Below are 139,894 nucleotides of genomic sequence, written 5' to 3'. Positions count from 1 at the left end.
TCATTTTCTCATGTCTGTGTTGAGCTCAAACTCCTGATGCTGCAGGATGGCTTCTGAGCACTGGAAGAGACCTTCTGTGGGGGAAATGGTGGAGGAGGTTGTGCACAGCCCATTGCTGATTCCAGTGAGGATGCTGGTGCCTAGCCGTTGCCAATGCTGATGCTGGTGGTAGTGCTGCATGGTGGGGGAATTGCCCAAGGGCCCATAGGTGGGTGGCCCTGGCCAGGGCTGTCATAGAACCATGGAATCACAGGACTGTAGAATCAAAAAATGGTTTTGTTTGGAAAGGACCTTGAAAGATCATCTAGTCCATCCCCCGCTGCCATGGGCAGGGACATCTCTCCCTAGAATAGCTTGCTCAAAGCCCCAAGCAATCTGACCTTGAACACTTCCAATGATGAGACATCCACACCTTCTCTGGGCAACCTGTTCCAGTGTCTTGCCAACCTAAATGTAAAAAAAATCCTTCCTTATGTCCAATCTAAATCTACCCTCTTTCAGTTTAAAACCATTACCCCTGGTCCTGTCACTACAGGCCCTGGTAAAATGTCTCTCTCTATCTCTCTTTTAAGACCCCTTTAAGTAATATTTCTTTGTCTTTTCAAGCGAGGGTATTTATCTTGAGGCAACTTCATCAGGCCAGCTTCCTTTCTGGTGTCCCAGCCTCAGCATTTGCAGCTGCAGGCCAGCTGGCTCACCCCAGACACACAACCCTTCGCTGACATGTGAGCCTGTCAGGGCAGCACCTCTCCCTGCGCTGAAGCTGGAACTGGTCCCAGGCCTCCGCAAGTGCCCTACGGCGATCACCAGGGATGGGCTGGATCTTGTAAGAGTTTGGCATGACTTTGACTTGCCAGGTGGAGAACCCCTGGAGCTGCAGCAATAGGGATGGTCTCTAGCTTTGACTTTATCTCTCATGCACAGACTTTGCATGTGAACAGGCTGAATGTCCAAAAAAGACCCTGCAGCCTGGACCCAAATACACCCTCTCTCTTTCCTGTAATGACAACTCAGTCAACTGAATTACTTCTGTCCAACCCACAAAAGCCCCAAAGCCCTCTGCTGTCACTAAACCCACCAGGGGTGGCTGGTGCCTGATTTACCTTCTGAGCACTGGGCTTTCAAGGACTTGCGTGAAGTTGTCAGGGGCACGGAGGCAGAGAGCTGGCTGGTGGAGTCCTGGTTCTCAGAGTGGGGAGAGGCTGTGCTTCCTCATGTGCACGAGCATCTGTCTGTGCCTGAGGGCTTATTTGTGCCTGTGTGTTTGCATTTCTGTCTTCACTTGTCTGCCAGTGTGTGTGTGAACAAGTGCATTTCTGTATGTGTATGTGCGGGTGTTTGTGCACCTGCACATTTTTGCAGGTGAGTAAGTGTGTGTGGTGTCAGTGTGCATGTCTGTGCACGCATGTGGGCATATGTGTGTGCATAGATATCTGCGTGTGTACAGGAGCATGCATACATATCTATATATAGCTCAGGTGTGGGTGTGCAAGTGCGTATAAGCACATGTGAACACTTATGTGATGGGAAGTCTGGGGGGTGAATGTGTGTGCACCCACAGGGTTTCCTGTGTAACTGGCAGTGCATGCACAGGTGTTTTTGTGTGTGCTGAGTGAAGGGAGGATGGAGCTCCTGGCCATTCTCTTTCAGAGAGATTGAGCCTCTCTGGCTCTCCTTGCAAACTAAGGCTGGCAGGGATCAGCCTGAAAGCATGGAGCATTTAAGACCCTGCTTGCATAAATGGATGTCTGGAATGGACAGGAAACGTTACATCAAAGATAGCACACTTTCCTCAAGCCTGAGGATATCAAAACACCACACAGAATCCAGTGTGAGAGAAGGAGGAAGATTGATGAGCACAGCCTCATTTCTCATGCCAAGCCTCAGCATTTGCAGTGAAAAGGAAATTGAAATTGTAACTGCTCAGCAGTGGTGATTTGTGACCAAGGAACGATCTGGCATGGAGGCCAGGAAGGCCCAAATGCAGAAGGGGTTAAAGTGGCTGGAGGCAGGGATGCCAGAGAGAGAAGGACCCCCTGTAAGGGAGTGCACTTTCCCTTGGTGATGAGATAAGAGAGCTCTTGGGCCTTTGGCAGTTGGGGCTGTTCTGTGTGGCTCGCTCTGCCCCTCAGGCACAGACTTTGCACTTGGACTGGCTGAACACCTGGAGATAACCTGATGGCTTGACTCAAATCCAGTTGAATTCTTTACTTATTGAAGAGAGCAAACAAGCTCACTGCTCTCTGTCAAAATGCCCTCGAGGGGCCTTGTGGGTGGAGCTGGTCGACCTTTGATGTACCTAATTAGCCATGGTCTTCCAGGAATTTACTAACACTGAGTGTGAGGGGCTGAGAACAAGCTGCTGCCATACTGATTGCCAGCAGGCTCTGCCCTACAGTCACATTTGGCCATCTCCAGAGCCACTGACACTGGCCCCTTTCAGAAAGAGGATCTTGCCCTGCAGATCTCCAGGTGCACAGGGGAAGCAGCACTGCCAGGGCAGAGCTGAGGGCCCCTTCCCCCATGCTCAGTACCTTGCACAGGCAGATCCCCTCCCTGCCCCGGCTTGTTGCACAGCCAAGGAAGCTCCCTGCACGTGGGTGTCTTGCACAGCACAGAGGTACAAGGCACTGTCAGAGACCTCCACTTTCTCCAGCTGCAGAAGGCTGGTGTTCCCCGTGGTGTTCAGCAACATGGTGAGACAGCCACTCTGCTTGGAGCCAGCTGCCATGTGATACGAGACCAGCTGGGGAGCTTGGCCTTTCCTCTGCTGGTGCCAGAACAAGCCATTGAAGTTAGAGACCTCGCAGGCACAGGTGGTCTGGAAGGTGTCTCTGCTTCACTGTGACTTGTCCTTCTTGCTGGGTGACAGTGGTCTGCCCCAAGGTGCCTGGAAGAAGGTAAAGGTCAGCAGCTCTGCAGGGAAAGGCTCCAGGAACTAAACCAGGAGCGCATGCAAAATCCAGGCAGAGAAGGTTCCCTGTCCCTTGCCCGGCAGGCAAATCCTGAGGCCTGGGGACAGCCAGGTGGAGAGTAGTTTTGGGCAGCAGCTCAGAGCTCTCAGCCCATCATGGACCCTGAGGAGAGCTGTGCTGTGTCCCTGCTCCTCCTCCCTGCTCCTTCTCCTTACAGCCCAGAGAACCAGGGAACAGCCTGTCAGGCCTAACCTTTGTGTGCTGGGACCAGCTGCCCTCCAGCATGTTGAGGCATTCATGGAGCTATGGCAAAAAGATTCATCCTGCTTCATGGTCCCTGTCACCTGTGAGGGCCTCTGGTGCCCTGAGTACAATGCTGAGCTGAATGGTAGAAAAAGGGAGCCTTTTTTCCAGCGTTTTCCTGTAATTTAAGAGTAGTTCTCTGCCTGATCCTGATAAGGCTGGCAAGGGTTTCCTTGGGAGAAGAAGAAGTGTGCGTTTATAGAAAGCCAGGACTTACCCAGCAGTTGCCCCAGGAAGGCAGTGAGGATGAGATATCTCAGGTGCATGTCGAGAGCAAACTGCCTGTGTTGAGTGAGAGAGTCAGAAACCCACCTCCCAGGCTCGAGGTAACAGAGCGGCCGGAAACAACTCTGTTGGGGGAGCAAAGGAAGAAGCAGGGCAGGGAAATGATCTCTTCTTCCTGTGCCTGAAATGCTCCTCCTGGGTTTCTCCCTCCTCCAGCAGCAACACCTGTGGCCCCCTCAGCCAATGGCATTCTCAACATTTCCACAGTGAGGGGCCCTGGGGGCCCCAGTCATGGGAAGAGGCTGTTCCTGGTCAGCTCACAGTGGAGCCCTCACCTCCGCAGCTCGAATTGCCTGCTCCCCTGCACACCCACTGCTGGGCCAGTTGGGAGGTGAGGGGTTTCTTCCCCACTGAGGTTTCACATCTTCCCCTGGGGGCCTCAGCTCTCTGAGGACACTGCTATGTCTTCTGGGAGCACAAGTCTCTTCTGTTTCTCTCACTTGTCCCCTTTCTTTCCTCAGCTGCCTGGGAACAACTTCCCTCCCCCAAATCCCCCAAACAGGAGATGAACCCTGCTGTGCAGCATCCCAGGGGTTCTGGCTGTGTCTTGTTATGCTGGAATAACCCACAGTGCAAGAGAGGAACCTGGCTCCAGCACTACTGTCAGCTGCCACAAACCCAGAGATGACAAGGACAACCTACTCCTCCTCTAGGTGAAAGCATGAGGGATCAGCAGGGAACAGGATGAGGGGTCAGTGGGTCACCCCCACTCCCAGGGAGCACACGGAGCACCCATTGGAGCTCTGCACTGCGAGGGGCAGGGGTAGGGTCCCCTGCACCCCAGAGTTGAAAGGGCATGTGAAGGGGTGGGGGTACTGCAGATGGGTGCCCTAGTCCAACGCCCTTTCCCCATTAACTCCAGAGTGAGCCCATGCACCAGTCATGGTGGAGATAACAAACTGTTCATTCTCATTGTTAACCTGACCTGAGTAGGCACAGACCTGTGCTGTGCTGAGCTGCATACATCACCTGGCATACTTGGCAACGTTGCCACAAACATGACCTTGTCTTAATTGAGGGTGAAGCACCGTGTGTTCATATCAATGTCCTTGTGCTCAACAGTACAAATTAGGAGTGGTTTGTTTCCAAGAAAATCCCATGAAAACTCCAAAGACGGCACCAGTGAATCTCAGCACGGGAGGGATTTGCATTATGTGCTAAACCCCAACTCAAGCTCCAACTCGTGCTCCATAACTCGGGGTCCCCAGCATCTGAAGGGGCATAACATCACCTGTGCTATCCCCTTTTATGTTCTTGTGTTATCTCCAATTAATGGTACCTTAATCACCACCTTGTGGAGCCAGAGTTCCATTCTTACTGGGATTTATCTACAGCCATGCTCCACCCTCATTGTTAAAAACCCACACAATTCCAAATTTCTAGTAGGAATTTCCCCCATTCTGGACCGTGTCCATTGCCTTTTGCTCTATCACTGTGCTCAAGAAGAGTTTGGCTCCATCTGGCCCTTCATCCTCCAGTCAAGTGTGAGAAGAATCAAAAAGCTCTCTCAAGCTTCTCCTTTGAAGGCTGAAGAAGGCCAGTTCGACCAGCCTCTCTTCATGTCTCGTGTTATAGAAACACAGAATTGGTAAGTTTGGAAGGGACCTCTGGAGGCGGGTGGGTCCAAACCCCGCCTCAGGAAGAGTGACCTAGAGCTTGTTGCAAAGGACCATGTCCAGATGGATTTTGAGTACCTCCAAGGATGAAGACTCCACAACGTCTCTGGGCATCCTGTGCCAGCACTCTCTCTCCCTCACCATGAAAAAGTCTTTCCTGATGTTCAGGCAGAACCTCCATTGTTTCACTTTGTGCCAAATGCCTCTTGTCCAGTCACTGGGCCCCACAGAGAAGAGCCTGGCTGCGCCTTCTTCACACCCTCTCTCAGGTATTTGTACATGTTGATGAGATCTCCCATGAGACTTCTCTGCCCTGTGCTGAACAGTCCCAGCTCTCTCAGCCTATCACCATGTCAGATGCTCCAGTCTCTTCATCATCTAAGTAGCCCTTTGCCTGACTGTCTCCAGTATGCCGGTGACATACAGTTCCCTAGTGAAAACACACACACCTCCACCCTCGGCACTCACAAGCACACCCACATTCATGCACCACCAAATGTCTGCGCAAGCCTTCAGCCCATCTAATAGCCCTGCCTGGAGCCTGGGCCTTCTTCCCCAGCCCCTGGGTCTCCTCCTTCTCTCTGGCTAGGCCAGCCTGATGTCCACTACCAAACAGATGCATGCAACCGCCCACTCCTCTCACAATCACCCTCACAATTGCAGACCCTCAAACATTGGGCTCAGGCTGTGCCAGGGGAGGTTTAGGTTGGAAATTAGGAGGAATTTCTTCACGGAAAGGGTGGTCAAGCATTGGAACAGGCTGCCTAGAGAGGTGGTGGAGTCACCATCCCTGGAAGTGTTCAAAAAACGGTAGACGTAGCACTTTGGGACATGGTTTAGTCTAGTCTACCCTTAACTGGTTTAGCGTGGACTTGGTAATGTTAGGTTAATGGTTGGACTGGATGATCTTAAAGGTCTTTTCCCACCTAAACGATTCTATGATTCTACGATTCTATGATTACTACAGCTTAGTAAAATCAGCCTGTCTAATAGCCATGTGCTGGCCTTGGGCTCCCTTACCCACCTCTGGCTCAGACTTCAGATACAGCTTTTCCTCCCACTCAGTGCCTAGGCCAGCTACAAATATGCTACCAAATTCCACATACACACCCATGCACATTGGGTTGAATTCACTAAGGAAAAAACACACTGAGGTCCCTGCAGTCCCTGGTGCTTTCACACTTCACACATACATGTGCAATGTGGTCCCTCCAGTTGCTGACAGGGAGACGTATGATCCCGTGACACAATCATCCTTCTCCAGCTGCTGGCACCCAGACCTTGCTTACACCCGAGTCGCTCCAGCTGCTGGCACAGAGACTGACAGGTCCTGTGACCAGTGACCCCTGCTCCACTTGCTGGCACTTAGACCTTGCCGCACACACCCCGGTCCATCCAGTTGCTGGCACCCAGGCCTACAATGCCTATGGCCTTTGGTTGTTTGCCCACTTACTGGCACCCAGACCTCTCTCTCACACCAGTCTCTCCAGCTGTTGGCACTCCGACCTTGCAGCACTCACACATGGGAAAGGGAGTGAAGAGACACAGAAGGATGGTTAGGAAAGGGTTTAAGGCGGCAGCTGTGGTGGTCAGGCACAGGGCTCATCCCAACAAGTGCACTGACCAGCCCCTGCTTAGGTGCAGGTGCCTCCTTTTAAGCTTCCTCCTCTCTATTGCCTCCCCTTGCTCCTCCCCACTGCCCTCTTTGCCCCCACCTTTGACCCTTCCCCTAAGCATGCCTTAAGAGGTGTTGCCTAGTCCCACAGGACCACCCTCAAACACCCATAGTCCTCATGTTCCTCTTGTCACTTCTTGTCACTTGCAAAGCTGAGCCTCACCCACTTCAGAGCCACACCCAGTGTCCTAGTGGCCCATGGGTGAGAGGCTGCAGAGCTCTGGTCTCCCTCCTTGCCTCCCTTATCACTTACTCAGAGATTGGTGTCATGGTGTGCTTTGTTTGTCACTCTCCCTTTTACTTGTCCCCCCTTTGAAAGGAAAAGGGACTTGACCTGACAGCCTTAGTGAACCATCAGCTCTCACCTTCCTGCACAAGCCTTTGCAGTGACCACTGCTGAACTTGCTCAGGCGTGCGAGTTCCTCAGGACACTGGAAGGTTCCTGTCCACAGAGAAAATTGTGTCTCTTCAGTCAAGGTGTTACCTCAAACGTATATATTTCTCTTGGATGAAATGAAATGGTGCAGGAGTTAGTACTAGTTAAGAAAGGATCACAGTTAAGAGTGGAAACTAACACACAAGAATTTTAGAATATTCAAGGTAGTAAATAATGCTTAGGCCAGATAAGAGGGTATCAGCAATGCATGCCTCACTAACGAGTACCTTCTCAGAAGAATACAAACCTGTAGAACTTCAAGGACTGACAGTGGAACTATCCTCCTACGAAGAAGGCTGTAAAGGGAAGGCCACAAATGTGGGGTCAGCAGTGATAAAAGGAACATCTTGCCCCAGAAGATGCTGAGAAATTGGGCAATTGCCGAAGCATGGTAACTGGGGGAAAGGTAATTCCGGCTGGGGGACATTGCCACCACTGACTCAATTGAGGGACGAAAAGACTAAACCCCCCACTCCTTTTGAGCATGCGCAGTGAAGTAAAATCATACTGTAGCTTTACAATTAAGCAGAAAAGGTACAGACCCATGGAAGAAGAGGATGCTCAGTCAGTGCAATGATTCCGTATTAGAAAGGCGTGGTGTGTTAACGGTCACATATAAATGTCAAATGAACTTCAGCAGGTGTGCTTGATTTGTGGAAATATTCCACCATACACCCTGCGCAGAGTAAAACAACGTCTCCTCTCTAAATATACTTTGTGTGTTTTGGGAGTTATTCTAAATGACAGGTAACAAATGCTCTGGGGGGAAAGCCCATGTTGAGCTCACTCTTTCAAGCGCCTCCCTGCAACACCTGCAGCAACACTAAAGCATGGCAGTCACTTTTCAGGACATCTGAGAAGTTACAAACATGAAGAAAAAGGGAAAGATTGGCCAAATGAGCAATCAGTTGCAGATGTAACGTGGGTGGGTGTAAAAAAGCACCCAGGTCACTTACAATGTCTGGAATGAGACAGTTTGCACCCCCATATTCCAAACTATTTCTTGTTTACCCTCCCAGCTGTCCTGTGTTTCCTGCAAGACCCTGGAACCTCTCTCACAGGTCTTTGTGTAAAGCACAGCACAAGGACAGACCTGAATTCCAGACCATCGTTTCCTTACCCATCAAGGTGGGAATGGGGCTTCTCATCCACCTCCCGGTACCTCACAGAGACACTTTTCTCCAGCTGTCTCACTCTCTGTGCCTCCTTCCCTTTCCCTCTGCCCATGTCTCCCTTGGACGTATTCCCCACTCCCTCTCTTTCACAAAGCCTGAACTTCCTTTGTGAAGTCCTCACTGCAAACACCTGCTGGCATGGCCTACCGAGGTGACGTCACTCCAGGAATTAGAGCATGTTGGCCTGCCACCATGGCTGCTTTTCTCAGCTTTCCCCAGAGCTTCCCCTCTCCAGGGCCACCTCTTTGCTTTCCAAAACAGACGTAGCATAACAAGAGGTGATTGCCCAGAGGGACAAACTAGATCCCAGAAACGCACATCCCAGGAATGCAGCCACCAGCAGTTTTGTGCTGGGCAGGGAATCCACAGGGCCTCAGGGACACAGCGACTCCTCCCAGCCAAGCACTGGTGAGTCCCCAGAGCTGGAGGAGAGGCATGAAAAGCAGGGGGACAGCTCAAGGGGTTGAACAGAGAATCTTGTCCAGTGTCTGTCTGATGGGTCTTGGTCACATGTTGAGGCTTTTGCTGATCCCCAGGTGCAGGGTTAGGAGGACATTTTCCCTCCTTGGGCTTCTTTAAGTAGGAGGTAAAGCCACAGGAGCAGTCATGTCTGCTGCCAAGAGCCCCCTTCTCCAACAGTGGTCATTGATGGACGCTGAGGAAAGAGTAAGAGCTGGACAAGCAGCTGGGCTACTTCTCCTGAATACTCACGGCTGTGTCCCACTCAGTTTCAGTGGCTCAGGTGCTTTCCTGAGTCTGCTCTGGCAATGCACCCTCGTGGCAAGGAAGGCCAACAGCATCCTGGGCTGCAGAAGGAAGAGCGTTGCCAGCAGGACAAGGGACCTGCTCCTTCCTCTCTACTCAGTGCTGGTGAGGCCACCTCTGGAGTGCTGGGTCCAGTTCTGGGTGCACCAGTACAAGAAAGGTAAAGCCCAGGAAAGATACAGACAAAGCAAGGCCAGCAAAATGGTGCAGGGACTGGAGCATCTTTCCTGTGAGGAGCAGCTGAGAGGGCTGGCAGTGTTCAGCCTGGGGAAGAGAAGGCTCCTGGGGGATCTTGGCAACGTGTGTAAACAGCTGATGGGGGGGCATGAAGAAGAGAGTCTTCTGAGTCAGGTGTGCTTGGGACTCCACACCTCTGCCACGAGGAGGCTCTGTAGGGAAACAAATGGGAGGTATTAAAATACTTAGCCCAAGGAAAGACACCAAACCGCAACCCTTACCGTGTTGCAGCTTTGCAAGGACCAAGAGGAGGTCGTTCAGCACTGGGAGGCTTGTCTTTGGGCAGACAGGCCACAGCTGAAGAGCTGATAGCTTCTTCCAAGTGAGAAGGTGCTCAAGCATCCTCTCAAACACACCCCTCTGCTGTAGAAGTGCTGCCTCTCAGCTCCAGGAGAAGCAGCAGAGGCAGGGAAAGGGAAAGATCAAGGTGCTTTGGCCTGGAGTAGCATAGGAAGACAGGTGGAGACAGGTGGAGACAGGGACGAAAGGCGATGATGCCGTGTGAACATGTGGCTGCTCCATGTGATCTCCTGGCCATGCCTGATGCTCTGCTGTGTTTGTCCAGCTGCCAGGAGTTCCCTGGAAACAGAGCTATGAAGTCCAGCTGTGACAGGGAGCAGGGCTGATCCTTCCCTCTGTGCCTCTGAAGCCTCTGGCCATGGGCTTTGAACAGCTGTGGCAGCTACTGGAGCCACACAGAGTTCCCCTGGGACTGGCTGGAGCCACAGTCTCTTCCCAGAGGCCTCCTTCTGGCTCTCACTCACCTCACACCTCCAGCCCCTTAGGGCAACTCAGCAAATCTGTTTCTGACTCACTCATCGAGTAGGAACCTGGCATCCCTTGAGGCTGGGGTCCGTGTGGCCAGTGCAAGCGTTTGGCCTGTCTCCTGGGCCTCAGCTCCAAAGGTTCTGAATCCTGTCAAACAAGCTCATAGTCTCAACACTGAGCCACTGTGGGGAGCGCTTGAACGTGCCCCTCACCTCAACATCCCCTTCTCCGGTCGGTGTGGAGCTTGAACTCCTGACTCCATGGGGTGACTTTGTAGCACTAGCAGGAACGTTCTGCAAGCTCCCTGAAAGCCTGCAGCGTGAAGGGTTTAATTGTATTTCTGAGCTCTTACACAGTAACAAAATGTGAAACCCTTTCTTCCTCTTTCACGAGGAAAGTTCTGCCTTAGCAACTGGCGCGTGGAGTCCCTGTGTTTGCAGCGCAGAGCAGAGCACCTGCTCAGGGCTCCCTTGGCTGTCCTAGTGGGGAAAGTCAGAAGCCCGAGAAGAGGCCCTGCGTGTTGCGTGTCAGCAGTGGCCGGTGCATGTGGTGGGCCCGAGGGCTGCCGGCTGCCCGTGGGCAGGAGGATCTCTGCTGCCCGCCTCCCTGCACAGAGCAGAAAGGCGCTGCTCTTCACCGGGAGCCAGCGGCACCGCCAGCTGTAATCGCTCCTTCCCGGGCACTGCGGGACACCACGGCCGCTGCGGTTGCGATTCCTCCCGTGCCACCGGCACTGTTGCAGGGGATTTCTGTCTGCGTAGAGGTGGGAGTGTGGGGGTGATGGGGTGCTGAGGGGCGGGAGAAGGTTTCTGCCTGGTGGGCAGGTCCGGAGCTGCGTTGGGGGACCTCCCGGGGCCGCGGGAGCTCTTCAGGCCTGAGGATGCTGCTGTTAGTGATGCCAGTACCGGTGGCAGTGCCAGTGTTGATGCTGAAGCCATTGCCAGGACGGGTGCCAGTACCAGTGTTGATGCTGAAGGCGTTGCCAGTGCTGGTGCCGGTGCTGGTGATGCTGCTGAAGCCGTTGCCACTACCGGTGCCGGTGTCGATGCTGAAGCCGTTCCCAGTACCGATGGTGGCGGTGCCAGGGGGCGGAGCGGCAGCGCCCCCTGTCGGTCCCGGCCGGGGCTGTCCCCCCGCCCCCCACACACACGCCCGGCCCCGCCCGCCGCGGTTCGTGCCCGCCCGCAGCCCCAGCTCCTCTCCCCGTGCCTCCCACGCCGCAGTAATACACCGCCGCGTCCCCGCGCCGGGGCCGGGAGAGCCGCAGGGCGCTGGACCGGCGGTCTGCCGCCACCGACAGCTGCCCCGGAGGGTCCTGCACATTCTTGGAGTCTTTAAGAGTGAGCGCAATGAATGTGGGGCCTTGGCCCAGGAGCTGACGGTACCAGTAGATCAAGTCGTTGCTCCTTATGTTGGGGTGTGAGCAGTTGATGCTGATGTCGGTGCCCTCGGTGGTCTCTGCCGAGGGGTCCTGCTGCACCTGGGCTCTGCCCACAGCCACTGCAGAAGAAGAAGAAGGGAAGCCCAAAGGTCATCAAAGATCACCCAGCTCTCATTCTCCCAGAAAAATTGTTGTGAAGAGTGGCAGTGAGACAGAGCCAGACTGGTATGGATGGAGAGCTGTTCAGCTGGGATGGAGAGTGATCCTGGTGTGGGTGTGTGGAGTGAGGGGAAAAGGCTGGCAGGGAATTTGGAATTGCTGCATGCAGAGATGGGATGAAAGTCAGGTGCATGGATGGATGGACGGACGGCGAGAGGGAGAGGCGACGGGAGAGTTGGGTGTGTTCCAGTGAAGGAAGGAGGGCTGAATTCAGGACAGAAATAAAGGCTGAATGCACGGGGGGATGAGAGGATATATGACACAGTGCAGGAAAGCAAAGCTGTGCGCACAGCTAGGAAGGAAGCAGAGGGAGAGATGAGAGGGGGGTCTCAGAGCAGGAAGAGGGTTAGGGATGGTAGACGCATGGAGAGATGGGTCAGAAGAGGGGCGGATGCACAGATGGAGAGAGGAAGAGTAGCCAGCGAGAGTGGGTGTTGCAGTGAAGGAGGGCTGAAATCAGGGCAGCAGTACCTGCCGAATTACCCGAGGCAAGAGTGTGTGCCCGGAGCAGCGGGCGCACGTGCCAGCCAAGTTGTGATGGTAGAGATGATGGGAACAAAGGAGGCTACGTAGGGGGGACTGCAGAGCTCTGGGAAAGGGGGAGCAGAGAGGGCAGAGAGGCCGGGAGGGGAAAGAGACGGTGCAGAAGGAGAGGGCCGAGCTGGCGCTGGGCTCCCTGGGGAGCAGCCCGGGCACAGAGCCTACCCCCCCGCCACCGCCGCCAGCCCCGCGCACCCAGCAGCACCGCGGCCAGCCCCGCCAGCCCTGCGCCCCGGCACCGCCGCATCCCGCCGCTCCGCCGCCCGCGCCTCGCTGCCCGCCGCCAGCCCCGGCTCTCCTCTCCTCTCCTCTCCTCTCCTCTCCTCTCCTCTCCTCTCCTCTCCTCTCCTCTCCTCTCCTCTCCTCTCCTCTCCTCTCCTCTCCTCTCCTCTCCTCTCCTCTCCTCTCCTCTCCTCTCCTCTCCGCCGCCGCCAGCTCCGCCCCGGGGCTGAGCCCTGCGCCGGCGCCGCTCGGGGGCTCGCCCGGGCTCCCAGTGCTCAGCGGCTCTGCACGGGCACAACTTTGTCTCCTGGAAGCCCACTCTGCCCGTCCCCTCCCACCAACAACAAGCCTGCCCAGTGCCCGCTCCAGCCTGCGGCAGCTGCAGGGCCCTCACCCGCCACATGCACCAGCTTCCCAGAGCTGCCTGCCACCGCAGGGGCTGCAAAGAGCAGCCACGCATTTCCTGCCCAGGGGAAGGAGCAGGCTGCAGAGCCTCCCTTCAGCTGCCTCTCCTCAGTGCTGGCACAAGGCCTGACAGCTCTGCTGAGGCCGAGGGGGTGTGAGGACAAGTGAGCCCATGGGTGTGCAGGGCTCAGGGAAGGCTGGTGTAAGGGTGGAATCTCAGAATGTAGGTGAGAAGGCACCTCCAGAGGTCATCTAGGCTGACCATCTGCTCGGAATAGATCCCATTGGACTGAGTTGCTCAAGATCACATTCAGTCCATCCTTGAACACCTCCCTGGATGGACATTGCACAGCTTCACTGGGAAACACCTTCCTTTTCTCACTATTTCTTTTAGTCTATTGCTTAATCAGCTTTCCCCATGTCCCAGGTGCTTCTTCACTGCCTCTACTCCTATCACTGAGACCTTCCAGTATGTTGGTCCGTCTTTGTCTCCTCTGATTAAGTAGTTGTAGAAAGCAAGCAGGTCTTCCCTGAGCCATCTCTTCTCCAAAACAGGCAGGCCTGGTTCTCTCAGCTTCCCCTCACATGTCATGTTTGACAGCGCCCTAACCCCTGGGTTGCCTTTGTTGGACTTGCATGGCTGTGTCGCTATCCTTCCTTGATGTGGGAGCCCGAGTCTGGAAGCAGCACTCCAGAGGTGGTCTCAAATGGGACAGAGGGGCAGGGACACTTCCCTGCACCTGCTGGCAACACTTTGGCTGTCACAGCTCAGGGTGTGGTTGGTCTTCTTTGCTGCAAGGGCACGCTACTGTCTCACGTTCAGCTAAGTGTCTCCTAAAACCACACATCCTTTTCTGTGCAACTGCTTCCTCGGCAGCCTGTCCCCAACGTGTCTGAGTGCGTGGTGTGGTTTCTAGCCCAGACGCAAAGCCTTGCCCTTGCTCTTTTTGGCCTTCATGAGGTTCTAGCCAGCCCATTTCTTCATGGTCACAACTCTTGGAGCCTGCTAGTCGAGCACATTTTCCACCCACCTTATCAGCCTCTTAATGAACCTATTCATCATCAGGAAGTACTGGAGAGGGAGTCAAAGGTCCTTCTAAAATCCAGGTGCACACATGTCCCCTGCCCTTCCTCTTCTCTAGACTTCCTCTCACATCATGAGAATGAGCAATGAGGTTGGCCTTGGGCAACAGTAGAGCTGCAGCTCAAAAGAGACTCCATGGAGAGGGGAATCAGGCCTGGCTGAGCCCTCCCAGCAGAGCTCCCTGGCACTTGGCTCACTAAGGTCCCCAAGGGAACGGGGGAAGCCCTTAGCTCAGTGCCTCCAAGCTGGAGCTGAGCTCAGGCTGACAGATATTCCGGAGGGGAGATGCACTTAGAAAATTTGCCCAGTGTGCAGAGCCCATGTGAGAAAGAGGGTCTGTTCTGGACATGGCTGTGGGAGAGCAGCAGGCTTTGGGGGATGCGGTCTCAAACCCAATGTCCCTTCCCTTCCCTCCCAGGGGCAGTTGCTGGGCACTCAGACTGACATTCCAATGCAGAGCATGAAGGTGTTTGTGGGCTGAAGCCCAAAGCAGTCCTCAGGTCTTTGGCTTTCCCTGTGCAAGCCACAGGGTCTGTCCTTCCACTCACAGCACAGCGACATCAGGCTTCATGTTCCTTTCATTCCGTACCTGTTCAGGACAAGGTCTCAGTCCCTGCCTCACACAGCAGCACGTCGAAGGGCTGCACAAGGACATTTGGCATTGACATGGACATGAGAGGGGGCTGTGTCCCACACCAGGCACCGCTGACGCTGCATTGGAAGCAGATCCACTGGGGGATGGCCAGCACGAGGTGGGCAGGATTCCTCAGCCTTTCTCCATGCCCATCCTTTTGAACTCTCTAGCCCTGTGGAAGGCAGCGGTGTCCGGGCTTGCAGAGGCAGGGAGGGGGCACTGCCAGTTCCGCTGAGACACTCCCAAAACTGTTACCATTGAACTAAAGTCAGGATCCAAGCTGGAGTGAACCTGTTGTTGTTGTGTCCTGAAATTGGCAGCAGCGGAGCGTGAGCTTTGGAGGGGCAGGAAGAGGAGGTCTCAGGAGGCAGGGGCTGCATTTCCACGCCTCTTCCCTGCACAGATCTCCAGCAGGCTGCTGCCATCAGCACTCAGCTGCACTCAGGCTCCTTCTGACCCTGGGAACCTGCTGCTCTGTGGTGCTCATGGACAGGGCAGAGGAGAGTGTCCCTGCCATGAGCGGCACATTCCCTCCTGATGACGGACACACAAGGACACACAGACATGGACAGTAGACACAAGTAAAGAACACACATAGGAACACAACAAACCATGGACTCTGCTAAGGTCCCCTGGGGAGTGGGCAGTGTGAGGCAGGATGAGGTCAAAACCTAGGAGCACAACGCACACACCTGGGGAGGCAACAACAAGTGAGCATTGGGGTGATGTGAGGAGGGAGGGAAAGATAAGGACATAGGACGTCCTCATGCATGGGAGCCCATGGTGTTCAGCTGAGGGTGGCTGGACCTTCTTCCTGAGAACACCACTGCAAACAGCCCCACCGCAGTGACCCAGGCTGACGTCACCTGCTGGCTCTGGACCCATCCAGCACTTGAGCTGAGACTTCTGCCAGCACTGCTGCATTCCTGTCCTACAAATCCTAGAGCCTTTCATCCGAGTGCTCCTGGGCAATGGGCATGGCACAAATCTGGAAATGAAAAGGTATCAGTGCAGGAAACGAAAGCACAGCCCCTGTCATTAGCTGCGCTGGTTTGCATTCAAGATGAGCTTGTCCGAGAATTGCTACCTCTGCCGCGGGTGCCTCTGGTCCTGCGGCAATGAAGGGCAGGTATAAAAGGCAGCGCAAGTGCCTGCTCTCTCATCCACTTCTCTTGCCTCCTTCTGCTTGGGAACCAGGTGAGTCTGAAGCCCCTTCTCCTCCTCTTCCAAACTGAGATCTCTCCCTGATGGACCTCTCAGCTGATATTGGCTCTGTGCTTTGCTGGGGCTTGGAGCATCTTGCCACAGGAGCAGAAGTGGGGAGAAGGTCTGGTTAGAGAGAGGCTGGGATGTGGCTGTGGGGGCTTTTGGCTCATGAATTAGGAGTGAGTGTCCCTGGGCCAGGCTGCTCTTTGTAGGACTATGAAGACTGTGTTCCTCCTAGCGCATCCCTCTCGCCACTGAATTGTGGCCTTGCCTCCTTTGTCACTGTGTAGCCAGGCTGCTCATCACCCACCCTTGTGCTCTGCTTCCTCCCTGCTTCTCTCCCAGGTGCACCTCTGACTTTGAGACATGTCCTGCTACGACCAGTGCCTGCCCTGCCGGCCCTGCGGCCCAACCCCGCTGGCCAACAGCTGCAATGAGCCCTGTGTCAGGCAGTGCCAGAACTCCACCGTCGTCATTGAGCCCTCTCCTGTGGTGGTGACCCTGCCCGGACCCATCCTCAGCTCCTTCCCGCAGAACACCGTTGTGGGCTCCTCCACCTCTGCTGCTGTTGGCAGCATCCTCAGCTCTGAGGGAGTGCCCATCTCCTCTGGGGGCTTTGACCTCTCCTGCATTACCAGCCGCTACTGTGGCAGAAGGTGCCCTCCCTGCTAAAGATGCTGGGAAACCCGTAGGAACACACCTTGAGGAACTCAGAACACGGTGCTGGGCACGGGATCGAGATTTTGGAGGTGTTTTCAGTATAGCTGAATGGCTTTCCCTTTTTTCCCCTCTTCTTTGTTTGCTTTGTATCCCCTTGGCAGCAAGGTCCCACCAAGGCCAGCCTGGTGGGGACCATCTGTCATGCAAGAACTCTCCATGGACAAGGACCGCAGACTCTAGGCTGCCTCCGGGGCTCCCTGCGCTGCTGTCCTCCACTCAGAGTGACTTTGTTCCCCTCTTTTAACTCATTAAAGTTCTGCTGCATTCAGGCCTGGCCTCCATGTGGTCTTTCTCTCTGTCGACACTCCCCAAGGTGCCAAAAGAAAAAGGTGTTGCTCAGGGGTGGAAGGGAGGTGAGGGCACAAGGAGACCCTTCTCCATTCACAGAGGATTGGGAGGTTGGGACACCCTGCAGTGCCTCCTCTTTTGGGCACCATCCCTGGGAGCTGAAGGAGTCATCCCTGGCTGCTCGTGGCCATCAGGCCTTGCCTTGCTGTGCCTCTGCCCACAAATGGCCAGAGAGGCAGGAGGTGGTGAGGGATCAGCAGCCCCGTCAGCTCTTGAGGAAGGAATGTCCTCTTGCTAAGGTTTGAGCTGCACTGCGGTGGCAGGGGCTGGGTTTGCAGCACCAGCAGGCGATTTGCTTTGCAGAATGTCAAAAATGGTAAAGCAGGGAACAGCCTTTGGGATGGACCACAGCTACTGTTCCACCTTCCTCTCCCCTCCACCACCCAATCGAGCCAGCAGGCGTTGGCAGGGAATAGTCACCCATGCCATGGACTGCATCGAAGCTGGAAATTGGAGTAAAACATTTGGGAGCTGAGGGCAGTCAGCACAGACATGGGGACAGTGAAATGGTGTATTTCTGAGGGAGAGCAAATTGCTCTGATACAGAGCGTGCAGGAGAATGTGAAGATCAGCAAGGACGAGGGTACTGGGTACACTTCCCAAGAGAGCTGCAGGGGGGCTCAGAGCTCTTGACTGCTTGCTCCCCCCAGAGAGTCTGTGCTCAGAACTGGCGGCCACTCTCGGGGGGAGGGATTTGGTTTTCCATGTAAATCTCCTCCTTTCTCATCAGTGGAAATGCCTCTTGGCAGCCACTATAGCCTCATATTCTATTTTCTGCATGAAAATCCAGATGTCTTGACAAAAGTATAGAAGTGGAAGAACAGAAATCCCCACACCTATGTCCTCCACCCAGAGGGAATTATGAAGCTAACAGAAACTAATGAAGCATATCTCGGAACAACTGAAGACCAAAAGCTTCAGTCACTCTTCTCCGGTGTCTTCCTTCCAAGGGTGCTGGAGGACTGCCAGCTGCTGGGCGGAGAGCACTGCTCCCTCTACACTGTCATGTCCTATGGCCACAGCTTGCCTACCTGCAACCCGCTGTGCTATGGGGCCATCCTGCATCAGGCTGTGTGCATCTGGCTGGTGGCAGGGACATGGCTGGCCGGTTCCCTGCCTCCTGCTCTGCATACAAGACTCACCTCCCAGTTGGCTCTCTGTGGGCCCAGGCACATCTGCCACTTCTTCAGTGTTGCGCCAGCCCTGCTGGCCATGGCTTGTGCTGGCACTTCTGCAAACAAGGCTGTGATTATCTGCAGTGTTGGCAGTGTGGCCCTCAGCTGCTTCCTCTCCATCTTCACTTCTTACAGGCGCAGAGCAAGAGCAATCCTGTGGCTCTGCTGTGCAGAAGGCAGGCACAGAGCTGCCTCAACCTGTGCTTCCCATTTCACTGCTGTGGCCTGTTCCTATGGCCCATGGGTCTTCATGGGAAGTGACCTCAAACGGGTCACTAGACAGGGCACTGCTTGTTCTTTACACGGCTCTTACTCCCCTGCTGAACACCTTTAACACACCCTAAGAAACAAGGATGGGAAAGCTGCTGGTATTTGCTCACATGCAATACACAACTGGCAGGGTTGTAGTGTTTGACAGCTGAAATGATGACTCAATCTGTTGCCATGTGAAGAAAATGCTCTAAAGCTCAACTTACCAAAATGGGGTAACCATTCTGTGGATCAGATCTGCATAGGGTCCTGTGCCCTGGAAAGTGGGCAACACTTTTTCCTTGTGCTGTGGGAGTGACTGAGCACTGGCATAGGTATGCCAGGGAGTTTGCTGAGCCTCCCCCCTCAGAGAGATTAAAACCCCACCTAGACACAGGCCTGGGCAACTGGCTCTAGCTGGTCCTGCTTGAGCAGGGGGGGTGGACCCCATGACTTCCAGGGGTCCCTTCCAACCTCAGCTCTCCTGTGATTCTCTCATTCTGTGAGAGCAGCTGATGTTGAGCAGCTCAAGGTCCTCAGCATCTGAAGGGATGCAAGGTTATCTATATTGTCCTCTCTCTCTTTCTCGTCTTAGTGCTAAGAAATGGCATTTTCAGGACTGCTTTGCAGAGGCTGAGTGCCTCTCTTACTGGCATGTTATCAGTGTCATTTCTGGTGCCCCAGCCTCAGTGTTTGCAGCCTGTGGGGAGCCTGGCTTGTCTCGGGCACTCCACTCCCTGCTGCTGTGTGAATACATCCCTGAGGCAGCAGTCCCTTTACAGAGCAGGGGCTGGTCCTACACCCGCACACCTCCCCCAAGGAGAAGACTAGGGACAGCTGGGACCATCTAAGGCTGGAGGAGTTTCTGCAATTGTAATGTGGGGATTCTTTGTGGCTGCAGCAGTTTGCATGTTCTCTACTTTGTACATTACCCCTGACCCACAGACTTGGGACAGGGAGAGGCTCCATGTCTAGAAAGGCCACAACAGCTTCCACTCTGCTGTGGTTCCTCTCTCTTTTCTACTGAGAAAAGAGCTGACAGCCTCAGTCAAACTCTTGAGCTCGCTAAAGCTGATGGTGTTGGATTCATTGCCTTAACTGTAGGGCCTGAAGGACCTGCCTAGAGTCATGCCGAGAGGCTGAGAGCTGGCCCTGAGTGCCCTGGTTCTCAGCGGTGTGTGTGCATGTTCATGCTCACGTACATGTTCCCCTGGCTGTGCTCATGTGCGCTTTTGCACATACGTGTGTCTGTGAGTGCTTGTGGTAATGCACATGCAAGCGTGAGTGTGCACAAATGTTGTGCGCCAGTGTGTTTGGGCACGTCTGTTGATGAGTGTGTATGTCTTTTATCACATGCACGTGCCTTCATGCAGCTTAGCGTGGACGGGTGTGACATTGGTCTGTGTATATGAAAGTGTGTGGCCATATGTGGTGGATATGTGCTTTTATGTGTGTCCATCTCTGTACCTGAGCGTGCACTCATAACTGTACGCAAATACACGTGTGCAAGAGCATGCATATGTGTAAGCATGTGTGTTTGAATATCTGTGCATACATGTTGGCATGGGGGGTGGCTGTGCCTGTGTCTGCACATGGGCTCCTTTGGGAACCTGTGTGCGCACACCTCTTCATAAGTGCACACGTATGAGTTACTGTTTGGGTGCGTGCAAGCTCACGTGTGTGGTTGTGCCCATGTGTGTGAGACTGTGTGCACACACGTCTGTGTGTGTGCGTGCCTGTGAGTGTGCATACCTCTGTGTGTGTGTATAGGTGTGCATGGGTGTGCACCCATGAGGGTATGTCAAAGTTCTTGCTAAAGTCAAGGTACCCCAGAGCCAGTGCTCCTCCCCTTCCCCACAGTGCCAGGCACCTCCTCAGAGAAAGCAAGGAGGTTGGTGAGATGTGATTTCTTCTTCTACTGCGGGTGCTGCTTCGTTCCCAGAGAGTCTGCAGGAGGATCAGGGTTGTGGTAGACCTGTGGAGAAGCCATACCAGGAAAAACTGAGGAGAAATAGGCATCGAGTACATCAGCCTTTTCCCCATCATTTGTCACCAAGTCCCCTTCCTCAGCCAGCAATGAGCCCTCATCTACTCAGCCTTCCTTTTGCTGCCAAGAGGCTCAGAGGTACCTGTCTACATTCCCTTCACCTGCCTTGCACGTTTCCACTGCATGAAAAGCTTTGGCTTTTCCTGACTCACCTTTGTGCACATTGCAGAGGACCATCCTTGTGCTCTGAGGACGCTGTCCTTGGAGGTTAGCCAGCTCTCCTGGGACCCTCTGTGCGCCAGGGCAGCTTCCCATGGCATCCTGCCAAGCAGGTAGGTCCCTGCTGAGACTAAGATGTGCCCTTCTGAAGTTGGGGGCAGAAGTCATCCTGTTTGTCTTGGTCAGTCTCTGAGGATCTTCAGAGGCACAGCCTCATGGTCACTGCAGGGAAAGCTGCCCTGGAACTTCACATCATCCAACAGTTCTCCTCATTGGTGAGTAGCAGGTCTAACGGAGTCTGTCTTCTAGTCCCTTCATGGATTGCCTGCATCAAAAATTTGTCTTCCAGATGCCCTAGACATGTCCTGCTTTGCTTGTGCCCAGCCACTTTGCTCCTGCAGCAGATACTGAGGTGGGAGAAGCCACCCATGAGTAGCAGGGCCTGTGACTGTGAGGCTTTCCCCAAGTGCGTGACATCAGGAGGCATCATCTGCCTCCTCTTCTTGAGCAGGAGGTGTGTAGCAGACATGTAACTACACCACCACCTGTGTCACAGCGGTAGTGTGAGAGCCTCCCCTGGCATGCTGTCCCCCATGCACACCTCTTCTAGCCCTTGTGGTCTCCCTGTTCTTCAGTCTACGGCACACCTCCCCCTCCATACCTACTTTGAACTCCTCCTTCCAAGGGTAGCAGCTGTTTGCAAAGACACTCTTGCCCTCACCTTGCCAAACCCATTCTGCTCCTGGCCAGCAGTCCTCACTCTTCCAAGGGGGTCCCCTGGGGACAGAAGCCAAAGCTGCTGAGTGCTGCCACACCCCGCTCCTGCCATGCACGCTGCCCACATGAGCTCTCGAGGGAGAGGGATTCTCTTCTGACTTCTGTGCTGTGCTTTACACCTCACTCTTAGTAAATAAAATGGATGAAGATCCCTTCAGGGGGTATGTCCTTCCAGCCCTGTGGGACCAGCTCAGATTCCAGACATCCTCATGTAGAAGCTTATTCCACTCAAACTCACTGCCCTGCAGGGAAGAACCTCAGAGCCATCTTTGTTACCAGCAAAATTCATAGAATTAAATATATAGAATATACATCTATACATAGAATTCATCAAATCATAGAATGGTTTGGGTTGGAAGGGACCCTGAAAGAACATCTAGTCTAACTCCCCCACCATGGGCAGGGAAATCTCTCATTTGGTCAGCTTGCTCAAAGCCCCATCTAACCTGACCTTGAACACTTCCAATGATGGGGCATCCACAACACCTCTGGGAAACATATTCCACTTTCATGGGAAAATATTTCTTCTTCATGCCCAAGCTAAATCTACCCTCTTTCAGTTTAAAGCCACTGCTCCTTGTCCTGTCACTACAGAGCCTGGCAAAATGTCTTTCTCTCTTTCTTATAAGGCCCCTTTAAGCATTGAAAGGCCACAAGAAGGCCTCCCCAGACACTTTCCCCTCTCCACACTCAACAACCCCCACGTCTCTCAGACTTTCTTCATAGAAGATGTGTTCCAACCCTCTGATCGTTTTCGTGGCCCTCCTCTGGACCTGCTCTAAAAGGCTCTACAGACTCTTCCCACAGTCAGTGAAGAGACATCAGCTCACACACAGGACTTATCCCATCCCACAGCAGATGTGCACAGTAAATGGGACAAATCATCTTTCTGGACACACTGATCCTGCAACTGAGCGATCATGGCCTCTACACTCCCCAGCTGGCATAATCCCACAGCAGGGCCTGCCTACCTGGTCACGTGTGCATGGCTTGCTTCATCACGCGGTCAGAAGGGAACCCACAGGCTGTCCTACCAGAGCCTACAAGCACCTCCATCCCATGGCTAAAGCCCACATCCATGTCCATGGTACTCAGGGACAGACAGAGAGCAGGGAAAGGGCTTTGGTGTGGGCAGATGGGCTCAAGCTGGGCACGTTACTCTCATCACCTGCATCTCCCACTCTCACCCAGTGCCGAGCAGTCTTCCCGCAGCCATGCTGAACCCTTGCAAAAAGGACACGCAGAAGAGGACTCTGTTCAAGTCCAACACTGTGCAGTGGTCCTGGACAGTGTAGACAGCCTTTGTTTGGGTGCCTTGAGTCTTCTCCATTAACTCAGGTGACTGGACATCTAGATCTGTGTGTGTGTATGTGTGTTGTCTAAGACAGTTTTTCAGTCTGTCTTCAGTGTCCTTCACTGGACTCTTCCGGCATGTTGAGATGAGTCCTCTGCCCACGCTGATTTGTTTTGCACTGGAAATGCTTGGGCCTCTCATCCAGTCATGCAAAATACGCCTTCACTGGGGAATGTGCTTGCCATAAAGCAGGAAATGAAAAGCTGCAATCGAGGAAGCCAAAACACAGCCCATAGCATTAGCTGGCATGTCTTGCATTCAAGATGAGCTTGTCAGAAAATAACCACCTCTACAAGGGATGCCTCTGGCAGCCTGGGGCAGGAAAGGTCCATGATAAAAGCCAGCCCAGCTCCTTGCTCTCTCATCCACTTCTCTTGCCTCCTTCTCCTTGGGAGTCAGGTGAGTCTGAAGCCCCTTCTCCTTGTCTGCTTTGTCTAAAAGGAGGTCTCACCTCAATGGACCTCTCAGCTGACACCAGCTTTGTGCTGGGCCAGACCTTGTGGTTGCTTCAGGTGGGAGAGGGAAGTGGTGAGAAAGTTAGCCATGGAGGGAAGCTGGGACTGTAGTGAGGTGGCTTCTGCACTCAGGGGCCCCGCAGTAGACACGTAACACCTGGTGGCTCTTTATGGGCCCTGACAGGATGAGGCCAAGAAGCCCTCATACATCTCTGCACAGCCTCCACCTCCCGGTGCTGCATGGTCTTTGGCTCCCTCATGGTGTGGTGACAGGCTGCTCCTCATGCATCCCTGTGTTTTGCTTCCTCCCTGCCCTCTCTCCCAGGTGCCCCTCAGGCACCAAGACATGTCCTGCTACGACCAGTGCCAGCCCTGCCAGCCCTGCCAGCCCTGCGGCCCGACCCCGCTGGCCAACAGCTGCAACGAGCCCTGTGTCAGGCAGTGCCAGAACTCCACTGTTGTCATTGAACCCCCTGCTGTGGTGGTGACCCTGCCCGGACCCATCCTCAGCTCCTTCCCGCAGAACACCCTTGTGGGCTCCTCCACCTCTGCTGCTGTCGGCAGCATCCTCAGCTCTGAGGGAGTGCCCATCACCTCTGGGTGCTGTGACCTCTCTGGCATTACCAGCCGCTACTGTGGCAGCAGATGTCCCCCTTGTTAAAGATGCTGGCAATCGACCATGATAAGGACCCCCAGGAACTCAGAACATGGTGCTGGACACAGGATCAAACTTCATGCCATTGTTTTAAGAGCAGCTGACCATGTCTGACTTGCCCTGCAAGGGCAGACTGGAAGGGATCCACCTGGGCTCTCTGAAAACATGGCCAATGTCTACCTCTCCTATCATCCACTCACCTTTTTCTTTCTTTTCTTTGTTGTCTTGTCCTCCTCTCAAAGCCTGCAGTGAGGACCCCAGAAACCAGCCTGCAGGGAGCTGCTAACCTTTCTGCCTTTGCCAGGCAGGTCCCCTCATGCCCTGTGGGAACTCTGCCACAGCAAAAGGGAAACAGCTTCTTGGCTGCTCCTGCTGCTCCCCTCACTGGGGGCCTCCACTTGGAGGGACCTCATTTCCCTCTCCAAACTCAATAAAATTTGTTGCAACCTTGCCTGCGTCCCTTAGGTGGTCTGTCCATCTGCATACTGACTGCTGATGAATAGAGCCATTGCTTTGTGGAAGGAAATAGGTGGGGGCACAGGGCAACCCTTCATCACTGCTCGAGGTGTTGGAGGGTGGGACACACTGCAGCGAGTCCCCTTCCAGGCACTGCCTCTTGAAACTGAGGAAGACAGCCCTAGTTACTCCGCTGCCAATGGCCGTCAGTCCTTGCCTTGCTGCGTCTCTGCTCAGAAATACCCCCTTGGCCCTGGAGCACGCCATATGAACAGCAATCTGTTGTCCTCCAGAGAGGAACTGTGGGCATGTGGGAGGCCCTGGGGAGATCAGCAGTCCCACAAACTCTTGGGCAAGAGTGCTTCTCTTGCTTTGTGTGGGGCTGTGCTGGGCAAGGAGGCTCAGAAGTAGTTCCCAAAGGGTGGCTGGTTTTGGGAATGGGTAAATAGCCTTGGGGATGGTGCACAGTCCCTATTCCACCTGCCCCACCGCTCTTTCACCTGATCTAGGGGCCATGGTCAGCATGCCTGGGCATGGGCAGCAGGCACAGCTTCCCTCTGTTGCCCTCTCAGCCTTCAGCACAGCAGCTGGCATGGCCCACCTGTTGCCAACACGTGCAGGCCTGAGGTGTTCACAAGTTACTACTGGTATCAGCTAGAGCAGGCCACGCACTGGAGTCCCCTGTCCCTGGGAATGCAACACCCCCTTGGCTGAAGGCAGGCCCAGGACAGTGACTGTTGCACAAACATGCAGCGCTGCTCTGTGCTGCCTTGTCTTCCTCAAGCACAGCTTTCCTGAGGCCCAGCAACTCTACAGCCCCACAAGTGCCACAACACAGTTCTGGTCTGGAACGGCGCTATGTGAGAGGAGATAATGCCCAGCGCTGTGGAGACATGGCAGTGACAGTGGGATCTGATTCTGCACCCAGCAGCATCCGTGAGCTGTCCCTGAGTGGCACAGGGCACGCACCAGCCCAACCATGGGGCCGACGTTGGGGTGCCTTCCCCAGGCACCAAGCTCCTCCAGCGTTCCCAGAGCCCTGGGGCTGAAGTAGCCCCTTGTGCTCTGTGCAGCACTGCGGCTCCCCACACACAGGCCTGGGTCTTCCCACATGCGCAGGCCCTGGGGCCCAGTGGTGTGGGGCTTTGCCCTCACACAGACCCCACACACCACCAGTGCCATAGCTCCATGACGGAGGACAGGGTCATGCTTCTGTGCTGGGTAAGGATGGGGAGCGTGTGTCCCCAGGTTCTGTGGGAGGCGGTGCTGGGCCAAGAGTTAACACAGGAGCGACAAGCATCAGGACCAAGCCCACCTAGGCCCAGTGCAACCATGGGTCCCAGCTCTGGCTTGGCCCCTGGCCCAGGGTCTCTATGAGAGCTCAGGCCTAGCGCAGGCCTGCCCCAGCTCTGCCGTATCTGTGCCTGTGTCTGGCCTGGGCTACTGTTGTCCTCCTGTCTTGGCCAGGCTCCCAGGTAGTCTGCAGCAGCTGCTGGATGGATCCTTCACCTGGGTCTCTCTTGAGTCCAGCCTTGGCCTGGGCCCCAGCCCCAGCCCTGACCCTGGCACTGAGACCTTCTGCACATAATACATCTGTTGCCCAGACTACGGAAATAATCAATAGATGCTTCTGGGGTACAATTTTCTGCCGTCTGAGGTGGACCATTGCCTCATACTTTGGGGGTGCTCATTTCTCTGGATCATGACAAAAACCTTCCAGACAACAAATTAAAATGTTGATGCCATCTCTGCTCTTCCCTGCCTGCAGTGTATGTCAATTAAGGAGAACAAGACCAACATTTAAAAAGGACTTTGTCCACATAGTGTCTCATTCTCTGTGAAAAACCATGCTAGGCCTGATCAGCATACACTGTTTTGAAAAGTATATAAATTGCAAGTTTTGCTCACTTGCTTTTCTTCTCCGTATGTCAAGATCGGTGTAACTAAAGAGAAAGGCTCTTCACTAGAACGTCTTGGCAGAAGACTAAGGACCATGCTCGCTATTTAATCTGAAAGTGCAGTTGTATTGCAGTTCCACAAACACAGGGTTTGGGCTCTGTTTTCTGACCTGTCAGGAACCTTTGCTAGGCTGAAGTAGCCTTTCCCTGCCTTGCCGTTCTCCTCAGAGCTGCCTTCACCTCCTTGTTTCTGATGGTGTAGGTGAAAGGAGTCAGCAAAAGAGTCAGGAGAGTGCTGAGGGTGGACTCCACTCTGTTGCGGCTAAAGGATGAGCAAGCCATGAGTTTCAGATACATGAAGACCACAGCTCCATAGAGGATGGGGACCTTGGTGCGATGAGAAGTACAGGCAGATAATGCCTTCCAGTGGCTGAAAGACCAGGGAATATGTGGAGAATTGCCAAGTTGATGCAGATGAAGAAAACTATCCTGAAAAGCAAAGTGCTTTGGATGTTGGGGATGGGCACTAGAAAGCCAAGGGTCTCAATGAGCATTGTATCACCTCAGGCCAGGCTAAGGAGAGGCCCAGCATCACAGTAGAAATGGTCAATGTTGTTCTTGGAGCAGAGAAGGTGCTGCACCAGCAGCAGAGACATCTGGGAGTTGACGACCACGACACTCAGTAGCCATGCTCCTAGGCATAGAAAGAAGCAGAGTATCTTCATCGTGACAGTGATGCAATGCAGCCATTTGCGTATGGCCCCGGCTGTGCTGTGCTACGAGCAGAGCTTGGCCTTCAGGCCCATGTTGTGCTGCGCAAACCCCTTGTCCACAGTTAGAACTCAGCCAGTGGATTGCAAACGATGAGCGTGTAGGCAGCTCCTGCTCGGTGCCACTGATTGCACTACCCGGGTCTTCTTGCCTGTATCTAAAGGCACAGTAAGATGTTCTCGTGTGAACATCGTTTCTGTTTGACAGTAGAAACGGTGAATGGAGCTGTTTCATTTTATGAAAATCCTCTAAAAGCTTGACTGACCAAAATGGGGTAACCCTTTCATGGGCAGGATCTGCGTGGTGTGCTGTGCCCAGGTTGCAGCAGCCTTCCCCCCACCCCTCCCTTCTTCCTGGGTTCAGCTTCATTCCCGACATCTCTACCTCGTCCCCGCGAGGGGTGCAAGGGGATGGGGAGTGGGGATTGCAGTCAGTTCATAACACATGTTCTCTGCCATTCCTTCCTCCTCATGCTCTTCCCCTGCTTCAGCATGGAGTCCATCCCACAGGCAGCAGTTCTTCAGGAATGGACTGTTCCAGCGTGGGTCCCCCACGGGCCACAGGTCCTGCTGGAAAACCTGTGGCAGCGTGGGCTCCTTTCCATGGGCCACACTTTCTGTCAGGAGCCTGCTCCAGTGTGCCTTCTGCACAGGCTGCAGCCTGTGATTCCATGGCTGCAGGGGAGTCTCTGCTCCAGCCCCTGGAGCACCTCCTCCCCCTCCTTCCTCACTGACTTTGGTGTCTGCACAGTGGCTTCTCTCACATGTTCTCAATCCTCTCTCCCAGCTGCGGCACACTGATTTTACACCTTCTTAAATATGTTATCACAGCAGTGCTACAAACTGTTGTTGACTAGCTCAGCGTTGGGCAGCAGTGGGATGTGTCTTGGGGCCGTCTGAAACTGCCTCTGTCTGACATGGGGACAGCTTCTGGCATCTTCTCTCAGAAGCCATCGCTGCAGCCTTTCCACTACAAAAACTCTGCCAGGTAAACCAAATACGCTGCTGTTACTCTTAATCATAGAATCATAGAATGCTTTGGGTTGGAAGGGACCTTTAGAGGTCATCTAGCCCAACCCCCCTGCAGTGAGCAGGGACAGCTTTAACCAGATCAGGTTGCTCAGAGCCCCATCCAACCTGACCTTGAATGTTTCTAGGGGTGGGGCCTCCACTGCCTCTCTGGGCAACCCATTCCAGTGCTTCACCACCCTCACTGTAAAAAATTTCTTCCTTATAGGCAGTCTAAAGTCTAGCCTCCTTTAGTTTTAAACCATTACTCCTTGTCCTGTCACAACAGGCCTTGCTAAAAAGATTGTCCCCATCTTTCCTGTAGGCCCCCTTAAAGTACAGAAAGCCTGCAATAAGGTCTCCTCACAGCCTTCTCTTCTCCAGGATGAACAACCCCAACTCCCTCAGCCTGGCCTTGTAGGAGAGGTGCTCCAGCCCTCGGATCATTTTTGTGGCCCTCCTTTGGACCCGCTCCAACAGGTCCATGTCGTTCTTGTGCTGAGGGCTCCAGAGCTGGACGCAGGGCTCCAGGTGAGGTCTCACCAGAGCAGAGCAGAGGGGCAGAATCACCTCCCTCGACCTGCTGGCCACGCTGCTTTTGATGCAGCCCAGCATATCGTTGGCTTTCTGGGTTGCAAGCACACATTGTTGACTCATGTCCAGCTTTTCATCCACCAGGACCCCAAGTCCTTCTCGGCAGGGCTGCTCTCAATCTCTTCATCCCCCAGCCTGTATTGATATTGGGGGTTGCCCCATCCCAGGTGCAGGACTTTGCACTTGGCCTTGTTGAACCTCATGAGGTTCACACAGGCCCACCTCTCCAGCTTGTCCAGGTCCCTTTGGATGACATCTCATCCTTCTGGCGTGTCGAATGCACCACTCAGCTTGGTGTCATCTGCAAACTTGCTGAGGGTGCACTCGATCCCACTGTCTATGTCATTGATGAAGATGTTAAACAGCACTGGTCCCAGTACGGACCCCTGAGGGACACCACGTGTCACCGGTCTCCGTGTGGACATCGAGCCGTTGACCACTACTCTCTGGATGTGACCATCCAGCCAATTCCTTACCCACCAAACAGTCCACCCATCAAATCCATATCTCCCCAATTTAGAGAGAAGGATGTTGTGGGGGACTGTCTCGGAGGCTTTACAGAAGTCCAGATAGATGACATCTGTTGCTTTTCCCTTGGCCACTGATGCAGTCACTCCTTCATAGAAAGACACTAGGTTGAGTCAGGCAGGACTTGCCCTTGGTGAAGCCATGCTGGCTGTTTCGAATCACCTCCCTGTCCTCCCCGTGATTTAGCATAGCTTCTAGGAGGATCTGCTCCATGATCTGCCCAGGCACAGAGGTGTGGCTGACAGGTGGGTAGTTCCCAGGGGCCTCCTTTCTTCCCTTGTTAAAAATGGGCACAGTGTTTCCCTTCTTCCAGTCACCAGGGACTTCACCTGACTGCCATGACTTTTCAAATATCATGGAGAGTGGCTTGGCAACTACATCAGTTGGTTTCCTCAGGAGTCTGGGATGCATCTCATCAGAACTCATAAATGTGTACACGTTCAGGTTCCTCAGGAGATCTCAAACCTGATCTTCCCTTACCGTGGGAGGGGCTTTACCCCCCTGGTCCCCATCTTGCAGTCCATTGGCTTGGGAGGGGTGAGGAGAGCAGTTGCCAGTGAAGACTGAGGCAAAGAAATTCTTGAGTATGTCAGCCTTCTCCTCACCTGTTGATACCAGGTCGGCATTAATGTTCATCAGGGGGGGTACGCTTTCTTTAACCTTCCTTATAACAATAATACTCTTGTATTATTATGTGCAGAAACTGTTTTGTATGTGAGAACTTTGGCTGCAGGATAAACTCAGTCTGCTCATGGTGACAGAGGAGGCTGCAGGCAGCTCCCTCTCGCTACAGGCAATTACACCACGTGCACCTGCATGCAAAACACAAGAAGAAAAAAGGCCAGCACATCAATTAGAACTGGGGAAAAGCTAAAAAGAATGCATGAACTTTCACAGGCTGGCCAAACCACTTTTTCAGCTGCTCTGTAAATTAGTGTTGCTTCTGCATTTCTCTGCCTTTTGAAGAGAGGGTATTTGCCTTACAGTGAGTCTAGAGCCAGGCTCACTGCTACATCACTTCTCATGTCCCAGCCTCAGTGTCTGTAGCCTGAGGGGAGTCTGGCTTGTCCCAGACACAGCCTTCTGCAGCCACCTGAGTGTGTCACTGTAGCAGGGCTCCCTTTGCAAGAGCAGGGGCTGCTCCCTGGAGATCACACAGGTCAGGTGGGAGCTTCTAACACTGGAGGATTTTTATTCTTCTCCTAGGAATGTGGGAATTCTTTGTGGGGCTGTGGCAATGGGCATATTCTCTAGTTTTTATATTATATATATATAATATATATATATATATATCTCACAAATGTGAGACGTGGAGAGGCTCAATGTGTGGAAAGGCCATGACAGCTTCAACTCTGCTGTGGTTTCTCTCTGCCTCACAGTGAGAAAAAGACCTGCGTGAACCACTGTCAGACCCTTGAGGTCACTCAAGCTGATGGGTCTGGCCAGGGACTGATTTGTTGCCTTGACTGTAGGGTCTGAAGGACTTGCCTGGAGCTGTCCAGAGGGGCTGAGAGCTGGTGTTGGGCGTCCTGGTTCTCAGTGGTGTGCGTGCATGGTCGTGCTCATGTACATGTTCATCTGGCTGTGCTCATGTGTGCATTCGCACGTACATGTGTGTGCCTCTGGTAATACTCATGGCAACTGTGGCTGTGCACAAATGTTCTCTGTGTGTGAGCAATTGTGTCCGTGATTGTGTGTCACAAATGCAGGTTTGTGACTCCTGCTGATTATGTGAATTTATTGTGAATGAGTGACTTAACACAGTTTGATTTAGTAGCAGTTTAGATTTTACTGTAACAAATCGCAGGATTACGTTGTAATATTTTAATAGCACTAGGTCATCAATGATTAATAAAGGGATTAGACAAAATTGATCAAAACAGTGACTTAGTTACAGATTGGAAGATGGCAAGGTTCACTCTATTACTACATGGAAATGCATCAAGGAAAATTAAATTACACTGAGTTGGAATGATTCACAAAGAGATTGTGTATGCTGGGGATAAGGAGGACCCTCCTGCAGAGTCATGAGGTTCAGGATAGACCCCCTTGCTTTCTAAACTCCTTCTCAGAGAGGAGTCTAGGTGCAGCTGGGTCCAATCTTAGTCTCAGACTTGGTCAATGGTTTATAGGAATAAGGATAATGCAGCAGTATAAGACTCACTTGGAAATCAAATCCTACGTCTACAGACTACTTAAACTGATTCACACATGCATACACACAGACAAAAATGGGTAGATGTGGCACTTTGGGACATGGTTTAGTCTAGTCTACCCTTGATTGGCTTAGAGTAGACTTGGTGGTGTAGGTTGATGGTTGGACTGGATAATCTTGAAGGTCTTTTCCAACCTAAACAATTCTATGATTCTATGTATACTTATATAAAAAGATCTGGTATACCAGTTTAAAGATTCCCGTCGAGTTCAGTGAAATGCTCAGGTGTAATGTCTTGGCGTTTCTCAACGGGCGAGGGTTGAGCCTCAAGGAGTGAAGGGTTTCAGCCCAGGCTCCACTGTCAGTCAGCAACGGACCTCCGATTGTAGCAAACTGAGTCTGCTAGCTGTGAGAGGAGTCCTGCTCAGGGGGAGATGCTGGTGCAGCCCGCTGCAGTCCAGGAGAGCTCAAAGGGCCTCACTTAGGACTGCTGTTTTATAAAATCGTGAGATGATTTGCTTTAGTCACTGTGAATCTCCATCCAACCCACGCTCTCAGTCGGTAATTACTGCTCTGTTTCAAAGCTGTCAGGGGGTAACTGATTGTTCTCACTCCCCTGTTCTCACTCCCCACTTCAACCACGTAAGGCTTTCTGATAAGGACAAGGCCACTCTCCGCTTCGACCATGTAGCAGTTTCTGGTACAATTACAGGGCACCTAACCGACCAGCTCACTACACAAGGCCGCGGTCTGGCAGGAATCCCTGAGGTTGCAAAGTGGTTGAAGAGAGAAAAAAAAAAAAGGGGGGGGGGAGGGGGGGGGATGCACCTCCAGAGTGTGCATGTGATTTAGCACACGCATGTGCCTTCATGCAGGGGAGCATGAAGGTGTGTGTGTGACTGGTCTGCATATATGTAATTGTGTGGGCATAGGTGCATGGGCATAGTGCTTTTGTGTGTGTACATCTGTGTGCCAGTACATGTGAGGAGGAAAAGGCAGTGAGTACTTCAGACATTTCCCTATCACTTGTGACCAGATGCCCTTCCTCGCCGAGCAAATAGCCCACATCTACTTAGCCTTCCAAGCACCTCCATCTCAGGGTTAAACCCCGTTTCCATGTCCAAGGTACTGAGGGGCAGAGAGAGAGCAGGGAGAGGGCTCCTCTGTGGGTGAATGGGCTCAAGCTGGGCACATGACTCTCCTCAGCTGCATCTCCCCCTCACACCCACTGCACGTTGGTCTCCCCTCAACCACATTAGAGCCTCAGACACAGGACTTAGAGAAGATGGCTCTGTCGAGTCCAACCCCTGGGTGGTGGGTTAATGAGGAGGGTGTGGGCATGTTCTTATCCTGATGATGCTGATGACTCTGATGTATGCTCTCCCTATATGGAGCTAAACTGCAGAGACGTTACACTGTGTGTGCGCACGCAAAGCCCCCCTTTGTGGAAGTAGAGCGCTGGCTGTGACGGGGAAAGAAAATTGGGATCATGAGCTGTCAATACCTACTAGGTGGATGGAGAGGAAGCAATGTCAGGCAGTTATGTACAGCTTGAAGTGAGTCAGCAAGGTGAGATCCGTTTGTCCTCCCTTCTCCTGACATCGCGGCATCCAGAGCTCCTCCAATAAATCAACCTCTTTCCAACATTCTCGCTCAGCCAAGGGGACCGTGGCTTTGTGTGGAGGATGGTGCACGAAGAGATGTCGTTTGGATCATGTGCATTGGCTGAGCTGGTGAGTGAAGCCTGCCCAAGACATAGAGCAATGACGTGCAATGCCTTGCACGTTTAAGGAGAGCCAGATGAAGGGGCATTTCTCTGCTCTTTAGCCACATGAGATTTCTGGTATGTAAATTCCTAAAGGAGGAAGAAAGGAGAGAAAGGGATCCTTCAGATGGGGGTTCAGCTCCATCTGTCTTAGACACCCACTTGGGGATGAGATCGGTTCTCCCCTAGAGAACTGGTCAAGAATCCTCCCTCGTCTGCAGGGAGAGCATAGATTAGACCCTGCATTTGTGCCAGCTTCTTTCTCAGCAGAGGTGCCTCGCATGGGATTCAACTCAGAGGGATTTTGCCTTCAAGCACTGAGGCATGGATACCTCTGCCCTAGTTCATATGTCCAACTTATTCATCTGAGCTGCTTGCTAGACTCCTGCCTGAGTCCTCAGAGAGCCCTGGCACTCCTGGAGGGCTTTTAGCCAGGTGTGTAAGGCAAGAGGAGCCATGTGTCCCCAGTGCCTTTTCTCTGCCCGTGGAGAAAGACGCGGGGGTGCTCTGAGGAGCTGAGAGAAGAGTGTTTCATTGTACATCTTTCAACTCGGTCAGCATCTTATTTTCTGCACCAACACCATGTCCTGCCGAGGAGGGCAGGAACGGAGCGGCTGGGTGGGCACCTGGTGCCCAGCCAAGGTCAGCCCACCCCATGAGCCCAGGCACTGACTGCAAGGAGGACCTGGGGATGCCGGTGCCGGTGTCGATGCCGAAGCCGTTCCCAGGACCGGTGGCGGCGGCGGTGCCGGGGGCGGAGCGGCAGCGCCCCCTGTCGGTCCCGGCCGGGGCTGTCCCCCCGCCCCCCACACACACGCCCGGCCCCGCCCGCCGCGGTTCGTGCCCGCCCGCAGCCCCGGCTCCTCTCCCCGTGCCTCCCACGCCGCAGTAATACACCGCCGCGTCCCCGCGCCGGGGCCGGGAGAGCCGCAGGGCGCTGGACCGGCGGTCTGCCGCCACCGACAGCTGCCCCGGAGGGTCCTGCACATCCTTGAATTTCTTCACAATGGAAGCGATGAATGAGGGGCCTCGGCCTGGGAGCTGACGGTACCAGTAGATGGTATCACCGCTGTTTATGTTGGGGTGTGAGCAGTTGATGCTGATGTCGGTGCCCTCGGTGGTCTCTGCCAAGGGGTCCTGCTGCACCTGGGCTCTGCCCACAGCCACTGCAGAGGAAGGAGAAGGGAAGCCCAAAGGTCATCAAAGATCGCCCAGCTCTCATTCTCCCAGAGAAACTGTTGTGAAGAGTGGCAGTGAGACAGAGCCGGACTGGAATGGATGGAGAGCTGTTCAGCTGGGATGGAGAGTGATCCTGGTGTGGGTGTGTGGAGTGAGGGACAAAGGCTGGCAGGGAATTTGGAACTGATGCATGCAGAGATGGGAAGAAAGTCAGGTGCATGGATGGATGGATGGACGGCGAGAGGGAGAGGCGACGGGAGAGTTGGGTGTGTTCCAGTGAAGGAAGGAGGGCTGAATTCAGGACAGAAATAAAGGCTGAATGCACGGGGGGGATGAGAGGATGTATGGCACAGTGCAGGAAAGCAAACCTGTGCGCACAGCTAGGAAGGAAGCAGAGGGAGAGATGAGAGGGGGTCTCAGAGCAGGAAGAGGGGTTAGGGATGGTAGATGCATGGAGAGATGGCTCAGAAGAGGGGCGGATGCACACATGAAGAGAGGAAGAGACAGTAGAGTAGTAGAGAGTAGTACCCAGGGAGAGTGGGTATTGCAGTGAAGGAGGGCTGAAATCAGGGCAATAGTAAGTGCGGAATTACCCGAGGCAAGAGTGCGTGCCCGGAGCAGCGGGCGCACGTGCCAGCCAAGTTGTGATGGTAGAGATGATGGGAACAAAGGAGGCTACGTAGGGGGGACTGCAGAGCTCTGGGAAAGGGGGAGCAGAGAGGGCAGAGAGGCCGGGAGGGGAAAGAGACGGTGCAGAAGGAGAGGGCCGAGCTGGCGCTGGGCTCCCTGGGGAGCAGCCCGGGCACAGAGCCTACCCCCCCGCCACCGCCGCCAGCCCCGCGCACCCAGCAGCACCGCGGCCAGCCCCGCCAGCCCTGCGCCCCGGCACCGCCGCATCCCGCCGCTCCGCCGCCCGCGCCTCGCTGCCCGCCGCCAGCCCCGGCTCTCTGCTCCGGCCGCGCCGCCTCCTCTCCTCTCCTCTCCTCTCCTCTCCTCTCCTCTCCTCTCCTCTCCTCTCCTCTCCTCTCCGCTCCGCTCCGCTCCGCTCCGCTCCTCTCCTCTCCTCTCCTCTCCTCGCCGCCGCCGCCAGCTCCGCCCCGGGGCTGAGCCCTGCGCCGGCGCCGCTCGGGGGCTCGCCCGGCCTCCCAGTGCTCAGCGGCTCTGCACGGGCACAGCTTTGTCTCCTGGAAGCCCACTCTGCCCGTCCTCTCCCACCAACAACAAGCCTGCCCAGTGCCCGCTGCAGCCGGCGGCAGCTGCAGGGCCCTCACCCGCCACATGCACCAGCTTCCCAGAGCTGCCTGCCACCGCAGGGGCTGCAAAGAGCAGCCACGCATTTCCTGCCCAGGGGAAGGAAGGAGCAGGCTGCAGAGCCTCCCTTCAGCTGCCTCTCCCCAGTGCCGGCACAAGGCCTGACAGCTCTGCTGAGGCCGAGGGGGTGTGAGGACAAGTGAGCCCATGGGTGTGCAGGGCTCAGGGAGGGCTGGGAAAGGGTGGGAATCTCAGAATGCAGGTGAGAAGGCACCTCCAGAGGTCATCTAGATTCAACCCTCTGCTCAAATAGATCCCATCAGATTGGCTTGGCAAAACTCACATTCGGTCCATCCTTGAACACCTCCTGGGATGGTGTCCTGGTTGCGGCTGGGATAGAGTTAATTTTCTTCCTAGTAGCAGGCATAGTGCCGTGTGTTGGATTTAGTAGGAGAAGAATGTTGATAACACACTGATATTTTTAGTTGTTGCTCAGTACTGCTTATGCCAGTCAAGGACATTTCAGCTTCCTATGCTCTGCCAGGCGCACAAGAAACTGGGAGGGGGCAGAGCCAGAATAGTTGATCCCAACTGACCAAAGGGCTATTCCATACCATATGGTGTCACGCTCAGTATAGAAAGTGGGGGGGGACTGGCTGGGGAGCAGCGATCGCTGCTCGGGAACTGTCTGGGTATCAGTCGGTGGGTGGTGAGCAATTGCATTGTGCATCACTTACTTTGTATAATATTATTATTATTATCATTATTATATTGTTATTATTATCATTACTATTTTATTTTATTTCGATTATTAAACTGTTCTTATCTCAACCCAGGAGTGTTTCTCACTCTTACTCCTCCAATACTCTCCCCCATCCCATCAGGGTCTAAACCACGACAGATGGACATTGCACAGCCTCATTGGGAAACACCTTCCTTTTCTCATTATTTCTTTTAGCCTATTGCTTAATCAGCTTTCCCCATGTCCCAGTTGCTTCTTCACAGCCTCTACTCCTATCAGTGAGACCTTCCAGTATGTTGGTCCGTCTTTGTCTCCTCTGATTAAGTAGTTGTAGAAAGCAAGCAGGTCTTCCCTGAGCCATCTCTTCTCCAAAACAGGCAGACCTGGTTCTCTCAGCTTCCCCTCGCATGTCATGTTTGACAGCGCCCTAACCCCTGGGTTGCCTTTGTTGGACTTGCATGGCTGTGTCGCTATCCTTCCTTGATGTGGGAGCCCCAGTCTGGAAGCAGCACTCCAGAGGTGGTCTCAAATGGGACAGAGGGGCAGGGACACTTCCCTGCACCTGCTGGCAACACTTTGGCTGTCACAGCTCAGGGTGTGTTTGGTCTTCTTTGCTGCAAGGGCACGCTACTGTCTCACGTTCAGCTAAGTGTCTCCTAAAACCACACATCCTTTTCTGTGCAACTGCTTCCTCGGCAGCCTGTCCCCAACGTGTCTGAGTGCGTGGTGTGGTTTCTAGCCCAGACGCAAAGCCTTGCCCTTGCTCTTTTTGGCCTTCATGAGGTTCTAGCCAGCCCATTTCTTCATGGTCACAACTCTTGGAGCCTGCTAGTCGAGCACATTTTCCACCCACCTTATCAGCCTCTTAATGAACCTATTCATCATCAGGAAGTACTGGAGAGGGAGTCAAAGGTCCTTCTAAAATCCAGGTGCACACATGTCCCCTGCCCTTCCTCTTCTCTAGACTTCCTCTCACATCATGAGAATGAGCAATGAGGTTGGCCTTGGGCAACAGCAGAGCTGCAGCTCAAAAGAGACTCCATGGAGAGGGGAATCAGGCCTGGCTGAGCTCTCCCAGCAGAGCTCCCTGGCAGTTGGCTCACTAAGGTCCCCAAGGGAACGGGGGAAGCCCTTAGCTCAGTGCCTCCAAGCTGGAGCTGAGCTCAGGCTGACAGATATTCCGGAGGGGAGATGCACTTAGAAAATTTGCCCAGTGTGCAGAGCCCATGTGAGAAAGAGGGTCTGTTCTGGACATGGCTGTGGGAGAGCAGCAGGCTTTGGGGGATGCGGTCTCAAACCCAATGTCCCTTCCCTTCCCTCCCAGGGGCAGTTGCTGGGCACTCAGACTGACATTCCAATGCAGGGCATGAAGGTGTTTGTGGGCTGAAGCCCAAAGCAGTCCTCAGGTCTTTGGCTTTCCCTGCGCAAGCCACAGGGTCTGTCCTTCCACTCACAGCACAGCGACATCAGGCTTCATGTTCCTTTCATTCCGTACCTGTTCAGGACAAGGTCTCAGTCCCTGCCTCACACAGCAGCACGTCGAAGGGCTGCACAAGGACATTTGGCATTGACATGGACGTGAGAGGGGGCTGTGTCCCACACCAGGCACCGCTGACGCTGCATTGGAAGCAGATCCACTGGGGGATGGCCAGCACGAGGTGGGCAGGATTCCTCAACCTTTCTCCCTGCCCATCCTTTTGAACTCTCTAGCCCTGTGGAAGGCAGCGGTGTCCTGGCTTGGAGAGGCAGGGAGGGGGCACTGCCAGTTCCGCTGAGACACTCCCAAAACTGTTACCATTGAACTAAAGTCAGGATCCAAGCTGGAGTGAACCTGTTGTTGTTGTGTCCTGAAATTGGCAGCAGCAGGGCGTGAGCTTTGGAGGGGCAGGAAGAGGAGGTCTCAGGAGGCAGGGGTTGCATTTCTGTGCCTCTTCCCTGGACAGATCTCGAGCAGGCTGCTGCCATCAGCACTCAGCTGCACTCAGGCTCCTTCTGACCCTGGGAACCTGCTGCTCTGTGGTGCTCATGGACAGGGCAGAGGAGAGTGTCCCTGCCATGAGCTGCACATTCCCTCCTGATGAGGGTCACACAAGGACACACAGACATGGACAGTAGACACAAGTAAAGAACACACATAGGAACACAACGAACCATGGACTCTGCTAAGGTCCCCTGGGGAGTGGGCAGTGTGAGGCAGGATGAGGTCAAAACCTAGGAGCACAACGCACACACCTGGGGAGGCAACAACAAGTGAGCATTGGGGTGATGTGAGGAGGGAGGGAAAGATAAGGACATAGGACATCCTCATGCATGGGAGCCCATGGTGTTCAGCTGAGGGTGGCTGGACCTTCTTCCTGAGAACACCACTGCAAACAGCCCCACCGCAGTGACCCAGGCTGACGTCACCTGCTTGCTCTGGACCCATCCAGCACTTGAGCTGAGACTTCTGCCAGCACTGCTGCATTCTTGTCCTACAAATGCTGGGGCCTTTCATCCAAGTGCTCAGAAGAAGCCTTCATTGGGCAATGGGCATGGCACAAATCTGGAAATGAAAAGGCATCAGTGCAGGAAATCAAAGCACAGCCCATGTCATTAGCTGCGCTGGTTTGCATTCAAGATGAGCTTGTCCGAGAATTGCTACCTCTGCCGCGGGTGCCTCTGGTCCTGCGGCAATGAAGGGCAGGTATAAAAGGCAGCGCAAGTGCCTGCTCTCTCATCCACTTCTCTTGCCTCCTTCTGCTTGGGAACCAGGTGAGTCTGAAGCCCCTTCTCCTCCTCTTCCAAACTGAGATCTCTCCCTGATGGACCTCTCAGCTGAAATTGCTCTGTTCTTTGCTGCATTTCAGATCTTCTGGTCATGGGAGAGGGAAGTGGGGAGAAGGTCTGGTTAGAGAGAGGCTGGGATGTGGCTGCGGGGGCTTTTGGCTCATGAATTAGGAGAGAGTGTCCCTGGGCCAGGCTGCTCTTTGTAGGGTAATGGAGACCATGTGGCGCCTAGCGCATCCCTCTCACCACTGAATTGTGGCCTTGCCTCCTTTGTCACTGTGTAACCAAGGCTGCTGATCACCCACCCTTGTGCTCTGCTTCCTCCCTGCCCTCTCTCCCAGGTGCACCTCTGACTTTGAGACATGTCCTGCTACGACCAGTGCCTGCCCTGCCGGCCCTGCGGCCCAACCCCGCTGGCCAACAGCTGCAATGAGCCCTGCGTCAGGCAGTGCCAGAACTCCACCGTCGTCATTGAGCCCTCTCCTGTGGTGGTGACCCTGCCTGGACCCATCCTCAGCTCCTTCCCACAGAACACCGTTGTGGGCTCCTCCACCTCTGCTGCTGTTGGCAGCATCCTCAGCTCTGAGGGAGTGCCCATCTCCTCTGGGGGCTTTGACCTCTCCTGCATTACCAACCGCTACTGTGGCAGAAGGTGCCCTCCCTGCTAAAGATGCTGGGAAACCCGTAGGAACACACCTTGAGGAACTCAGAACACGGTGCTGGGCACGGGATCGAGATTTTGGAGGTGTTTTCAGTATAGCTGAATGGCTTTCCCTTTTTTCCCCTCTTCTTTGTTTGCTTTGTATCCCCTTGGCAGCAAGGTCCCACCAAGGCCAGCCTGGTGGGGACCATCTGTCATGCAAGAACTCTCCATGGACAAGGACCGCAGACTCTAGGCTGCCTCCGGGGCTCCCTGCGCTGCTGTCCTCCACTCAGAGTGACTTTGTGCCCCTCTTTTAACTCATTAAAGTTCTGCTGCATTCAGGCCGGGCCTCCATGTGGTCTTTCTCTCTGTCGACACTCCCCAAGGTGCCAAAAGAAAAAGGTGTTGCTCATGGATGGAAGGGAGGTGAGGGCACAAGGAGACCCTTCTCCATTCACAGAGGATTGGGAGGTTGGGACACCCTGCAGTGCCTCCTCTTTTGGGCACCATCCCTGGGAGCTGAAGAAGTCATCCCTGGCTGCTCGTGGCCATCAGGCCTTGCCTTGCTGTGCCTCTGCCCACAAATGGCCAGAGAGGCAGGAGGTGGTGAGGGATCAGCAGCCCCGTCAGCTCTTGAGGAAGGAATGTCCTCTTGCTAAGGTTTGAGCTGCACTGCGGTGGCAGGGGCTGGGTTTGCAGCACCAGCAGGCGATTTGCTTTGCAGAATGTCAAAAATGGTAAAGCAGGGAACAGCCTTTGGGATGGACCACAGCTACTGTTCCACCTTCCTCTCCCCTCCACCACCCAATCGAGCCAGCAGGCGTTGGCAGGGAATAGTCACCCATGCCATGGACTGCATCGAAGCTGGAAATTGGAGTAAAACATTTGGGAGCTGAGGGCAGTCAGCACAGACATGGGGACAGTGAAATGGTGTATTTCTGAGGGAGAGCAAATTGCTCTGATACAGAGCGTGCAGGAGAATGTGAAGATCAGCAAGGACGAGGGTACTGGGTACACTTCCCAAGAGAGCTGCAGGGGGGCTCAGAGCTCTTGACTGCTTGCTCCCCCCAGAGAGTCTGTGCTCAGAACTGGCGGCCACTCTCGGGGGGAGGGATTTGGTTTTCCATGTAAATCTCCTCCTTTCTCATCAGTGGAAATGCCTCTTGGCAGCCACTATAGCCTCATATTCTATTTTCTGCATGAAAATCCAGATGTCTTGACAAAAGTATAGAAGTGGAAGAACAGAAATCCCCACACCTATGTCCTCCACCCGGAGGGAATTATGAAGCTAACAGAAACTAATGAAGCATATCTCGGAACAATTGAAGACCAAAAGCTTCAGTCACTCTTCTCCGGTCTCTTCCTTCCAAGGGTGCTGGAGGACTGCCAGCTGCTGGGCGGAGAGCACTGCTCCCCCTACACTGTCATGTCCTATGGCCACAGCTTGCCTACCTGCAACCCGCTGTGCTATGGGGCCATCCTGCATCAGGCTGTGTGCATCTGGCTGGTGGCAGGGACATGGCTGGCCGGTTCCCTGCCTCCTGCTCTGCATACAAGACTCACCTCCCAGTTGGCTCTCTGTGGGCCCAGGCACATCTGCCACTTCTTCAGTGTTGCGCCAGCCCTGCTGGCCATGGCTTGTGCTGGCACTTCTGCAAACAAGGCTGTGATTATCTGCAGTGTTGGCAGTGTGGCCCTCAGCTGCTTCCTCTCCATCTTCACTTCTTACAGGCGCAGAGCAAGAGCAATCCTGTGGCTCTGCTGTGCAGAAGGCAGGCACAGAGCTGCCTCAACCTGTGCTTCCCATTTCACTGCTGTGGCCTGTTCCTATGGCCCATGGGTCTTCATGGGAAGTGACCTCAAACGGGTCACTAGACAGGGCACTGCTTGTTCTTTACACGGCTCTTACTCCCCTGCTGAACACCTTTAACACACCCTAAGAAACAAGGATGGGAAAGCTGCTGGTATTTGCTCACATGCAATACACAACTGGCAGGGTTGTAGTGTTTGACAGCTGAAATGATGACTCAATCTGTTGCCATGTGAAGAAAATGCTCTAAAGCTCAACTTACCAAAATGGGGTAACCATTCTGTGGATCAGATCTGCATAGGGTCCTGTGCCCTGGAAAGTGGGCAACACTTTTTCCTTGTGCTGTGGGAGTGACTGAGCACTGGCATAGGTATGCCAGGGAGTTTGCTGAGCCTCCCCCCTCAGAGAGATTAAAACCCCACCTAGACACAGGCCTGGGCAACTGGCTCTAGCTGGTCCTGCTTGAGCAGGGGGGGGTGGACCCCATGACTTCCAGGGGTCCGTTCCAACCTCAGCTCTTCTGTGATTCTCTCATTCTGTGAGAGCAGCTGATGTTGAGCAGCTCAAGGTCCTCAGCATCTGAAGGGATGCAAGGTTATCTATATTGTCCTCTCTCTCTTTCTCGTCTTAGTGCTAAGAAATGGCATTTTCAGGACTGCTTTGTAGAGGCTGAGTGCCTCTCTTACTGGCATGCTATCAGTGTCATTTCCAGTGCCCCGGCCTCAGTGTTTGCAGCCTGTGGGGAGCCTGGCTTGTCTCGGGCACTCCACTCCCTGCTGCTGTGTGAATACATCCCTGAGGCAGCAGTCCCTTTACAGAGCAGGGGCTGGTCCTACACCTGCACACCTCCCCCAAGGAGAAGACTAGGGACAGCTGGGACCATCTAAGGCTGGAGGAGTTTCTGCAATTGTAATGTGGGGATTCTTTGTGGCTGCAGCAGTTTGCATGTTCTCTACTTTGTACATTACCCCTGACCCACAGACTTGGGACAGGGAGAGGCTCCATGTCTAGAAAGGCCACAACAGCTTCCACTCTGCTGTGGTTCCTCTCTCTTTTCTACTGAGAAAAGAGCTGACAGCCTCAGTCAAACTCTTGAGCTCGCTAAAGCTGATGGTGTTGGATTCATTGCCTTAACTGTAGGGCCTGAAGGACCTGCCTAGAGTCATGCCGAGAGGCTGAGAGCTGGCCCTGAGTGCCCTGGTTCTCAGCGGTGTGTGTGCATGTTCATGCTCACGTACATGTTCCCCTGGCTGTGCTCATGTGCGCTTTTGCACATACGTGTGTCTGTGAGTGCTTGTGGTAATGCACATGCAAGCGTGAGTGTGCACAAATGTTGCGCGCCAGTGTGTTTGGGCACGTCTGTTGATGAGTGTGTATGTCTTTTATCACATGCACGTGCCTTCATGCAGCTTAGCGTGGACGGGTGTGACATTGGTCTGTGTATATGAAAGTGTGTGGCCATATGTGGTGGATATGTGCTTTTATGTGTGTCCATCTCTGTACCTGAGCGTGCACTCATATCTGTACGCAAATACACGTGTGCAAGAGCATGCATATGTGTAAGCATGTGTGTTTGAATATCTGTGCATACATGTTGGCATGGGGGGTGGCTGTGCCTGTGTCTGCACATGGGCTCCTTTGGGAACCTGTGTGCACACACCTCTTCATAAGTGCACACACACGAGTTACTGTTTGGGTGCGTGCAAGCTCACGTGTGTGGTTGTGCCCATGTGTGTGAGACTGTGTGCACACACGTCTGTGTGTGTGCGTGCCTGTGAGTGTGCATACCTCTGTGTGTGTGTATAGGTGTGCATGGGTGTGCACCCATGAGGGTATGTCAAAGGTCTTGCTAAAGTCAAGGTACCCCAGAGCCAGTGCTCCTCCCCTTCCCCACAGTGCCAGGCACCTCCTCAGAGAAAGCAAGAAGGTTGGTGAGATGTGATTTCTTCTTCTACTGCGGGTGCTGCTTCGTTCCCAGAGAGTCTGCAGGAGGATCAGGGTTGTGGTAGACCTGTGGAGAAGCCATACCAGGAAAAACTGAGGAGAAATAGGCATCGAGTACATCAGCCTTTTCCCCATCATTTGTCACCAAGTCCCCTTCCTCAGCCAGCAATGAGCCCTCATCTACTCAGCCTTCCTTTTGCTGCCAAGAGGCTCAGAGGTACCTGTCTACATTCCCTTCACCTGCCTTGCACGTTTCCACTGCATGAAAAGCTTTGGCTTTTCCTGACTCACCTTTGTGCACATTGCAGAGGACCATCCTTGTGCTCTGAGGACGCTGTCCTTGGAGGTTAGCCAGCTCTCCTGGGACCCTCTGTGCGCCAGGGCAGCTTCCCATGGCATCCTGCCAAGCAGGTAGGTCCCTGCTGAGACTAAGATGTGCCCTTCTGAAGTTGGGGGCAGAAGTCATCCTGTTTGTCTTGGTCAGTCTCTGAGGATCTTCAGAGGCACAGCCTCATGGTCACTGCAGGGAAAGCTGCCCTGGAACTTCACATCATCCAACAGTTCTCCTCATTGGTGAGTAGCAGGTCTAACGGAGTCTGTCTTCTAGTCCCTTCATGGATTGCCTGCATCAAAAATTTGTCTTCCAGATGCCCTAGACATGTCCTGCTTTGCTTGTGCCCAGCCACTTTGCTCCTGCAGCAGATACTGAGGTGGGAGAAGCCACCCATGAGTAGCAGGGCCTGTGACTGTGAGGCTTTCCCCAAGTGCGTGACATCAGGAGGCATCATCTGCCTCCTCTTCTTGAGCAGGAGGTGTGTAGCAGACATGTAACTACACCACCACCTGTGTCACAGCGGTAGTGTGAGAGCCTCCCCTGGCATGCTGTCCCCCATGCACACCTCTTCTAGCCCTTGTGGTCTCCCTGTTCTTCAGTCTACGGCACACCTCCCCCTCCATACCTACTTTGAACTCCTCCTTCCAAGGGTAGCAGCTGTTTGCAAAGACACTCTTGCCCTCACCTTGCCAAACCCATTCTGCTCCTGGCCAGCAGTCCTCACTCTTCCAAGGGGGTCCCCTGGGGACAGAAGCCAAAGCTGCTGAGTGCTGCCACACCCCGCTCCTGCCATGCACGCTGCCCAAATGAGCTCTCGAGGGAGAGGGATTCTCTTCTGACTTCTGTGCTGTGCTTTACACCTCATTCTTAGTAAATAAAATGGATCAAGATCCCTTCAGGGGGTATGTCCTTCCAGCCCTGTGGGACCAGCTCAGATTCCAGACATCCTCATGTAGGAGCTTATTCCACCCAAACTCCCTGCCCTGCAGGGAAGAACCTCACAGAGCCATCTTTGTTACCAACAAAATTCATAGAATTAAATATATAGAATATACATCTATACATAGAATTCATCAAATCATAGAATGCTTTGGAAGGGACCCTGAAAGAACATCTAGTCTAACTCGCCCACCATGGGCAGGGAAATCTTTCATTAGGTCAGCTTGCTCAAAGCCCCATCTAACCTGACCTCGAACACTTCCAATGATGGGGCATCCACAACACCTCTGGGTGACATATTCCAGGGTCTCACCACTCACATTGGAAAATATTTCTTCTTCATGCCCAAGCTAAATCTACCCTCTTTCAGCTTAAAGCCACTGCCCCTTGTCCTGTCACTACAGAGCCTGGCAAAATGTCTTTCTCTCTCTTTCTTATAAGGCCCCATTAAGTGTTGAAAGGCCACAAGAAGGCCTCCCCAGACACTTTCCCCTCTCCACGCTCAACAACCCCCATCTCTCTCACTCTTTCTTCATAGCAGATGTGTTCCAACCCCTTGATCGTTTTCGTGGCCCTCCTCTGGACCTGCTCTAACAGGCTCTACAGACTCTTCCCACAGTCAGTGAGGAGACCTCAGCTCACACACAGGACTTATCCCATCCCACAGCAGATGTGCATAGTAAATGGGACAAACCATCTTTCTGGACACACTGATCCTGCAACTGAGCGATCATGGCCTCTACACTCCCCAGCTGGCATAATCCCACAGCAGGGCCTGCCTACCTGGTCACGTGTGCATGGCTTGCTTCATCACGCGGTCAGAAGGGAACCCACAGGCTGTCCTACCAGAGCCTACAAGCACCTCCATCCCATGGCTAAAGCCCACATCCATGTCCATGGTACTCAGGGACAGACAGAGAGCAGGGAAAGGGCTTTGGTGTGGGCAGATGGGCTCAAGCTGGGCACGTTACTCTCATCACCTGCATCTCCCACTCTCACCCAGTGCCGAGCAGTCTTCCCTCAGCCATGCTGAACCCTTGCAAAAAGGACATGCAGAAGAGGACTCTGTTCAAGTCCAACACTGTGCAGTGGTCCTGGACAGTGTAGACAGCCTTTGTTTGGGTGCCTTGAGTCTTCTCCATTAACTCAGGTGACTGGACATCTAGATCTGTGTGTGTGTATGTGTGTTGTCTAAGACAGTTTTTCAGTCTGTCTTCAGTGTCCTTCACCGGACTCTTCCGGCATGTTGAGATGAGTCCTCTGCCCACGCTGATGTGTTTTGCACCGGAAATGCTTGGGCCTCTCATCCGGTCATGCAAAATACGCCTTCACTGGGGAATGTGCTTGCCATAAAGCAGGAAATGAAAAGCTGCAATCGAGGAAGCCAAAACACAGCCCAGACCTTGGGGCTACTTCAGGTGTGAGAGGGAAGTGGTGAGAAAGTTAGCCATGGAGGGAAGCTGGGACTGTAGTGAGGTGGCTTCTAGACTAAGAGGCTGGGCAGTAGCTGCACAGGAGGTGGTGGGTCTTTTTGGGCCCTGTCAGGATGAGGCCAAGAAGCCCTCATACATCTCTGCACAGCCTCCACCTCCCGGTCCTGCATGGTCTTTGGCTCCCTCATGGTGTGGTGAAAGGCTGCTCCTCATGCACCCCTGTGTTTTGCTTCCTCCCTGCCCTCTCTCCCAGGTGCCCCTCAGGCCCCAAGACATGTCCTGCTACGACCAGTGCCAGCCCTGCCAGCCCTGCCAGCCCTGCGGCCCGACCCTGCTGGCCAACAGCTGCAATGAGCCCTGTGTCAGGCAGTGCCAGAACTCCACTGTTGTCATTGAACCCCCTGCTGTGGTGGTGACCCTGCCCGGACCCATCCTCAGCTCCTTCCCGCAGAACACCCTTGTGGGCTCCTCCACCTCCGCTGCTGTTGGCAGCATCCTCAGCTGTGACGGAGTGCCCATCACCTCTGGGTGCTGTGACCTCTCCTGCATTACCAGCCAATACTGTGGCAGAAGGTGCCCCCCCTGCTAAAGATGCTGGCAATGGACCCTGACAAGGACCCCCAGGAACTCAGAACATGGTGCTGGACACAGGATCGAACTTCATGCCATTGTTTTAAGAGCAGCTGACCATGTCTGACTTGCCCTGCAAGGGCAGACTGGAAGGGGCCAGCCTGGGCTCTCTGAAAACATGGCCAATGTCTACCTCTCCTATCTTCCACTCACCTTTTTCTCTCTTTTCTTTGTTGTCTTGTCCTCCTCTCAAAGCCTGCAGTGAGGACCCCAGAAACCAGCCTGCAGGGAGCTGCTAGCCTCTCTCCCTTTGCCAGGCAGGTCCCCACATGCCCTGTGGGAACTCTGCCACAGCAAAAGGGAAACAGCTTCTTGGCTGCTCCTGCTGCTCCCCTCACTGGGGGCCTCCACTTGGAGGGACCTCATTTCCCTCTCCAAACTCATTAAAATTTGTTGCAACCTTGCCTGTGTCCATTAGGTCGTCTGACCATCTGCATACTGACTGCTGACAAAGAAAGCCATTGCTTTGTGGAAGGAAATAGGTGGGGGCACAGGGCAACCCTTCATCACTGCTCGAGGTGTTGGGGGGTGGGACGCACTGCAGCGAGTCCCCTTCCAGGCACTGCCTCTTGAAGCTGAGGAAGACAGCCCTAGTTACTCCGCTGCCAATGGCCGTCAGTCCTTGCCTTGCTGCGTCTCTGCTCAGAATTACCCCCTTGGCCCTGGAGCACGCCATATGAACAGCAATCTGTTGTCCTCCAGAGAGGCACTGTGGGCATGTGGGAGGCCCTGGGGAGGTCAGCAGTCTCACATACTCCCCTGTCCCTGGGAACGCAACACCCCCTTGGCTGAAGTCAGGCCCAGGACAGTGACTGTTGCATGAACATGCAGCGCTGCTCTGTGCTGCCTTGTGTGCCTCAAGCACAGCTTTCCTGAGGCCCAGCAGCTCTACAGACCCACAAGTGCCGCAATGCAACTCTGCTCTGGAAAGGTGCTGTGGGAGAGGAGATAACGCCCAGCTCCACAGGGTCATGTCACTGACAGTGGGATTTGATTCCAGCCTAAATCTACCCTCCTTTAGTTTAAAACCGTTCCTCCTTGTGCTGTCACAACAGGCCTTGCTAAAAAGATTGTCCCCATCTTTCCACCAAGCACAAGGTTCCCTTTGTTGCCTCCGTCTCTGATTCTTACCCAGAAGCTTTTGACGTGCTCGTGGCTATTCTTCAGGGACAGCTCTTCACAACTGTATCGATCATCTTATCGATCTCAGAAGAGAGGACCATCTTATAAACTCAGGGGTGTTTCTGTCTACAATGGGATCAGACCTCATTATGGGATGCAGTGGGAAAAGTGTTTTAAGGTGGTGATGTGGCTGAGGGGGCTTTTGGTTTACAACTTAGGAGAGAGCCTCCCTGGGCCAGGCTGCTCTTTGTAGGGCAATGGAGACCCTGTGGCTGCTGGCACAGTGTCCAGCTCCCTGCTCAGTAGTGGTCTTGGCTCCTTTGTCACTGTGTAACCAGGCAGCTTCTCACTCACCTTGTGCTCTGCTTCCTCCCTGCTTCTCTCCCAGGTTCACCTCCAACCCAGAGACATGGGTTGTCCTGCTACGACCAATGCCAGCCCTGACGGCCCTGCGGCCCAACCCCACTGGCCAACAGCTGCAATGAGCCCTGTGTCAGGCAGTGCCAGAACTCCACCATCATCTTTGAGCCCCCTGCTGTGGTGGTGACCCTGCCTGGCCCCATCCGCAGCTCCTTCCCACAGAACATCGTTGTGGGCTCCTCCACCTCTGCTGCTGTTGGCAGCATCCTCAGCTCTGAGGGAGTGCCCATCTCCTCGGGGGGCTTTGACCTCTCCTGCATTACCAGCCAATACTGTGGCAGAAGGTGCCTCCCCTGAGAAAGCTAATGGGCATAGCTCTTGGGAAGGCTCCCCAGGGACTACAGACATAGCGCTGAACAAAGAATGAATCTTCAGGCCATTGCTTTCACAGGAATTCACCATCCTGAACTGCTCCTGCAAATGCTGGCAGGAAGGGGCCAGCCTGCGTTTAGCTGGAAACATGGGCTGTGTCTCTCCACCCATGCTTCCACCTACCTCTTTCTTTCTCTTTTCATTCTTTTCTTCTGCTCCCCTGGGCTGCAAGGATCTCTGCAGGAAAGGCAGACAGATGCCCTGCATGAACTTCACCGTGGCCAAGGGTGAGACTACAGTCTTTTACTTGCCCCTGGTGACCCCTGCATGCAGGGGCTCTGCTTGGAGTGACCTCGATTCCCTCTTTAGACTCATTAAAGATTTCTGCATCCCAGCCTGGGCCTCCAAGTGGTCCTTTCCTCCATGTATGCCCTCCCAAGCTGCTCAGGGAGAATGGATTTGCTCTTGGCAGGGGATGAGATGAGGGTATGAGGAGACCCTTCACTAATCCCAGAAGAATGGCAGGTTGGGACACACTGCAGAGGGTCCTCGTGGCAGCACTATCCCTTGGCAGTATGTCAAACCACCCAGACTACCTCAGAGCAAGTGGCCATCAGCCCTTGCCTTGCGGTGGCTCTGCCCAGCTCTAGCCCCACAGAGCCTGCAAACAAGGAGCGCAACCTCTGCTTTCCTCAAGTGAGAAGCTAGGACTCTGGGAGGCCATGGAGGCAAGCCACCCTGTAAGCTCGATAGGGAATGGGGCACCTCTTGCTCTAGTCAGTGCTGTGCTGGGGAAGGAGGAGAGGACAGAAGAGGTCCCCAAAGGACAGCAGGAGTGCTGATGGGTGGAATAGTCTCAGGGATGGCCCATGGCCTCACCTCCACCTTCTCCTCCCCACCATTGCCCATCTAGAGCCGTGGCCAGCACACATGGGCATGGGCAGCAGGGATCAGCCCCCCAAGGCAGCCCTACCACCACGCCTACAGCACTTGGCAGGGCCCACGTTTTGGCAGGCATGCAGGGCTGACATCATTCACAAGTCAGTATTGGGATTAACCACACTGGGTCACACACTAGAGTCCCTGGGAGCCCAACACCCCCATGGGCCAGGGCAGTCCAAGGACAGTAACCAGTGCCCACAGCCCCATCGCTGCTCTGCGGTGCCTCGTCGCCCCAAGCATGGATGGAGCAGCTTTCCTCAGGCCCAGCACCTCTAAGGTCCTGCTACGTCAGGACCAGCTCTGCTCCGGAAAAGCTCTGGAGCTTTTCTCACCCCAGGCCCGATGTGAAGGTGACAATGGGACACGCTCAGCGCTACCTGTGAGGTGTCTGTGGCAGGCAACTTGTGTTCACGAGGGTACCTCTTGCTTCCACCGATGCTCTTGGGCACTGGTTTGATCCAAAGCACACCAGAGGCCTCAGCCAGGAAGAGCCTGATGGACAGAACACAACCATCCATCCATGCATGCATCCATCCACAAAGGGGCCTGTGGCAACTGCCCTTTCCGCAGCTGGGAATTAGACAGCCTTTTCTTCTGGAGGGTCAGGTTGTGAAGTCCTTTGCCAACATCCCCTTTCTCTTGCCTGCCTGCCCAATGCTGAAGCAGGATGACCGAGGTGTCAAGGCACTGACCCCAGCTCCCTTGCAAACAAGGTGAATGAGGACTCTGTAAGCCAAGCTCTGCAGGCCTCAGTGCCACAAAATGTCTGTCCCCGGCACATCCCGGTGGGAAATGCCCACTTTTCAGCCATCCCTCCACAGTTTACAGCTGCTGAGTAACAGGGCAAGTGGCAGCGTGGCACAGCGGGTCCCTACAGACAGTTGGGCTCTCCAGGGTCCCGCAGCCCGCTGAACTCAAAACAGGGGCTCAGGCACGCAGGGCCCAGCAGGCCAGGTGAGGTGCCCTGCACTTTCCTCCTGCTTGAGACTTGGGGCAGGGCCACTGATCCCCTCCATCTCTGTGGCCACTGGACACGTTCTTGTCATAGCCAGAGAACAAGGGCTCGCTCACCTCCTCCCACACAAGCCCCGCACTGTTGGCACTGGGGTGAATTGCCAATATCTGGGCAACCCAGCTCCTCACCCTGCCTGGGACCCCCAGAGTTCTCCACTCTCTCCCTGCCCCACAGGCAGCCCTAGGGCACAAGCACCATAGAACAGAATCATAGAATGGAAAGGACCTCTATGATCATCAGTCCAGTCATCAACCCAACACCACCATGCCCACTAAACCACGTCCCAGAGTGCCACGTCTACCTGTTTTTTAAACACTTCCATGGATGGTGACTGGGGACTCCTGCCCTGGGGACGCAGTGGCATATGCAGTCAACAGCCCAACCACAGAGCACATGCTGGAGCATTCCCACCAGCACCCAGCTACCCAGCACCTCCAAGCCAGGCCGAGCTACTGCTCTGCTTGCAGCACGCTTGTCCCAGCACAGGCTATGCTCATGCTGGCCCAGCACCACAGGAGAAATCAAAGGTCAACAAGCTTCCTGGTGCAGAAAGGATGCCACAGCAGCAGAGGCAACTGGGAGAAGATGACAACAAAGCCCACTGCCCATGCTCCCAGCGCTGGCAGGAAGTAGACTTTCTTCATCGTGACAGTGGTTTTCGGTAGAGCAGTTTGCATATGGTGACATAATGATCAAAGGACGTGGCTGAGAGGGTCAGGAACTCAGTCATGCCCAGGAAGAAGTGGAAAAATGACTGTGCCAGGCAGCAGGAAACACAAATGATAGTCCTGGTGGCAAGGAAACTCTCCAGTGTTTTGAAGACAATGGTGGTGGTGCAGCAGATCTCCAAGGAGGAAAACCTGCCAAGGAAGAACTACATCAGGATCCTCAGCTTTCTCATGTCCAGAGGGAATCAGCTGCTCAGGCAAGAGGGAAGAACCAAAGGTGTGCTGGGGTAAATCTTTTGTGTCTCTCGGTGTCAGAAGAATAAAATCAACCGCTGCTGCAAGGCAAGGTAACCACTTTACCCCAGATGAAAGTCTGGCCCTGCCATGGCTGAGGAGCAGGTGGTAGACCACGGTAAAGAGAACTTGGCAGAGCCAAGCCATTTCTGGTTTCTTGCAATGGACCTTTGCCGTGTAAGGGCTGACTCCGGCTGCAACTCATTCTATGTCTGGTAATGCCTGGGTGCATGGGTTTCTTAATTGCCCCATTCTTAATTGCTTACTTTGAATGTCCAAGGAGCCTGTCAGCGGTAATAACAGCCTTGGGTGGAGATGGTGGTGCATGTCCTTGGGAAGGGAAAAACCAGTGGGAAAGTGTCCCCTCTGTGACACATTTCTGAGATGATGCTGGCAGGCCAGAAGATGCCACGTTAACCCAGAACACTCTGAGCCCTTTCTGGGAAGCAGGAGAGCCTTGTGGGAAACACCCGACTCCCCTCCCTGCCTTGCACAGAGCCTCTCAGTCTCCACAGGTAGCGCTGAGCGAGGGCGGCTCTTTGCTGCCTTCAGGAGCACTGATCCGCAGCCACCATCACGGAGAAGAGGTGCTGAGCTCTGTTGGGTGTGGCTGAGCTGGAGTGAGTTTTCCCCATAGCAGCCCTCATGGTGCTGTGCTTTGGACTGGTAGCAAGAAAGGTGTTGACAACACACCGGTGTTTTGGCTGCTGCTGAGCAGTGCTCCACAGCATCAAGGCTGTCTCTCCAATATTCCCCCGTCTGGCTGGGGGCGGGCAAGAACTGGGGAGGGGGCACAGCCTGACCCAAAGTGATCAAAGGGATATTCCATACCATATGGCATCTGCTCAGCAATAAAAGCTATGGAAAGGAGGAGGAGGGGGGCGATCCGTTCTTATGATGTTTGTCTTCTGGAACGACCGTTATGTGTGCTGAAGCCCTACTTCCCAGGCAGTGGCTGGACATTGCCTGCTAATCGGAAGTAGAAGATATATCTTCTGTTTTCCTTTGCTTCTGTGCGCGACCTTTGCTTTTGCTTTATAAAACTTTATAGTTTTAGGGTCAGCCCAAACCATGAGCCCAGGCACTGACTGCAAGGAGGACCTGGGGATGCTGTTGCCGGTGTCGATGCCGAAGCCGTTCCCAGTACCGGTGGCGGCGGCGGTGCCAGGGGGGCGGAGCGGCAGCGCCCCCTGTCGGTCCCGGCCGGGGCTGTCCCCCCGCCCCCCACACACACGCCCGGCCCCGCCCGCCGCGGTTCGTGCCCGCCCGCAGCCCCGGCTCCTCTCCCCGTGCCTCCCACGCCGCAGTAATACACCGCCGCGTCCCCGCGCCGGGGCCGGGAGAGCCGCAGGGCGCTGGACCGGCGGTCTGCCGCCACCGACAGCTGCCCCGGAGGGTCCTGCACATTCTTAGAGCCTTGGATAGCAAATGCGATGAATGTGAGGCCTTGGTCCGGGAGCTGACGGTACCAGTAGATGTAGTCGTAAGGCTTTCTGTTGGGGTGTGAGCAGTTGATGCTGATGTCGGTGTCCTCGGTGGTCTCTGCCAAGGGGTCCTGCTGCACCTGGGCTCTGCCCACAGCCACTGCACAGAAAAGAAGAGGAAGAAAGGTCATCAAAGATCACCCAGTCCAACGTCCCTTTTCCCGAGAAATCTTTAGGAAAAGTGGCAGTGAGACAGAGCCGGACTGGAATGGATGGAGAGCTGTTCAGCTGGGATGGAGAGTGATCCTGGTGTGGGTGTGTGGAGCGAGGGACAAAGGCTGGCAGGGAATTTGGAACTGGTGCATGCAGAGATGGGATGAAAGTCAGGTGCATGGATGGATGGACGGACGGCGAGAGGGAGAGGTGACGGGAGAGTTGGGTGTGTTCCAGTGAAGGAAGGAGGGCTGAATTCAGGACAGAAATAAAGGCTGAATGCACAGGGGGATGAGAGGATGTATGGCGCGGTGCAGGAAAGCAAACCTGTGCCCACAGCTAGGAAGGGAGCAGAGGGAGAGATGAGAGAGGGGTCTCAGAGCAGGAAGAAAGGTTAGGGATGGTAGATGCATGGAGAGATGGGTCAGAAGAGGGGTGGATGCACGGATGGAGAGAGGAAGAGACAGTAGAGCACTAGAGAGTAGTAGCCAGCGAGAGTGGGTGTTGCAGTGAAGGAGGGCTGAAATCAGGGCAATAGTAAGTGCGGAATTACCAGAGGCAAGAGTGCGTGCCCGGAGCAGCGGGCGCACGTGCCAGCCAAGTTGTGATGGTAGAGATGATGGGAACAAAGGAGGCTACGTAGAGGGGACTGCAGAGCTCTGGGAAAGGGGGAGCAGAGAGGGCAGAGAGGCCGGGAGGGGAAAGAGACGGTGCAGAAGGAGAGGGCCGAGCTGGCGCTGGGCTCCCTGGGGAGCAGCCCGGGCACAGAGCCTACCCCCCCGCCACCGCCGCCAGCCCCGCGCACCCAGCAGCACCGCGGCCAGCCCCGCCAGCCCTGCGCCCCGGCACCGCCGCATCCCGCCGCTCCGCCGCCCGCGCCTCGCTGCCCGCCGCCAGCCCCGGCTCTCTGCTCCGGCCGCGCCGCCTCCTCTCCTCTCCTCTCCTCTCCTCTCCTCTCCTCTCCTCTCCTCTCCTCTCCTCTCCTCTCCTCTCCTCTCCTCTCCTCTCCTCTCCTCTCCTCTCCTCTCCTCTCCTCTCCTCTCCGCTCCGCTCCGCTCCGCTCCGCTCCTCTCCTCTCCTCTCCTCTCCTCTCCTCTCCTCTCCTCTCCTCGCCGCCGCCGCCAGCTCCGCCCCGGGGCTGAGCCCTGCGCCGGCGCCGCTCGGGGGCTCGCCCGGCCTCCCAGTGCTCAGCGGCTCTGCACGGGCACAGCTTTGTCTCCTGGAAGCCCACTCTGCCCGTCCTCTCCCACCAACAACAAGCCTGCCCAGTGCCCGCTGCAGCCGGCGGCAGCTGCAGGGCCCTCACCCGCCACATGCACCAGCTTCCCAGAGCTGCCTGCCACCGCAGGGGCTGCAAAGAGCAGCCACGCATTTCCTGCCCAGGGGAAGGAAGGAGCAGGCTGCAGAGCCTCCCTTCAGCTGCCTCTCCCCAGTGCCGGCACAAGGCCTGACAGCTCTGCTGAGGCCGAGGGGGTGTGAGGACAAGTGAGCCCATGGGTGTGCAGGGCTCAGGGAGGGCTGGGAAAGGGTGGGAATCTCAGAATGCAGGTGAGAAGGCACCTCCAGAGGTCATCTAGATTCAACCCTCTGCTCAAATAGATCCAATCAGATTGGCTTGGCAAAACTCACATTCGGTCCATCCTTGAACACCTCCTGGGATGGTGTCCTGGTTGCGGCTGGGATAGAGTTAATTTTCTTCCTAGTAGCAGGCATAGTGCCGTGTGTTGGATTTAGTAGGAGAAGAATGTTGATAACACACTGATATTTTTAGTTGTTGCTCAGTACTGCTTATGCCAGTCAAGGACATTTCAGCTTCCTATGCTCTGCCAGGCGCACAAGAAACTGGGAGGGGGCAGAGCCAGAATAGTTGATCCCAACTGACCAAAGGGCTATTCCATACCATATGGTGTCACGCTCAGTATAGAAAGTGGGGGGGGACTGGCTGGGGAGCAGCGATCGCTGCTCGGGAACTGTCTGGGTATCAGTCGGTGGGTGGTGAGCAATTGCATTGTGCATCACTTACTTTGTATAATATTATTATTATTATCATTATTATATTGTTATTATTATCATTACTATTTTATTTTATTTCGATTATTAAACTGTTCTTATCTCAACCCAGGAGTGTTTCTCACTCTTACTCCTCCAATACTCTCCCCCATCCCATCAGGGTCTAAACCACGACAGATGGACATTGCACAGCCTCATTGGGAAACACCTTCCTTTTCTCATTATTTCTTTTAGCCTATTGCTTAATCAGCTTTCCCCATGTCCCAGTTGCTTCTTCACAGCCTCTACTCCTATCAGTGAGACCTTCCAGTATGTTGGTCCGTCTTTGTCTCCTCTGATTAAGTAGTTGTAGAAAGCAAGCAGGTCTTCCCTGAGCCATCTCTTCTCCAAAACAGGCAGACCTGGTTCTCTCAGCTTCCCCTCGCATGTCATGTTTGACAGCGCCCTAACCCCTGGGTTGCCTTTGTTGGACTTGCATGGCTGTGTCGCTATCCTTCCTTGATGTGGGAGCCCCAGTCTGGAAGCAGCACTGCAGAGGTGGTCTCAAATGGGACAGAGGGGCAGGGACACTTCCCTGCACCTGCTGGCAACACTTTGGCTGTCACAGCTCAGGGTGTGTTTGGTCTTCTTTGCTGCAAGGGCACGCTACTGTCTCACGATCAGCTAAGTGTCTCCTAAAACCACACACCCTTTTCTGTGCAACTGCTTCCTCGGCAGCCTGTCCCCAAAGTGTCTGAGTGCGTGGTGTGGTTTCTAGCCCAGACGCAAAGCCTTGCCCTTGCTCTTTTTGGCCTTCATGAGGTTCTAGCCAGCCCATTTCTTCATGGTCACAACTCTTGGAGCCTGCTAGTCGAGCACATTTTCCACCCACCTTATCAGCCTCTTAATGAACCTATTCATCATCAGGAAGTACTGGAGAGGGAGTCAAAGGTCCTTCTAAAATCCAGGTGCACACATGTCCCCTGCCCTTCCTCTTCTCTAGACTTCCTCTCACATCATGAGAATGAGCAATGAGGTTGGCCTTGGGCAACAGCAGAGCTGCAGCTCAAAAGAGACTCCATGGAGAGGGGAATCAGGCCTGGCTGAGCTCTCCCAGCAGAGCTCCCTGGCAGTTGGCTCACTAAGGTCCCCAAGGGAACGGGGGAAGCCCTTAGCTCAGTGCCTCCAAGCTGGAGCTGAGCTCAGGCTGACAGATATTCCGGAGGGGAGATGCACTTAGAAAATTTGCCCAGTGTGCAGAGCCCATGTGAGAAAGAGGGTCTGTTCTGGACATGGCTGTGGGAGAGCAGCAGGCTTTGGGGGATGCGGTCTCAAACCCAATGTCCCTTCCCTTCCCTCCCAGGGGCAGTTGCTGGGCACTCAGACTGACATTCCAATGCAGGGCATGAAGGTGTTTGTGGGCTGAAGCCCAAAGCAGTCCTCAGGTCTTTGGCTTTCCCTGCGCAAGCCACAGGGTCTGTCCTTCCACTCACAGCACAGCGACATCAGGCTTCATGTTCCTTTCATTCCGTACCTGTTCAGGACAAGGTCTCAGTCCCTGCCTCACACAGCAGCACGTCGAAGGGCTGCACAAGGACATTTGGCATTGACATGGACGTGAGAGGGGGCTGTGTCCCACACCAGGCACCGCTGACGCTGCATTGGAAGCAGATCCACTGGGGGATGGCCAGCACGAGGTGGGCAGGATTCCTCAACCTTTCTCCCTGCCCATCCTTTTGAACTCTCTAGCCCTGTGGAAGGCAGCGGTGTCCTGGCTTGGAGAGGCAGGGAGGGGGCACTGCCAGTTCCGCTGAGACACTCCCAAAACTGTTACCATTGAACTAAAGTCAGGATCCAAGCTGGAGTGAACCTGTTGTTGTTGTGTCCTGAAATTGGCAGCAGCAGGGCGTGAGCTTTGGAGGGGCAGGAAGAGGAGGTCTCAGGAGGCAGGGGTTGCATTTCTGTGCCTCTTCCCTGGACAGATCTCGAGCAGGCTGCTGCCATCAGCACTCAGCTGCACTCAGGCTCCTTCTGACCCTGGGAACCTGCTGCTCTGTGGTGCTCATGGACAGGGCAGAGGAGAGTGTCCCTGCCATGAGCTGCACATTCCCTCCTGATGAGGGTCACACAAGGACACACAGACATGGACAGTAGACACAAGTAAAGAACACACATAGGAACACAACGAACCATGGACTCTGCTAAGGTCCCCTGGGGAGTGGGCAGTGTGAGGCAGGATGAGGTCAAAACCTAGGAGCACAACGCACACACCTGGGGAGGCAACAACAAGTGAGCATTGGGGTGATGTGAGGAGGGAGGGAAAGATAAGGACATAGGACATCCTCATGCATGGGAGCCCATGGTGTTCAGCTGAGGGTGGCTGGACCTTCTTCCTGAGAACACCACTGCAAACAGCCCCACCGCAGTGACCCAGGCTGACGTCACCTGCTTGCTCTGGACCCATCCAGCACTTGAGCTGAGACTTCTGCCAGCACTGCTGCATTCTTGTCCTACAAATGCTGGGGCCTTTCATCCAAGTGCTCAGAAGAAGCCTTCATTGGGCAATGGGCATGGCACAAATCTGGAAATGAAAAGGCATCAGTGCAGGAAATCAAAGCACAGCCCATGTCATTAGCTGCGCTGGTTTGCATTCAAGATGAGCTTGTCCGAGAATTGCTACCTCTGCCGCGGGTGCCTCTGGTCCTGCGGCAATGAAGGGCAGGTATAAAAGGCAGCGCAAGTGCCTGCTCTCTCATCCACTTCTCTTGCCTCCTTCTGCTTGGGAACCAGGTGAGTCTGAAGCCCCTTCTCCTCCTCTTCCAAACTGAGATCTCTCCCTGATGGACCTCTCAGCTGAAATTGCTCTGTTCTTTGCTGCATTTCAGATCTTCTGGTCATGGGAGAGGGAAGTGGGGAGAAGGTCTGGTTAGAGAGAGGCTGGGATGTGGCTGCGGGGGCTTTTGGCTCATGAATTAGGAGAGAGTGTCCCTGGGCCAGGCTGCTCTTTGTAGGGTAATGGAGACCATGTGGCGCCTAGCGCATCCCTCTCACCACTGAATTGTGGCCTTGCCTCCTTTGTCACTGTGTAACCAAGGCTGCTGATCACCCACCCTTGTGCTCTGCTTCCTCCCTGCCCTCTCTCCCAGGTGCACCTCTGACTTTGAGACATGTCCTGCTACGACCAGTGCCTGCCCTGCCGGCCCTGCGGCCCAACCCCGCTGGCCAACAGCTGCAATGAGCCCTGCGTCAGGCAGTGCCAGAACTCCACCGTCGTCATTGAGCCCTCTCCTGTGGTGGTGACCCTGCCTGGACCCATCCTCAGCTCCTTCCCACAGAACACCGTTGTGGGCTCCTCCACCTCTGCTGCTGTTGGCAGCATCCTCAGCTCTGAGGGAGTGCCCATCTCCTCTGGGGGCTTTGACCTCTCCTGCATTACCAACCGCTACTGTGGCAGAAGGTGCCCTCCCTGCTAAAGATGCTGGGAAACCCGTAGGAACACACCTTGAGGAACTCAGAACACGGTGCTGGGCACGGGATCGAGATTTTGGAGGTGTTTTCAGTATAGCTGAATGGCTTTCCCTTTTTTCCCCTCTTCTTTGTTTGCTTTGTATCCCCTTGGCAGCAAGGTCCCACCAAGGCCAGCCTGGTGGGGACCATCTGTCATGCAAGAACTCTCCATGGACAAGGACCGCAGACTCTAGGCTGCCTCCGGGGCTCCCTGCGCTGCTGTCCTCCACTCAGAGTGACTTTGTGCCCCTCTTTTAACTCATTAAAGTTCTGCTGCATTCAGGCCGGGCCTCCATGTGGTCTTTCTCTCTGTCGACACTCCCCAAGGTGCCAAAAGAAAAAGGTGTTGCTCATGGATGGAAGGGAGGTGAGGGCACAAGGAGACCCTTCTCCATTCACAGAGGATTGGGAGGTTGGGACACCCTGCAGTGCCTCCTCTTTTGGGCACCATCCCTGGGAGCTGAAGAAGTCATCCCTGGCTGCTCGTGGCCATCAGGCCTTGCCTTGCTGTGCCTCTGCCCACAAATGGCCAGAGAGGCAGGAGGTGGTGAGGGATCAGCAGCCCCGTCAGCTCTTGAGGAAGGAATGTCCTCTTGCTAAGGTTTGAGCTGCACTGCGGTGGCAGGGGCTGGGTTTGCAGCACCAGCAGGCGATTTGCTTTGCAGAATGTCAAAAATGGTAAAGCAGGGAACAGCCTTTGGGATGGACCACAGCTACTGTTCCACCTTCCTCTCCCCTCCACCACCCAATCGAGCCAGCAGGCGTTGGCAGGGAATAGTCACCCATGCCATGGACTGCATCGAAGCTGGAAATTGGAGTAAAACATTTGGGAGCTGAGGGCAGTCAGCACAGACATGGGGACAGTGAAATGGTGTATTTCTGAGGGAGAGCAAATTGCTCTGATACAGAGCGTGCAGGAGAATGTGAAGATCAGCAAGGACGAGGGTACTGGGTACACTTCCCAAGAGAGCTGCAGGGGGGCTCAGAGCTCTTGACTGCTTGCTCCCCCCAGAGAGTCTGTGCTCAGAACTGGCGGCCACTCTCGGGGGGAGGGATTTGGTTTTCCATGTAAATCTCCTCCTTTCTCATCAGTGGAAATGCCTCTTGGCAGCCACTATAGCCTCATATTCTATTTTCTGCATGAAAATCCAGATGTCTTGACAAAAGTATAGAAGTGGAAGAACAGAAATCCCCACACCTATGTCCTCCACCCAGAGGGAATTATGAAGCTAACAGAAACTAATGAAGCATATCTCGGAACAACTGAAGACCAAAAGCTTCAGTCACTCTTCTCCGGTCTCTTCCTTCCAAGGGTGCTGGAGGACTGCCAGCTGCTGGGCGGAGAGCACTGCTCCCCCTACACTGTCATGTCCTATGGCCACAGCTTGCCTACCTGCAACCCGCTGTGCTATGGGGCCATCCTGCATCAGGCTGTGTGCATCTGGCTGGTGGCAGGGACATGGCTGGCCGGTTCCCTGCCTCCTGCTCTGCATACAAGACTCACCTCCCAGTTGGCTCTCTGTGGGCCCAGGCACATCTGCCACTTCTTCAGTGTTGCGCCAGCCCTGCTGGCCATGGCTTGTGCTGGCACTTCTGCAAACAAGGCTGTGATTATCTGCAGTGTTTGCAGTGTGGCCCTCAGCTGCTTCCTCTCCATCTTCACTTCTTACAGGCGCAGAGCAAGAGCAATCCTGTGGCTCTGCTGTGCAGAAGGCAGGCACAGAGCTGCCTCAACCTGTGCTTCCCATTTCACTGCTGTGGCCTGTTCCTATGGCCCATGGGTCTTCATGGGAAGTGACCTCAAACGGGTCACTAGACAGGGCACTGCTTGTTCTTTACACGGCTCTTACTCCCCTGCTGAACACCTTTAACACACCCTAAGAAACAAGGATGGGAAAGCTGCTGGTATTTGCTCACATGCAATACACAACTGGCAGGGTTGTAGTGTTTGACAGCTGAAATGATGACTCAATCTGTTGCCATGTGAGGAAAATGCTCTAAAGCTCAACTTACCAAAATGGGGTAACCATTCTGTGGATCAGATCTGCATAGGGTCCTGTGCCCTGGAAAGTGGGCAACACTTTTTCCTTGTGCTGTGGGAGTGACTGAGCACTGGCATAGGTATGCCAGGGAGTTTGCTGAGCCTCCCCCCTCAGAGAGATTAAAACCCCACCTAGACACAGGCCTGGGCAACTGGCTCTAGCTGGTCCTGCTTGAGCAGGGGGGGGTGGACCCCATGACTTCCAGGGGTCCGTTCCAACCTCAGCTCTTCTGTGATTCTCTCATTCTGTGAGAGCAGCTGATGTTGAGCAGCTCAAGGTCCTCAGCATCTGAAGGGATGCAAGGTTATCTATATTGTCCTCTCTCTCTTTCTCGTCTTAGTGCTAAGAAATGGCATTTTCAGGACTGCTTTGTAGAGGCTGAGTGCCTCTCTTACTGGCATGCTATCAGTGTCATTTCCAGTGCCCCGGCCTCAGTGTTTGCAGCCTGTGGGGAGCCTGGCTTGTCTCGGGCACTCCACTCCCTGCTGCTGTGTGAATACATCCCTGAGGCAGCAGTCCCTTTACAGAGCAGGGGCTGGTCCTACACCTGCACACCTCCCCCAAGGAGAAGACTAGGGACAGCTGGGACCATCTAAGGCTGGAGGAGTTTCTGCAATTGTAATGTGGGGATTCTTTGTGGCTGCAGCAGTTTGCATGTTCTCTACTTTGTACATTACCCCTGACCCACAGACTTGGGACAGGGAGAGGCTCCATGTCTAGAAAGGCCACAACAGCTTCCACTCTGCTGTGGTTCCTCTCTCTTTTCTACTGAGAAAAGAGCTGACAGCCTCAGTCAAACTCTTGAGCTCGCTAAAGCTGATGGTGTTGGATTCATTGCCTTAACTGTAGGGCCTGAAGGACCTGCCTAGAGTCATGCCGAGAGGCTGAGAGCTGGCCCTGAGTGCCCTGGTTCTCAGCGGTGTGTGTGCATGTTCATGCTCACGTACATGTTCCCCTGGCTGTGCTCATGTGCGCTTTTGCACATACGTGTGTCTGTGAGTGCTTGTGGTAATGCACATGCAAGCGTGAGTGTGCACAAATGTTGCGCGCCAGTGTGTTTGGGCACGTCTGTTGATGAGTGTGTATGTCTTTTATCACATGCACGTGCCTTCATGCAGCTTAGCGTGGACGGGTGTGACATTGGTCTGTGTATATGAAAGTGTGTGGCCATATGTGGTGGATATGTGCTTTTATGTGTGTCCATCTCTGTACCTGAGCGTGCACTCATATCTGTACGCAAATACACGTGTGCAAGAGCATGCATATGTGTAAGCATGTGTGTTTGAATATCTGTGCATACATGTTGGCATGGGGGGTGGCTGTGCCTGTGTCTGCACATGGGCTCCTTTGGGAACCTGTGTGCACACACCTCTTCATAAGTGCACACACACGAGTTACTGTTTGGGTGCGTGCAAGCTCACGTGTGTGGTTGTGCCCATGTGTGTGAGACTGTGTGCACACACGTCTGTGTGTGTGCGTGCCTGTGAGTGTGCATACCTCTGTGTGTGTGTATAGGTGTGCATGGGTGTGCACCCATGAGGGTATGTCAAAGGTCTTGCTAAAGTCAAGGTACCCCAGAGCCAGTGCTCCTCCCCTTCCCCACAGTGCCAGGCACCTCCTCAGAGAAAGCAAGAAGGTTGGTGAGATGTGATTTCTTCTTCTACTGCGGGTGCTGCTTCGTTCCCAGAGAGTCTGCAGGAGGATCAGGGTTGTGGTAGACCTGTGGAGAAGCCATACCAGGAAAAACTGAGGAGAAATAGGCATCGAGTACATCAGCCTTTTCCCCATCATTTGTCACCAAGTCCCCTTCCTCAGCCAGCAATGAGCCCTCATCTACTCAGCCTTCCTTTTGCTGCCAAGAGGCTCAGAGGTACCTGTCTACATTCCCTTCACCTGCCTTGCACGTTTCCACTGCATGAAAAGCTTTGGCTTTTCCTGACTCACCTTTGTGCACATTGCAGAGGACCATCCTTGTGCTCTGAGGACGCTGTCCTTGGAGGTTAGCCAGCTCTCCTGGGACCCTCTGTGCGCCAGGGCAGCTTCCCATGGCATCCTGCCAAGCAGGTAGGTCCCTGCTGAGACTAAGATGTGCCCTTCTGAAGTTGGGGGCAGAAGTCATCCTGTTTGTCTTGGTCAGTCTCTGAGGATCTTCAGAGGCACAGCCTCATGGTCACTGCAGGGAAAGCTGCCCTGGAACTTCACATCATCCAACAGTTCTCCTCATTGGTGAGTAGCAGGTCTAACGGAGTCTGTCTTCTAGTCCCTTCATGGATTGCCTGCATCAAAAATTTGTCTTCCAGATGCCCTAGACATGTCCTGCTTTGCTTGTGCCCAGCCACTTTGCTCCTGCAGCAGATACTGAGGTGGGAGAAGCCACCCATGAGTAGCAGGGCCTGTGACTGTGAGGCTTTCCCCAAGTGCGTGACATCAGGAGGCATCATCTGCCTCCTCTTCTTGAGCAGGAGGTGTGTAGCAGACATGTAACTACACCACCACCTGTGTCACAGCGGTAGTGTGAGAGCCTCCCCTGGCATGCTGTCCCCCATGCACACCTCTTCTAGCCCTTGTGGTCTCCCTGTTCTTCAGTCTACGGCACACCTCCCCCTCCATACCTACTTTGAACTCCTCCTTCCAAGGGTAGCAGCTGTTTGCAAAGACACTCTTGCCCTCACCTTGCCAAACCCATTCTGCTCCTGGCCAGCAGTCCTCACTCTTCCAAGGGGGTCCCCTGGGGACAGAAGCCAAAGCTGCTGAGTGCTGCCACACCCCGCTCCTGCCATGCACGCTGCCCAAATGAGCTCTCGAGGGAGAGGGATTCTCTTCTGACTTCTGTGCTGTGCTTTACACCTCATTCTTAGTAAATAAAATGGATCAAGATCCCTTCAGGGGGTATGTCCTTCCAGCCCTGTGGGACCAGCTCAGATTCCAGACATCCTCATGTAGGAGCTTATTCCACCCAAACTCCCTGCCCTGCAGGGAAGAACCTCACAGAGCCATCTTTGTTACCAACAAAATTCATAGAATTAAATATATAGAATATACATCTATACATAGAATTCATCAAATCATAGAATGCTTTGGAAGGGACCCTGAAAGAACATCTAGTCTAACTCGCCCACCATGGGCAGGGAAATCTTTCATTAGGTCAGCTTGCTCAAAGCCCCATCTAACCTGACCTCGAACACTTCCAATGATGGGGCATCCACAACACCTCTGGGTGACATATTCCAGGGTCTCACCACTCACATTGGAAAATATTTCTTCTTCATGCCCAAGCTAAATCTACCCTCTTTCAGCTTAAAGCCACTGCCCCTTGTCCTGTCACTACAGAGCCTGGCAAAATGTCTTTCTCTCTCTTTCTTATAAGGCCCCATTAAGTGTTGAAAGGCCACAAGAAGGCCTCCCCAGACACTTTCCCCTCTCCACGCTCAACAACCCCCATCTCTCTCACTCTTTCTTCATAGCAGATGTGTTCCAACCCCTTGATCGTTTTCGTGGCCCTCCTCTGGACCTGCTCTAACAGGCTCTACAGACTCTTCCCACAGTCAGTGAGGAGACCTCAGCTCACACACAGGACTTATCCCATCCCACAGCAGATGTGCATAGTAAATGGGACAAACCATCTTTCTGGACACACTGATCCTGCAACTGAGCGATCATGGCCTCTACACTCCCCAGCTGGCATAATCCCACAGCAGGGCCTGCCTACCTGGTCACGTGTGCATGGCTTGCTTCATCACGCGGTCAGAAGGGAACCCACAGGCTGTCCTACCAGAGCCTACAAGCACCTCCATCCCATGGCTAAAGCCCACATCCATGTCCATGGTACTCAGGGACAGACAGAGAGCAGGGAAAGGGCTTTGGTGTGGGCAGATGGGCTCAAGCTGGGCACGTTACTCTCATCACCTGCATCTCCCACTCTCACCCAGTGCAGAGCAGTCTTCCCTCAGCCATGCTGAACCCTTGCAAAAAGGACATGCAGAAGAGGACTCTGTTCAAGTCCAACACTGTGCAGTGGTCCTGGACAGTGTAGACAGCCTTTGTTTGGGTGCCTTGAGTCTTCTCCATTAACTCAGGTGACTGGACATCTAGATCTGTGTGTGTGTATGTGTGTTGTCTAAGACAGTTTTTCAGTCTGTCTTCAGTGTCCTTCACCGGACTCTTCCGGCATGTTGAGATGAGTCCTCTGCCCACGCTGATGTGTTTTGCACCGGAAATGCTTGGGCCTCTCATCCGGTCATGCAAAATACGCCTTCACTGGGGAATGTGCTTGCCATAAAGCAGGAAATGAAAAGCTGCAATCGAGGAAGCCAAAACACAGCCCAGACCTTGGGGCTACTTCAGGTGTGAGAGGGAAGTGGTGAGAAAGTTAGCCATGGAGGGAAGCTGGGACTGTAGTGAGGTGGCTTCTAGACTAAGAGGCTGGGCAGTAGCTGCACAGGAGGTGGTGGGTCTTTTTGGGCCCTGTCAGGATGAGGCCAAGAAGCCCTCATACATCTCTGCACAGCCTCCACCTCCCGGTCCTGCATGGTCTTTGGCTCCCTCATGGTGTGGTGAAAGGCTGCTCCTCATGCACCCCTGTGTTTTGCTTCCTCCCTGCCCTCTCTCCCAGGTGCCCCTCAGGCCCCAAGACATGTCCTGCTACGACCAGTGCCAGCCCTGCCAGCCCTGCCAGCCCTGCGGCCCGACCCTGCTGGCCAACAGCTGCAATGAGCCCTGTGTCAGGCAGTGCCAGAACTCCACTGTTGTCATTGAACCCCCTGCTGTGGTGGTGACCCTGCCCGGACCCATCCTCAGCTCCTTCCCGCAGAACACCCTTGTGGGCTCCTCCACCTCCGCTGCTGTTGGCAGCATCCTCAGCTGTGACGGAGTGCCCATCACCTCTGGGTGCTGTGACCTCTCCTGCATTACCAGCCAATACTGTGGCAGAAGGTGCCCCCCCTGCTAAAGATGCTGGCAATGGACCCTGACAAGGACCCCCAGGAACTCAGAACATGGTGCTGGACACAGGATCGAACTTCATGCCATTGTTTTAAGAGCAGCTGACCATGTCTGACTTGCCCTGCAAGGGCAGACTGGAAGGGGCCAGCCTGGGCTCTCTGAAAACATGGCCAATGTCTACCTCTCCTATCTTCCACTCACCTTTTTCTCTCTTTTCTTTGTTGTCTTGTCCTCCTCTCAAAGCCTGCAGTGAGGACCCCAGAAACCAGCCTGCAGGGAGCTGCTAGCCTCTCTCCCTTTGCCAGGCAGGTCCCCACATGCCCTGTGGGAACTCTGCCACAGCAAAAGGGAAACAGCTTCTTGGCTGCTCCTGCTGCTCCCCTCACTGGGGGCCTCCACTTGGAGGGACCTCATTTCCCTCTCCAAACTCATTAAAATTTGTTGCAACCTTGCCTGTGTCCATTAGGTCGTCTGACCATCTGCATACTGACTGCTGACAAAGAAAGCCATTGCTTTGTGGAAGGAAATAGGTGGGGGCACAGGGCAACCCTTCATCACTGCTCGAGGTGTTGGGGGGTGGGACGCACTGCAGCGAGTCCCCTTCCAGGCACTGCCTCTTGAAGCTGAGGAAGACAGCCCTAGTTACTCCGCTGCCAATGGCCGTCAGTCCTTGCCTTGCTGCGTCTCTGCTCAGAATTACCCCCTTGGCCCTGGAGCACGCCATATGAACAGCAATCTGTTGTCCTCCAGAGAGGCACTGTGGGCATGTGGGAGGCCCTGGGGAGGTCAGCAGTCTCACATACTCCCCTGTCCCTGGGAACGCAACACCCCCTTGGCTGAAGTCAGGCCCAGGACAGTGACTGTTGCATGAACATGCAGCGCTGCTCTGTGCTGCCTTGTGTGCCTCAAGCACAGCTTTCCTGAGGCCCAGCAGCTCTACAGACCCACAAGTGCCGCAATGCAACTCTGCTCTGGAAAGGTGCTGTGGGAGAGGAGATAACGCCCAGCTCCACAGGGTCATGTCACTGACAGTGGGATTTGATTCCAGCCTAAATCTACCCTCCTTTAGTTTAAAACCGTTCCTCCTTGTGCTGTCACAACAGGCCTTGCTAAAAAGATTGTCCCCATCTTTCCACCAAGCACAAGGTTCCCTTTGTTGCCTCCGTCTCTGATTCTTACCCAGAAGCTTTTGACGTGCTCGTGGCTATTCTTCAGGGACAGCTCTTCACAACTGTATCGATCATCTTATCGATCTCAGAAGAGAGGACCATCTTATAAACTCAGGGGTGTTTCTGTCTACAATGGGATCAGACCTCATTATGGGATGCAGTGGGAAAAGTGTTTTAAGGTGGTGATGTGGCTGAGGGGGCTTTTGGTTTACAACTTAGGAGAGAGCCTCCCTGGGCCAGGCTGCTCTTTGTAGGGCAATGGAGACCCTGTGGCTGCTGGCACAGTGTCCAGCTCCCTGCTCAGTAGTGGTCTTGGCTCCTTTGTCACTGTGTAACCAGGCAGCTTCTCACTCACCTTGTGCTCTGCTTCCTCCCTGCTTCTCTCCCAGGTTCACCTCCAACCCAGAGACATGGGTTGTCCTGCTACGACCAATGCCAGCCCTGACGGCCCTGCGGCCCAACCCCACTGGCCAACAGCTGCAATGAGCCCTGTGTCAGGCAGTGCCAGAACTCCACCATCATCTTTGAGCCCCCTGCTGTGGTGGTGACCCTGCCTGGCCCCATCCGCAGCTCCTTCCCACAGAACATCGTTGTGGGCTCCTCCACCTCTGCTGCTGTTGGCAGCATCCTCAGCTCTGAGGGAGTGCCCATCTCCTCGGGGGGCTTTGACCTCTCCTGCATTACCAGCCAATACTGTGGCAGAAGGTGCCTCCCCTGAGAAAGCTAATGGGCATAGCTCTTGGGAAGGCTCCCCAGGGACTACAGACATAGCGCTGAACAAAGAATGAATCTTCAGGCCATTGCTTTCACAGGAATTCACCATCCTGAACTGCTCCTGCAAATGCTGGCAGGAAGGGGCCAGCCTGCGTTTAGCTGGAAACATGGGCTGTGTCTCTCCACCCATGCTTCCACCTACCTCTTTCTTTCTCTTTTCATTCTTTTCTTCTGCTCCCCTGGGCTGCAAGGATCTCTGCAGGAAAGGCAGACAGATGCCCTGCATGAACTTCACCGTGGCCAAGGGTGAGACTACAGTCTTTTACTTGCCCCTGGTGACCCCTGCATGCAGGGGCTCTGCTTGGAGTGACCTCGATTCCCTCTTTAGACTCATTAAAGATTTCTGCATCCCAGCCTGGGCCTCCAAGTGGTCCTTTCCTCCATGTATGCCCTCCCAAGCTGCTCAGGGAGAATGGATTTGCTCTTGGCAGGGGATGAGATGAGGGTATGAGGAGACCCTTCACTAATCCCAGAAGAATGGCAGGTTGGGACACACTGCAGAGGGTCCTCGTGGCAGCACTATCCCTTGGCAGTATGTCAAACCACCCAGACTACCTCAGAGCAAGTGGCCATCAGCCCTTGCCTTGCGGTGGCTCTGCCCAGCTCTAGCCCCACAGAGCCTGCAAACAAGGAGCGCAACCTCTGCTTTCCTCAAGTGAGAAGCTAGGACTCTGGGAGGCCATGGAGGCAAGCCACCCTGTAAGCTCGATAGGGAATGGGGCACCTCTTGCTCTAGTCAGTGCTGTGCTGGGGAAGGAGGAGAGGACAGAAGAGGTCCCCAAAGGACAGCAGGAGTGCTGATGGGTGGAATAGTCTCAGGGATGGCCCATGGCCTCACCTCCACCTTCTCCTCCCCACCATTGCCCATCTAGAGCCGTGGCCAGCACACATGGGCATGGGCAGCAGGGATCAGCCCCCCAAGGCAGCCCTACCACCACGCCTACAGCACTTGGCAGGGCCCACGTTTTGGCAGGCATGCAGGGCTGACATCATTCACAAGTCAGTATTGGGATTAACCACACTGGGTCACACACTAGAGTCCCTGGGAGCCCAACACCCCCATGGGCCAGGGCAGTCCAAGGACAGTAACCAGTGCCCACAGCCCCATCGCTGCTCTGCGGTGCCTCGTCGCCCCAAGCATGGATGGAGCAGCTTTCCTCAGGCCCAGCACCTCTAAGGTCCTGCTACGTCAGGACCAGCTCTGCTCCGGAAAAGCTCTGGAGCTTTTCTCACCCCAGGCCCCTTGAGATGTGAAGGTGACAATGGGACACGCTCAGCGCTACCTGTGAGGTGTCTGTGGCAGGCAACTTGTGTTCACGAGGGTACCTCTTGCTTCCACCGATGCTCTTGGGCACTGGTTTGATCCAAAGCACACCAGAGGCCTCAGCCAGGAAGAGCCTGATGGACAGAACACAACCATCCATCCATGCATGCATCCATCCACAAAGGGGCCTGTGGCAACTGCCCTTTCCGCAGCTGGGAATTAGACAGCCTTTTCTTCTGGAGGGTCAGGTTGTGAAGTCCTTTGCCAACATCCCCTTTCTCTTGCCTGCCTGCCCAATGCTGAAGCAGGGTGACCGAGGTGTCAAGGCACTGACCCCAGCTCCCTTGCAAACAAGGTGAATGAGGACTCTGTAAGCCAAGCTCTGCAGGCCTCAGTGCCACAAAATGTCTGTCCCCGGCACATCCCGGTGGGAAATGCCCACTTTTCAGCCATCCCTCCACAGTTTACAGCTGCTGAGTAACAGGGCAAGTGGCAGCGTGGCACAGCGGGTCCCTACAGACAGTTGGGCTCTCCAGGGTCCCGCAGCCCGCTGAACTCAAAACAGGGGCTCAGGCACGCAGGGCCCAGCAGGCCAGGTGAGGTGCCCTGCACTTTCCTCCTGCTTGAGACTTGGGGCAGGGCCACTGATCCCCTCCATCTCTGTGGCCACTGGACACGTTCTTGTCATAGCCAGAGAACAAGGGCTCGCTCACCTCCTCCCACACAAGCCCCGCACTGTTGGCACTGGGGTGAATTGCCAATATCTGGGCAACCCAGCTCCTCACCCTGCCTGGGACCCCCAGAGTTCTCCACTCTCTCCCTGCCCCACAGGCAGCCCTAGGGCACAAGCACCATAGAACAGAATCATAGAATGGAAAGGACCTCTATGATCATCAGTCCAGTCATCAACCCAACACCACCATGCCCACTAAACCACGTCCCAGAGTGCCACGTCTACCTGTTTTTTAAACACTTCCATGGATGGTGACTGGGGACTCCTGCCCTGGGGACGCAGTGGCATATGCAGTCAACAGCCCAACCACAGAGCACATGCTGGAGCATTCCCACCAGCACCCAGCTACCCAGCACCTCCAAGCCAGGCCGAGCTACTGCTCTGCTTGCAGCACGCTTGTCCCAGCACAGGCTATGCTCATGCTGGCCCAGCACCACAGGAGAAATCAAAGGTCAACAAGCTTCCTGGTGCAGAAAGGATGCCACAGCAGCAGAGGCAACTGGGAGAAGATGACAACAAAGCCCACTGCCCATGCTCCCAGCGCTGGCAGGAAGTAGACTTTCTTCATCGTGACAGTGGTTTTCGGTAGAGCAGTTTGCATATGGTGACATAATGATCAAAGGACGTGGCTGAGAGGGTCAGGAACTCAGTCATGCCCAGGAAGAAGTGGAAAAATGACTGTGCCAGGCAGCAGGAAACACAAATGATAGTCCTGGTGGCAAGGAAACTCTCCAGTGTTTTGAAGACAATGGTGGTGGTGCAGCAGATCTCCAAGGAGGAAAACCTGCCAAGGAAGACCTACATCAGGATCCTCAGCTTTCTCATGTCCAGAGGGAATCAGCTGCTCAGGCAAGAGGGAAGAACCAAAGGTGTGCTGGGGTAAATCTTTTGTGTCTCTCGGTGTCAGAAGAATAAAATCAACCGCTGCTGCAAGGCAAGGTAACCACTTTACCCCAGATGAAAGTCTGGCCCTGCCATGGCTGAGGAGCAGGTGGTAGACCACGGTAAAGAGAACTTGGCAGAGCCAAGCCATTTCTGGTTTCTTGCAATGGACCTTTGCCGTGTAAGGGCTGACTCCGGCTGCAACTCATTCTATGTCTGGTAATGCCTGGGTGCATGGGTTTCTTAATTGCCCCATTCTTAATTGCTTACTTTGAATGTCCAAGGAGCCTGTCAGCGGTAATAACAGCCTTGGGTGGAGATGGTGGTGCATGTCCTTGGGAAGGGAAAAACCAGTGGGAAAGTGTCCCCTCTGTGACACATTTCTGAGATGATGCTGGCAGGCCAGAAGATGCCACGTTAACCCAGAACACTCTGAGCCCTTTCTGGGAAGCAGGAGAGCCTTGTGGGAAACACCCGACTCCCCTCCCTGCCTTGCACAGAGCCTCTCAGTCTCCACAGGTAGCGCTGAGCGAGGGCGGCTCTTTGCTGCCTTCAGGAGCACTGATCCGCAGCCACCATCACGGAGAAGAGGTGCTGAGCTCTGTTGGGTGTGGCTGAGCTGGAGTGAGTTTTCCCCATAGCAGCCCTCATGGTGCTGTGCTTTGGACTGGTAGCAAGAAAGGTGTTGACAACACACCGGTGTTTTGGCTGCTGCTGAGCAGTGCTCCACAGCATCAAGGCTGTCTCTCCAATATTCCCCCGTCTGGCTGGGGGCGGGCAAGAACTGGGGAGGGGGCACAGCCTGACCCAAAGTGATCAAAGGGATATTCCATACCATATGGCATCTGCTCAGCAATAAAAGCTATGGAAAGGAGGAGGAGGGGGGCGATCCGTTCTTATGATGTTTGTCTTCTGGAACGACCGTTATGTGTGCTGAAGCCCTACTTCCCAGGCAGTGGCTGGACATTGCCTGCTAATCGGAAGTAGAAGATATATCTTCTGTTTTCCTTTGCTTCTGTGCGCGACCTTTGCTTTTGCTTTATAAAACTTTATAGTTTTAGGGTCAGCCCAAACCATGAGCCCAGGCACTGACTGCAAGGAGGACCTGGGGATGCTGTTGCCGGTGTCGATGCCGAAGCCGTTCCCAGTACCGGTGGCGGCGGCGGTGCCAGGGGGGCGGAGCGGCAGCGCCCCCTGTCGGTCCCGGCCGGGGCTGTCCCCCCGCCCCCCCACACACACGCCCGGCCCCGCCCGCCGCGGTTCGTGCCCGCCCGCAGCCCCGGCTCCTCTCCCCGTGCCTCCCACGCCGCAGTAATACACCGCCGCGTCCCCGCGCCGGGGCCGGGAGAGCCGCAGGGCGCTGGACCGGCGGTCTGCCGCCACCGACAGCTGCCCCGGAGGGTCCTGCACATTCTTAGAGCCTTGGATAGCAAATGCGATGAATGTGAGGCCTTGGTCCGGGAGCTGACGGTACCAGTAGATGTAGTCGTAAGGCTTTCTGTTGGGGTGTGAGCAGTTGATGCTGATGTCGGTGTCCTCGGTGGTCTCTGCCAAGGGGTCCTGCTGCACCTGGGCTCTGCCCACAGCCACTGCACAGAAAAGAAGAGGAAGAAAGGTCATCAAAGATCACCCAGTCCAACGTCCCTTTTCCCGAGAAATCTTTAGGAAAAGTGGCAGTGAGACAGAGCCGGACTGGAATGGATGGAGAGCTGTTCAGCTGGGATGGAGAGTGATCCTGGTGTGGGTGTGTGGAGCGAGGGACAAAGGCTGGCAGGGAATTTGGAACTGGTGCATGCAGAGATGGGATGAAAGTCAGGTGCATGGATGGATGGACGGACGGCGAGAGGGAGAGGTGACGGGAGAGTTGGGTGTGTTCCAGTGAAGGAAGGAGGGCTGAATTCAGGACAGAAATAAAGGCTGAATGCACAGGGGGATGAGAGGATGTATGGCGCGGTGCAGGAAAGCAAACCTGTGCCCACAGCTAGGAAGGGAGCAGAGGGAGAGATGAGAGAGGGGTCTCAGAGCAGGAAGAAAGGTTAGGGATGGTAGATGCATGGAGAGATGGGTCAGAAGAGGGGTGGATGCACGGATGGAGAGAGGAAGAGACAGTAGAGCACTAGAGAGTAGTAGCCAGCGAGAGTGGGTGTTGCAGTGAAGGAGGGCTGAAATCAGGGCAATAGTAAGTGCGGAATTACCAGAGGCAAGAGTGCGTGCCCGGAGCAGCGGGCGCACGTGCCAGCCAAGTTGTGATGGTAGAGATGATGGGAACAAAGGAGGCTACGTAGAGGGGACTGCAGAGCTCTGGGAAAGGGGGAGCAGAGAGGGCAGAGAGGCCGGGAGGGGAAAGAGACGGTGCAGAAGGAGAGGGCCGAGCTGGCGCTGGGCTCCCTGGGGAGCAGCCCGGGCACAGAGCCTACCCCCCCGCCACCGCCGCCAGCCCCGCGCACCCAGCAGCACCGCGGCCAGCCCCGCCAGCCCTGCGCCCCGGCACCGCCGCATCCCGCCGCTCCGCCGCCCGCGCCTCGCTGCCCGCCGCCAGCCCCGGCTCTCTGCTCCGGCCGCGCCGCCTCCTCTCCTCTCCTCTCCTCTCCTCTCCTCTCCTCTCCTCTCCTCTCCTCTCCTCTCCTCTCCTCTCCTCTCCTCTCCTCTCCTCTCCTCTCCTCTCCTCTCCTCTCCTCTCCTCTCCTCTCCTCTCCTCTCCTCTCCTCTCCTCTCCTCTCCTCTCCTCTCCTCTCCTCTCCTCTCCTCTCCTCTCCTCTCCTCTCCTCTCCTCTCCTCTCCTCTCCTCTCCTCTCCTCTCCTCTCCTCTCCTCTCCTCTCCTCTCCTCTCCTCTCCTCTCCTCTCCTCTCCTCTCCTCTCCTCTCCTCTCCTCTCCTCTCCTCTCCTCTCCTCTCCTCTCCTCTCCTCTCCTCTCCTCTCCTCTCCTCTCCTCTCCTCTCCTCTCCTCTCCTCTCCTCTCCTCTCCTCTCCTCTCCTCTCCTCTCCTCTCCTCTCCTCTCCTCTCCTCTCCTCTCCTCTCCTCTCCTCTCCTCTCCTCTCCTCTCCTCTCCTCTCCTCTCCTCTCCTCCTCTCCTCTCCTCTCCTCTCCTCTCCTCTCCTCTCCTCTCCTCTCCTCTCCTCTCCTCTCCTCTCCTCTCCTCTCCTCTCCTCTCCTCGCCGCCGCCGCCAGCTCCGCCCCGGGGCTGAGCCCTGCGCCGGCGCCGCTCGGGGGCTCGCCCGGGCTCCCAGTGCTCAGCGGCTCTGCACGGGCACAACTTTGTCTCCTGGAAGCCCACTCTGCCCGTCCTCTCCCACCAACAACAAGCCTGCCCAGTGCCCGCTCCAGCCTGCGGCAGCTGCAGGGCCCTCACCCGCCACATGCACCAGCTTCCCAGAGCTGCCTGCCACCGCAGGCGCTGCAAAGAGCAGCCACGCATTTCCTGCCCAGGGGAAGGAAGGAGCAGGCTGCAGAGCCTCCCTCAGCTGCCTCTCTGCAGTGCCGGCACAAGGCCTGACAGCTCTGCTGAGGCCGAGGGGGTGTGAGGACAAGTGAGCCCATGGGTGTGCAGGGCTCAGGGAGGGCTGGGAAAGGGTGGGAATCTCAGAATGCAGGTGAGAAGGCACCTCCAGAGGTCATCTAGATTCAACCCTCTGCTCAAATAGATCCCATCAGATTGGCTTGGCAAAACTCACATTCGGTCCATCCTTGAACACCTCCTGGGATGGTGTCCTGGTTTCGGCTGGGATAGAGTTAATTTTCTTCCTAGTAGCAGGCATAGTGCCATGTGTTGGATTTAGTAGGAGAAGAATGTTGATAACACACTGATATTTTTAGTTGTTGCTCAGTACTGCTTATGCCAGTCAAGGACTTTTCAGCGTCCTATGCTCTGCCAGGCGCACAAGAAACTGGGAGGGGGCAGAGCCAGAACAGTTGATCCCAACTGACCAAAGGGCTATTCCATACCATATGGTGTCACGCTCAGTATAGAAAGTGGGGGGGGACTGGCTGGGGAGCAGCGATCGCTGCTCGGGAACTGTCTGGGTATCAGTTGGTGGGTGGTGAGCAATTGCATTGTGCATCACTTACTTTGTATAATATTATTATTATTATCATTATTATATTGTTATTATTATCATTACTATTTTATTTTATTTCGATTATTAAACTGTTCTTATCTCAACCCAGGAGTGTTTCTCACTCTTACTCCTCCAATTCTCTCCCTCATCCCATCAGGGTCTAAACCACGACAGATGGACATTGCACAGCCTCATTGGGAAACACCTTCCTTTTCTCATTATTTCTTTTAGCCTATTGCTTAATCAGCTTTCCCCATGTCCCAGTTGCTTCTTCACGGCCTCTACTCCTATCACTGACACCTTCCAGTATGTTGGTCCGTCTTTGTCTCCTCTGATTAAGTAGTTGTAGAAAGCAAGCAGGTCTTCCCTGAGTCATCTCTTCTCCAAAACAGGCAGACCTGGTTCTCTCAGCTTCCCCTCGCATGTCATGTTTGACAGCGCCCTAACCCCTGGGTTGCCTTTGTTGGACTTGCATGGCTGTGTCGCTATCCTTCCTTGATGTGGGAGCCCCAGTCTGGAAGCAGCACTGGGGAGGTGGTCTCAAATGGGACAGAGGGGCAGGGACACTTCCCTGCACCTGCTGGCAACACTTTGGCTGTCACAGCTCAGGGTGTGGTTGGTCTTCTTTGCTGCAAGGGCACGCTACTGTCTCACGTTCAGCTAAGTGTCTCCTAAAACCACACACCCTTTTCTGTGCAACTGCTTCCTCGGCAGCCTGTCCCCAAAGTGTCTGAGTGCGTGGTGTGGTTTCTAGCCCAGACGCAAAGCCTTGCCCTTGCTCTTTTTGGCCTTCATGAGGTTCTAGCCAGCCCATTTCTTCATGGTCACAACTCTTGGAGCCTGCTAGTCGAGCACATTTTCCACCCACCTTATCAGCCTCTTAATGAACCTATTCATCATCAGGAAGTACTGGAGAGGGAGTCAAAGGTCCTTCTAAAATCCAGGTGCACACATGTCCCCTGCCCTTCCTCTTCTCTAGACTTCCTCTCACATCATGAGAATGAGCAATGAGGTTGGCCTTGGGCAACAGCAGAGCTGCAGCTCAAAAGAGACTCCATGGAGAGGGGAATCAGGCCTGGCTGAGCTCTCCCAGCAGAGCTCCCTGGCACTTGGCTCACTAAGGTCCCCAAGGGAACGGGGGAAGCCCTTAGCTCAGTGCCTCCAAGCTGGAGCTGAGCTCAGGCTGACAGATATTCCGGAGGGGAGATGCACTTAGAAAATTTGCCCAGTGTGCAGAGCCCATGTGAGAAAGAGGGTCTGTTCTGGACATGGCTGTGGGAGAGCAGCAGGCTTTGGGGGATGCGGTCTCAAACCCAATGTCCCTTCCCTTCCCTCCCAGGGGCAGTTGCTGGGCACTCAGACTGACATTCCAATGCAGAGCATGAAGGTGTTTGTGGGCTGAAGCCCAAAGCAGTCCTCAGGTCTTTGGCTTTGCCTGCGCAAGCCACAGGGTCTGTCCTTCCACTCACAGCACAGCGACATCAGGCTTCATGTTCCTTTCATTCCGTACCTGTTCAGGACAAGGTCTCAGCCCCTGCCTCACACAGCAGCACGTCGAAGGGCTGCACAAGGACATTTGGCATTGACATGGACATGAGAGGGGGCTGTGTCCCACACCAGGCACCGCTGACGCTGCATTGGAAGCAGATCCACTGGGGGATGGCCAGCACGAGGTGGGCAGGATTCCTCAGCCTTTCTCCCTGCCCATGAAGCAATCCCCATCCTTTTGAACTCTCTAGCCCTGTGGAAGGCAGCGGTGTCCTGGCTTGCAGAGGCAGGGAGGGGGCACTGCCAGTTACAATGAGACACTCCCAATACTGTTACCATTGAACTAAAGTCAGGATCCAAGCTGGAGTGAACCTGTTGTTGTGTCCTGAAATCAGCAGCAGCGGAGCGTGAGCTTTGGAGGGGCAGGAAGAGGAGGTCTCAGGAGGCAGGGGCTGCATTTCCGTGCCTCTTGCCTGGACATATCTCTAGCAGGCTGCTGCCATCAGCACTCAGCTGCACTCAGGCTCCTTCTGACCCTGGGAACCTGCTGCTCTGTGGTGCTCATGGACAGGGCAGAGGAGAGTGTCCCTGCCATGAGCAGCACATTCCCTCCTGATGACGGACACATCCTCATGCATGGGAGCCCATGGTGTTCAGCTGAGGGTGGCTGGACCTTTTTCCTGAGAACACCACTGCAAACAGCCCCCACCGCAGTGACCCAGGCTGAACATCACTTGCCTGCCCTGGACACATCCAGCACTTGAGCTGAGACTTCTGCCAGCACTGCTGCATTCCTGTCCTACAAATGCTGGGGCCTTTCATCCGAGTGCTCAGAAGAAGCCTTCATTGGGAAATGGGCATGGCACAAATCTGGAAATGAAAAGGCATCAGTGCAGGAAACCAAAGCACAGCCCCTGTCATTAGCTGCGCTGGTTTGCATTCAAGATGAGCTTGTCCGAGAATTGCTACCTCTGCCGCGGGTGCTTCTGGTCCTGCGGCAATGAAGGGCAGGTATAAAAGGCAGCGCAAGTGCCTGCTCTCTCATCCACTTCTCTTGCCTCCTTCTGCTTGGGAACCAGGTGAGTCTGAAGCCCCTTCTCCTCCTCTTCCAAACTGAGATCTCTCCCTGATGGACCTCTCAGCTGAAATTGCTCTGTTCTTTGCTGCATTTCAGATCTTCTGGTCATGGGAGAGGGAAGTGGGGAGAAGGTCTGGTTAGAGAGAGGCTGGGATGTGGCTGTGGGGGCTTTTGGCTCATGAATTAGGAGAGAGTGTCCCTGGGCCAGGCTGCTCTTTGTAGGGTAATGGAGACCATGTGGCGCCTAGCGCATCCCTCTCACCACTGAATTGTGGCCTTGCCTCCTTTGTGACTGTGTAACCAGGCTGCTCATCACCCACCCTTGTGCTCTGCTTCCTCCCTGCCCTCTCTCCCAGGTGCATCTCCAGCCCAGAGACATGTCCTGCTACAATCCGTGCCTGCCATGCCGGCCCTGCGGCCCGACCCCGCTGGCCAACAGCTGCAACGAGCCCTGTGTCAGGCAGTGCCAGAACTCCACCGTCGTCATTGAACCCTCTCCTGTGGTGGTGACCCTGCCTGGACCCATCCTCAGCTCCTTCCCGCAGAACACCGTTGTGGGATCCTCCACCTCTGCTGCTGTCGGTAGCATCCTCAGCTCTGAGGGAGTGCCCATCTCCTCTGGGGGCTTTGGCCTCTCTGGCATTACCAGCCGCTACTGTGGCAGAAGGTGCCTCCCCTGTTAAAGATGCTGGGAATGCCCCAGGAACACACCTTGAGGAACTCAGAACATGGTAATACACAGGGGATTGAGATTTTGGAGGTGTTTTCAGTACAGCTGAATGGTTTTGCCTTGTTTCCCCTCTTCTTTGTTTGCTTTGTATCCCCTTGGCACCAGGTCCCACCAAAGCCAGCCTGGTGGGGAACATCTGGCTCCTCTCCCTTGTATGGCACAGGCAGACGGACGTCATGCCAGAACTCTCCATGCACAAGGACTGCAGGCTCTAGGCTCCCTGCACTGCTGTCCTCCACTCAGAGTGACTTTGTTTCCCTCTTTAGCCTCATTAAAGTTCTGCTGCACTCAGGCCTGGCCTCCATGTGGTCCTTCCCTCTGTGGACACTCCCCAAGGTGCCAAAGGGGAAGGGTCTTGCTCAGGGGTGGAAGCAGGTGAGGGCACAAGGAGACCCTTCTCCTTTCACAGAGGAATGGGAGGGTTTCACACGCTGTGGTGGCTCCTCTTTTGGGCACCGTCCCTGGGAACTGAGGAAGTCATCCCTGGCTGCTCTGCTGCCAGTGACCATCAGGCCTTGCCTTGCTGTGTCTCTGCCCAAAAGTGGCCGGAGAGGCAGGAGGCGGTGAGGCATCAGCAGCCCCGCCAGCTCTTGAGGAAGGGCTTTGGTCTTGCTGTGTCTGGAGCTGTACTGGGGTAGCAGGGGGTGGGTGTGGGCTCCAGAAGGCCATTTGCTTTGCAGAATGGCAAGAGTGGCAAAGCAACAAACATAGAATCATAGAATCATAGAATCATAGAATCATAGAATCATAGCATCATAGAATCATAGAATCATAGAATCATGGAATCATTTAGGTTGGAAAAGACCTTTAAGATCATCCAGTCCAACCATTAACCTAACATTACCACATCCACACTAAACCAATTAAGGGTAGACTAGACTAAACCATGTCCCAAAGTGCCACATCTACCCGTTGTTTGAACGCCTCCAGGGATGGTGACTCCACCACCTCTCTGGGCAGCCTCTTCCAATGATTCACCACCCTTTCCGTGAAGAAATTTTTCCTAATATCCAATCCAAACCTCCCCTGGCGCAGCTTGAGCCCATTTCCTCTCATCCTATCGCTAACTACATGGGAGAAGAGACCAACACCCACCTCACTACAGCCTCCTTTCAGGTAGTTGTAGAGAGCGATAAGGTCTCCCCTCAGACTCCTCAACTGCAGACTAAACAGTCCCAGTTCCCTCAGCGGCTCCTCAGAAGGCCTGTGTTCCAGACCCTTCACCAGCTCCGTTGCCCTTCTCTGAACACGCTCCAGCACCTCAATGTCTTTCTTGTGTTGAGGGACCCAAAACTGGACACAGGATTCCAGGTGCGGCCTCACCAGTGCCGAGTACAGGGGGACAATCACCTCCCTGCTCCTGCTGGCCACACTATTCCTGATACAAGCCAGGATGCTGTTGGCCTTCCTGGCCACCTGGGCAGACTGCTGGCTCATGTTCAGCCGGCTGTCTACCAACACCCCCAGGTCCTTTTCGGCCAGGCCGCTTTCCAGCTACTTGGTGTCATCTGCAACCTTACTGAGGGTGCACTCAATGCCCTCATCCAGATCATCGATAAAGATATTAAACAAGGCTGGCCCCAAAACGGAGCCCTGGGGAACACCACTCGTGACCGGACACCAACTGGATTTAACTCCGTTCACCACTACTCTCTAGGCTCGGCCACCCAGCCACTTTTTTACCCAGTGAAGAGTACGCCCATCCAAGCCATGAGCTGCCAACTTCCCAAGGAGAATGCTATGGGAACATATATGGAACACAACAGCCTTTGGGATTGCCCATAGCTGCTACTCCAGCTTCCTCTCCCCTCCACCACCCAGTCTAGGGGTCATGGCCAGCACACATGGGCAGCAGGAGCAGGGAAAAGTCACCCATGCTGCTGAGTGCGCCAAGGGTGGAAATTGGATGTAAGCATGTGGGAGCTGAGGGCAGTCAGCACAAAAAGCGGGACAGTGCAGTGGTGTATTTCTGAGGGAGAGCAAATTGCTCTGATACAGAGCGTGCAGGAGAATGTGAGATCAGCAAGCACGAGGGTACTGGGTGCACTTCCCAAGAGAGCTGCAGGGGGGCTCAGAGCTCTTGAGGGCTTCACTGGTCCCCCCAGAGAGTCTGTGCTCAGGAATTGGCTGCCATTCTCAGGGGAGAGGATTTTTTTCCATGTAAATCTCATCCCTTCTGGTTGGTGGAAATGTCTCTTGGCAGCTACTACAGTCTCATATCCTATTTTCTGCATGAAAATCCAGATGTCTTGACAAAAGTGTACAAGTGGAAGAATGCAAATCCCCACACTGATGTCCTTCACCAACAAGGAATTACAGCTCATGAAGCGTATCTTAGCATGACTGAAGGCCAAAAGCTTTATAAGGGCCTTTCATTTCCATGGCTGACATCCTTTTTCCCTCATCATACTATTAATAACCATCACCTCCAGCAGCACAGTTGGACTTTCTAACCTTACTGCACTAAATCTTGTAACAAGCAGAAGTACCTCAGGTCCTTCGCAGCCATGATACCATCTGCAATTGTCCTTGTAGAAGAGGGAGGGATGGCATTTCTTCTGACAGACGAGTAAGCCCTTTGGCCAAAGCACCGCCAGAGCGCTGCTACTGGCTCTTGCCATGACCTGTAGTTCGGCTGCGCAACCGAGGAGATTTGGAAGGGTAGGAAAAGGTCACAGGATCCATGCAGGTTTGACACTTCCAACTAAGGGCACTGTTGCCAGAGATTGTTTTTTCTGATGGTGATTTAAATCATGCTGTGGCTCCACTGTGTGGAAGGCAGGCACCGATCTGTCTCAAGGTGTGCTGAGACTTCTGCCAGCACTGCTGCATTCCTGTCCTACAAATGCTGGGGCCTTATAGAATCATAGAATGCTTTGGGTTAGAAGGGACCTTTAGAGGTCATCTAGCCCAACCCCCCTGCAGTGAGCAGGGACAGCTTTAACCAGGTCAGGTTGCTCAGAACCCCGTGCAACCTGACCTGGAATATTTCTAGGGATGGGGCCTCCACTGCCTCTCTGGGCAACCCATTCCAGTGCTTCACCACCCTCACTGTAAAAAATTTCTTCCTTATAGGCAGTCTAAAGTCTAGCCTCCTTTAGTTTTAAACCATTACTCCTTGTCCTGTCACAACAGGCCTTGCTAAAAAGATTGTCCCCATCTTTCCTGTAGGCCCCCTTAAAGTACAGAAAGCCTGCAATAAGGTCTCCTCACAGCCTTCACTTCTCCAGGATGAACAACCCCAACTCCCTCAGCCTGTCCTCGTACGAGAGGTGCTCCAGCCCTCGGATCATTTAGGTGTCCCTCTTCTGCATCTGCTCCAACAGGTCCATGTCGTTCTTGTGCTGAGGGCTCCAGAGCTGGACGCAGGGCTCCAGGTGAGGTCTCACCAGAGCAGAGCAGAGAGCCAGAATGACCTCCCTTGACCTGCTGGCCATGCTGCTTTTGATGCAGCCCAGGATACGGTTGGCTTTCTGGGCTGCAAGCACACATTGTTGGCTCATGTCCAGCTTTTCATCCACCAGGACCCCCAAGGCCTTCTCGGCAGGGCTGCTCTCAATCCCTTCATCCCCCACCCTGTATTGATATTGGGGGTTGCCCCATCCCATGTGCAGGGCCTTGCACTTGGCCTTGTTGAACCTGATGAGGTTCACACAGGCCCACCTCTCCAGCTTGTCCAGGTCCCTTTGGATGACATCTACTCCTTCTGGTGTGTCAACGGCATCACTCAGCTTGGTGTCATCTGCAAACTTGCTGAGGGTGCACTCGATCCCACTGTCTAGGTCATTGATGAAGATATTAAACAGCACTGGTCCCAGCGCGGACCCCTGAGGGACTCCACTTGTCACTGGTCTCCGTCTGGACATTGAGCCGTTGACCACTACACTCTGGATGTGACCATCCAGCCAATTCCTTATCCACCAAACAGTCCACCCATCAAATCCATATCTCCCCAGTTTAGAGAGAAGGATGTTGTGGGGGACTGTCTCAAAGGTTTTACAGAAGTCCACATAGATGACATCCATTGCTTTTCCCTTGGCCACTTACGCTGTCACTCCTTCATAGAAAGTCACTAGGTTGGGTCAGGCAGGACTTGCCCTTGGTGAAGCCATGCTGGCTGTCTCGAATCACTTCCCTGTCCTCCCCGTGATTTAGCATAGCTTCTAGGAGGACCTGCTCCATGATCTGCCCAGGCACAGAGGTGAGGCTGACAGGTGAGTAGTTCCCAGGGGCCTCCTTTCTTCCCTTGTTAAAAAAGAGCACAGTGTTTCCCTTCTTCCAGTCAGCAGGGACTTCACCTGACTGCCATGACTTTTCAAATATCATGGAGAGTGGCTTGGCAACTACATCAACCAATTCCCTCAGGACTTGGAGGTCCCATATACCTGTGTACGTTCAGGTTCCTCAGGAGGTCTCAAACCTGATCTTCCCTTACAGTGGGAGGGGCTTTACCCCCCTGGTCCCCATCTTGCAGTCTATCGGCTCGGGAGGGGTGAGGAGAGAGGTTGCCAGTGAAGACTGAGGCAAAGAAATTGTTGAGTATGTCAGCCTTCTCCTCACCTGTTGATACCAGGTCGGCATTTGGGGGGGTATACTTTCTTTAACCTTCCTTATAACAATAATACTCTTGTATATTTATGTGCAGAAACTGTTTTGTATGTGAGAGCTTTGGCTGCAGGATAAACTCAGTCTGCTCATGGTGACAGAGGAGGCTGCAGGCAGCTCCCTCTCGCTACAGGCAATTACACCACGTGCACCTGCATGCAAAACACAAGAAGAAAAAAGGCCAGCACATCAATTAGAACTGGGGAAAAGCTAAAAAGAATGCATGAACTTTCACAGGCTGGCCAAACCACTTTTTCAGCTGCTCTGTAAATTAGTGTTGCTTCTGCATTTCTCTGCCTTTTGAAGAGAGGGTATTTGCCTTACAGTGAGTCTAGAGCCAGGCTCACTGCTACATCACTTCTCATGTCCCAGCCTCAGCGTCTGTAGCCTGAGGGGAGTCTGGCTTGTCCCAGACACAGCCTTCTGCAGCCACCTGAGTGTGTCACTGTAGCAGGGCTCCCTTTGCAAGAGCAGGGGCTGCTCCCTGGAGATCACACAGGTCAGGTGGGAGCTTCTAACACTGGAGGATTTTTATTCTTCTCCTAGGAATGTGGGAATTCTTTGTGGGGCTGTGGCGATGGGCATGTTCTCTAGTTTTTATATTATTGTTCACACACAGACATGAGATGTGGAGAGGCTCAATGTGTGGAAAGGCCATGACAGCTTCAACTCTGCTGCGGTTTCTCTCTACCTCACAGTGAGAAAAAGACCTGAGTGAACCACTGTCAGACCCTTGAGGTCACTCAAGCTGATGGGTCTGGCCAGGGACTGATTTGTTGCCTTGGCTGTAGGGTCTGAAGGACTTGCCTGGAGCTGTCTAGAGGGGCTGAGAGCTGGTGTCGGGCGTCCTGGTTCTCAGTGGTGTGCGTGCATGGTCGTGCTCATGTACATGTTCTTCTGGCTGTGCTCATGTGTGCATTCGCACGTACATGTGTGTGCCTCTGGTAATACTCATGGCAACAGTGGCTGTGCACAAATGTTCTCTGTGTGTGAGCAATTGTGTCCGTGATTGTGTGTCACAAATGCAGGTTTGTGACTCCTGCTGATTATGTGAATTTATTGTGAATGAGTGACTTAACACAGTTTCATTTAGTAGCAGTTTAGATTTACTTGTAACAAATCGCAGGATTTTGTTGTAATATTTTAATAGCACTCAGTCATCAGTGATTAATAAAGGGATTAGACAAAATTGATCAAAACAGTGACTTAGTTAAGATTGGAAGATGGCAAGGTTCACTCTATTATTACATGGAAATGCATCAAGGAAAATTAAATTACACTGAGTTGGAATGATTCACAAAGAGATTGTGTATGCTGGGGATAAGGAGGACCCTCCTGTTGAGTCACGAGGTTCAGGATAGACCCCCTTGCTTTCTAAACTCCTTCTCAGAGAGGAGTCTAGGTGCAGCTGGGTCCAATCTTAGTCTCAGACTTGGTCAATGGTTTATAGGAATAAGGATAATGCAGCAGTATAAGACTCACTTGGAAATCAAATCCTACGTCTACAGACTACTTAAACTGATTCACACATGCATACACACAGCCATGGATACATGTATACATACATAAAAAGATCTGGTATACCAGTTTAAAGATTGCCCTCGAGTTCAGTGAAATGCTCAGGTCTAATGTCTTGGCGTTTCTCAACGGGCGAGGGTTGAGCCTCAAGGAGTGAAGGGTTTCAGCCCAGGCTCCACTGTCAGTCAGCAATGGACCTCTGATTGTAGCAAACTGAGTCTGCTAGCTGTGAGAGGAGTCCTGCTCAGGGGGAGATGCTGGTGCAGCGCGCTGCAGTCCAGGAGAGCTCAAAGGGCCTCACTTAGGACTGCTGTTTTATAAAATCGTGAGATGATTTGCTTTAGTCACTGTGAATCTCCATCCGAGCCACGCTCTCAGTCGGTAATTACTGCTCTGTTTCAAAGCTGTCAGGGGGTAACTGATTGTTCTCACTCCCCTGTTCTCACTCCCCTGTTCTCACTCCCCACTTCAACCATGTAAGGCTTTCTGATAAGGACAAGGCCACTCTCCGCTTCGACCATGTAGCAGTTTCTGGTACAATTACAGGGCACCTAACCGACCAGCTCACTACACAAGGCCGCGGTCTGGCAGGAATCCCTGAGGTTGCAAAGTGGTTGAAGAGAGAAAAAAAAAAAGGGAGGAGGGGGGAGATGCACCACCAGAGTGTGCATGTGATTTAGCACACACATGTGCCTTCATGCAGGGGAGCATGAAGGTGTGTGTGACTGGTCTGCATATACGTAATTGTGTGGGCATAGGTGCATGGGCATAGTGCTTTTGTGTGTGTACATCTGTGTGCCAGTACATGTGAGGAGGAATAGGCAGCGAGTACTTCAGACATTTCCCTATCACTTGTGACCAGATGCCCTTCCTCGCCGAGCAAATAGCCCACATCTACTTAGCCTTCCAAGCACCTCCATCTCAGGGTTAAACCCCGTTTCCATGTCCAAGGTACTGAGGGGCAGAGAGAGAGCAGGGAGAGGGCTCCTCTGTGGGTGAATGGGCTCAAGCTGGGCACATGACTCTCCTCAGCTGCATCTCCCCCTCACACCCACTGCACGTTGGTCTCCCCTCAACCACATTAGAGCCTCAGACACAGGACTTAGAGAAGATGGCTCTGTCGAGTCCAACCCCTGGGTGGTGGGTTAATGAGGAGGGTGTGGGCATGTTCTTATCCTGATGATGCTGATGACTCTGATGTATGCTCTCCCTATATGGAGCTAAACTGCAGAGACGTTACACTGTGTGTGCGCACGCAAAGCCCCCCTTTGTGGAAGTAGAGCGCTGGCTGTGACGGGGAAAGAAAATTGGGATCACGAGCTGTCAATACCTACTAGGTGGATGGAGAGGAAGCAATGTCAGGCAATTGTGTACAGCTTGAAGTGAGTCAGCAAGGTGAGATCCGTTTGTCCTCCCTTCTCCTGACATCGCGGCATCCAGAGCTCCTCCAATACATCAACCTCTTTCCAACATTCTCGCTCAGCCAAGGGGACCGTGGCTTTTTGTGGAGGATGGTGCACGAAGAGATGTTGTTTGGATCATGTGCATTGGCTGAGCTGGTGAGTGAAGCCTGCCCAAGACATAGAGCAATGACGTGCAATGCCTTGCACATTTAAGGAGAGCCAGATGAAGGGGGATTTCTCTGCTCTTTAGCCACATGAGATTTCTGGTCTGTAAATCCCTAAGGAGGAAGAAAGGAGAGAAAGGGTTCCTTCAGATGGGGGTTCAGCTCCATCTGTCTTAGACACCCACTTGGGGATGAGATCGGTTCTCCCCTAGAGAACTGGTCAAGAATCCTCCCTCGTCTGCAGGGAGAGCATAGATTAGACCCTGCATTTGTGCCGGCTTCTTTCTCAGCAGAGGTGCCTCGCATGGGATTCAACTCAGAGGGATTTTGCCTTCAAGCACTGAGGCATGGATACCTCTGCCCTAGTTCATATGTCCAACTTATTCATCTGAGCTGCTTGCTAGACTCCTGCCTGAGTCCTCAGAGAGCCCTGGCACTCCTGGAGGGCTTTTAGCCAGGTGTGTAAGGCAAGAGGAGCCATGTGTCCCCAGTGCCTTTTCTCTGCCCGTGGAGAAAGACGCGGGGGTGCTCTGAGGAGCTGAGAGAAGAGCGTTTCATTGTACATCTTTCAACTCGGTCAGCATCTTATTTTCTGCGCCAGCACTGTGTCCTGCCGAGGAGGGCAGGAACGGAGCGGCTGGGTGGGCACCTGGTGCCCAGCCAAGGTCAGCCCACCCCATGAGCCCAGGCACTGACTGCAAGGAGGACCTGGGGATGCCGGTGCCGGTGTCGATGCCGAAGCCGTTCCCAGTACCGGTGGCGGCGGCGGTGCCGGGGGCGGAGCGGCAGCGCCCCCTGTCGGTCCCGGCCGGGGCTGTCCCCCCGCCCCCCACACACACGCCCGGCCCCGCCCGCCGCGGTTCGTGCCCGCCCGCAGCCCCGGCTCCTCTCCCCGTGCCTCCCACGCCGCAGTAATACACCGCCGCGTCCCCGCGCCGGGGCTGGGAGAGCCGCAGGGCGCTGGACCGGCGGTCTGCCGCCACCGACAGCTGCCCCGGAGGGTCCTGCACATCCTTGAATTTCTTCACAATGGAAGCGATGAATGCGGGGCCTCGGCCTGGGAGCTGACGGTACCAGTAGATGGTATCATCGCTGTTTATGTTGGGGTGTGAGCAGTTGATGCTGATGTCGGTGCCCTCGGTGGTCTCTGCCAAGGGGTCCTGCTGCACCTGGGCTCTGCCCACAGCCACTGCAGAGGAAGGAGAAGGGAAGCCCAAAGGTCATCAAAGATCGCCCAGCTCTCATTCTCCCAGAGAAACTGTTGTGAAGAGTGGCAGTGAGACAGAGCCGGACTGGAATGGATGGAGAGCTGTTCAGCTGGGATGGAGAGTGATCCTGGTGTGGGTGTGTGGAGTGAGGGACAAAGGCTGGCAGGGAATTTGGAACTGATGCATGCAGAGATGGGAAGAAAGTCAGGTGCATGGATGGATGGATGGACGGCGAGAGGGAGAGGCGACGGGAGAGTTGGGTGTGTTCCAGTGAAGGAAGGAGGGCTGAATTCAGGACAGAAATAAAGGCTGAATGCACGGGGGGGATGAGAGGATGTATGGCACAGTGCAGGAAAGCAAACCTGTGCGCACAGCTAGGAAGGAAGCAGAGGGAGAGATGAGAGGGGGTCTCAGAGCAGGAAGAGGGGTTAGGGATGGTAGATGCATGGAGAGATGGCTCAGAAGAGGGGCGGATGCACACATGAAGAGAGGAAGAGACAGTAGAGTAGTAGAGAGTAGTACCCAGGGAGAGTGGGTGTTGCAGTGAAGGAGGGCTGAAATCAGGGCAATAGTAAGTGTGGAATTACCCGAGGCAAGAGTGCGTGCCCGGAGCAGCGGGCGCACGTGCCAGCCAAGTTGTGATGGTAGAGATGATGGGAACAAAGGAGGCTACGTAGGGGGGACTGCAGAGCTCTGGGAAAGGGGGAGCAGAGAGGGCAGAGAGGCCGGGAGGGGAAAGAGACGGTGCAGAAGGAGAGGCCCGAGCTGGCGCTGGGCTCCCTGGGGAGCAGCCCGGGCACAGAGCCTACCCCCCCGCCACCGCCGCCAGCCCCGCGCACCCAGCAGCACCGCGGCCAGCCCCGCCAGCCCTGCGCCCCGGCACCGCCGCATCCCGCCGCTCCGCCGCCCGCGCCTCGCTGCCCGCCGCCAGCCCCGGCTCTCTGCTCCGGCCGCGCCGCCTCCTCTCCTCTCCTCTCCTCTCCTCTCCTCTCCTCTCCTCTCCTCTCCTCTCCTCTCCTCTCCTCTCCTCTCCTCTCCTCTCCTCTCCTCTCCTCTCCTCTCCTCTCCTCTCCTCTCCTCTCCTCTCCTCTCCTCTCCTCTCCTCTCCTCTCCTCTCCTCTCCTCTCCTCTCCTCTCCTCTCCTCTCCTCTCCTCTCCTCTCCTCTCCTCTCCTCTCCTCTCCTCTCCTCTCCTCTCCTCTCCTCTCCTCTCCTCTCCTCTCCTCTCCTCTCCTCTCCTCTCCTCTCCTCTCCTCTCCTCTCCTCTCCTCTCCTCTCCTCTCCTCTCCTCTCCTCTCCTCTCCTCTCCTCTCCTCTCCTCTCCTCTCCTCTCCTCTCCTCTCCTCTCCTCTCCTCTCCTCTCCTCTCCTCTCCTCTCCTCTCCTCTCCTCTCCTCTCCTCTCCTCTCCTCTCCTCTCCTCTCCTCTCCTCTCCTCTCCTCTCCTCTCCTCTCCTCTCCTCTCCTCTCCTCTCCTCTCCTCTCCTCTCCTCTCCTCTCCTCTCCTCTCCTCTCCTCTCCGCCGTCGCCAGCTCCGCCCCGGGGCTGAGCCCTGCGCCGGCGCCGCTCGGGGGCTCGCCCGGGCTCCCAGTGCTCAGCGGCTCTGCACGGGCACAACTTTGTCTCCTGCAAGCCCACTCTGCCCGTCCTCTCCCACCAACAACAAGCCTGCCCAGTGCCCGCTCCAGCCGGCGGCAGCTGCAGGGCCCTCACCCGCCACATGCACCAGCTTCCCAGAGCTGCCTGCCACCGCAGGGGCTGCAAAGAGCAGCCACGCATTTCCTGCCCAGGGGAAGGAAGGAGCAGGCTGCAGAGCCTCCCTTCAGCTGCCTCTCCCCAGTGCCGGCACAAGGCCTGACAGCTCTGCTGAGGCCGAGGGGGTGTGAGGACAAGTGAGCCCATGGGTGTGCAGGGCTCAGGGAGGGCTGGGAAAGGGTGGGAATCTCAGAATGCAGGTGAGAAGGCACCTCCAGAGGTCATCTAGATTCAACCCTCTGCTCAAATAGATCCCATCAGATTGGCTTGGCAAAACTCACATTCGGTCCATCCTTGAACACCTCCTGGGATGGTGTCCTGGTTGCGGCTGGGATAGAGTTAATTTTCTTCCTAGTAGCAGGCATAGTGCCATGTGTTGGATTTAGTAGGAGAAGAATGTTGATAACACACTGATATTTTTAGTTGTTGCTCAGTACTGCTTATGCCAGTCAAGGACATTTCAGCTTCCTATGCTCTGCCAGGCGCACAAGAAACTGGGAGGGGGCAGAGCCAGAATAGTTGATCCCAACTGACCAAAGGGCTATTCCATACCATATGGTGTCACGCTCAGTATAGAAAGTGGGGGGGGACTGGCTGGGGAGCAGCGATCGCTGCTCGGGAACTGTCTGGGTATCAGTCGGTGGGTGGTGAGCAATTGCATTGTGCATCACTTACTTTGTATAATATTATTATTATTATCATTATTATATTGTTATTATTATCATTACTATTTTATTTTATTTCGATTATTAAACTGTTCTTATCTCAACCCAGGAGTGTTTCTCACTCTTACTCCTCCAATACTCTCCCCCATCCCATCAGGGTCTAAACCACGACAGATGGACATTGCACAGCCTCATTAGGAAACACCTTCCTTTTCTCATTATTTCTTTTAGCCTATTGCTTAATCAGCTTTCCCCATGTCCCAGTTGCTTCTTCACAGCCTCTACTCCTATCAGTGAGACCTTCCAGTATGTTGGTCCGTCTTTGTCTCCTCTGATTAAGTAGTTGTAGAAAGCAAGCAGGTCTTCCCTGAGCCATCTCTTCTCCAAAACAGGCAGGCCTGGTTCTCTCAGCTTCCCCTCGCATGTCATGTTTGACAGCGCCCTAACCCCTGGGTTGCCTTTGTTGGACTTGCATGGCTGTGTCGCTATCCTTCCTTGATGTGGGAGCCCCAGTCTGGAAGCAGCACTGGGGAGGTGGTCTCAAATGGGACAGAGGGGCAGGGACACTTCCCTGCACCTGCTGGCAACACTTTGGCTGTCACAGCTCAGGGTGTGTTTGGTCTTCTTTGCTGCAAGGGCACGCTGCTGTCTCACATTCAGCTAAGTGTCTCCTAAAACCACACATCCTTTTCTGTGCAACTGCTTCCTCGGCAGCCTGTCCCCAACGTGTCTGAGTGCGTGGTGTGGTTTCTAGCCCAGACGCAAAGCCTTGCCCTTGCTCTTTTTGGCCTTCATGAGGTTCTAGCCAGCCCATTTCTTCATGGTCACAACTCTTGGAGCCTGCTAGTCGAGCACATTTTCCACCCACCTTATCAGCCTCTTAATGAACCTATTCATCATCAGGAAGTACTGGAGAGGGAGTCAAAGGTCCTTCTAAAATCCAGGTGCACACATGTCCCCTGCCCTTCCTCTTCTCTACACATCATGAGAATGAGCAATGAGGTTGGCCTTGGGCAACAGCAGAGCTGCAGCTCAAAAGAGACTCCATGGAGAGGGGAATCAGGCCTGGCTGAGCTCTCCCAGCAGAGCTCCCTGGCACTTGGCTCACTAAGGTCCCCAAGGGAACGGGGGAAGCCCTTAGCTCAGTGCCTCCAAGCTGGAGCTGAGCTCAGGCTGACAGATATTCCGGAGGGGAGATGCACTTAGAAAATTTGCCCAGTGTGCAGAGCCCATGTGAGAAAGAGGGTCTGTTCTGGACATGGCTGTGGGAGAGCAGCAGGCTTTGGGGGATGCGGTCTCAAACCCAATGTCCCGTCCCTTCCCTCCCAGGGGCAGTTGCTGGGCACTCAGACTGACATTCCAATGCAGGGCATGAAGGTGTTTGTGGGCTGAAGCCCAAAGCAGTCCTCAGGTCTTTGGCTTTCCCTGTGCAAGCCACAGGGTCTGTCCTTCCACTCACAGCACAGCGACATCAGGCTTCATGTTCCTTTCATTCCGTACCTGTTCAGGACAAGGTCTCAGCCCCTGCCTCACACAGCAGCACCTCGATGGGCTGCACAAGGACATTTGGCATTGACATGGACGTGAGAGGGGGCTGTGTCCCACACCAGGCACCGCTGACGCTGCATTGGAAGCAGATCCACTGAGGGATGGCCAGCACGAGGTGGGCAGGATTCCTCAGCCTTTCTCCCTGCCCATCCTTTTGAACTCTCTAGCCCTGTGGAAGGCAGCGTTGTCCTGGCTTGCAGAGGCAGGGAGGGGGCACTGCCAGTTACAATGAGACACTCCCAATACTGTTACCATTGAACTAAAGTCAGGATCCAAGCTGGAGTGAACCTGTTGTTGTTGTGTCCTGAAATTGGCAGCAGCAGGGCGTGAGCTTTGGAGGGGCAGGAAGAGGAGGTCTCAGGAGGCAGGGGTTGCATTTCCGTGCCTCTTCCCTGGACAGATCTCGAGCAGGCTGCTGCCATCAGCACTCAGCTGCACTCAGGCTCCTTCTGACCCTGGGAACCTGCTGCTCTGTGGTGCTCATGGACAGGGCAGAGGAGAGTGTCCCTGCCATGAGCTGCACATTCCCTCCTGATGAGGGGCACACAAGGACACACAGACATGGACAGTAGACACAAGTCAAGAACACACATAGGAACACAACGAACCATGGACTCTGCTAAGGTCCCCTGGGGAGTGGGCAGTGTGAGGCAGGATGAGGTCAAAACCTAGGAGCACAACGCACACACCTGGGGAGGCAACAACAAGTGACCATTGGGGTGATGTGAGGAGGGAGGGAAAGATAAGGACATAGGACATCCTCATGCATGGGAGCCCATGGTGTTCAGCTGAGGGTGGCTGGACCTTCTTCCTGAGAACACCACTGCAAACAGCCCCACCGCAGTGACCCAGCCTGACGTCACCTGCTTGCTCTGGACCCATCCAGCACTTGAGCTGAGACTTCTGCCAGCACTGCTGCATTCCTGTCCTACAAATGCTGGGGCCTCTCATCCAAGTGCTCAGAAGAATTCTTTCCTGGGAAATGGGCATGGCACAAATCTGGAAATGAAAAGGCATCAGTGCAGGAAACCAAAGCACAGCCCCTGTCATTAGCTGCGCTGGTTTGCATTCAAGATGAGCTTGTCCGAGAATTGCTACCTCTGCCGCGGGTGCTTCTGGTCCTGCGGCAATGAAGGGCAGGTATAAAAGGCAGCGCAAGTGCCTGCTCTCTCATCCACTTCTCTTGCCTCCTTCTGCTTGGCAACCAGGTCAGTCTGAAGCCCCTTCTCCTCTTCCAAACTGAGATCTCTCCCTGATGGACCTCTCAGCTGAAATTGCTCTGTTCTTTGCTGCATTTCAGATCTTCTGGTCATGGGAGAGGGAAGTGGGGAGAAGGTCTGGTTAGAGAGAGGCTGGGATGTGGCTGTGGGGGCTTTTGGCTCATGAATTAGGAGAGAGTGTCCCTGGGCCAGGCTGCTCTTTGTAGGACTATGAAGACTGTGTTCCTCCTAGCGCATCCCTCTCACCACTGAATTGTGGCCTTGCCTCCTTTGTCACTGTGTAACCAAGGCTGCTGATCACCCACCCTTGTGCTCTGCTTCCTCCCTGCCCTCTCTCCCAGGTGCACCTCTGACTTTGAGACATGTCCTGCTACGACCAGTGCCTGCCCTGCCGGCCCTGCGGCCCAACCCCGCTGGCCAACAGCTGCAACGAGCCCTGTGTCAGGCAGTGCCAGAACTCCACCGTCGTCATTGAGCCCTCTCCTGTGGTGGTGACCCTGCCTGGGACCCATCCTCAGCTCCTTCCCACAGAACACCGTTGTGGGCTCCTCCACCTCTGCTGCTGTTGGCAGCATCCTCAGCTCTGAGGGAGTGCCCATCTCCTCTGGGGGCTTTGACCTCTCCTGCATTACCAGCCGCTACTGTGGCAGAAGGTGCCCTCCCTGCTAAAGATGCTGGGAAACCCGTAGGAACACACCTTGAGGAAGTCAGAACATGGTGCTGGGCACGGGATCGAGATTTTGGAGGTGTTTTCAGTATAGCTGAATGGCTTTCCCTTTTTTCCTCTCTTCTTTGTTTGCTTTGTATCCCCTTGGCAGCAAGGTCCCACCAAGGCCAGCCTGGTGGGGACCATCTGTCATGCAAGAACTCTCCATGGACAAGGACCGCAGACTCTAGGCTGCCTCCGGGGCTCCCTGCGCTGCTGTCCTCCACTCAGAGTGACTTTGTGCCCCTCTTTTAACTCATTAAAGTTCTGCTGCATTCAGGCCGGGCCTCCATGTGGTCTTTCTCTCTGTCGACACTCCCCAAGGTGCCAAAAGAAAAAGGTGTTGCTCATGGATGGAAGGGAGGTGAGGGCACAAGGAGACCCTTCTCCATTCACAGAGGATTGGGAGGTTGGGACACCCTGCAGTGCCTCCTCTTTTGGGCACCATCCCTGGGAGCTGAAGAAGTCATCCCTGGCTGCTCGTGGCCATCAGGCCTTGCCTTGCTGTGCCTCTGCCCACAAATGGCCAGAGAGGCAGGAGGTGGTGAGGGATCAGCAGCCCCGTCAGCTCTTGAGGAAGGAATGTCCTCTTGCTAAGGTTTGAGCTGCACTGCGGTGGCAGGGGCTGGGTTTGCAGCACCAGCAGGCGATTTGCTTTGCAGAATGTCAAAAATGGTAAAGCAGGGAACAGCCTTTGGGATGGACCACAGCTACTGTTCCACCTTCCTCTCCCCTCCACCACCCAATCGAGCCAGCAGGCGTTGGCAGGGAATAGTCACCCATGCCATGGACTGCATCGAAGCTGGAAATTGGAGTAAAACATTTGGGAGCTGAGGGCAGTCAGCACAGACATGGGGACAGTGAAATGGTGTATTTCTGAGGGAGAGCAAATTGCTCTGATACAGAGCGTGCAGGAGAATGTGAAGATCAGCAAGGACGAGGGTACTGGGTACACTTCCCAAGAGAGCTGCAGGGGGGCTCAGAGCTCTTGACTGCTTGCTCCCCCCAGAGAGTCTGTGCTCAGAACTGGCGGCCACTCTCGGGGGGAGGGATTTGGTTTTCCATGTAAATCTCCTCCTTTCTCATCAGTGGAAATGCCTCTTGGCAGCCACTATAGCCTCATATTCTATTTTCTGCATGAAAATCCAGATGTCTTGACAAAAGTATAGAAGTGGAAGAACAGAAATCCCCACACCTATGTCCTCCACCCGGAGGGAATTATGAAGCTAACAGAAACTAATGAAGCATATCTCGGAACAATTGAAGACCAAAAGCTTCAGTCACTCTTCTCCGGTCTCTTCCTTCCAAGGGTGCTGGAGGACTGCCAGCTGCTGGGCGGAGAGCACTGCTCCCCCTACACTGTCATGTCCTATGGCCACAGCTTGCCTACCTGCAACCCGCTGTGCTATGGGGCCATCCTGCATCAGGCTGTGTGCATCTGGCTGGTGGCAGGGACATGGCTGGCCGGTTCCCTGCCTCCTGCTCTGCATACAAGACTCACCTCCCAGTTGGCTCTCTGTGGGCCCAGGCACATCTGCCACTTCTTCAGTGTTGCGCCAGCCCTGCTGGCCATGGCTTGTGCTGGCACTTCTGCAAACAAGGCTGTGATTATCTGCAGTGTTTGCAGTGTGGCCCTCAGCTGCTTCCTCTCCATCTTCACTTCTTACAGGCGCAGAGCAAGAGCAATCCTGTGGCTCTGCTGTGCAGAAGGCAGGCACAGAGCTGCCTCAACCTGTGCTTCCCATTTCACTGCTGTGGCCTGTTCCTATGGCCCATGGGTCTTCATGGGAAGTGACCTCAAACGGGTCACTAGACAGGGCACTGCTTGTTCTTTACACGGCTCTTACTCCCCTGCTGAACACCTTTAACACACCCTAAGAAACAAGGATGGGAAAGCTGCTGGTATTTGCTCACATGCAATACACAACTGGCAGGGTTGTAGTGTTTGACAGCTGAAATGATGACTCAATCTGTTGCCATGTGAGGAAAATGCTCTAAAGCTCAACTTACCAAAATGGGGTAACCATTCTGTGGATCAGATCTGCATAGGGTCCTGTGCCCTGGAAAGTGGGCAACACTTTTTCCTTGTGCTGTGGGAGTGACTGAGCACTGGCATAGGTATGCCAGGGAGTTTGCTGAGCCTCCCCCCTCAGAGAGATTAAAACCCCACCTAGACACAGGCCTGGGCAACTGGCTCTAGCTGGTCCTGCTTGAGCAGGGGGGGGTGGACCCCATGACTTCCAGGGGTCCGTTCCAACCTCAGCTCTTCTGTGATTCTCTCATTCTGTGAGAGCAGCTGATGTTGAGCAGCTCAAGGTCCTCAGCATCTGAAGGGATGCAAGGTTATCTATATTGTCCTCTCTCTCTTTCTCGTCTTAGTGCTAAGAAATGGCATTTTCAGGACTGCTTTGCAGAGGCTGAGTGCCTCTCTTACTGGCATGCTATCAGTGTCATTTCCAGTGCCCCGGCCTCAGTGTTTGCAGCCTGTGGGGAGCCTGGCTTGTCTCGGGCACTCCACTCCCTGCTGCTGTGTGAATACATCCCTGAGGCAGCAGTCCCTTTACAGAGCAGGGGCTGGTCCTACACCTGCACACCTCCCCCAAGGAGAAGACTAGGGACAGCTGGGACCATCTAAGGCTGGAGGAGTTTCTGCAATTGTAATGTGGGGATTCTTTGTGGCTGCAGCAGTTTGCATGTTCTCTACTTTGTACATTACCCCTGACCCACAGACTTGGGACAGGGAGAGGCTCCATGTCTAGAAAGGCCACAACAGCTTCCACTCTGCTGTGGTTCCTCTCTCTTTTCTACTGAGAAAAGAGCTGACAGCCTCAGTCAAACTCTTGAGCTCGCTAAAGCTGATGGTGTTGGATTCATTGCCTTAACTGTAGGGCCTGAAGGACCTGCCTAGAGTCATGCCGAGAGGCTGAGAGCTGGCCCTGAGTGCCCTGGTTCTCAGCGGTGTGTGTGCATGTTCATGCTCACGTACATGTTCCCCTGGCTGTGCTCATGTGCGCTTTTGCACATACGTGTGTCTGTGAGTGCTTGTGGTAATGCACATGCAAGCGTGAGTGTGCACAAATGTTGCGCGCCAGTGTGTTTGGGCACGTCTGTTGATGAGTGTGTATGTCTTTTATCACATGCACGTGCCTTCATGCAGCTTAGCGTGGACGGGTGTGACATTGGTCTGTGTATATGAAAGTGTGTGGCCATATGTGGTGGATATGTGCTTTTATGTGTGTCCATCTCTGTACCTGAGCGTGCACTCATATCTGTACGCAAATACACGTGTGCAAGAGCATGCATATGTGTAAGCATGTGTGTTTGAATATCTGTGCATACATGTTGGCATGGGGGGTGGCTGTGCCTGTGTCTGCACATGGGCTCCTTTGGGAACCTGTGTGCACACACCTCTTCATAAGTGCACACACACGAGTTACTGTTTGGGTGCGTGCAAGCTCACGTGTGTGGTTGTGCCCATGTGTGTGAGACTGTGTGCACACACGTCTGTGTGTGTGCGTGCCTGTGAGTGTGCATACCTCTGTGTGTGTGTATAGGTGTGCATGGGTGTGCACCCATGAGGGTATGTCAAAGTTCTTGCTAAAGTCAAGGTACCCCAGAGCCAGTGCTCCTCCCCTTCCCCACAGTGCCAGGCACCTCCTCAGAGAAAGCAAGAAGGTTGGTGAGATGTGATTTCTTCTTCTACTGCGGGTGCTGCTTCGTTCCCAGAGAGTCTGCAGGAGGATCAGGGTTGTGGTAGACCTGTGGAGAAGCCATACCAGGAAAAACTGAGGAGAAATAGGCATCGAGTACATCAGCCTTTTCCCCATCATTTGTCACCAAGTCCCCTTCCTCAGCCAGCAATGAGCCCTCATCTACTCAGCCTTCCTTTTGCTGCCAAGAGGCTCAGAGGTACCTGTCTACATTCCCTTCACCTGCCTTGCACGTTTCCACTGCATGAAAAGCTTTGGCTTTTCCTGACTCACCTTTGTGCACATTGCAGAGGACCATCCTTGTGCTCTGAGGACGCTGTCCTTGGAGGTTAGCCAGCTCTCCTGGGACCCTCTGTGCGCCAGGGCAGCTTCCCATGGCATCCTGCCAAGCAGGTAGGTCCCTGCTGAGACTAAGATGTGCCCTTCTGAAGTTGGGGGCAGAAGTCATCCTGTTTGTCTTGGTCAGTCTCTGAGGATCTTCAGAGGCACAGCCTCATGGTCACTGCAGGGAAAGCTGCCCTGGAACTTCACATCATCCAACAGTTCTCCTCATTGGTGAGTAGCAGGTCTAACGGAGTCTGTCTTCTAGTCCCTTCATGGATTGCCTGCATCAAAAATTTGTCTTCCAGATGCCCTAGACATGTCCTGCTTTGCTTGTGCCCAGCCACTTTGCTCCTGCAGCAGATACTGAGGTGGGAGAAGCCACCCATGAGTAGCAGGGCCTGTGACTGTGAGGCTTTCCCCAAGTGCGTGACATCAGGAGGCATCATCTGCCTCCTCTTCTTGAGCAGGAGGTGTGTAGCAGACATGTAACTACACCACCACCTGTGTCACAGCGGTAGTGTGAGAGCCTCCCCTGGCATGCTGTCCCCCATGCACACCTCTTCTAGCCCTTGTGGTCTCCCTGTTCTTCAGTCTACGGCACACCTCCCCCTCCATACCTACTTTGAACTCCTCCTTCCAAGGGTAGCAGCTGTTTGCAAAGACACTCTTGCCCTCACCTTGCCAAACCCATTCTGCTCCTGGCCAGCAGTCCTCACTCTTCCAAGGGGGTCCCCTGGGGACAGAAGCCAAAGCTGCTGAGTGCTGCCACACCCCGCTCCTGCCATGCACGCTGCCCAAATGAGCTCTCGAGGGAGAGGGATTCTCTTCTGACTTCTGTGCTGTGCTTTACACCTCATTCTTAGTAAATAAAATGGATCAAGATCCCTTCAGGGGGTATGTCCTTCCAGCCCTGTGGGACCAGCTCAGATTCCAGACATCCTCATGTAGGAGCTTATTCCACCCAAACTCCCTGCCCTGCAGGGAAGAACCTCACAGAGCCATCTTTGTTACCAACAAAATTCATAGAATTAAATATATAGAATATACATCTATACATAGAATTCATCAAATCATAGAATGCTTTGGAAGGGACCCTGAAAGAACATCTAGTCTAACTCGCCCACCATGGGCAGGGAAATCTTTCATTAGGTCAGCTTGCTCGAAGCCCCATCTAACCTGACCTCGAACACTTCCAATGATGGGGCATCCACAACACCTCTGGGTGACATATTCCAGGGTCTCACCACTCACATTGGAAAATATTTCTTCTTCATGCCCAAGCTAAATCTACCCTCTTTCAGCTTAAAGCCACTGCCCCTTGTCCTGTCACTACAGAGCCTGGCAAAATATCTTTCTCTCTCTTTCTTATAAGGCCCCATTAAGTGTTGAAAGGCCACAAGAAGGCCTCCCCAGACACTTTCCCCTCTCCACGCTCAACAACCCCCATCTCTCTCACTCTTTCTTCATAGCAGATGTGTTCCAACCCCTTGATCGTTTTCGTGGCCCACCTCTGGACCTGCTCTAACAGGCTCTACAGACTCTTCCCACAGTCAGTGAGGAGACCTCAGCTCACACACAGGACTTATCCCATCCCACAGCAGATGTGCATAGTAAATGGGACAAATCATCTTTCTGGACACACTGATCCTGCAACTGAGCGATCATGGCCTCTACACTCCCCAGCTGGCATAATCCCACAGCAGGGCCTGCCTACCTGGTCACGTGTGCATGGCTTGCTTCATCACGCGGTCAGAAGGGAACCCACAGGCTGTCCTACCAGAGCCTACAAGCACCTCCATCCCATGGCTAAAGCCCACATCCATGTCCATGGTACTCAGGGACAGACAGAGAGCAGGGAAAGGGCTTTGGTGTGGGCAGATGGGCTCAAGCTGGGCACGTTACTCTCATCACCTGCATCTCCCACTCTCACCCAGTGCAGAGCAGTCTTCCCTCAGCCATGCTGAACCCTTGCAAAAAGGACATGCAGAAGAGGACTCTGTTCAAGTCCAACACTGTGCAGTGGTCCTGGACAGTGTAGACAGCCTTTGTTTGGGTGCCTTGAGTCTTCTCCATTAACTCAGGTGACTGGACATCTAGATCTGTGTGTGTGTATGTGTGTTGTCTAAGACAGTTTTTCAGTCTGTCTTCAGTGTCCTTCACCGGACTCTTCCGGCATGTTGAGATGAGTCCTCTGCCCACGCTGATGTGTTTTGCACCGGAAATGCTTGGGCCTCTCATCCGGTCATGCAAAATACGCCTTCACTGGGGAATGTGCTTGCCATAAAGCAGGAAATGAAAAGCTGCAATCGAGGAAGCCAAAACACAGCCCAGACCTTGGGGCTACTTCAGGTGTGAGAGGGAAGTGGTGAGAAAGTTAGCCATGGAGGGAAGCTGGGACTGTAGTGAGGTGGCTTCTAGACTAAGAGGCTGGGCAGTAGCTGCACAGGAGGTGGTGGGTCTTTTTGGGCCCTGTCAGGATGAGGCCAAGAAGCCCTCATACATCTCTGCACAGCCTCCACCTCCCGGTCCTGCATGGTCTTTGGCTCCCTCATGGTGTGGTGAAAGGCTGCTCCTCATGCACCCCTGTGTTTTGCTTCCTCCCTGCCCTCTCTCCCAGGTGCCCCTCAGGCCCCAAGACATGTCCTGCTACGACCAGTGCCAGCCCTGCCAGCCCTGCCAGCCCTGCGGCCCGACCCCGCTGGCCAACAGCTGCAATGAGCCCTGTGTCAGGCAGTGCCAGAACTCCACTGTTGTCATTGAACCCCCTGCTGTGGTGGTGACCCTGCCCGGACCCATCCTCAGCTCCTTCCCGCAGAACACCGTTGTGGGCTCCTCCACCTCCGCTGCTGTTGGCAGCATCCTCAGCTGTGACGGAGTGCCCATCACCTCTGGGTGCTGTGACCTCTCCTGCATTACCAGCCGCTACTGTGGCAGCAGATGCCCCCCCTGCTAAAGATGCTGGCAATGGACCCTGATAAGGACCCCCAGGAACTCAGAACATGGTGCTGGACACAGGATCGAACTTCATGCCGTTGTTTTAAGAGCAGCTGACCATGTCTGACTTGCCCTGCAAGGGCAGACTGGAAGGGGCCAGCCTGGGCTCTCTGAAAACATGGCCAATGTCTACCTCTCCTATCTTCCACTCACCTTTTTCTCTCTTTTCTTTGTTGTCTTGTCCTCCTCTCAAAGCCTGCAGTGAGGACCCCAGAAACCAGCCTGCAGGGAGCTGCTAGCATCTCTCCCTTTGCCAGGCAGGTCCCCACATGCCCTGTGGGAACTCTGCCACAGCAAAAGGGAAACAGCTTCTTGGCTGCTCCTGCTGCTCCCCTCACTGGGGGCCTCCACTTGGAGGGACCTCATTTCCCTCTCCAAACTCATTAAAATTTGTTGCAACCTTGCCTGTGTCCATTAGGTCGTCTGACCATCTGCATACTGACTGCTGACAAAGAAAGCCATTGCTTTGTGGAAGGAAATAGGTGGGGGCACAGGGCAACCCTTCATCACTGCTCGAGGTGTTGGGGGGTGGGACGCACTGCAGCGAGTCCCCTTCCAGGCACTGCCTCTTGAAGCTGAGGAAGACAGCCCTAGTTACTCCGCTGCCAATGGCCGTCAGTCCTTGCCTTGCTGCGTCTCTGCTCAGAATTACCCCCTTGGCCCTGGAGCACGCCATATGAACAGCAATCTGTTGTCCTCCAGAGAGGCACTGTGGGCATGTGGGAGGCCCTGGGGAGGTCAGCAGTCTCACATACTCCCCTGTCCCTGGGAACGCAACACCCCCTTGGCTGAAGGCAGGCCCAGGACAGTGACTGTTGCATGAACATGCAGCGCTGCTCTGTGCTGCCTTGTGTGCCTCAAGCACAGCTTTCCTGAGGCCCAGCAGCTCTACAGACCCACAAGTGCCGCAATGCAACTCTGCTCTGGAAAGGTGCTGTGGGAGAGGAGATAACGCCCAGCTCCACAGGGTCATGTCACTGACAGTGGGATTTGATTCCAGCCTAAATCTACCCTCCTTTAGTTTAAAACCGTTCCTCCTTGTGCTGTCACAACAGGCCTTGCTAAAAAGATTGTCCCCATCTTTCCACCAAGCACAAGGTTCCCTTTGTTGCCTCCGTCTCTGATTCTTACCCAGAAGCTTTTGACGTGCTCGTGGCTATTCTTCAGGGACAGCTCTTCACTACTGTATCGATCATCTTATCGATCTCAGAAGAGAGGACCATCTTATAAACTCAGGGGTGTTTCTGTCTACAATGGGATCAGACCTCATTATGGGATGCAGTGGGAAAAGTGTTTTAAGGTGGTGATGTGGCTGAGGGGGCTTTTGGTTTACAACTTAGGAGAGAGCCTCCCTGGGCCAGGCTGCTCTTTGTAGGGCAATGGAGACCCTGTGGCTGCTGGCACAGTGTCCAGCTCCCTGCTCAGTAGTGGTCTTGGCTCCTTTGTCACTGTGTAACCAGGCAGCTTCTCACTCACCTTGTGCTCTGCTTCCTCCCTGCTTCTCTCCCAGGTTCACCTCCAACTCAGAGACATGGGTTGTCCTGCTACGACCAATGCCAGCCCTGACGGCCCTGCAGCCCAACCCCACTGGCCAACAGCTGCAATGAGCCCTGTGTCAGGCAGTGCCAGAACTCCACCATCATCTTTGAGCCCCCTGCTGTGGTGGTGACCCTGCCTGGCCCCATCCGCAGCTCCTTCCCACAGAACATCGTTGTGGGCTCCTCCACCTCTGCTGCTGTTGGCAGCATCCTCAGCTCTGAGGGAGTGCCCATCTCCTCGGGGGGCTTTGACCTCTCCTGCATTACCAGCCAATACTGTGGCAGAAGGTGCCTCCCCTGAGAAAGCTAATGGGCATAGCTCTTGGGAAGGCTCCCCAGGGACTACAGACATAGCGCTGAACAAAGAATGAATCTTCAGGCCATTGCTTTCACAGGAATTCACCATCCTGAACTGCTCCTGCAAATGCTGGCAGGAAGGGGCCAGCCTGCGTTTAGCTGGAAACATGGGCTGTGTCTCTCCACCCATGCTTCCACCTACCTCTTTCTTTCTCTTTTCATTCTTTTCTTCTGCTCCCCTGGGCTGCAAGGATCTCTGCAGGAAAGGCAGACAGATGCCCTGCATGAACTTCACCGTGGCCAAGGGTGAGACTACAGTCTTTTACTTGCCCCTGGTGACCCCTGCATGCAGGGGCTCTGCTTGGAGTGACCTCGATTCCCTCTTTAGACTCATTAAAGATTTCTGCATCCCAGCCTGGGCCTCCAAGTGGTCCTTTCCTCCATGTATGCCCTCCCAAGCTGCTCAGGGAGAATGGATTTGCTCTTGGCAGGGGATGAGATGAGGGTATGAGGAGACCCTTCACTAATCCCAGAAGAATGGCAGGTTGGGACACACTGCAGAGGGTCCTCGTGGCAGCACTATCCCTTGGCAGTATGTCAAACCACCCAGACTACCTCAGAGCAAGTGGCCATCAGCCCTTGCCTTGCGGTGGCTCTGCCCAGCTCTAGCCCCACAGAGCCTGCAAACAAGGAGCGCAACCTCTGCTTTCCTCAAGTGAGAAGCTAGGACTCTGGGAGGCCATGGAGGCAAGCCACCCTGTAAGCTCGATAGGGAATGGGGCACCTCTTGCTCTAGTCAGTGCTGTGCTGGGGAAGGAGGAGAGGACAGAAGAGGTCCCCAAAGGACAGCAGGAGTGCTGATGGGTGGAATAGTCTCAGGGATGGCCCATGGCCTCACCTCCACCTTCTCCTCCCCACCATTGCCCATCTAGAGCCGTGGCCAGCACACATGGGCATGGGCAGCAGGGATCAGCCCCCCAAGGCAGCCCTACCACCACGCCTACAGCACTTGGCAGGGCCCACGTTTTGGCAGGCATGCAGGGCTGACATCATTCACAAGTCAGTATTGGGATTAACCACACTGGGTCACACACTAGAGTCCCTGGGAGCCCAACACCCCCATGGGCCAGGGCAGTCCAAGGACAGTAACCAGTGCCCACAGCCCCATCGCTGCTCTGCGGTGCCTCGTCGCCCCAAGCATGGATGGAGCAGCTTTCCTCAGGCCCAGCACCTCTAAGGTCCTGCTACGTCAGGACCAGCTCTGCTCCGGAAAAGCTCTGGAGCTTTTCTCACCCCAGGCCCCTTGAGATGTGAAGGTGACAATGGGACACGCTCAGCGCTACCTGTGAGGTGTCTGTGGCAGGCAACTTGTGTTCACGAGGGTACCTCTTGCTTCCACCGATGCTCTTGGGCACTGGTTTGATCCAAAGCACACCAGAGGCCTCAGCCAGGAAGAGCCTGATGGACAGAACACAACCATCCATCCATGCATGCATCCATCCACAAAGGGGCCTGTGGCAACTGCCCTTTCCGCAGCTGGGAATTAGACAGCCTTTTCTTCTGGAGGGTCAGGTTGTGAAGTCCTTTGCCAACATCCCCTTTCTCTTGCCTGCCTGCCCAATGCTGAAGCAGGGTGACCGAGGTGTCAAGGCACTGACCCCAGCTCCCTTGCAAACAAGGTGAATGAGGACTCTGTAAGCCAAGCTCTGCAGGCCTCAGTGCCACAAAATGTCTGTCCCCGGCACATCCCGGTGGGAAATGCCCACTTTTCAGCCATCCCTCCACAGTTTACAGCTGCTGAGTAACAGGGCAAGTGGCAGCGTGGCACAGCGGGTCCCTACAGACAGTTGGGCTCTCCAGGGTCCCACAGCCCGCTGAACTCAAAACAGGGGCTCAGGCACGCAGGGCCCAGCAGGCCAGGTGAGGTGCCCTGCACTTTCCTCCTGCTTGAGACTTGGGGCAGGGCCACTGATCCCCTCCATCTCTTTGGCCGCTGGACACGTTCTTGTCATAGCCAGAGAACAAGGGCTCGCTCACCTCCTCCCACACAAGCCCCGCACTCTTGGCACTGGGGTGAATTGCCAATATCTGGGCAACCCAGCTCCTCACCCTGCCTGGGACCCCCAGAGTTCTCCACTCTCTCCCTGCCCCACAGGCAGCCCTAGGGCACAAGCACCATAGAACAGAATCATAGAATGGAAAGGACCTCTATGATCATCAGTCCAGTCATCAACCCAACACCACCATGCCCACTAAACCACGTCCCAGAGTGCCACGTCTACCTGTTTTTTAAACACTTCCATGGATGGTGACTGGGGACTCCTGCCCTGGGGACGCAGTGGCATATGCAGTCAACAGCCCAACCACAGAGCACATGCTGGAGCATTCCCACCAGCACCCAGCTACCCAGCACCTCCAAGCCAGGCCGAGCTACTGCTCTGCTTGCAGCACGCTTGTCCCAGCACAGGCTATGCTCATGCTGGCCCAGCACCACAGGAGAAATCAAAGGTCAACAAGCTTCCTGGTGCAGAAAGGATGCCACAGCAGCAGAGGCAACTGGGAGAAGATGACAACAAAGCCCACTGCCCATGCTCCCAGCGCTGGCAGGAAGTAGACTTTCTTCATCGTGACAGTGGTTTTCGGTAGAGCAGTTTGCACATGGTGACATAATGATCAAAGGACGTGGCTGAGAGGGTCAGGAACTCAGTCATGCCCAGGAAGAAGTGGAAAAATGACTGTGCCAGGCAGCAGGAAACACAAATGATAGTCCTGGTGGCAAGGAAACTCTCCAGTGTTTTGAAGACAATGGTGGTGGTGCAGCAGATCTCCAAGGAGGAAAACCTGCCAAGGAAGACCTACATCAGGATCCTCAGCTTTCTCATGTCCAGAGGGAATCAGCTGCTCAGGCAAGAGGGAAGAACCAAAGGTGTGCTGGGGTAAATCTTTTGTGTCTCTCGGTGTCAGAAGAATAAAATCAACCGCTGCTGCAAGGCAAGGTAACCACTTTACCCCAGATGAAAGTCTGGCCCTGCCATGGCTGAGGAGCAGGTGGTAGACCACGGTAAAGAGAACTTGGCAGAGCCAAGCCATTTCTGGTTTCTTGCAATGGACCTTTGCCGTGTAAGGGCTGACTCCGGCTGCAACTCATTCTATGTCTGGTAATGCCTGGGTGCATGGGTTTCTTAATTGCCCCATTCTTAATTGCTTACTTTGAATGTCCAAGGAGCCTGTCAGCGGTAATAACAGCCTTGGGTGGAGATGGTGGTGCATGTCCTTGGGAAGGGAAAAACCAGTGGGAAAGTGTCCCCTCTGTGACACATTTCTGAGATGATGCTGGCAGGCCAGAAGATGCCACGTTAACCCAGAACACTCTGAGCCCTTTCTGGGAAGCAGGAGAGCCTTGTGGGAAACACCCGACTCCCCTCCCTGCCTTGCACAGAGCCTCTCAGTCTCCACAGGTAGCGCTGAGCGAGGGCGGCTCTTTGCTGCCTTCAGGAGCACTGATCCGCAGCCACCATCACGGAGAAGAGGTGCTGAGCTCTGTTGGGTGTGGCTGAGCTGGAGTGAGTTTTCCCCATAGCAGCCCTCATGGTGCTGTGCTTTGGACTGGTAGCAAGAAAGGTGTTGACAACACACCGGTGTTTTGGCTGCTGCTGAGCAGTGCTCCACAGCATCAAGGCTGTCTCTCCAATATTCCCCCGTCTGGCTGGGGGCGGGCAAGAACTGGGGAGGGGGCACAGCCTGACCCAAAGTGATCAAAGGGATATTCCATACCATATGGCATCTGCTCAGCAATAAAAGCTATGGAAAGGAGGAGGAGGGGGGCGATCCGTTCTTATGATGTTTGTCTTCTGGAACGACCGTTATGTGTGCTGAAGCCCTACTTCCCAGGCAGTGGCTGGACATTGCCTGCTAATCGGAAGTAGAAGATATATCTTCTGTTTTCCTTTGCTTCTGTGCGCGAAAACTTTATAGTTTTAGGGTCAGCCCAAACCATGAGCCCAGGCACTGACTGCAAGGAGGACCTGGGGATGCTGGTGCCGGTGTCGATGCCGAAGCCGTTCCCAGTACCGGTGGCGGCGGCGGTGCCAGGGGGCGGAGCGGCAGCGCCCCCTGTCGTTCCCGGCCGGGGCTGTCCCCCCGCCCCCCCACACACACGCCCGGCCCCGCCCGCCGCGGTTCGTGCCCGCCCGCAGCCCCGGCTCCTCTCCCCGTGCCTCCCACGCCGCAGTAATACACCGCCGCGTCCCCGCGCCGGGGCCGGGAGAGCCGCAGGGCGCTGGACCGGCGGTCTGCCGCCACCGACAGCTGCCCCGGAGGGTCCTGCACATTCTTAGAGCCTTGGATAGCAAATGCGATGAATGTGAGGCCTTGGTCCGGGAGCTGACGGTACCAGTAGATGTAGTCGTAAGGCTTTCTGTTGGGGTGTGAGCAGTTGATGCTGATGTCGGTGTCCTCGGTGGTCTCTGCCAAGGGGTCCTGCTGCACCTGGGCTCTGCCCACAGCCACTGCACAGAAAAGAAGAGGAAGAAAGGTCATCAAAGATCACCCAGTCCAACGTCCCTTTTCCCGAGAAATCTTTAGGAAAAGTGGCAGTGAGACAGAGCCGGACTGGAATGGATGGAGAGCTGTTCAGCTGGGATGGAGAGTGATCCTGGTGTGGGTGTGTGGAGCGAGGGACAAAGGCTGGCAGGGAATTTGGAACTGGTGCATGCAGAGATGGGATGAAAGTCAGGTGCATGGATGGATGGACGGACGGCGAGAGGGAGAGGTGACGGGAGAGTTGGGTGTGTTCCAGTGAAGGAAGGAGGGCTGAATTCAGGACAGAAATAAAGGCTGAATGCACAGGGGGATGAGAGGATGTATGGCGTGGTGCAGGAAAGCAAACCTGTGCGCACAGCTAGGAAGGGAGCAGAGGGAGAGATGAGAGAGGGGTCTCAGAGCAGGAAGAAAGGTTAGGGATGGTAGATGCATGGAGAGATGTGTCAGAAGAGGGGTGGATGCACGGATGGAGAGAGGAAGAGACAGTAGAGCACTAGAGAGTAGTAGCCAGCGAGGGTGGGTGTTGCAGTGAAGGAGGGCTGAAATCAGGGCAGTAGTAAGTGGGGAATTACCCGGGGCCGGAGTGCGTGCCCAGAGAAGCGGGCGCACGTGCCAGCCAAGTTGTGATGGTAGAGATGATGGGAACAAAGGAGGCTACGTAGGGGGGACTGCAGAGCTCTGGGAAAGGGGGAGCAGAGAGGGCAGAGAGGCCGGGAGGGGAAAGAGACGGTGCAGAAGGAGAGGCCCGAGCTGGCGCTGGGCTCCCTGGGGAGCAGCCCGGGCACAGAGCCTACCCCCCCGCCACCGCCGCCAGCCCCGCGCACCCAGCAGCACCGCGGCCAGCCCCGCCAGCCCTGCGCCCCGGCACCGCCGCATCCCGCCGCTCCGCCGCCCGCGCCTCGCTGCCCGCCGCCAGCCCCGGCTCTCTGCTCCGGCCGCGCCGCCTCCTCTCCTCTCCTCTCCTCTCCTCCTCTCCTCTCCTCTCCTCTCCTCTCCTCTCCTCTCCTCTCCTCTCCTCTCCTCTCCTCTCCTCTCCTCTCCTCTCCTCTCCTCTCCTCTCCTCTCCTCTCCTCTCCTCTCCTCTCCTCTCCTCTCCTCTCCTCTCCTCTCCTCTCCTCTCCTCTCCTCTCCTCTCCTCTCCTCTCCTCTCCTCTCCTCTCCTCTCCTCTCCTCTCCTCTCCTCTCCTCTCCTCTCCTCTCCTCTCCTCTCCTCTCCTCTCCTCTCCTCTCCTCTCCTCTCCTCTCCTCTCCTCTCCTCTCCTCTCCTCTCCTCTCCTCTCCTCTCCTCTCCTCTCCTCTCCTCTCCTCTCCTCTCCTCTCCTCTCCTCTCCTCTCCTCTCCTCTCCTCTCCTCTCCTCTCCTCTCCTCTCCTCTCCTCTCCTCTCCTCTCCTCTCCTCTCCTCTCCTCTCCTCTCCTCTCCTCTCCTCTCCTCTCCTCTCCTCTCCTCTCCTCTCCTCTCCTCTCCTCTCCTCTCCTCTCCTCTCCTCTCCTCTCCTCTCCTCTCCTCGCCGCCGCCGCCGCCAGCTCCGCCCCGGGGCTGAGCCCTGCGCCGGCGCCGCTCGGGGGCTCGCCCGGGCTCCCAGTGCTCAGCGGCTCTGCACGGGCACAACTTTGTCTCCTGGAAGCCCACTCTGCCCGTCCTCTCCCACCAACAACAAGCCTGCCCAGTGCCCGCTCCAGCCTGCGGCAGCTGCAGGGCCCTCACCCGCCACATGCACCAGCTTCCCAGAGCTGCCTGCCACCGCAGGGGCTGCAAAGAGCAGCCACGCATTTCCTGCCCAGGGGAAGGAAGGAGCAGGCTGCAGAGCCTCCCTTCAGCTGCCTCTCCCCAGTGCCGGCACAAGGCCTGACAGCTCTGCTGAGGCCGAGGGGGTGTGAGGACAAGTGAGCCTATGGGTGTGCAGGGCTCAGGGAGGGCTGGTGTAAGTGGGGAATCTCAGAATGTAGGTGAGAAGGCACCTCCAGAGGTCATCTAGATTCAACCCTCTGCACAAATAGATCCCATCAGATTGGCTTGGCAAAACTCACATTCGGTCCATCCTTGAACACCTCCTGGGATGGTGTCCTGGTTGCGGCTGGGATAGAGTTAATTTTCTTCCTAGTAGCAGGCATAGTGCCGTGTGTTGGATTTAGTAGGAGAAGAATGTTGATAACACACTGATATTTTTAGTTGTTGCTCAGTACTGCTTATGCCAGTCAAGGACTTTTCAGCGTCCTATGCTCTGCCAGGCGCACAAGAAACTGGGAGGGGGCAGAGCCAGAATAGTTGATCCCAACTGACCAAAGGGCTATTCCATACCATATGGTGTCACGCTCAGTATAGAAAGTGGGGGGGGACTGGCTGGGGAGCAGCGATCGCTGCTCGGGAACTGTCTGGGTATCAGTCGGTGGGTGGTGAGCAATTGCATTGTGCATCACTTTGTATAATATTATTATTATTATCATTATTATATTGTTATTATTATCATTACTATTTTATTTTATTTCGATTATTAAACTGTTCTTATCTCAACCCAGGAGTGTTTCTCACTCTTACTCCTCCAATTCTCTCCCTCATCCCATCAGGGTCTAAACCACAACAGATGGACATTGCACAGCCTCATTGGGAAACACCTTCCTTTTCTCATTATTTCTTTTAGCCTATTGCTTAATCAGCTTTCCCCATGTCCCAGGTGCTTCTTCACGGCCTCTACTCCTATCACTGAGCACTTCCAGTATGTTGGTCCGTCTTTGTCTCCTCTGATTAAGTAGTTGTAGAAAGCAAGCAGGTCTTCCCTGAGGCATCTCTTCTCCAAAACAGGCAGACCTGGTTCTCTCAGCTTCCCCTCGCATGTCATGTTTGACAGCGCCCTAACCCCTGGGTTGCCTTTGTTGGACTTGCATGGCTGTGTCGCTATCCTTCCTTGATGTGGGAGCCCCAGTCTGGAAGCAGCACTGGGGAGGTGGTCTCAAATGGGACAGAGGGGCAGGGACACTTCCCTGCACCTGCTGGCAACACTTTGGCTGTCACAGCTCAGGGTGTGGTTGGTCTTCTTTGCTGCAAGGGCACGCTACTGTCTTACGTTCAGCTAAGTGTCTCCTAAAACCACACATCCTTTTCTGTGCAACTGCTTCCTCGGCAGCCTGTCCCCAACGTGTCTGAGTGCGTGGTGTGGTTTCTAGCCCAGACGCAAAGCCTTGCCCTTGCTCTTTTTGGCCTTCATGAGGTTCTAGCCAGCCCATTTCTTCATGGTCACAACTCTTGGAGCCTGCTAGTCGAGCACATTTTCCACCCACCTTATCAGCCTCTTAATGAACCTATTCATCATCAGGAAGTACTGGAGAGGGAGTCAAAGGTCCTTTTAAAATCCAGGTGCACACATGTCCCCTGCCCTTCCTCTTCTCTAGACTTCCTCTCACATCATGAGAATGAGCAATGAGGTTGGCCTTGGGCAACAGTAGAGCTGCAGCTCAAAAGAGACTCCATGGAGAGGGGAATCAGGCCTGGCTGAGCTCTCCCAGCAGAGCTCCCTGGCACTTGGCTCACTAAGGTCCCCGAGGGAACGGGGGAAGCCCTTAGCTCAGTGCCTCCAAGCTGGAGCTGAGCTCAGGCTGACAGATATTCCGGAGGGGAGATGCACTTAGAAAATTTGCCCAGTGTGCAGAGCCCATGTGAGAAAGAGGGTCTGTTCTGGACATGGCTGTGGGAGAGCAGCAGGCTTTGGGGGATGCGGTCTCAAACCCAATGTCCCGTCCCTTCCCTCCCAGGGGCAGTTGCTGGGCACTCAGACTGACATTCCAATGCAGGGCATGAAGGTGTTTGTGGGCTGAAGCCCAAAGCAGTCCTCAGGTCTTTGGCTTTCCCTGCGCAAGCCACAGGGTCTGTCCTTCCACTCACAGCACAGCGACATCAGGCTTCATGTTCCTTTCATTCCGTACCTGTTCAGGACAAGGTCTCAGCCCCTGCCTCACACAGCAGCACGTCGAAGGGCTGCACAAGGACATTTGGCATTGACATGGACATGAGAGGGGGCTGTGTCCCACACCAGGCACCGCTGACGCTGCATTGGAAGCAGATCCACTGGGGGATGGCCAGCACGAGGTGGGCAGGATTCCTCAGCCTTTCTCCCTGCCCATGAAGCAATCCCCATCCTTTTGAACTCTCTAGCCCTGTGGAAGGCAGCGGTGTCCTGGCTTGCAGAGGCAGGGAGGGGGCACTGCCAGTTACAATGAGACACTCCCAAAACTGTTACCATTGAACTAAAGTCAGGATCCAAGCTGGAGTGAACCTGTTGTTGTGTCCTGAAATCAGCAGCAGCGGAGCGTGAGCTTTGGAGGGGCAGGAAGAGGAGGTCTCAGGAGGCAGGGGCTGCATTTCCGTGCCTCTTCCCTGGACATATCTCCAGCAGGCTGCTGCCATCAGCACTCAGCTGCACTCAGGCTCCTTCTGACCCTGGGAACATGCTGCTCTGTGGTGCTCATGGACAGGGCAGAGGAGAGTGTCCCTGCCATGAGCAGCACATTCCCTCCTGATGACGGACACACAAGGACACACACACATGGACAGTAGACACAAGTAAAGAACACACATAGGAACACAACGAACCATGGACTCTGCTGAGGTCCCCTGGGGAGTGGGCAGTGTGAGGCAGGATGAGGTCAAAACCTAGGAGCACAACGCACACACCTGGGGAGGCAACAACAAGTGAGCATTGGGGTGATGTGAGGAGGGAGGGAAAGATAAGGACATAGGACATCCTCATGCATGGGAGCCCATGGTGTTCAGCTGAGGGTGGCTGGACCTTCTTCCTGAGAACACCACTGCAAACAGCCCCACCGCAGTGACCCAGGCTGACATCACTTGCCTGCCCTGGACCCATCCAGCACTTGAGCTGAGACTTCTGCCAGCACTGCTGCATTCCTGTCCTACAAATGCTGGGGCCTCTCATCCGAGGGCTCAGAAGAAGCCTTCACTGGGAAATGGGCATGGCACAAATCTGGAAATGAAAAGGCATCAGTGCAGGAAACCAAAGCACAGCCCCTGTCATTAGCTGCGCTGGTTTGCATTCAAGATGAGCTTGTCCGAGAATTGCTACCTCTGCCGCGGGTGCTTCTGGTCCTGCGGCAATGAAGGGCAGGTATAAAAGGCAGCGCAAGTGCCTGCTCTCTCATCCACTTCTCTTGCCTCCTTCTGCTTGGGAACCAGGTGAGTCTGAAGCCCCTTCTCCTCCTCTTCCAAACTGAGATCTCTCCCTGATGGACCTCTCAGCTGAAATTGCTCTGTTCTTTGCTGCATTTCAGATCTTCTGGTCATGGGAGAGGGAAGTGGGGAGAAGGTCTGGTTAGAGAGAGGCTGGGATGTGGCTGTGGGGGCTTTTGGCTCATGAATTAGGAGAGAGTGTCCCTGGGCCAGGCTGCTCTTTGTAGGGTAATGGAGACCATGTGGCGCCTAGCGCATCCCTCTCACCACTGAATTGTGGCCTTGCCTCCTTTGTGACTGTGTAACCAGGCTGCTCATCACCCACCCTTGTGCTCTGCTTCCCCCCTGCCCTCTCTCCCAGGTGCATCTCCAGCCACAAGACATGTCCTGCTACAGCCCGTGCCTGCCCTGCCGGCCCTGCGGCCCAACCCCGCTGGCCAACAGCTGCAACGAGCCCTGTGTCAGGCAGTGCCAGAACTCCACCGTCGTCATTGAACCCTCTCCTGTGGTGGTGACCCTGCCCGGACCCATCCTCAGCTCCTTCCCGCAGAACACCGTTGTGGGATCCTCCACCTCTGCTGCTGTCGGCAGCATCCTCAGCTCTGAGGGAGTGCCCATCTCCTCGGGGGGCTTTGACCTCTCCTGCATTACCAGCCAATACTGTGGCAGAAGGTGCCTCCCCTGAGAAAGCTAATGGGCATAGCTCTTGGGAAGGCTCCCCAGGGACTACAGACATAGCGCTGAACAAAGAATGAATCTTCAGGCCATTGCTTTCACAGGAATTCACCATCCTGAACTGCTCCTGCAAATGCTGGCAGGAAGGGGCCAGCCTGCGTTTAGCTGGAAACATGGGCTGTGTCTCTCCACCCATGCTTCCACCTACCTCTTTCTTTCTCTTTTCATTCTTTTCTTCTGCTCCCCTGGGCTGCAAGGATCTCTGCAGGAAAGGCAGACAGATGCCCTGCATGAACTTCACCGTGGCCAAGGGTGAGACTACAGTCTTTTACTTGCCCCTGGTGACCCCTGCATGCAGGGGCTCTGCTTGGAGTGACCTCGATTCCCTCTTTAGACTCATTAAAGATTTCTGCATCCCAGCCTGGGCCTCCAAGTGGTCCTTTCCTCCATGTATGCCCTCCCAAGCTGCTCAGGGAGAATGGATTTGCTCTTGGCAGGGGATGAGATGAGGGTATGAGGAGACCCTTCACTAATCCCAGAAGAATGGCAGGTTGGGACACACTGCAGAGGGTCCTCGTGGCAGCACTATCCCTTGGCAGTATGTCAAACCACCCAGACTACCTCAGAGCAAGTGGCCATCAGCCCTTGCCTTGCGGTGGCTCTGCCCAGCTCTAGCCCCACAGAGCCTGCAAACAAGGAGCGCAACCTCTGCTTTCCTCAAGTGAGAAGCTAGGACTCTGGGAGGCCATGGAGGCAAGCCACCCTGTAAGCTCGATAGGGAATGGGGCACCTCTTGCTCTAGTCAGTGCTGTGCTGGGGAAGGAGGAGAGGACAGAAGAGGTCCCCAAAGGACAGCAGGAGTGCTGATGGGTGGAATAGTCTCAGGGATGGCCCATGGCCTCACCTCCACCTTCTCCTCCCCACCATTGCCCATCTAGAGCCGTGGCCAGCACACATGGGCATGGGCAGCAGGGATCAGCCCCCCAAGGCAGCCCTACCACCACGCCTACAGCACTTGGCAGGGCCCACGTTTTGGCAGGCATGCAGGGCTGACATCATTCACAAGTCAGTATTGGGATTAACCACACTGGGTCACACACTAGAGTCCCTGGGAGCCCAACACCCCCATGGGCCAGGGCAGTCCAAGGACAGTAACCAGTGCCCACAGCCCCATCGCTGCTCTGCGGTGCCTCGTCGCCCCAAGCATGGATGGAGCAGCTTTCCTCAGGCCCAGCACCTCTAAGGTCCTGCTACGTCAGGACCAGCTCTGCTCCGGAAAAGCTCTGGAGCTTTTCTCACCCCAGGCCCCTTGAGATGTGAAGGTGACAATGGGACACGCTCAGCGCTACCTGTGAGGTGTCTGTGGCAGGCAACTTGTGTTCACGAGGGTACCTCTTGCTTCCACCGATGCTCTTGGGCACTGGTTTGATCCAAAGCACACCAGAGGCCTCAGCCAGGAAGAGCCTGATGGACAGAACACAACCATCCATCCATGCATGCATCCATCCACAAAGGGGCCTGTGGCAACTGCCCTTTCCGCAGCTGGGAATTAGACAGCCTTTTCTTCTGGAGGGTCAGGTTGTGAAGTCCTTTGCCAACATCCCCTTTCTCTTGCCTGCCTGCCCAATGCTGAAGCAGGGTGACCGAGGTGTCAAGGCACTGACCCCAGCTCCCTTGCAAACAAGGTGAATGAGGACTCTGTAAGCCAAGCTCTGCAGGCCTCAGTGCCACAAAATGTCTGTCCCCGGCACATCCCGGTGGGAAATGCCCACTTTTCAGCCATCCCTCCACAGTTTACAGCTGCTGAGTAACAGGGCAAGTGGCAGCGTGGCACAGCGGGTCCCTACAGACAGTTGGGCTCTCCAGGGTCCCACAGCCCGCTGAACTCAAAACAGGGGCTCAGGCACGCAGGGCCCAGCAGGCCAGGTGAGGTGCCCTGCACTTTCCTCCTGCTTGAGACTTGGGGCAGGGCCACTGATCCCCTCCATCTCTTTGGCCGCTGGACACGTTCTTGTCATAGCCAGAGAACAAGGGCTCGCTCACCTCCTCCCACACAAGCCCCGCACTCTTGGCACTGGGGTGAATTGCCAATATCTGGGCAACCCAGCTCCTCACCCTGCCTGGGACCCCCAGAGTTCTCCACTCTCTCCCTGCCCCACAGGCAGCCCTAGGGCACAAGCACCATAGAACAGAATCATAGAATGGAAAGGACCTCTATGATCATCAGTCCAGTCATCAACCCAACACCACCATGCCCACTAAACCACGTCCCAGAGTGCCACGTCTACCTGTTTTTTAAACACTTCCATGGATGGTGACTGGGGACTCCTGCCCTGGGGACGCAGTGGCATATGCAGTCAACAGCCCAACCACAGAGCACATGCTGGAGCATTCCCACCAGCACCCAGCTACCCAGCACCTCCAAGCCAGGCCGAGCTACTGCTCTGCTTGCAGCACGCTTGTCCCAGCACAGGCTATGCTCATGCTGGCCCAGCACCACAGGAGAAATCAAAGGTCAACAAGCTTCCTGGTGCAGAAAGGATGCCACAGCAGCAGAGGCAACTGGGAGAAGATGACAACAAAGCCCACTGCCCATGCTCCCAGCGCTGGCAGGAAGTAGACTTTCTTCATCGTGACAGTGGTTTTCGGTAGAGCAGTTTGCACATGGTGACATAATGATCAAAGGACGTGGCTGAGAGGGTCAGGAACTCAGTCATGCCCAGGAAGAAGTGGAAAAATGACTGTGCCAGGCAGCAGGAAACACAAATGATAGTCCTGGTGGCAAGGAAACTCTCCAGTGTTTTGAAGACAATGGTGGTGGTGCAGCAGATCTCCAAGGAGGAAAACCTGCCAAGGAAGACCTACATCAGGATCCTCAGCTTTCTCATGTCCAGAGGGAATCAGCTGCTCAGGCAAGAGGGAAGAACCAAAGGTGTGCTGGGGTAAATCTTTTGTGTCTCTCGGTGTCAGAAGAATAAAATCAACCGCTGCTGCAAGGCAAGGTAACCACTTTACCCCAGATGAAAGTCTGGCCCTGCCATGGCTGAGGAGCAGGTGGTAGACCACGGTAAAGAGAACTTGGCAGAGCCAAGCCATTTCTGGTTTCTTGCAATGGACCTTTGCCGTGTAAGGGCTGACTCCGGCTGCAACTCATTCTATGTCTGGTAATGCCTGGGTGCATGGGTTTCTTAATTGCCCCATTCTTAATTGCTTACTTTGAATGTCCAAGGAGCCTGTCAGCGGTAATAACAGCCTTGGGTGGAGATGGTGGTGCATGTCCTTGGGAAGGGAAAAACCAGTGGGAAAGTGTCCCCTCTGTGACACATTTCTGAGATGATGCTGGCAGGCCAGAAGATGCCACGTTAACCCAGAACACTCTACTCCCCCTCCCTGCCTTGCACAGAGCCTCTCAGTCTCCACAGGTAGCGCTGAGCGAGGGCGGCTCTTTGCTGCCTTCAGGAGCACTGATCCGCAGCCACCATCACGGAGAAGAGGTGCTGAGCTCTGTTGGGTGTGGCTGAGCTGGAGTGAGTTTTCCCCATAGCAGCCCTCATGGTGCTGTGCTTTGGACTGGTAGCAAGAAAGGTGTTGACAACACACCGGTGTTTTGGCTGCTGCTGAGCAGTGCTCCACAGCATCAAGGCTGTCTCTCCAATATTCCCCCATCTGGCTGGGGGCGGGTAAGAACTGGGGAGGGGGCACAGCCTGACCCAAAGTGATCAAAGGGATATTCCATACCATATGGCATCTGCTCAGCAATAAAAGCTATGGAAAGGAGGAGGAGGGGGGCGATCCGTTCTTATGATGTTTGTCTTCTGGAACGACCGTTATGTGTGCTGAAGCCCTACTTCCCAGGCAGTGGCTGGACATTGCCTGCTAATCGGAAGTAGAAGATATATCTTCTGTTTTCCTTTGCTTCTGTGCGCGACCTTTGCTTTTGCTTTATAAAACTTTATAGTTTTAGGGTCAGCCCAAACCATGAGCCCAGGCACTGACTGCAAGGAGGACCTGGGGATGCTGGTGCCGGTGTCGATGCCGAAGCCGTTCCCAGTACCGGTGGCGGCGGCGGTGCCAGGGGGCGGAGCGGCAGCGCCCCCTGTCGTTCCCGGCCGGGGCTGTCCCCCCGCCCCCCACACACACACGCCCGGCCCCGCCCGCCGCGGTTCGTGCCCGCCCGCAGCCCCGGCTCCTCTCCCCGTGCCTCCCACGCCGCAGTAATACACCGCCGCGTCCCCGCGCCGGGGCCGGGAGAGCCGCAGGGCGCTGGACCGGCGGTCTGCCGCCACCGACAGCTGCCCCGGAGGGTCCTGCACATTCTTAGAGCCTTGGATAGCAAATGCGATGAATGTGAGGCCTTGGTCCGGGAGCTGACGGTACCAGTAGATGTAGTCGTAAGGCTTTCTGTTGGGGTGTGAGCAGTTGATGCTGATGTCGGTGTCCTCGGTGGTCTCTGCCAAGGGGTCCTGCTGCACCTGGGCTCTGCCCACAGCCACTGCACAGAAAAGAAGAGGAAGAAAGGTCATCAAAGATCACCCAGTCCAACGTCCCTTTTCCCGAGAAATCTTTAGGAAAAGTGGCAGTGAGACAGAGCCGGACTGGAATGGATGGAGAGCTGTTCAGCTGGGATGGAGAGTGATCCTGGTGTGGGTGTGTGGAGCGAGGGACAAAGGCTGGCAGGGAATTTGGAACTGGTGCATGCAGAGATGGGATGAAAGTCAGGTGCATGGATGGATGGACGGACGGCGAGAGGGAGAGGTGACGGGAGAGTTGGGTGTGTTCCAGTGAAGGAAGGAGGGGCTGAATTCAGGACAGAAATAAAGGCTGAATGCACAGGGGGATGAGAGGATGTATGGCGTGGTGCAGGAAAGCAAACCTGTGCGCACAGCTAGGAAGGGAGCAGAGGGAGAGATGAGAGAGGGGTCTCAGAGCAGGAAGAAAGGTTAGGGATGGTAGATGCATGGAGAGATGTGTCAGAAGAGGGGTGGATGCACGGATGGAGAGAGGAAGAGACAGTAGAGCACTAGAGAGTAGTAGCCAGCGAGGGTGGGTGTTGCAGTGAAGGAGGGCTGAAATCAGGGCAGTAGTAAGTGGGGAATTACCCGGGGCCGGAGTGCGTGCCCAGAGAAGCGGGCGCACGTGCCAGCCAAGTTGTGATGGTAGAGATGATGGGAACAAAGGAGGCTACGTAGGGGGGACTGCAGAGCTCTGGGAAAGGGGGAGCAGAGAGGGCAGAGAGGCCGGGAGGGGAAAGAGACGGTGCAGAAGGAGAGGCCCGAGCTGGCGCTGGGCTCCCTGGGGAGCAGCCCGGGCACAGAGCCTACCCCCCCGCCACCCGCCGCCAGCCCCGCGCACCCAGCAGCACCGCGGCCAGCCCCGCCAGCCCTGCGCCCCGGCACCAGCCCCGCCGCATCCCGCCGCTCCGCCGCCCGCGCCTCGCTGCCCGCCGCCAGCCCCGGCTCTCTGCTCCGGCCGCGCCGCCCTCCCTCTCCTCTCCTCCCTCCTCTCCTCTCCTCTCCTCTCCTCTCCTCTCCTCTCCTCTCCTCTCTCCTCTCCTCCTCCCTCCTCCTCTCCTCTCCTCTCCTCTCCTCTCCTCTCTCCTCTCCTCTCCTCTCCTCTCCTCTCCTCTCCTGCTGCCTCTCTCTCCTCTCCTCTCCTCTCCTCTCCTCTCCTCTCCTCTCCTCTCCTCCTCCTCTCCTCTCTCCTCTCCTCTCCTCTCCTCTCCTCTCCTCTCCTCTCCTCTCTCTCCTCCTCTCCTCTCCTCTCCTCTCTCTCTCCTCTCCTCTCCTCTCCTCTCCTCTCCTCTCTCTCTCTCCTCTCCTCTCCTCTCCTCTCCTCTCCTCTCCTCTCCTCTCCTCTCCTCTCCTCTCCTCTCCTCTCCTCTCCTCTCCTCTCCTCTCCTCTCCTCTCCTCTCCTCTCCTCTCCTCTCCTCTCCTCTCCTCTCCTCTCCTCTCCTCTCCGCCGCCGCCGCCGCCAGCTCCGCCCCGGGGCTGAGCCCTGCGCCGGCGCCGCTCGGGGGCTCGCCCGGGCTCCCAGTGCTCAGCGGCTCTGCACGGGCACAACTTTGTCTCCTGGAAGCCCACTCTGCCCGTCCCCTCCCACCAACAACAAGCCTGCCCAGTGCCCGCTCCAGCCTGCGGCAGCTGCAGGGGCCCTCACCCGCCACATGCACCAGCTTCCCAGAGCTGCCTGCCACCGCAGGGGCTGCAAAGAGCAGCCACGCATTTCCTGCCCAGGGGAAGGAAGGAGCAGGCTGCAGAGCCTCCCTTCAGCTGCCTCTCCCCAGTGCCGGCACAAGGCCTGACAGCTCTGCTGAGGCCGAGGGGGTGTGAGGACAAGTGAGCCTATGGGTGTGCAGGGCTCAGGGAGGGCTGGTGTAAGTGGGGAATCTCAGAATGTAGGTGAGAAGGCACCTCCAGAGGTCATCTAGATTCAACCCTCTGCACAAATAGATCCCATCAGATTGGCTTGGCAAAACTCACATTCGGTCCATCCTTGAACACCTCCTGGGATGGTGTCCTGGTTGCGGCTGGGATAGAGTTAATTTTCTTCCTAGTAGCAGGCATAGTGCCGTGTGTTGGATTTAGTAGGAGAAGAATGTTGATAACACACTGATATTTTTAGTTGTTGCTCAGTACTGCTTATGCCAGTCAAGGACTTTTCAGCGTCCTATGCTCTGCCAGGCGCACAAGAAACTGGGAGGGGGCAGAGCCAGAATAGTTGATCCCAACTGACCAAAGGGCTATTCCATACCATATGGTGTCACGCTCAGTATAGAAAGTGGGGGGGGACTGGCTGGGGAGCAGCGATCGCTGCTCGGGAACTGTCTGGGTATCAGTCGGTGGGTGGTGAGCAATTGCATTGTGCATCACTTTGTATAATATTATTATTATTATCATTATTATATTGTTATTATTATCATTACTATTTTATTTTATTTCGATTATTAAACTGTTCTTATCTCAACCCAGGAGTGTTTCTCACTCTTACTCCTCCAATTCTCTCCCTCATCCCATCAGGGTCTAAACCACAACAGATGGACATTGCACAGCCTCATTGGGAAACACCTTCCTTTTCTCATTATTTCTTTTAGCCTATTGCTTAATCAGCTTTCCCCATGTCCCAGGTGCTTCTTCACGGCCTCTACTCCTATCACTGAGCACTTCCAGTATGTTGGTCCGTCTTTGTCTCCTCTGATTAAGTAGTTGTAGAAAGCAAGCAGGTCTTCCCTGAGGCATCTCTTCTCCAAAACAGGCAGACCTGGTTCTCTCAGCTTCCCCTCGCATGTCATGTTTGACAGCGCCCTAACCCCTGGGTTGCCTCTGTTGGACTTGCATGGCTGTGTCGCTATCCTTCCTTGATGTGGGAGCCCCAGTCTGGAAGCAGCACTGGGGAGGTGGTCTCAAATGGGACAGAGGGGCAGGGACACTTCCCTGCACCTGCTGGCAACACTTTGGCTGTCACAGCTCAGGGTGTGGTTGGTCTTCTTTGCTGCAAGGGCACGCTACTGTCTTACGTTCAGCTAAGTGTCTCCTAAAACCACACATCCTTTTCTGTGCAACTGCTTCCTCGGCAGCCTGTCCCCAACGTGTCTGAGTGCGTGGTGTGGTTTCTAGCCCAGACGCAAAGCCTTGCCCTTGCTCTTTTTGGCCTTCATGAGGTTCTAGCCAGCCCATTTCTTCATGGTCACAACTCTTGGAGCCTGCTAGTCGAGCACATTTTCCACCCACCTTATCAGCCTCTTAATGAACCTATTCATCATCAGGAAGTACTGGAGAGGGAGTCAAAGGTCCTTTTAAAATCCAGGTGCACACATGTCCCCTGCCCTTCCTCTTCTCTAGACTTCCTCTCACATCATGAGAATGAGCAATGAGGTTGGCCTTGGGCAACAGTAGAGCTGCAGCTCAAAAGAGACTCCATGGAGAGGGGAATCAGGCCTGGCTGAGCTCTCCCAGCAGAGCTCCCTGGCACTTGGCTCACTAAGGTCCCCGAGGGAACGGGGGAAGCCCTTAGCTCAGTGCCTCCAAGCTGGAGCTGAGCTCAGGCTGACAGATATTCCGGAGGGGAGATGCACTTAGAAAATTTGCCCAGTGTGCAGAGCCCATGTGAGAAAGAGGGTCTGTTCTGGACATGGCTGTGGGAGAGCAGCAGGCTTTGGGGGATGCGGTCTCAAACCCAATGTCCCGTCCCTTCCCTCCCAGGGGCAGTTGCTGGGCACTCAGACTGACATTCCAATGCAGGGCATGAAGGTGTTTGTGGGCTGAAGCCCAAAGCAGTCCTCAGGTCTTTGGCTTTCCCTGCGCAAGCCACAGGGTCTGTCCTTCCACTCACAGCACAGCGACATCAGGCTTCATGTTCCTTTCATTCCGTACCTGTTCAGGACAAGGTCTCAGCCCCTGCCTCACACAGCAGCACGTCGAAGGGCTGCACAAGGACATTTGGCATTGACATGGACATGAGAGGGGGCTGTGTCCCACACCAGGCACCGCTGACGCTGCATTGGAAGCAGATCCACTGGGGGATGGCCAGCACGAGGTGGGCAGGATTCCTCAGCCTTTCTCCCTGCCCATGAAGCAATCCCCATCCTTTTGAACTCTCTAGCCCTGTGGAAGGCAGCGGTGTCCTGGCTTGCAGAGGCAGGGAGGGGGCACTGCCAGTTACAATGAGACACTCCCAAAACTGTTACCATTGAACTAAAGTCAGGATCCAAGCTGGAGTGAACCTGTTGTTGTGTCCTGAAATCAGCAGCAGCGGAGCGTGAGCTTTGGAGGGGCAGGAAGAGGAGGTCTCAGGAGGCAGGGGCTGCATTTCCGTGCCTCTTCCCTGGACATATCTCCAGCAGGCTGCTGCCATCAGCACTCAGCTGCACTCAGGCTCCTTCTGACCCTGGGAACATGCTGCTCTGTGGTGCTCATGGACAGGGCAGAGGAGAGTGTCCCTGCCATGAGCAGCACATTCCCTCCTGATGACGGACACACAAGGACACACACACATGGACAGTAGACACAAGTAAAAGAACACACATAGGAACACAACGAACCATGGACTCTGCTGAGGTCCCCTGGGGAGTGGGCAGTGTGAGGCAGGATGAGGTCAAAACCTAGGAGCACAACGCACACACCTGGGGAGGCAACAACAAGTGAGCATTGGGGTGATGTGAGGAGGGAGGGAAAGATAAGGACATAGGACATCCTCATGCATGGGAGCCCATGGTGTTCAGCTGAGGGTGGCTGGACCTTCTTCCTGAGAACACCACTGCAAACAGCCCCACCGCAGTGACCCAGGCTGACATCACTTGCCTGCCCTGGACCCATCCAGCACTTGAGCTGAGACTTCTGCCAGCACTGCTGCATTCCTGTCCTACAAATGCTGGGGCCTCTCATCCGAGGGCTCAGAAGAAGCCTTCACTGGGAAATGGGCATGGCACAAATCTGGAAATGAAAAGGCATCAGTGCAGGAAACCAAAGCACAGCCCCTGTCATTAGCTGCGCTGGTTTGCATTCAAGATGAGCTTGTCCGAGAATTGCTACCTCTGCCGCGGGTGCTTCTGGTCCTGCGGCAATGAAGGGCAGGTATAAAAGGCAGCGCAAGTGCCTGCTCTCTCATCCACTTCTCTTGCCTCCTTCTGCTTGGGAACCAGGTGAGTCTGAAGCCCCTTCTCCTCCTCTTCCAAACTGAGATCTCTCCCTGATGGACCTCTCAGCTGAAATTGCTCTGTTCTTTGCTGCATTTCAGATCTTCTGGTCATGGGAGAGGGAAGTGGGGAGAAGGTCTGGTTAGAGAGAGGCTGGGATGTGGCTGTGGGGGCTTTTGGCTCATGAATTAGGAGAGAGTGTCCCTGGGCCAGGCTGCTCTTTGTAGGGTAATGGAGACCATGTGGCGCCTAGCGCATCCCTCTCACCACTGAATTGTGGCCTTGCCTCCTTTGTGACTGTGTAACCAGGCTGCTCATCACCCACCCTTGTGCTCTGCTTCCCCCCTGCCCTCTCTCCCAGGTGCATCTCCAGCCACAAGACATGTCCTGCTACAGCCCGTGCCTGCCCTGCCGGCCCTGCGGCCCAACCCCCGCTGGCCAACAGCTGCAACGAGCCCTGTGTCAGGCAGTGCCAGAACTCCACCGTCGTCATTGAACCCTCTCCTGTGGTGGTGACCCTGCCCGGACCCATCCTCAGCTCCTTCCCGCAGAACACCGTTGTGGGATCCTCCACCTCTGCTGCTGTCGGTAGCATCCTCAGCTCTGAGGGAGTGCCCATCTCCTCTGGGGGCTTTGGCCTCTCTGGCATTACCAGCCGCTACTGTGGCAGAAGGTGCCTCCCCTGTTAAAGATGCTGGGAATGCCCCAGGAACACACCTTGAGGAACTCAGAACATGGTAATACACAGGGGATTGAGATTTTGGAGGTGTTTTCAGTATAGCTGAATGGTTTTGCCTTGTTTCCCCTTTTCTTTGTTTGCTTTGTATCCCCTTGGCACCAGGTCCCACCAAAGCCAGCCTGGTGGGGAACATCTGGCTCCTCTCCCTTGTATGGCACAGGCAGACGGACGTCATGCCAGAACTCTCCATGCACAAGGACTGCAGGCTCTAGGCTCCCTGCACTGCTGTCCTCCACTCAGAGTGACTTTGTTTCCCTCTTTAGCCTCATTAAAGTTCTGCTGCACTCAGGCCGGGCCTCCATGTGGTCCTTCCCTCTGTGGACACTCCCCAAGGTGCCAAAGGGGAAGGGTCTTGCTCAGGGGTGGAAGCAGGTGAGGGCACAAGGAGACCCTTCTCCTTTCACAGAGGAATGGGAGGGTTTCACACGCTGTGGTGGCTCCTCTTTTGGGCACCGTCCCTGGGAACTGAGGAAGTCATCCGTGGCTGCTCTGCTGCCAGTGACCATCAGGCCTTGCCTTGCTGTGTCTCTGCCCAAAAGTGGCCGGAGAGGCAGGAGGCGGTGAGGCATCAGCAGCCCCGTCAGCTCTTGAGGAAGGGCTTTGGTCTTGCTGTGTCTGGAGCTGTACTGGGGTAGCAGCGGGTGGGTGTGGGCTCCAGAAGGCCATTTGCTTTGCAGAATGGCAAGAGTGGCAAAGCAAGAAACATAGAATCATAGAATCATAGAATCATAGAATCATAGAATCATAGCATCATGGAATCATTTAGGTTGGAAAAGACCTTTAAGATCATCCAGTCCAACCATTAACCTAACATTACCACATCCACACTAAACCAATTAAGGGTAGACTAGACTAAACCATGTCCCAAAGTGCCACATCTACCCGTTGTTTGAACGCCTCCAGGGATGGTGACTCCACCACCTCTCTGGGCAGCCTCTTCCAATGATTCACCACCCTTTCCGAGAAGAAATTTTTCCTAATATCCAATCCAAACCTCCCCTGGCGCAGCTTGAGCCCATTTCCTCTCATCCTATCGCTAACTACATGGGAGAAGAGACCAACACCCACCTCACTACAGCCTCCTTTCAGGTAGTTGTAGAGAGCGATAAGGTCTCCCCTCAGACTCCTCAACTGCAGACTAAACAGTCCCAGTTCCCTCAGCGGCTCCTCAGAAGGCCTGTGTTCCAGACCCTTCACCAGCTCCGTTGCCCTTCTCTGAACACGCTCCAGCACCTCAATGTCTTTCTTGTGTTGAGGGACCCAAAAGTGGACACAGTATTCCAGGTGCGGCCTCACCAGCGCCCAGTACAGGGGGACAATCACCTCCCTGCTCCTGCTGGCCACACTATTCCTGATACAAGCCAGGATGCTGTTGGCCTTCCTGGCCACCTGGGCAGACTGCTGGCTCATGTTCAGCCGGCTGTCTACCAACACCCCCAGGTCCTTTTCGGCCAGGCCGCTTTCCAGCTACTTGGTGTCATCTGCAACCTTACTGAGGGTGCACTCAATGCCCTCATCCAGATCATCGATAAAGATATTAAACAAGGCTGGCCCCAAAACGGAGCCCTGGGGAACACCGCTCGTGACCGGACACCAACTGGATTTAACTCCGTTCACCACTACTCTCTAGGCTCGGCCACCCAGCCACTTTTTTACCCAGTGAAGAGTACGCCCATCCAAGCCATGAGCTGCCAACTTCCCAAGGAGAATGCTATGGGAACATATATGGAACACAACAGCCTTTGGGATTGCCCATAGCTGCTACTCCAGCTTCCTCTCCCCTCCACCACCCAGTCTAGGGGTCATGGCCAGCACACATGGGCAGCAGGAGCAGGGAAAAGTCACCCATGCTGCTGAGTGTGCCAAGGGTGGAAATTGGATCTAAGCATGTGGGAGCTGAGGGCAGTCAGCACAGAAACAGGGGCAGTGCAATGGTGTATTTCTGAGGGAGAGCAAATTGCTCTGATACAGAGCGTGCAGGAGAATGTGAGATCAGCAAGCACGAGGGTACTGGGTGCACTTCCCAAGAGAGCTGCAGGGGGGCTCAGAGCTCTTGAGGGCTTCACTGGTCCCCCCAGAGAGTCTGTGCTCAGGAATTGGCTGCCATTCTCAGGGGAGAGGATTTTTTTCCATGTAAATCTCATCCCTTCTGGTTGGTGGAAATGTCTTGGCAGCTACTACAGTCTCATATCCTATTTTCTGCATGAAAATCCAGATGTCTTGACAAAAGTGTACAAGTGGAAGAATGCAAATCCCCACACTGATGTCCTTCACCAACAAGGAATTACAGCTCATGAAACGTATCTCAGCATGACTGAAGGCCAAAAGCTTTATAAGGGCCTTTCATTTCCATGGCTGACATCCTTTTTCCCTCATCATACTATTAATAACCATCACCTCCAGCAGCACAGTTGGACTTCCTAACCTTACTGCACTAAATCTTGTAACAAGCAGAAGTACCTCAGGTCCTTCGCAGTCATGATACCATCTGCAATTGTCCTTGTAGAAGAGGGAGGGATGGCATTTTATCTGGCAGACGAGTAAGCCCTTTGGCCAAAGCACCGCCAGAGCGCTGCTACTGGCTCTTGCCATGACCTGTAGTTCGGCTGCGCAACCGAGGAGATTTGGAAGGGTAGGAAAAGGGCACAGGATCCATGCAGGTTTGACACTTCCAACTAAGGGCACTGTTGCCAGAGATTGTTTTTTCTGATGGTGATTTAAATCATGCTGTGGCTCCACTGTGTGGAAGGCAGGCACTGATCTGTCTCAAGGTGTGCTGAGACTTCTGCCAGCACTGCTGCATTCCTGTCCTACAAATGCTGGGGCCTTATAGAATCATAGAATGCTTTGGGTTAGAAGGGACCTTTAGAGGTCATCTAGCCCAACCCCCCTGCAGTGAGCAGGGACAGCTTTAACCAGATCAGGTCGCTCAGAACCCCGTGCAACCTGACCTGGAATATTTCTAGGGATGGGGCCTCCACTGCCTCTCTGGGCAACCCATTCCAGTGCTTCACCACCCTCACTGTAAAAAATTTCTTCCTTATATCCAGTCTAAAGTCTAGCCTCCTTTAGTTTGAAACCATTGCTCCTTGTGCTGTCACAACAGGCCTTGCTAAAAAGATTCTCCCCATCTTTCCTGTAGGCCCCCTTAAAGTACAGAAAGCCTGCAATAAGGTCTCCTCACAGCCTTCTCTTCTCCAGGATGAACAACCCCAACTCCCTCAGCCTGGCCTCGTACGAGAGGTGCTCCAGCCCTCGGATCATTTAGGTGTCCCTCTTCTGCATCTGCTCCAACAGGTCCATGTCCTTCTTGTGCTGAGGGCTCCAGAGCTGGACGCAGGGCTCCAGGTGAGGTCTCACCAGAGCAGAGCAGAGAGCCAGAATGACCTCCCTTGACCTGCTGGCCATGCTGCTTTTGATGCAGCCCAGGATACGGTTGGCTTTCTGGGCTGCAAGCACACATTGTTGGCTCATGTCCAGCTTTTCATCCACCAGGACCCCCAAGGCCTTCTCGGCAGGGCTGCTCTCAATCCCTTCATCCCCCAGCCTGTATTGATATTGGGGGTTGCCCCATCCCATGTGCAGGGCCTTGCACTTGGCCTTGTTGAACCTGATGAGGTTCACACAGGCCCACCTCTCCAGCTTGTCCAGGTCCCTTTGGATGACATCTACTCCTTCTGGTGTGTCAACGGCATCACTCAGCTTGGTGTCATCTGCAAACTTGCTGAGGGTGCACTCGATCCCACTGTCTATGTCATTGATGAAGATATTAAACAGCACTGGTCCCAGCGCGGACCCCTGAGGGACTCCACTTGTCACTGGTCTCCGTCTGGACATTGAGCCGTTGACCACTACACTCTGGATGTGACCATCCAGCCAATTCCTTATCCACCAAACAGTCCACCCATCAAATCCATGTCTCCCCAGTTTAGAGAGAAGGATGTTGTGGGAGACTGTCTCAAAGGTTTTACAGAAGTCCACATAGATGACATCCGTTGCTTTTCCCTTGGCCACTTACACTGTCACACCTTCATAGAAAGCCACTAGGTTGAGTCAGGCAGGACTTGCCCTTGGTGAAGCCATGCTGGCTGTCTCGAATCACTTCCCTGTCCTCCCCATGCTTTAGCATAGCTTCTAGGAGGACCTGCTCCATGATCTGCCCAGGCACAGAGGTGAGGCTGACAGGTGGGTAGTTCCCAGGGGCCTCCTTTCTTCCCTTGTTAAAAATGGGCACAACGTTTCCCTTCTTCCAGTCAGCAGGGACTTCACCTGACTGCCATGACTTTTCAAATATCATGGAGAGTGGCTTGGCAACTACATCAACCAATTCCCTCAGGACTTGGAGGTCCCATATACCTGTGTACGTTCAGGTTCCTCAGGAGGTCTCGAACCTGATCTTCCCTTACAGTGGGAGGGGCTTTACCCCCCTGGTCCCCATCTTGCAGTCTATCGGCTCGGGAGGGGTGAGGAGAGCAGTTGCCAGTGAAGACTGAGGCAAAGAAATTGTTGAGTATGTCAGCCTTCTCCTCACCTGTTGATACCAGGTCGGCATTTGGGGGGGATATACTTTCTTTAACCTTCCTTATAACAATAATACTCTTGTATATTTATGTGCAGAAACTGTTTTGTATGTGAGAACTTTGGCTGCAGGATAAACTCAGTCTGCTCATGGTGACAGAGGAGGCTGCAGGCAGCTCCCTCTCGCTACAGGCAATTACACCACGTGCACCTGCATGCAAAACACAAGAAGAAAAAAGGCCAGCACATCAATTAGAACTGGGGAAAAGCTAAAAAGAATGCATGAACTTTCACAGGCTGGCCAAACCACTTTTTCAGCTGCTCTGTAAATTAGTGTTGCTTCTGCATTTCTCTGCCTTTTGAAGAGAGGGTATTTGCCTTACAGTGAGTCTAGAGCCAGGCTCACTGCTACATCACTTCTGATGTCCCAGCCTCAGCGTCTGTAGCCTGAGGGGAGTCTGGCTTGTCCCAGACACAGCCTTCTGCAGCCACCTGAGTGTGTCACTGTAGCAGGGCTCCCTTTGCAAGAGCAGGGGCTGCTCCCTGGAGATCACACAGGTCAGGTGGGAGCTTCTAACACTGGAGGATTTTTATTCTTCTCCTAGGAATGTGGGAATTCTTTGTGGGGCTGTGGCGATGGGCATGTTCTCTAGTTTTTATATTATTGTTCACACACAGACGTGAGACGTGGAGAGGCTCAATGTGTGGAAAGGCCATGACAGCTTCAACTCTGCTGCGGTTTCTCTCTGCCTCACAGTGAGAAAAACACTAGACTGAACCACTGTCAGACCCTTGAGGTCACTCAAGCTGATGGGTCTGGCCAGGGACTGATTTGTTGCCTTGACTGTAGGGTCTGAAGGACTTGCCTGGAGCTGTCTAGAGGGGCTGAGAGCTGGTGTCGGGCATCCTGGTTCTCAGTGGTGTGTGTGCATGGTCATGCTCATGTACATGTTCTTCTGGCTGTGCTCATGTGTGCATTCGCACGTACATGTGTGTGCCTCTGGTAATACTCATGGCAACTGTGGCTGTGCACAAATGTTCTCTGTGTGTGAGCAATTGTGTCCGTGATTGTGTGTCACAAATGCAGGTTTGTGACTCCTGCTGATTATGTGAATTTATTGTGAATGAGTGACTTAACACAGTTTCATTTAGTAGCAGTTTAGATTTACTTGTAACAAATCGCAGGATTTTGTTGTAATATTTTAATAGCACTCAGTCATCAGTGATTAATAAAGGGATTAGACAAAATTGATCAAAACAGTGACTTAGTTAAGATTGGAAGATGGCAAGGTTCACTCTATTATTACATGGAAATGCATCAAGGAAAATTAAATTACACTGAGTTGGAATGATTCACAAAGAGATTGTGTATGCTGGGGATAAGGAGGACCCTCCTGTTGAGTCACGAGGTTCAGGATAGACCCCCTTGCTTTCTAAACTCCTTCTCAGAGAGGAGTCTAGGTGCAGCTGGGTCCAATCTTAGTCTCAGACTTGGTCAATGGTTTATAGGAATAAGGATAATGCAGCAGTATAAGACTCACTTGGAAATCAAATCCTACGTCTACAGACTACTTAAACTGATTCACACATGCATACACACAGCCATGGATACATGTATACATACATAAAAAGATCTGGTATACCAGTTTAAAGATTCCCGTCGAGTTCAGTGAAATGCTCAGGTGTAATGTCTTGGCGTTTCTCAACGGGCGAGGGTTGAGCCTCAAGGAGTGAAGGGTTTCAGCCCAGGCTCCACTGTCAGTCAGCAACGGACCTCCGATTGTAGCAAACTGAGTCTGCTAGCTGTGAGAGGAGTCCTGCTCAGGGGGAGATGCTGGTGCAGCCCGCTGCAGTCCAGGAGAGCTCAAAGGGCCTCACTTAGGACTGCTGTTTTATAAAATCGTGAGATGATTTGCTTTAGTCACTGTGAATCTCCATCCAAGCCACGCTCTCAGTCGGTAATTACTGCTCTGTTTCAAAGCTGTCAGGGGGTAACTGATTGTTCTCACTCCCCTGTTCTCACTCCCCACTTCAACCATGTAAGGCTTTCTGATAAGGACAAGGCCACTCTCCGCTTCGACCATGTAGCAGTTTCTGGTACAATTACAGGGCACCTAACCGACCAGCTCACTACACAAGGCCGCGGTCTGGCAGGAATCCCTGAGGTTGCAAAGCGGTTGAAGAGAGAAAAAAAAAAGGGGGGGGAGGGGGGCGGATGCACCACCAGAGTGTGCATGTGATTTAGCACACGCATGTGCCTTCATGCAGGGGAGCATGAAGGTGTGTGTGACTGGTCTGCATATACGTAATTGTGTGGGCATAGGTGCATGGGCATAGTGCTTTTGTGTGTGTACATCTGTGTGCTAGTACATGTGAGGAGGAATAGGCAGCGAGTACTTCAGACATTTCCCTATCACTTGTGACTAGATGCCCTTCCTCGCCGAGCAAGTAGCCCACATCTACTTAGCCTTCCAAGCACCTCCATCTCAGGGTTAAACCCCGTTTCCATGTCCAAGGTACTGAGGGGCAGAGAGAGAGCAGGGAGAGGGCTCCTCTGTGGGTGAATGGGCTCAAGCTGGGCACATGACTCTCCTCAGCTGCATCTCCCCCTCACACCCACTGCACGTTGGTCTCCCCTCAACCACATTAGAGCCCCAGACACAGGACTTAGAGAAGATGGCTCTGTCGAGTCCAACCCCTGGGTGGTGGGTTAATGAGGAGGGTGTGGGCATGTTCTTATCCTGATGATGCTGATGACTCTGATGTATGCTCTCCCTATATGGAGCTAAACTGCAGAGATGTTACACTGTGTGTGTGCACACAAAGCCCCCCTTTGTGGAAGTAGAGCGCTGGCTGTGAGGGGGAAAGAAAATTGGGATCACGAGCTGTCAATACCTACTAGTTGGATGGAGAGGAAGCAATGTCAGGCAATTGTGTACAGCTTGAAGTGAGTCAGCAAGGTGAGATCCGTTTGTCCTCCCTTCTCCTGACATCGCGGCATCCAGAGCTCCTCCAATACATCAACCTCTTTCCAACATTCTCGCTCAGCCAAGGGGACCGTGGCTTTTTGTGGAGGATGGTGCACGAAGAGATGTCGTTTGGATCATGTGCATTGGCTGAGCTGGTGAGTGAAGCCTGCCCAAGACATAGAGCAATGACGTGCAATGCCTTGCACGTTTAAGGAGAGCCAGATGAAGGGGGATTTCTCTGCTCTTTAGCCACATGAGATTTCTGGTCTGTAAATCCCTAAGGAGGAAGAAAGGAGTGAAAGGGATCCTTCAGATGGGGGTTCAGCTCCACCTGTCTTAGACACCCACTTGGGGATGAGATCGGTTCTCCCCTAGAGAACTGGTCAAGAATCCTCCCTCGTCTGCAGGGAGAGCATAGATTAGACCCTGCATTTGTGCCGGCTTCTTTCTCAGCAGAGGTGTCTCGCATGGGATTCAACTCAGAGGGATTTTGCCTTCAAGCACTGAGGCATGGATACCTCTGCCCTAGTTCATATGTCCAACTTATTCATCTGAGCTGCTTGCTAGACTCCTGCCTGAGTCCTCAGAGAGCCCTGGCACTCCTGGAGGGCTTTTAGCCAGGTGTGTAAGGCAAGAGGAGCCATGTGTCCCCAGTGCCTTTTCTCTGCCCGTGGAGAAAGACGCGGGGGTGCTCTGAGGAGCTGAGAGAAGAGCGTTTCATTGTACATCTTTCAACTCGGTCAGCATCTTATTTTCTGCGCCTGCACTGTGTCCTGCCGAGGAGGGCAGGAACGGAGCGGCTGGGTGGGCACCTGGTGCCCAGCCAAGGTCAGCCCACCCCATGAGCCCAGGCACTGACTGCAAGGAGGACCTGGGGATGCCGGTGCCGCTGTCGATGCCGAAGCCGTTCCCAGGACCGGTGGCGGTGGCGGTGCCGGGGCGGAGGGGCAGCGCCCCCTGTCGGTCCCGGCCGGGGCTGTCCCCCCGCCCCCCACACACACGCCCGGCCCCGCCCGCCGCGGTTCGTGCCCGCCCGCAGCCCCGGCTCCTCTCCCCGTGCCTCCCACGCCGCAGTAATACACCGCCGCGTCCCCGCGCCGGGGCTGGGAGAGCCGCAGGGCGCTGGACCGGCGGTCTGCCGCCACCGACAGCTGCCCCGGAGGGTCCTGCACTTCCTTGGAGTCTTTAAGAGTGAGCGCGATGAATGTGGGGCCTTGGCCCAGGAGCTGACGGTACCAGTGGATGTATTCATCGGTGTTTATGTTTGGGTGTGAGCAGTTGATGCTGATGTCGGTGTCCTCGGTGGTCTCTGCCAAGGGGTCCTGCTGCACCTGGGCTCCGCCCACAGCCACTGCACAGAAAAGAGGAGTAAGAAAGGTCATCAAAGATCACCCAGCTCCAACATACCTTTTCCTGAGAAATCTTTAGGAAAAGTGGCAGAGAGACAGAGCCAGACTGGAACGGATGGAGAGCTGTTCAGCTGGGATGGAGAGTGATCCTGGTGTGGGTGCGTGGAGTGAGGGGAAAAGGCTGGCAGGGAATTTGGAACTGATGCATGCAGAGATGGGATGAAAGTCAGGTGCACGGATGGATGGACGGACGGTGAGAGGGAGAGGTGATGGGAGAGTTGGGTGTGTTCCAGTGAAGGAAGGAGGGCTGAATTCAGGACAGAAATAAAGGCTGAATGCATGGGGGGATGAGAGGATGTATGGCACAGTGCAGGAAAGCAAAGCTGTGCCCGCAGCAGGTATGAAGGAAGCAGAGGGAGAGATGAGAGAGGGATCTCAGAGTGCATGGAGAGATGGGTCAGAAGAGGGGCGGATGCACGGATGAAGAGAGGAAGAGACAGTAGAGTAGTAGACAGTAGTACCCAGTGAATGTGGGTGTTGCAGTGAAGGAGGGCTGAAATCAGGGCAATAGTAAGTGCGGAATTACCTGAGGCAAGAGTGCGTGCCCAGAGAAGTTGGCGCACGTGCCAGCCAAGTTGTGATGGTAGAGATGATGGGAACAAAGGAGGCTACGTAGGGGGGACTGCAGAGCTCTGGGAAAGGGGGAGCAGAGAGGGCAGAGAGGCCGGGAGGGGAAAGAGACGGTGCAGAAGGAGAGGCCCGAGCTGGCGCTGGGCTCCCTGGGGAGCAGCCCGGGCACAGAGCCTACCCCCCCGCCACCGCCGCCAGCCCCGCGCACCCAGCAGCACCGCGGCCAGCCCCGCCAGCCCTGCGCCCCGGCACCGCCGCATCCCGCCGCTCCGCCGCCCGCGCCTCGCTGCCCGCCGCCAGCCCCGGCTCTCTGCTCCGGCCGCGCCGCCTCCTCTCCTCTCCTCTCCTCTCCTCTCCTCTCCTCTCCTCTCCTCTCCTCTCCTCTCCTCTCCTCTCCTCTCCTCTCCTCTCCTCTCCTCTCCTCTCCTCTCCTCTCCTCTCCTCTCCTCTCCTCTCCTCTCCTCTCCTCTCCTCTCCTCTCCTCTCCTCTCCTCTCCTCTCCTCTCCTCTCCTCTCCTCTCCTCTCCTCTCCTCTCCTCTCCTCTCCTCTCCTCTCCTCTCCTCTCCTCTCCTCTCCTCTCCTCTCCTCTCCTCTCCTCTCCTCTCCTCTCCTCTCCTCTCCTCTCCTCGCCGCCGCCGCCGCCGCCAGCTCCGCCCCGGGGCTGAGCCCTGCGCCGGCGCCGCTCGGGGGCTCGCCCGGGCTCCCAGTGCTCAGCGGCTCTGCACGGGCACAACTTTGTCTCCTGGAAGCCCACTCTGCCCGTCCTCTCCCACCAACAACAAGCCTGCCCAGTGCCCGCTGCAGCCGGCGGCAGCTGCAGGGCCCTCACCCGCCACATGCACCATCTTCCCACAGCTGCCTGCCACCGCAGGGGCTGCAAAGAGCAGCCACGCATTTCCTGCCCAGGGGAAGGAGCAGGCTGCAGAGCCTCCCTTCAGCTGCCTGTTTAGCCTGTTTCTTAATCAGAACTCCCCATGTTCCAGCACCTGTTCATTGCCTCTACTCCTGCCACAAAGCACTTCCAGGGCCTACTCCATCTCCTCTCTTTCCTTTTGTCGTGGTTTAGCCCCAGCCAGCAACTAAGCACCACGCAGCCGCTCGCTCACTCCCCCCTACCCCGATGGGATGGGGGAGAGAATCGGAGGAGTAAGAGTGAGAAACACTCCTGGGTGGAGATAAGAACAGTTTAATAATTGAAATAAAGTAAAATAGTAATGCTAATAGTAACAGTATAATAATGATAATAATAATAATGATACACGAAGCAAGTGTTGCACAATGCAATTGCTCACCACCTGCCGACTGATACCCAGACAGTTCCCGAGCAGCAATCGCTGCTCCCTGGCCACCCCCCCCCCAGTTTATATACTGAGCATGACGTCATATGGTATGGAATAGCCCTTTGGTCAGTTGGGATCAACTATTCCGGCTGTGCCCCATCCCAGTTTCTTGTGCCCCTGGCAGAGCATGGGAAGCTGAAAAAGTCCTTGACTAGCATAAGCAGTACTCAGCAACAACTAAAAACATCAGCGTGTTATCAACATTCTTCTCCTACTAAATCCAAAACACAGCACTATGCCTGCTGTTAGGAAGAAAATTAACTCTATCCCAGCCGAAACCAGGACACCTTTCAAACAGGTGCTTCCTGGACCTGCTGGGAACAAGTTGGCTAACAGAGATGAGTGTAGCGTGTGTTTCCTGTGGTTGGGTGTTATCCCCAAACTTGCAGGAAGTGCCATCCTTCCCATTATTCCTGGTGTTCATGAAAATGTTCAAGGGTATTGGTCCTACTAAGTGTCTTGTAGCTGGGCTTTGCACTACTCTTTGAGCCTGATAGTCCAGCCAATGTTGCACCCACCTTATCAGCATCTTCATGAATCCATTCATCTCCAGTTTGATCATAAAGGAGGTACGAGAGAGGCTGTCAAAGGTCTTCCTAAACTCTAGGTGCACGCATCCGCTGCCCTTTCCTTGCCCACAGTACCTATTACCTCAGGAGAAAGCAATGAGGTTTGCCACCAGCTAGGAATCTAGCTTCCTTCCAGCAAGTAAACACACAAACGCACAGGCTCATGCACACGTGCATGGAATCATGCACAAATTTGTGCTCCCATGTCCATCCATGCAAACACAGCTGCACACAAAAGCACACAGGACAGGAACACCCACAGGAACACAACCAACCCTCAGGACTCTGCTGAGGACACCTGGGGACAACTGTGGCAATGCTAGAGCATTGTGGGCAAGGACAAGGCCCCAGGCATGCCCATGGCATCACCTGTGTGCTCACAGACTGCACAGAGAGGGAATGAGTCAAAAGAGGTCAGAATTTCTTCCTGAGGGCAGTGTTAGGCAGGATGGGGTCAAAACCTAGGAGCACAATGCACACACCTGGGGAGGCAACAACAAGTGAGCATTGGGGTGATGTGAGGAGGGAGGGAAAGATAAGGACATAGGACGTCCTCATGCATGGGAGCCCATAGTGTTCAGCTGAGGACAGCTGGACCTTCTTCCTGAGAACACCACTGCAAACAGCCCCACCGCAGTGACCCAGGCTGACGTCACCTGCTTGCTCTGGACCCATCCAGCGCTTGAGCTGAGACTTCTGCCAGCACTGCTGCATTCCTGTCCTACAAATGCTGGGGCCTCTCATCCGAGGGCTCAGAAGAAGCCTTCACTGGAAAATGGGCATGGCACAAATCTGGAAATGAAAAGGCAGCAGTGCAGGAAACCAAAGCACAGCCCATGTCATTAGCTGCGCTGGTTTGCATTCAAGATGAGCTTGTCCGAGAATTGCTACCTCTGCCGCGGGTGCCTCTGGTCCTGCGGCAATGAAGGGCAGGTATAAAAGGCAGCGCAAGTGCCTGCTCTCTCATCCACTTCTCTTGCCTCCTTCTGCTTGGCAACCAGGTGAGTCTGAAGCCCCTTCTCCTCCTCTTCCAAACTGAGATCTCTCCCTGATGGACCTCTCAGCTGAAATTGCTCTGTTCTTTGCTGCATTTCAGATCTTCTGGTCATGGGAGAGGGAAGTGGGGAGAAGGTCTGGTTAGAGAGAGGCTGGGATGTGGCTGTGGGGGCTTTTGGCTCATGAATTAGGAGAGAGCGTCCCTGGGCCAGGCTGCTCTTTGTAGGGCAATGGAGACCCTGTGGCTGCTGGCACAGTGTCCAGCTCCCTTCTTAGTAGTACCTTGCCTCCTTTGTCACTGTGTAACCAGGCTGCTTCTCACCCATCTTTGTGTTCTGCTTCCCCCCTGCCCTCTCTCCCAGGTGCATCTCCAGCCCAGAGACATGTCCTGCTACAGCCCGTGCCTGCCCTGCCAGCCCTGCGGCCCGACCCCGCTGGCCAACAGCTGCAACGAGCCCTGTGTCAGGCAGTGCCAGAACTCCACCGTCGTCATCGAGCCCTCTCCTGTGGTGGTGACCCTGCCTGGACCCATCCTCAGCTCCTTCCCGCAGAACACTGTTGTGGGCTCCTCCACCTCTGCTGCTGTTGGCAGCATCCTCAGCTCTGAGGGAGTGCCCATCTCCTCGGGGGGCTTTGACCTCTCCTGCATTACCAACCGCTACTGTGGCAGAAGGTGCCTCCCCTGTTAAAGATGCTTGGGAAAGCCCCAGGGAGACACCTTGAGGAACTCAGAACACGGTGCTGGGCACCGGATTGATCTTTTGGATGTTGTTTTCAGCATAGCTGACCGACCTTGCCTTTCTCTCCTTTTTCTTTGTTTGCTTTGGGTCACAGTGGCAGCAAGGTTCCCTCGAGGCAAGCCTCATAGGAATCGCCTGTCTCCTCTTTAGTCTCATTAAAGTTCTGGTGCATTCAAGCCTGGCCTCCATGTGGTCCTTCCCTCTGTGGACACTCCCCAAGGTGCACAGGAGACGGGTGTTGCTCTGGAGTGGAAGGGAGGTGAGGTCACAAGGAGGCTGCTCTCCTTCAGAAGGACTGAAGACCAAAAGCCCTTCTGCGGTGTCTTCCTTCCAAGGGTGCTGGAGGACTTCCAGCTGCTGGGCGGAGAGCACTGCTCCCTCTACACTGTCATGTCCTATGGCCACAGCTTGCCTACCTGCAACCCGCTGTGCTATGGGGCCATCCTGCATCAGGCTGTGTGCATCTGGCTGGTGGCAGGGACATGGCTGGCCGGTTTCCTGCCTCCTGCTCTGCATACAAGACTCACCTCCCAGTTGGCTCTCTGTGGGCCCAGGCACATCTGCCACTTCTTCAGTGTTGCGCCAGCCCTGCTGGCCATGGCTTGTGCTGGCACTTCTGCAAACAAGGCTGTGATTATCTTCAGTGTTTGCAGTGTGGCCCTCAGCTGCTTCCTCTCCGCCTTCACTTCTTACAGGCGCAGAGCAAGAGCAATCCTGTGGCTCTGCTGTGCAGAAGGCAGGCACAGAGCTGCCTCAACCTGTGCTTCCCATTTCACCCCGCTCCTGCCATGCACGCTGCCCAAATGAGCTCTCGAGGGAGAGGGATTCTCTTCTGACTTCTGTGCTGTGCTTTACACCTCATTCTTAGTAAATAAAATGGATCAAGATCCCTTCAGGGAACACGTCCTTCCAGCCCTGTGGGACCAGCTCAGATTCCAGACATCCTCATGTAGAAGCTTATTCCACCCAAACTCCCTGCCCTGCAGGGGTGAACCTCAGAGCCATCTTTGTTACTGGCATAATTCATAGAATTAGCTGTATAGAATATGCATCTATACATAGAATTCATCAAATCATAGAATGGTTTGGGTTGGAAGGGACCCTGAAAGACCATCTAGTCTAACTCGCCCACCATGGGCAGGGAAATCTTTCATTAGGTCAGCTTGCTCAAAGCCCCATCTAACCTGACCTTGAACACTTCCAGTCATGGGGCATCCACAACACCTCTGGGTGACATATTCCAGGGTCTCACCACCCACATTGGAAAATAATTCTTCTTTATACACAAGCTAAATATACCCTCCTTCAGTTTAAAGCCACTGCCCCTTGTCCTGTCGCTACAGAGCCTGGCAAAACATCTTTTTCTCTCTTTCTTATAAGCCCCCTTTAAGTACTGAAAGGCCTCAGGAAGGCCTCCCCTGAGCCCTTCCCTCTCCAGGCTCAACAACCCCCACCTCTCTCAGACTTCCTTCATAGGAGATGTGTTCCAACCCCCTGTTCACTTTTCTGGCCCTCCTCTGGACCTGCTCTAACAGTCTCTACAGACTCTTCCCACAGTCAGTGAAGAGACATCAAAGAATCGTTTAGGTTGGAAAAGACCTTTAAGATCATCCAATCCAACCAGTAACCTACACTACCAATTCCACACTAAAACAATCACGGGTAGACTAGACTAAACCATGTCCCCAAGTGCCACATCTACCCATTGTTTGAACACTTCCAGGGATGGTGACTCCACCACCTCTCTGGGCAGCCTGTTCCAATGATTCACCACACTCTCCATAAAGAAATTTTTCCTAATTTCCAACCTAAACCTCCCCTGGTGCAGCTTGAGCCCATTTCATCTCGTGCTATCGCTAACTACATGGGAGAAGAAACCAACAGCCACCTCACTACAACCTCCTTTCAGGGAGCTGTAGAGAGCGATAAGGTCTCCCCTCAGCCTCCTCTTCTCCAGGCTAAACAACCCCAGTTCCCTCAGCCGCTCCTCAGAAGGCCTGTGCTCCAGACCCTTCCCCAGCTTCATTGCCCTTCTCTGAACATGCTCCAGCACCTCAATGTCTTTCTTGTATTGAGGGACCCAAAACTGGACACAGTATTCCAGGTGCGGCCTCACCAGCGCCAAGTACAGGGGCACAATCACCTCCCTGCTCCTGCTGGCCACACTATTCCTGATACAAGCCAGGATTTCCCTGAGTCCCTATCCCTGAGTGAGCTGCGAGATATGCGAAAAGACTTCGGTCGTCATCCAGGCGAGCACATCATCACCTGGCTGCTCCGATGCTGGGATAACGGGGCCAGTAGCCTGGATTTAGAGGGTAGGGAAGCCAAGCAGCTGGGATTCCTTTCCAGGGGAGGGGGCATTGACAAAGCAATTGGAAAAGGGGCAAAACCGCTCAGCCTCTGGAGGTGACTTCTGTCAAGCGTGAAGGAAAGGCATCCCTTCAAGGAGGATGTTTTATACCGCCCAAGCAAATGGACCACCGTAGAGAAAGGTATCCAGTACCTGAGGGAATTAGGCGTGCTGGAGGTGATTTACAGTGACCTGAATGATGAGCAGTTACCCAAAGACCCAGATGAAGTCAGGTGCACACAATCCATGTGGCGGAAGGTGGTACGGAGTGCACCAGCATCGTATTCCAACTCGTTGGCAATGCTAGCCTGGAAAGATGACGAGGCACCAACGGTGGATGAAGTGGCTAGACAACTCCGGGAATACGAAGAAAAGCTCTCTTCCTCCCTACGGGCCTGTGTCTCGGCTGTGGAAAAACTGTGCCAAGAGTTCCAACAACTCAGAGAGGATCTGTCCTACTCCCCACCTGCACGGACCAGTGTCTCAGCCATTAGGTGTCAACGTCCCTATGCTCAAGAGAGAGGATATAGAGGATACACACCACGGGGCACCCTGTGGTTTTACCTGCGTGATTATGGAGAGGACATGAGAAAGTGGGGTGGAAAACCCACCTCAACCTTAGAGGCACGGGTGCGTGAGTTGCAGGGAAAAACTATTAGAAAAGGCGGTTCTCCCAGGAAAATTGCAGCTCCAGTTTCCAGTGAGCAGTTCCCCAGACAGAGTAAGAGGGCTAATTTTACTTCCGACCTTGATCAGGGGACTTTTGATTCACATTTACAGGAAGTGAACAGCGAATACTGTGACCAGTGTTAGAGGGGCCCTGCCTCCAGCCAGGTGGAGGAAAGGGACAACCGGGTTTACTGGACTGTGTGGATTCGATGGCCTGGAACGTCAGACCCACAGGAGTATAAGGCTCTAGTGGACACTGGTGCACAGTGCACGCTAATGCCATCAAACTATAGAGGGGCAGAACCCCTTTGTATTTCTGGAGTGACAGGGGGATCCCAACAGCTAACTGTACTGGAAGCTGAAGTGAGCCTAACTGGGAATGAGTGGCAAAAGCACCCCATTGTGACTGGCCCAGATGCTCCGTGCATCCTTGGCATAGACTACCTCAGGAGAGGGTATTTCAAGGACCCAAAAGGGTACCGGTGGGCTTTTGGTATAGCTGCTTTGGAGACAGAGGAAATTAAACAGTTGTCCACCTTGCCCAGTCTCTCAGAGGACCCTTCGATTGTAGGGTTGCTGAAGGTTGAGGAACAACAGGTGCCCATTGCTACCACAACTGTGCACAGGTGGCAATATCACACCAACCGAGACTCCCTGATTCCCATCCATAACCTGATTCGTCGACTGGAGAGCCAGGGAGTGATCAGCAAGACTCGCTCACCCTTTAACAGTCCCATATGGCCAGTGCAAAAGTCTAATGGGGAGTGGAGACTAGCAGTGGACTATCGTGGCCTGAACGAAGTTACACCGCCGCTGAGTGCTGCCATGCCAGACATGCTAGAACTTCAATATGAACTGGAGTCAAAGGCAGCTAAGTGGTATGCCACAATTGATATTGCTAATGCATTTTTCTCCATCCCTTTGGCAGCAGAGTGCAGACCCCAGTTTTCTTTTACCTGGAGGGGTGTTCAGTACACCTGGAACCGACTGCCCCAGGGGTGGAAGCACAGCCCCACCATTTGCCATGGACTGATCCAGACGGCACTGGAACAGGGTGAAGCTCCAGAACATCTGCAGTACATTGATGACATCATTGTGTGGGGCAACACAGCAGAAGAAGTTTTTGAGAAGGGAAAGAAAATAGTCCAAATCCTTCTGAAGGCTGGTTTTGCCATAAAACAGAGTAAGGTCAAGGGACCTGCACAGGAGATCCAGTTTTTAGGAATAAAATGGCAAGATGGACGTCATCAGATCCCAATGGATGTGATCAAGAAAATAACAGCTATGTCCCCACCAACTAGCAAAAAGGAAACACAAGCTTTCTTAGGCGTTGTGGGTTTTTGGAGAATGCATATTCCAAATTACAGTCTGATCGTAAGCCCTCTCTATCAAGTGACCCGGAAGAAGAATGAATTCAAATGGGGCCCTGAGCAACAACAAGCCTTTGAACAAATTAAACGTGAGATAGTTCATGCAGTAGCCCTTGGGCCAGTCCGGGCAGGGCAGGATATTAAAAATGTGCTCTACACTGCAGCCGGGGAGAATGGCCCTACCTGGAGCCTCTGGCAGAGAGCAGCAGGGGAGACTCGAGGTCGACCACGAGGGTTTTGGAGTCGGGGATACAGA

General features: G+C 54.6%; 5 protein-coding genes, 2 pseudogenes and 2 gene segments (V, D, J or C); 7 read left to right on the top strand and 2 right to left on the bottom strand.

Moving 5' to 3' along the window:
* The first annotated feature begins 15,827 nt into the window (after positions 1 to 15,827).
* On the top strand, positions 15,828 to 16,538 carry LOC142595186 (feather keratin Cos1-1/Cos1-3/Cos2-1-like). The gene is made up of 2 exons (XM_075722827.1): positions 15,828 to 15,857; positions 16,212 to 16,538. The coding sequence occupies exon 2, from the start codon at positions 16,233 to 16,235 to the stop codon at positions 16,536 to 16,538; it is 306 nt and encodes a 101-aa protein (XP_075578942.1). The 5' UTR covers positions 15,828 to 15,857; positions 16,212 to 16,232.
* A 16,462-nt stretch (positions 16,539 to 33,000) lies between these two features.
* LOC142595297 (T cell receptor alpha variable 4-like) lies at positions 33,001 to 37,725 on the bottom strand. The segment is given in 4 exon segments: positions 33,001 to 33,069; positions 33,142 to 33,194; positions 33,855 to 34,145; positions 37,680 to 37,725. Coding segments are annotated over 4 exon segments (459 nt in total).
* A 1,554-nt stretch (positions 37,726 to 39,279) lies between these two features.
* On the top strand, positions 39,280 to 39,585 carry LOC142595163 (feather keratin Cos1-1/Cos1-3/Cos2-1-like). Its single transcript, XM_075722708.1, has one exon. The coding sequence runs from the start codon at positions 39,280 to 39,282 to the stop codon at positions 39,583 to 39,585; it is 306 nt and encodes a 101-aa protein (XP_075578823.1).
* Positions 39,586 to 58,216: 18,631 nt separating this feature from the next.
* Positions 58,217 to 58,522, top strand: LOC142595200 (feather keratin Cos1-1/Cos1-3/Cos2-1-like). The gene has a single exon (XM_075722860.1). It carries the CDS (start codon positions 58,217 to 58,219, stop codon positions 58,520 to 58,522), a length of 306 nt encoding a protein of 101 aa, XP_075578975.1.
* Positions 58,523 to 77,361: 18,839 nt separating this feature from the next.
* Positions 77,362 to 77,667, top strand: LOC142595247 (feather keratin Cos1-1/Cos1-3/Cos2-1-like). The gene has a single exon (XM_075722982.1). The coding sequence runs from the start codon at positions 77,362 to 77,364 to the stop codon at positions 77,665 to 77,667; it is 306 nt and encodes a 101-aa protein (XP_075579097.1).
* A 7,782-nt stretch (positions 77,668 to 85,449) lies between these two features.
* On the bottom strand, positions 85,450 to 90,608 carry LOC142595296 (T cell receptor alpha variable 4-like). The segment is given in 4 exon segments: positions 85,450 to 85,518; positions 85,590 to 85,642; positions 86,303 to 86,593; positions 90,563 to 90,608. Coding segments are annotated over 4 exon segments (459 nt in total).
* A 1,043-nt stretch (positions 90,609 to 91,651) lies between these two features.
* LOC142595142 (feather keratin Cos1-1/Cos1-3/Cos2-1-like) lies at positions 91,652 to 99,490 on the top strand (annotated as a pseudogene).
* Positions 92,160 to 92,466, top strand: LOC142595143 (feather keratin Cos1-1/Cos1-3/Cos2-1-like; annotated as a pseudogene).
* A 35,399-nt stretch (positions 99,491 to 134,889) lies between the features above and the next one.
* On the top strand, positions 134,890 to 135,195 carry LOC142595330 (feather keratin Cos1-1/Cos1-3/Cos2-1). Its single transcript, XM_075723108.1, has one exon. It carries the CDS (start codon positions 134,890 to 134,892, stop codon positions 135,193 to 135,195), a length of 306 nt encoding a protein of 101 aa, XP_075579223.1.
* Positions 135,196 to 139,894: the final 4,699 nt, after the last annotated feature.

This window comes from Pelecanus crispus, chromosome 18, assembly GCF_030463565.1.
Source record: "Pelecanus crispus isolate bPelCri1 chromosome 18, bPelCri1.pri, whole genome shotgun sequence".
Classification (NCBI taxonomy): domain Eukaryota; kingdom Metazoa; phylum Chordata; class Aves; order Pelecaniformes; family Pelecanidae; genus Pelecanus; species Pelecanus crispus.
Note: the sequence above shows the minus strand (reverse complement) of the source record. Positions and strands in the feature narration are given on the sequence as shown.

Bases quoted from the DNA above. Each gene is read 5' to 3' on its own strand.
- LOC142595247 (XM_075722982.1), top strand. From the start codon at position 77,362: ATGTCCTGCTACAATCCGTGCCTGCCATGCCGGCCCTGCGGCCCGACC.
- LOC142595163 (XM_075722708.1), top strand. From the start codon at position 39,280: ATGTCCTGCTACGACCAGTGCCTGCCCTGCCGGCCCTGCGGCCCAACC.
- LOC142595186 (XM_075722827.1), top strand. From the start codon at position 16,233: ATGTCCTGCTACGACCAGTGCCTGCCCTGCCGGCCCTGCGGCCCAACC.
- LOC142595330 (XM_075723108.1), top strand. From the start codon at position 134,890: ATGTCCTGCTACAGCCCGTGCCTGCCCTGCCAGCCCTGCGGCCCGACC.
- LOC142595200 (XM_075722860.1), top strand. From the start codon at position 58,217: ATGTCCTGCTACGACCAGTGCCTGCCCTGCCGGCCCTGCGGCCCAACC.